This window comes from Fundulus heteroclitus, chromosome 5 (genome assembly GCF_011125445.2).
Source record: "Fundulus heteroclitus isolate FHET01 chromosome 5, MU-UCD_Fhet_4.1, whole genome shotgun sequence".
Lineage (NCBI taxonomy): Eukaryota > Metazoa > Chordata > Actinopteri > Cyprinodontiformes > Fundulidae > Fundulus > Fundulus heteroclitus.
Genome location: NC_046365.1, coordinates 18,667,275 through 18,777,338, shown reverse-complemented (window position 1 = coordinate 18,777,338; position 110,064 = coordinate 18,667,275). Strand labels below are relative to the sequence as shown.

General features: G+C 40.9%; 7 protein-coding genes across 8 annotated transcripts; 4 read left to right on the top strand and 3 right to left on the bottom strand.

Annotated features, from left to right (window-relative positions):
• Positions 1-658: 658 nt before the first annotated feature.
• On the bottom strand, positions 659-7,457 carry LOC105921283 (aly/REF export factor 2). Of its 2 annotated transcripts, none has more exons than XM_012856993.3 (6): positions 7,103-7,457; positions 1,702-1,848; positions 1,462-1,609; positions 1,328-1,376; positions 1,068-1,233; positions 659-975 (listed from the first exon to the last, which is right to left on the bottom strand). In XM_012856993.3, the coding sequence occupies exons 1-6, from the start codon at positions 7,301-7,303 to the stop codon at positions 955-957; spliced, it is 732 nt and encodes a 243-aa protein (XP_012712447.3). In that variant the 5' UTR covers positions 7,304-7,457; the 3' UTR covers positions 659-954. The 2 variants fall into 2 exon arrangements, with proteins under 2 accessions (XP_012712447.3, XP_012712454.3); XM_012857000.3 differs by having other exon boundaries at positions 1,068-1,230.
• Positions 7,458-9,442: 1,985 nt separating this feature from the next.
• LOC105921258 lies at positions 9,443-13,617 on the top strand. Its single transcript, XM_012856963.3, has 2 exons — positions 9,443-9,830; positions 11,082-13,617. The coding sequence occupies exons 1-2, from the start codon at positions 9,467-9,469 to the stop codon at positions 12,431-12,433; spliced, it is 1,716 nt and encodes a 571-aa protein (XP_012712417.2). The 5' UTR covers positions 9,443-9,466; the 3' UTR covers positions 12,434-13,617.
• Positions 13,618-14,697: 1,080 nt separating this feature from the next.
• Positions 14,698-26,825, bottom strand: scrn2 (secernin 2). The gene is made up of 9 exons (XM_021313187.2): positions 26,661-26,825; positions 25,852-26,014; positions 23,450-23,631; positions 22,881-23,080; positions 21,370-21,585; positions 21,076-21,241; positions 20,632-20,812; positions 16,792-16,948; positions 14,698-14,785 (listed from the first exon to the last, which is right to left on the bottom strand). Exons 1-8 carry the CDS (start codon positions 26,798-26,800, stop codon positions 16,796-16,798), a joined length of 1,401 nt encoding a protein of 466 aa, XP_021168862.2. The 5' UTR covers positions 26,801-26,825; the 3' UTR covers positions 14,698-14,785; positions 16,792-16,795.
• Positions 26,826-50,717: 23,892 nt separating this feature from the next.
• sp6 (Sp6 transcription factor) lies at positions 50,718-60,149 on the top strand. Its single transcript, XM_036137088.1, has 2 exons — positions 50,718-50,956; positions 56,594-60,149. Exon 2 carries the CDS (start codon positions 56,685-56,687, stop codon positions 57,603-57,605), a length of 921 nt encoding a protein of 306 aa, XP_035992981.1. The 5' UTR covers positions 50,718-50,956; positions 56,594-56,684; the 3' UTR covers positions 57,606-60,149.
• A 5,415-nt stretch (positions 60,150-65,564) lies between these two features.
• Positions 65,565-70,033, top strand: cwc25 (CWC25 spliceosome associated protein homolog). Its single transcript, XM_012856935.3, has 9 exons — positions 65,565-65,747; positions 66,850-67,022; positions 67,113-67,349; positions 67,430-67,499; positions 67,689-67,831; positions 68,002-68,071; positions 69,020-69,225; positions 69,363-69,530; positions 69,634-70,033. Exons 1-9 carry the CDS (start codon positions 65,730-65,732, stop codon positions 69,743-69,745), a joined length of 1,197 nt encoding a protein of 398 aa, XP_012712389.1. The 5' UTR covers positions 65,565-65,729; the 3' UTR covers positions 69,746-70,033.
• Positions 70,034-70,710: 677 nt separating this feature from the next.
• psmb3 (proteasome 20S subunit beta 3) lies at positions 70,711-76,942 on the top strand. The gene is made up of 6 exons (XM_036137087.1): positions 70,711-70,873; positions 72,891-73,075; positions 73,226-73,333; positions 74,313-74,490; positions 75,409-75,503; positions 76,777-76,942. The coding sequence occupies exons 1-6, from the start codon at positions 70,871-70,873 to the stop codon at positions 76,823-76,825; spliced, it is 618 nt and encodes a 205-aa protein (XP_035992980.1). The 5' UTR covers positions 70,711-70,870; the 3' UTR covers positions 76,826-76,942.
• Positions 76,943-78,801: 1,859 nt separating this feature from the next.
• Positions 78,802-101,492, bottom strand: LOC105923615 (phosphatidylinositol 5-phosphate 4-kinase type-2 beta). Its single transcript, XM_012859593.3, has 10 exons — positions 100,771-101,492; positions 96,585-96,682; positions 95,229-95,325; positions 94,987-95,139; positions 94,676-94,822; positions 93,525-93,563; positions 93,091-93,204; positions 92,610-92,871; positions 90,369-90,472; positions 78,802-79,890 (listed from the first exon to the last, which is right to left on the bottom strand). Exons 1-10 carry the CDS (start codon positions 100,915-100,917, stop codon positions 79,810-79,812), a joined length of 1,242 nt encoding a protein of 413 aa, XP_012715047.1. The 5' UTR covers positions 100,918-101,492; the 3' UTR covers positions 78,802-79,809.
• Positions 101,493-110,064: the final 8,572 nt, after the last annotated feature.

The window sequence follows — 110,064 nt, the reverse complement described above, 5'->3', positions numbered from 1 at the left end:
CTATGCGGTCAGGTCCTTGTTGCTTAATGTCCATGTGGAGGGTGTCATTGACTGTCCGCTGGACAACTGCTGATTCAGCAGTCTGCCAACCCTTGAAAAAAAAAATCAGTTTTTGACATCATGTGATATATATAGATTGTTGGGCCGTTATAGCAGCAGCGGGTCACTTTCTTTAATATTAACTAATATGGACACTTGAAATACAACAGTGTCTAAAGGGTTGCTGTTTCATTTTTAGAAATGGCTGGAAAAATACTTCATACAGATATTCAGTTATGTACCCGTATACTTGTTTCAAGTCTCACAGCAGAGCCTGAACCTCTTTCCAAACTTTGCTCTGAAACCAACCAATGAACGAGATCAACTCACTTTTTTTTTTTTTTTAAACACTAGGTTTTACCATGTACCTCTAGCCGACTATCGGGACAATAAAACTGTCAAACCCTGTCTAGATTTCAGAAAGCAGCCCAGATGTAGGGTTCTATAATATTTTGGCTAAACAGTCGTTACAGACAGCATAACATGGTTCAATAACATATTATTGTCCTAAAATCCCTGGTTGCAGTTTGAACCACAACTATTGTTTGCTTTACATTTGCTTATACTTTGCTAACATGTTGGTTTATGCCAATATGATGCAGAGTCAGTAATGTGACAATTTGTTCATATCAACATTTATTGTTACAGTAAACTGTCACGGAATCATGTTTACAATACAAAAAAAATCTAATAAAAGAAATCCAAATGAAATTGCGTGTTTAGGACAATTTATAGTTCATATAAACAGAATTCACAAAACAAAATTGCCCAAAACATGACAATAAAAAACTTGAATAAAAATGTTTACACCATGGTCCATAAAATAAAATGGCTTCAAGACATGTTTGATGCATTATACTGATAAAAAAAAAACAGAAAAAGAAGAAACCGAAGGAAGTAGCACCCTGAGCGTTTTTAACTGGTATCCATCCGACACTGAAAACACAGAGAAAGAGCAATAATTACACAATTATCCACAACATGGTTAAATCTGAAACAACAGGGGGAGATGCTATCCAGTGGCATACCTCTGATTTGTAAGCATCCAGCTGAGCGTCCAGCTCCTCTGCAGACAACTGGGGTCTTTTTTCACCTCCTCTCCCTCGACCTCTGAAACCTCCACTGCTCCCCCCTGGTCTCCTTTCAAACCGGGGCTGACCGAGCCTGCTGCGGTCAAATCCGCTGCTAGAACTGCTAAGACGTTCCAAAATAAAAAATAAATAAAATCACTCCCGTTTCTCCACTCTATGCCAATAAATTACCCACAATCCAGTCTGGCCGTACATACCTCTGTTCTTTGACTTCTGACGTTGCATGTTGGATTTTCATAGGACGACCTGAAAGCAAAAGCACTGACATCATGAGCTTCTATGGCGACGTCCCAAGATACGGATAATTGTTCCAACAAATACAAGGGCGCACCGTCGAGAGGAACGCCGTTATAATGCTTCATGGCTTTGACGGCATCGGCTTTATTTACAAAGTAGACGTCGGCCATTCCTTTACTCCGGCCAGACCGGTCATAGTGTACCGATGCGGTCTTTATGGGGCCGAATTCTTCAAACAGCTCCTGAAGAGCAAAGCGCAAAAAAGTAAGAGACGTGGGCTCCTCAAGGTCAGAGGGGGGGAAAATAAATGAATGGCACGGTTTTTCTGGATCACCTTAATATCTGAATCGGAAACGCCGAAATCCAGATTGGATATCAGAAGCTTGCTGCTACTGTCTACTCTTCTTTCTGGTTCTGCGCTTTGTCCACCTTCGCTCTCCTCAAACATGTCGTGCTGCCATTTGTCTGGCAGCTCTCTGGGCTGTGGAGAGCAAAACAAACAAAAAAAGGATGTTTTAATAAAAGTTCTGAATTTCACAGGAAGTCTACTGGGCAATAAGCATGAAAGAGAAGTACATTGCTAGCCTCGTGAGACCATTCTGATCTCGCGAGCTTTCACGGTTTCACTCGCAAATCAGTCTGGCTACTTTCCGTTAAAGAAAATTTGGAGCCGTTCACCAAACGAACGTCCAATCAGCTTTGGCTTTGAGGCGGGTTGAGGTGTGACGCAACGAGGAGCGACAGTTGAGTCTAAAGAACATGGCGGCTTCAGCCGATGAAACTAGCGTTAGCGTGGCTATCGAGCAAGTTTTATCGGAATTACAGAGTATTTCTCTGCTGAGCTAACGAGCCTTTACCTGCAGCAGCAAGAGTAGCTTGGCTTGTGGTTGTGTTTTCGTCGTCGCTCTGTTACGAGCGACGACGAATCTGATTGGTTTATTTGGCCCGTCTATCACCAACATAGGCCAATCAGCTGACCAGTATTTTCGCCCCTTCCCAAAATTACTTCAACGGAAGGTTTCCAGATGGATATGCGGAACAAATCTATCTGGCGGAGTCAGGTAAGTACATTGGTGCCTGACCCCACAAAAGTCAGGTCAGCAAACTTAAAGAGGTGTACATAAAAAAAAAAAAGACCAAAATTATTAAAGTGTTGACCCTAAACGGTTCTTTGCCTCCCAAACAATTGTGCTGTCTCCTGGAAAACCAAATGTTCACAGGGTAACGGACAATACAGTGCTGTATTGTTTTCCCCATTGAAAGGTGCTAGTAGTAAAAAAAACAAAAAAGCTTTCAAGGCACTGTTAAAGATTTTCGACTTGTAATGAACTCCATGATCTCTGGACAAGGGATCACCAACATTCTTGAAGCCGAGAGCTGCTTCAATGTAGGGTTGTCTAAAGTATCGATATTCTGAAAAATAACGATACTTTAACGCTGTATGCAGATACAATACTAATTTGACATGGTATTGATCCTAAATATTTTAGCATGAGGCAAAAGGAGACAGGAGACCCAAATATCTTGATAAGCCAGTGAGCAAACAGCACTTTAAAGTGGTGGCAACGAAGTCAAGCAGCACAACAAACTTGACCAAGCATCTCAAGGAGCGACACCCTGGTCTCTGTGATGATTTCTGACACATTAATGAATGTAAGTTCTTATTATTTAATACAATAAACGTGTTACTGATGTTAGCGCGACAGGTGGTCTGCATTAATGCTTAAACTCAACCCTTGGGTCAACCAATTTTTTTATTTTTTATTTTTTACAATTGTTTAAAAAAGAAAAAGGAACACATGTTGCCTGAACTCTTTCAAGGGGGCGGAGCTTGGTGACAGTTTTCCTGGGTCTGCGTTTGTGATTGGTTGGGAGGATGTAATGACTGTAGTATTAACCTACATGATAGGCCACATTGCAAAAGGAAGGAAAACTGTTGTATTAAACGTTTTATTCACCCTTTTTTTCCCCTATCGCACCACACGTCTATCAATCAATATATATTGAATTATCGGCCGATCCTACTTGGACTCCTGCCACCCTTTTCCTGTACTGCAATTGCACTGAGTAATATCGACTCATAAGTTTGGCTCACACAAGTTGCTGCTTCTTTCTGTCCCTTTTGCTCAGACTGAATTGGGCAAGAAGGTTTTTATTCACTCAGCGCCCTCCTTCAGGAACTTCCTTCAGAAATCGTTAATAAATAAGCTGAACTTTTCTCATTGAGTGCTTTTACTTCCAAACTAAAAGTTCTTCAGGCTGATAACATGTTTTTTTTAATTTTCATTTTAACTATAACTTCTTGTGTGTCTATTTTTTGCTGCCTCTTGGCCAGGACTCCCTTGAAAATAGATTTTTGATCCCAATGGGACTATATCCTGGTTAAATAAAATACAGGCCAGGATATGGAAAACATGTTCCCAATTTTCACAAACGGAAAAAACAGTGAACATCACAGTTAATCGTACACTTGTTAAAAAAATTAATGAAAAATGTCCAATTATGAATCGATACTCATATTAATCCCTAAAGACTGATTCATATAACCAAAGATAGATTTTTATTTAATTATTTTCCACTGTGAACTTAAACGTGTGAGCCAGCTTTACTTGCGTGGACATGAGTGTGCGGACTCCGCGCTGACAGGTACGTGCAGAACACAATTATTAAGCCCGCGGTGTCACACTATAAACTCCTAAGCAGCAAGAAGTCTGCTCATTGAACTGTTTTGTTTGTGACACTGAGCTGATCCCTGCAGGCGGCTGCGAGGACGCGCGGCATCACCGTCCCTCTCTGTGCGCACTGACAGTTGCGGTGGTTCCTGCTGGAAAAGAAACGGCTGTACGTGCTCAGCTAGCTAAGGTAATCACACATTTAACCATCCCTACCCTGCTTCATCCCGCTGGGAAAAAATGTGGGAATTGCATTTGTCACAAGAAATGTTGACATTAGGTACGCTCGACTACGAAGGTAAAAAGTCCGTGGAGAGTCAGAGCTGAGTCTGCTCGGCTCACAGTCTGCACACAGCATGCCCGGGTATGGGGGGCTTTCACGCCTCACTCAGAAAGGTGAATTTTTATTGTCATATTTTTAAATAATGCACCAGGTGAATGTCCCTTTTGCTTTAATAAAGTATTTTGAGACATGTCTGGTGTCCTCAGTTTTCTACCCTGGATCTGTTTGGGTATTCTGCCCCACAGCATGTTTGTGGAAGCCATTGTCTCAACAGTCAGAGCGACTGTATGGAGAGGGTTTGGTCCTTACAGCCGCCATCATTACTTTCTTAATTTGTTGTTGAATGTTAATATGATACTAGTATCAATATGCTGCAGAAACACATGAAATTGAGGTAAAAGCTAAAGACCACCAGCCAACATCCCGTTTGAGATTGGATCGAAAAGAATCGACTCTGAGTCTTGAGAATCGAATCGATTCTTGAAATTTGAATCAATACCCAGCCTTTGTTAAGTGTGTTTGTCAACTCAAACAAAGCCTGATATTATTTCACTGGTTATGCAAATGGAGTGTATTATTATTATTATCGTATTATCATATTTTATAAACTAAAATTTAGTGGTCTTCAGCCCGACAAACTGATTTGTTATGGAAACAGCAACTAGACGTGTTTCCATGCTTAACCATGCAGTGGCGGAAAAAAGCATCTCCAGGACACGTTGCTGCCACCATCACGGAAAGAATTTGCGAGAGGCAGCGTTAATCTCGTGTAGTGTTAGTTTTCCACCACACAACAAACTATTGCTATCATTTGATAGCAATATCAATTAGGTCAGTAATGTAACACAACATTCAGTACTAATCAAAGTGTGTCAGTGACACGCTTTGGCTTAAAGGCAACCTGAACACAAAAAACGATGCAACAGAACCACTTAGTTTGCCAAACAGGAGACTTCTATAACCTTTGAAAAGATGCTGGCTACTGCTTTAGGTCAACAACTATCCAAGCAACTAGCTATAACATGCTTTTCACACTTAAACACAGCGCTTTTCTTGAGTCTTCCTACTATAGTCGAAAGTTTATGAGTTGCAAAGACATTGTCCTGGTACATAACTATCTGTTCATGCTAGTCAGACTTGTTTTTAAGACTTCTTGTAATGCTTACGTTTGTAAAGATTTCTGCCACGGCCGTCCAGAGCTGCCACTGTAACATATAAAAAGGTGATTTTTGTGCTCACTCCTACAATTTGCATTTGTAAAGCAAAGCTTCTTTAGACAAATCTTACGTTGTTATTATTATTAGATACTTTTTCTAAAAAAGCGTTTTTTAAGTGTCCTGACTGACAGTGTAGCATTAAATATTGTTGTCTTAATGCCAAAGAGAAGCGCAACAGATTTACTTTCACAAGTGGAGCATTACTCCTTTCGCCATCGCTCGATATGTCTGCAAAAAAAAAAAAAAACGTCAATAGATATTATTTTGGGATTATTTCAAGTTCAATGGACGCAGAAACGGAATGGTAAAACAGAAAGAAAGGAAGAGGAAAAGATGAGACGAAGAAAAAGGTATCTTCTTTAAAAAGTTGACGCGTCTAGTTCGGCAGTTCCAGTAACAAAACTGGCGGCAGCATTAATACAAGCTGTTGATAGCAATTCTCCCACATTTACTGTACATTGATATAGCTGACTAACGAATTTTAGACAATATAAAATAAAGACTTTCGTATTCCATTTTATTTTCTTGTACTTTTCCTGAAATTAGAAAATAATTAGGCATGCACCAGAATTACAATATGGGCCGATATCCAACATTGCTGTTATGGTTGACAACCGATGTTGACGCCGGGGAGAAAACGACAGCACCGCTGACCTTTCTTCGGTTAAACACCCCACACTCGCTTGTCAAAACAAATAAGACACGGCCGACCTCCCTGACCCCCAGGAACGGTCCAGAAACGACAACACGACGAAAAGATATGAGTTATTTATGGAAGCAATACGGATATGTTACAAATTAAATAACATGGACTGATGCTGATGCCAATATAATGTACATCACTAAAACTTCCACATTTTCCAGACTGTGTAGAAATTAGTTATGACCCCATCCAGATCCAGATTAAGGCCCTCCATGTTTTTCGAGGCAATATTTCCAAAATGAGAAACTTTTCTTTCTTAACCATCCAGCCAAGGACTTTAGCATCTTTCTCTCTGTCAGCAACAGGTGGGGGTGGGGGTATTGTGCCGCACTTAATCCTCAATACAGCTTGAGAAAACTCAAACACGTTTTCTAATGATCGGCGTGGCGGTAGATTTTAGCGGCTTTTAAACTAATTATTAACAGCCTAGCATCAGCCACAGCAAGGCCCGTGAGTTGACCTCGGTAGCCGTGTTAGTTGTTGATTTAGCCCCCCGTAAACAGCGCAAAGTCGTCGTAAAACGCTTTCCACCGACGTTGAATACGGACGTATCGTAAAAGAGGAGAAAGGAGAGAGTAGGAAGCAAGTACATTTCAGGTCTGCATGTCCTGGTTGCATCTTCTCCCACTAAACAAGACCATCACACCGTCTTAAGATCCACCTGTTACTTTTTAACCAGATAACTAAGCCATACTAATCACTTTGTATAAAAAAAAACAACAACTAGGCTTTAGAAGGCTGGATAAACTGGTGAAGAAGGGAGAAACCCATAACAATAGAGCGGAAAGCCAGTTATGGTGCAATTAAGACAGTTGCCGAAACACAAAATAACTATTATTTAGTGCCTCCCTGCCTTTTACCCTGGTGTAAGGAGCGGCTCTGTTGTTCCTGTCGCGTTGGAAGTTGTTCTGTCGGCTCCTCGCCGCCGGCGGCGGCCTCGACGACCCACCGGCTCGACCCGAACTTCCTCCCCGCCTGAAGCCTCCTCCTTCGCCGCCGCGGCCTTCTTTCTTGTTCATTTTGATAATGTCGTCCAGAGACATGCTCATCTTATCGGCCATGGCGCCTTCTCGACTTGTTGTAGCCAACGACAAAAAAAATGGACGCCAAAGTTGGAGCGTTTACCGACCGATGTACGACGTTGGCGCGATGTACGTTAAGGTGAGCGTGTGCGCCTGGCTTCGTCCTCGTTCTTCTTCTACTGTGCTGTGTTGCAGGTCAGCGGCGTGCTGCTGCCACCTGTCGGACAGGGCTGGAACAGAGGGATAGACTGGACACCGCAGCAAAAACGAGAAGCTGTTAAAACATGTGAATGTTGTAGGTCACTGCATATTTTTAAATTATAATGTCTGCAATGTATGATTTCTGTTTTTTTTGTTTTGTTTTTGTGCCAATATATTTATTGAAGAAGTCTATAACCCTGACATACTTTCTTTATATTTACACCAAGATGTTCCTAAAATGTATAATAATAATAATAATAATAATAATAATAATAATAATAATAATAATAATAATAATAATAATAATAATAATAAGTGACGCAAGCACATCTGCCATATTTTAAGTGGAAGGTCTCAAAACATTCAGTTTCAGGCTTGGGGATGATGCACAGTGGCATTTAAAACAACCCCGTGAGAAGCTGAGAAGAATACAGCTATCTGTGAATTCATTTACAGGGCCATAGCCAAGACCGGGGTTACTTAGAACAATTCCAAGGGGCCCTGATTGACAGGGACCCTAAGAAGATCATGTAATAAATATATAAATATTAAGCTTTTGGGATGATGTTAGTTTTTTTTCATGGGGCCAAAAAATTCTGGCGGTGCCCCTGGCTAAGGCCACTCAGCACAAAGCACTTTAAAGCTGGCAAAAGAGGAGAAAGGAGACAAAAACCTTGATTGGCCTAAAAGTAATACAAAAAGCAAGAGCGTTAGTGGCTACCCTTGCCAGTACACTGCAAAAACAGAACTAGAAATAAGTAAAATGTTCTTAAAATGAGTTTATTTGTTCTTGATTTGAGCAGGTAATAAATACTATTTGCCACTGGAATCAGATTTTTGCACTTAAAATATGAACCATTCATCTCCATCATCTTATTTTGAATGCAGGATTTCTAATTATCTTATTTTAGGGGTCAAAATACTCATTCCATTGGCAGATAATCTTATTTACCTACTCAAATCAAGGATAAATACACTAACTTTAAGAACATTTTACTTATTTTTAGATCAATTTTTGCAGTGAAGTACCACCCTGGGTACTACTTGAAGCGATTGACAGTAGTTATTGACAGTATTATTTTGACTTCACATCCAATACAGGCATCTATCAATAGTTACCACAGTTACATCCAGATTTACATAGGTGGATCAAACAGTTTAGTGAATAAGATAAGAGGAGCTTGTTCCAGAACATACTGCAGTAACGAAGTGGATTAGTGATTAGTGTACACAAGAGAAATAATAGTGATTTTATTAATGTACTGGATATAGGAAATAAAACCACTGATAGTGATTATTTGTTGAGATTCAAAGTCATCACTAATCTATTTACAGAGAAGTTAGACAGACAGCATAGCAGACATTTTGATAGGAATACAACAAACATTATATAGAATTCAATCGATGGGCATTGCAGTAATATGGATTTTTCGTGGGTACCAGCAGATATTGGAATAAGAGGAAATCAAATGGCAGATAAGGCAGCAAAAGAGGCCACAAAAAGAGAGTAAGCCTACATCAATGTAGCAGTTAAGATCTGTAAGATGGAAATAAAGAGCATTTTTATAAACAGAGGTTGAAGAAAAGGTGGTAAAAGCAAAAGGAGGATGAGAGGAATGGACAGCGGGTTTTGCAAAATTCAGACGAGAGTGGGGGGGAATGAGATGTGTAGGAAGGAAAAGGAGAGACGAGGCAATTATTTCATGATTTAGATGTGGGAACATAGGATTAAACAAACCAAGAGACAACCGAACGCGTCAAAGAGGGAAATGATCCAACATATCAGAATAGAAAGAATACATTCTAATTAAATCAACATGATTGAGAAGATCTGATTCTCAATGTTATTGTGTTGATTATGTGTTACTGGTTTTATTTTATAGTGTTGATTTTTTTTATTTCGATTCACACTCCATACCAGTTGGTGGCGGTAATGCGATATTTCCTTTTTTTGTTTTGTTTTTGCAAGAGGAAGTAGAAGAAGAAAGTGTGACGTCACGCATGTGTGGGGAAAGCGCACTGCTTTGTGGGCTGTCTTTGGCATCTGCTGGGTTTGTTTACAGCGACGCTGCCCATGTGTTCTCCTTTTTCCGTTTTGACAGCGCAGAAAGAGAAAAAAAACAGAAGATGGTGCAGACGTGCTGCATCATCAAGTGTCGCACTCGTTCACACGATAAGCTCGGGCAAAGAAAAGACGATGTGAAGTTTTTCTCTTTCCCAACGTGGAAACAGGGCCAGGGACCTCAGGTTTCTGACCTGACAAAGAGACGCCGAATGGCCTGGGTAGAAGCCGTGAGGCGGCCGAACGTCACCTTCAGCTCCATCCCCCGATACATGCTGGTGTGTTCACGGCATTTCCACACCGGTGAGTTTGAATCATGCTGGTTCACTCACACCGAGCCTCCAGGAGGCTGCTAGCGTTAGCCTGGCTAGCATCACTCATCTTCAGTTTTTAGATCAAATTTGTGCTCACTGGTAGGTAGGTAGGGCTGTCACGATACTAGAATTTCAAAGTCGATATCGATACCCGGGAAACTATTCGATGCTCGATACCGTTTTCGATACCATGGGGATAAAAATAAAAAAAAAGACAATTAAAGGCATAACAGTATTTTTATTAACATGGAAAAACTCACCTTTTTCAATCTCAACACGGAACGTGGTTTCTCAACAGAATGACAGATGCTAGTTAAATAAGTGTGCAAATAAATGCAAAATAAATAACCCAAATATATCACATGCCTAGTAGCATATGCTAGGTAATCACACAGCATTAATCAGTGTTGTAGTCAAGTCACTATGCCTCGAGTCCGAGTCCAGGTTCGAGTCTTCAGTGTTCAAGTCCGAGTCAAGTCCAAGTCATAAAAAAAAAATCAGAGTCGAGTCCGAGTCGAGTCACTATTGATCCAAGTCGAGTCCAAGTTCCGCACTAAAGTAAGCATAGCCTACATGTTTTTAAACTACACTCCACCACATTGCACTAATAATTTAGATATTAAAATCATACACCAAATAATATTCTAATGACATATTAAAATTATAGCCTAATGATATAAAAAAAAGTTGAGTCTTTTTCTCAATTTCCGAGTCAGAATGATCTGAACGTAGGAGTCCGAGTCCAAGTTCGAGTCATCAGTGCTCAAGTCCAAGTCAAGTCACGAGTCTCTAAATTTAGCTAATGACTCGGACTCGAGTTCGAGTCTCGGACTCGAGTACTACAACACTGGCATTAATGCGGACCACCGGTCACGCTAACACCAGTAATACATTTAATGTATTCAATTATGAACGAGAACTTTAATTTATTAAAGGTTTCATCTGGGTTTCGGTCCTTGAGATGCTTGGCCAAACTTGATGTGCTGCCACCACTTTAAAGCGCTCTTTGCTCATAGGTATGTCAAAATCTTTGGGTTTCTCTTCTCCATTTTCCTTCTATGGTAAAATTGTTATTATTGATACCATGCCAAATTAAAATTAGCGTTGTATCCGGATACAGTTTTTGATCGATGCTTTTGACAGCCCTACTTGTAGAAGATTAACTTTGAAACTTTGAAGTTTCATTGTGACTGGCCTAATTTTAAAAGGAGTAATGTGTGTGTGTGTGTGTATTTCTCAGGGAGACCGGCTTATGAAATGAATGAAACTCATCCAGACTGGGCCCCCTCGCTGAATCTGGGCCACCCGGCGGAGGGGAGAGCCGGAGACACCGAGAAATTTCAGCGGAGGATAAAGAAACGGGGCGGCGCGAAGGCGGCTGGCGAGGCAGCCGCTCCGCCTGCGTCTCCCCCGCCGACACCAGATGCGGTCGAGGATGCAGCACCGGCAGTCGCTCCGCGGGGCTCAGAGCAACTCGGAGCTGCGCAGGCGGCGGATCGAGTCCCACCGCTGGATGACGCGCGATGCGTCGCCTGGAAAAACGCGCACGGCGAAGGGGAGTCGACAGGGGCCGAGGTCAGCCGCTTGCTCGAGGAGAACGTGTCTTTAAAGAAAGAGCTCTCCGCGACGAGAATGGACGAGGGGTTCTTCGCCGAGGCGGACGAGAAGGCCAGAGACGAAAAGGTGAAGTACTACACTGGGCTGCCGTACTGGACCTTGCTACAGTCTTTGCACACGGTCGTTGGTCCGTCTCTCGTGGAGGTGGGCGGAAAGCTGTCTCCCTTCCAGATGCTCCTCCTGACTCTGATGAGGCTGAAACTGTATCTGCCCCAGCAGCACCTTGCATACCTTTTCCACGTAAGCGACGCCCAAGTCTCTGACGTGTTTCAGGAGACGATGGCCGCTCTGCATTTCCACCTGGCGCCTTTGGTACACTGGCCGGCTAGACGTTCTCTACAACAAGCGATGCCGGATACGTTTGTGGAGATATTCGGCGGCGCGGTCGCCGTTATTCTCGACTTCTTCGAGATCGGCACCGAGAAGCCGTCCGATTCGACGGCACAGCCGGAGACCTGCTCCCACTACGCGCAGAAACACACCGTTAAGTATCTGATAGGCATCACACCGCAGGGGTCCATCATTTTCATTTCCAAAGGGTGGGAAGGGGGGGAAGGGCGGGTGAGCGACAAGGACCTGATCAAGCAGTGTGGCATCCTCACCAAACTGTCGCCTGGAGACCTGGTGATGGCGGAGCGGGGGTACGGGGACGGGAGCAGCCTGATGTGCGCAGAGGTGAAAACCCCAGACTCCATAAGAGGATGCGCTCAGATGGACCCCAAACCTGCGGAGGACATGCGGCAGATAGCTCACCTGAGGGCGAATGTGCAAAGAGTTACAGGCTTGGTGCACGACAAGTACAGCATACTTCAGCGCACGATACCCGAGAGCCTACTGGAGCCACTGGAGGGCGAGGTTTTCCCCTTCATAGATAAGATTGTGACCGTGTGCTGCGCTTTAACCAACATGTCTCCGAGCGTTTTCCTGCAACGACAAGACAATCTGACTCTATATAGTGATGGAGAAACGGAGTGATTCTTTTCACTCGTTGCTGCTAAAAGGCTGCAAACCGCTCACGTGGAATGGAGGAGTGTATATTTATGCACATGCTTTTTATTTCTATCGTCTTACCAATTCCTTTTTCGTTTTTCTACAAATAAAATGGATGGATTTTTTAAAATCTTGCTCCACTTATTTCTATTCTTTTTTTTTTTTTTTTCTTAGCATTGTATTGCTACGTCAGGGAAAGGAAAATCTCTAATGTGGCACCAGACACGACACCAGTATCTATATCTGAAACAATACTCCAACTACTGTAATTATCCTGTGCCACTGACCCATGCAAAAATGTCTGACCGAGTTATTTATTTCAACTATTGTGCGGTGCAATGAATGACACCGTGAAAGTTACAGTAACTGTGCAGATGTGGTGCCAAAAACACAATGTTGTGTGCAAAATAAATATCACTGCAGATCCTGAGGTCAACATGTGGTACGCTGCTTCCATTAAAAACACGGACAATCAAAATGAGGGATTTGGAAGGGTGCCACCCACCACTCTTCTTAACACAATTCCTACACATTCTGGAAAAGTGTGTGCAGTGTAAATATTTGATTCTAGCTTTGGCTTATGACCTATAGTTGTGTTGGACAGCAGCTGGCAGCCCCGATCAAAAGTTTTTTTTGACCAAGAAAGCCAATGCTGCTGAGCAAGACAGCTAAAACACCAATGTTTTCTTTCCTCAAGCGACAGGTGACCTGTTCTCTGTTCTTACAAGAATATATCAAAGGCAGACCTGGATGAAAATTATGATTTAGGAATGAAATTACATTTTTTCTTTAGCCACAACTGTGTGTAATTACTATTTGTTTTGATTAACATCAATATCGGTCGATGTCAACATTTCAGCTGGGCTTTATTTTGTGGGGCAAAAATGTAGGGATGTGTCTGTCTAAGCAGTGAATGTGAACATTTATTGTTTTTCATATTATTTATGTTTGTTTTGATATCCTTTTTTCAAGAGTAGACACTACTTTTTAGAAACAAGGTAACTTATAGAATTGAAAGTGGAGTTGGATGATGTTGTTTTATAATTGTTGTGAGGAGAAACGTTAAATATATTTAAGTACATATTTGGCACCAGGGAGGGTGAGATCTGCGTATGTTATTTGCAGTTCATAAACAATGTAGGAAAAATAAAACCAAATGTAAAACACAACTTGGCACGTGTTTATAACATGTCTCGTTTCGTCATCCCACAGAGTTCCCTGTATTGTGCTTTTGTATTTTAAAACGTGTGGAATTAAGTCCTGTGGAGCCAAATCTTTCAAGTCTTTCTAATCTTTCCTCATTTCGGCTCCCTTTTTCCAGTTATTTCTCCAGCCGCTTTTTGGATCCTATAAAACCGTCTTAATTTTCTTTCCCCCCCCCCCCATCTCCCCTTTTCTGCCATTCTTTCTTGAGTTTTTGATCGATGATACTTCTCTCTGATTTACTATTACGTGCTGTAAAGCTCCTCCTCTAGTCGGGTGGATTGCGCCGACAGCTGTACAGGAGTGACCTGGAGCTGTGACGTGTCAATCATCTCACCCTATAGCTCCGCCCCTGTTGCTAGGAGTCACATTTAAATAAAAAAAAAAAAAAAGAAAGCAAACATATTTAAGAGTATATTTTGAAATACCATATCTAAGTGACGTTCTCAAACAGGAGCATTTCTTAACGTCTGCTAAAATATTTATATATTGAGTGCAGTTCATTGCGTTAGTAGAGAGAAAATGTAATCTTTACCACAAACCAGCTCTCACCACATAATATCTATTGCTTCTTATCGGCATATTTAAGACATCATTCCAGCAGACTGATCAACACTTCACTGACAAATCCTTTAATTAGGTGTGAACCCAAAAAAAAAAAAAAAAAAACTTACAACACACTCTGGACAGGCTATGCACATCCTTTATTACATGTCTCCTATATGGGCAGCCATCACACCAGGGTGCCCACTCATTCGTCTGCAGCAGCAAACAAACTTTTTAAACAAACTCTTCAGTATTTGTGCAACAATCACGCTGCTCTACGTGGGGCGCCCCGTGTAGTCTACATCGGTATACTCGCTAACGAGATGCGGTCACTGCTCCCCGGGTGATAGGGATGATAAATATGCTCTGATTGGGTGTGCCGCTCAGACGCTCGGTCTGTGTTAATGATGGAATGGGGTCAGAAATGCGAGTTGCATAAGTGAGGCAGCGGCAGGCCGACCAGACGAAGAAACGCAGGTGTTGATTTTTGCTGGGTTTTTTTTTTTTTGTTTGTTTCCTTGCCCCCCACCGGTCCCAGGGCCTTCTCCTGCCACGGTGTGAGTGCCGGGGGGCGTCCACCTGAGGGCACTGCAACAAAGCACAAAAACATGAACACGGCCTGAATGCTCCTCAGTAGCAAAAGTTCTGCTTCTGTAAAGATGTGAACTCGCTGACAATCAGGCAGGCGTGTTCCTGCTCTGTTTGATATACAAAATACCTTTGACATTCAGTGGCTTCTCCTTAGTTTTATGGCTTTACATCGCAGATACATTGTGAAGACATCAAAACTATGACTCAATAATATATAGAATTATGTATCAAACACAACATTGAGAAACAGCTCAAAACATCTTGTATATTTTAGCTTTTTCTACCCCCCCTCTTTTTTATGATTACTGCTTTGGTCACTCTCGGCCTTCTCTCCAAGAGCTCCATTAGGTTAGTCGCCTGAAATGGCTTTCCAGCTTTCTCGAAGGAGTTCCCAGAGGTATAAATATAAAAACAAACCAGGTGAGTCCAAACCTTTTACTGGTAGTGTCTTAGGTTATTTTATGTTTTTTTTATTCTTATTTTTATCTATATTTTTGAAGATGTACAAGAATACTTTACAATGTGACCTAATGAGGCAGCTTAGTATTTATACGTTCAAGGGAGTGGATAGAAGTGTCTATTTATTATTATATTTTACATAATCTTACATATTCCTTATATTTAACATATTCCTTATATTTAACATAAATATTGTTGAGGTTTAATATCTTTATTGTCCATCTGTAGTTATATTCAAGGATATGATAAGGACTGGATTACCTTTATTATTCTAGGTCAAGCTTAAGAAATTTGAAATGAGTGAAGTTCTTATCGTCTTTCTTGAATTCATTTTCACTTAAGATATTATATATGTGTACATTATGTACACAAATCCGGTCAAACAGAGGGCACTAGTCAGTGCTGCGGTGTATGTAGAGGCCATACTATCCCGTCTAAACACTGAATTTAGCCCACTAGCACCAAAACATCTGGTAGCATTGTTGCTCTGCAGCAATCAGGTTCTGGGCTGGAACCTGGACCTGTGGTCTTTCTGCATGGAGTTTGCATGTGTTCCCTGTGCATGCGGGGGGAGGGGTTTTCTCTGGACACTCTGACTTCCTCCCACTTCCCAAAAACAAGATTGTTGGGTTAACAGGTCTCTTTAAATTGGTGAGAGTGTGTGTGTGTTGCCCTGCACTGCAAAAACGGATCTAAAAATAAGCAAAATGTTCTTAAAGTTAGTGTATTTATCCTTGATTTGAGTAGGTAAATAAGGTTATCTGCCAATGGAATGAGTATTTTTACCCCCAAAATAAGATAATTAGACATCCTGCACTTGAAATAAGATGATTGAGATGAATTGTTCCTATTTTAAGTGCAAAATTCTTATTCCATTGGCAAATCATGTTACTTAGCTGCTCAAATCAAGGACAACACTAATTTCAAGAACATTTTACTTATTTCTAGTTCCGTTTTTGCAGTGTGGTGTTTGACTGGCAACAAGTCCAGGGTGTGCCCCGCCTCTCACCCAATGCCCGCTTAAGATGGGCACCAGGCCCCCCTGCAATGGATTAGTGGGTATAGATAAGGAATGGGATGGAGTGTCTGACCACAACTAACTGGATTCACAGTGAAATCTGTTACATGTCAGGCTATGAAAACCCCTGCGGTAGCACCACTAGGCATGCTTGTAATGCATTCACCTGTACTGTTTTTACCTGAAATGTCAGGGAATATAAAGCTGTTTTGGTTATCTTGTCACCTCCAACGTTTATATGGTTAGCCTACCTGCTTTTATCTTGATGTTCTTCAGAAGCCCGCTAAAGAGCATTTCATTTATGTGTTAAAGCAGGAAACCCAAAAAAACACTAAAAGACTAAACAGCCAGGACCCGATTTGTTCACCTGACCTTTAGAACTGAATTACTAATAAGCAGCGGACCTTTACTGTTGCAGAGATGAACGTTCTTATCTAATATTCTACTTTTTGGACACCAAACCCAATTTCCTATACCCATTCATGCACAGGATTTAACGCTAAACGGAGCTCACGGTGCCTCCCACCTTCTCACTGGTAGAACTTAATCTCTGTGTCCACACAATCAAAGAAAAGATCCCCCAGTTCGTCTCCTGGTATCTCTCCGCCGAGCATGGCCGAGATTTCGCTCAGACACTGTGACTCCAGATCCCTCAGGATGTCGTAGACGGCTAAACCTTCATTCTGCGGCAGACACACAACACACACAAACACACACACAGACGTCTGAGTGTCAACACCACCTGGGTCAGATGGTGCTCGCAAATCATTTGTTTAAGCTCTGAGAAGCAGCAGCAATGTCTGACTCATCTGTAAAACACAGCAAAGCTCCTGCATATTACCATGAAGTCAATTCAGAGAGATTTGTAAATTTTACTGTCCAAATCTGACATATTTGTTGGGGGATTGTAGCAAAATATGCAGAAACCGACATACAAACAGTCAATTATTGTTTTGCAAACACCTCTTATAATGGCTTTACTGAGTTTTAACAAGAAACAGCTAAGATAAACTTCCTGAGTTTAATTCAGCCTGACGTCCATGGCGGCAGAAATGTTCTCAATAACAGCAGTTACACAACTATGGTTGAACAATTTCCTCTACAGACATATCTGCTGTGTTGTCACAAACCAATGCACTGCTTTTGTTAAAAAGGAAAAAAGATAAGATTGATGCACCTATATGCATTAATAAAGCTGTGGTAGGGAAAAAAATACATTTGTATAACTGGACGTTCTTGTACATCTTAACTTAAACTTTTCTCCCCGGAGTCCACCTGAAGGAACATCTGTTGTTTAAATGTTTGTGTTTGTAGTTGCTGTTTACTTTGCACTCATTTCCTTTTTAACTTAACTTTGTCTTGCTTTCTGCTCTCCACACACCTGGTTCTGGCTTCTAATTACCACACCTGCTTTACTTTAATCATTACCTTGCTGCGTACATTTTCTACCTGGTTCCCTTTGTCAACCCACCGGCTTAATTTGGTAAAACCTTTTTTTTTTTTTTCTCTCTGTCATTTCCCACTGAGTTACTTCAGTTGTAGTGCATACAAACACCCCAGATCCAACATTTAGAACAGACTTAGCTAGATCCGGTCAAATAAACCTCTTTTACCCAAGATGATGACCTTGACGATATAAATATTTTTAAGACCTAGGTGTGCCATTTTAAAAGTTAATAATCACCTTGTTAATTCCTGAATGAAGTTCACCAGTTACATCTACAAAAATTGTAGAATCATGAATTTTCAGAAACGGAAACCTGTCTGACAACTTAAGGTTTGCTAAACTATCTCAAAAAGCAGCATATATGGAGAAAAAAAAATTAAAGAAGAGATGAGAAACAATTCACTTCCATCAGTCTGGCTACAAAAGTCATTTCTAAGACTTTTGGACTCCAGGAAAGCCCGCTGAGAGCCGTAATCCATAAATGGAGAAAACATGGAACAGCGGTAAACCACCCCAGGAGTGGCTAGCCAACCAAAATTACTTAAGGAGTGCATCAACGACTCATTCAGTGGGTCACAAAAGAACCCAGAGCAACAACTAAAGCACTTCGGGCCTAATTTGCCTCAGCTAAGGTCAGTGTTCACATTTCAAGAATAATAAAAGAGATGGGGGCAAAAAAAAAAAAAAAAAAAGCACCAATTAAAAAGGTAGCCATCGGAGGGTAGGGCCTAAACCACCGCTGACCAAAAAGAACAAGATCTGGTGATTCAGAATAAGTTTGTCAGACAGAAAATCGTGACGGTGCATTGCGGTAATATTGTGATAGTCTGGGATTGCTTTGATACTTCAGGGCCTGGATAATTTGCTGTAAATTCATGGAACCATGAATTCTGCTCTCCATTAGAATATCTCAGAGAAATAAAACGCAGCCATCACTTTGTGGGCTTGAATTCAAGCACATTGGTTACGTAGCAGAACAGAGAGCCAAAGCCCACCGACGGGGTGACTTCTGAATGGCTTAAAAAAAACAACAACCCACACTCAATGAAGGTTTTCAGACAGCCTAGGGGGGAAGCTTGAATTTCAATCAAATTCAGATGATGTGGCATGACCTTAAACAGGTCCTTTATGCATACAAACCTAACAATATGGCTGTATTACAACATTTCAGGAAGGAAGAGTGAGGCACAATTCCTTCACAGTGATGCAAAAGACTTAGATGTCAATTTAAAAAAAAAAAAAGGCAAAATAGTAGCGTTAACTGCCAAGGGTGGCACAACCTGTTATTAGGCGATTCTTTTTTTTTTTACTTAGGGGCAGGTTAGTTTGAATAGCTTTGTCCCTTGATAAAGGAAAGCAACATCAGAAACGGTTCTTGTATTCACTGAGGCCATCTGAGGTGCTTTATAATAAAAGTGGTTAGAAGATCTGAAACAAGTTTGACAAAAAAAAAAGGAAAAACATTAGATTTCTGTAAGGAAAAATTATATTTTTCACAGTGCTGTATTTTAAGTGTTGAATTAGTTGATATCAACTATGGTGATTTGTTACCTTCGTATAAACCTTTTTTTTTTTTTATCTTGGTGCTACGCCTCTTCACCTCTTTAACACACTAGCCAAGCAGGGCAAAACAAACACAACCTTTGCCATCTTTCCATATCCCTGTCCCTGAACCTTTAATCATATTTAATTCAAAATAACTATATATGAGATCATTCTGAGTGAAATAAACACTGCATGGGTCATCTTAGACCCTTGTTACGGGTGTCTTATCTCAGTCCAAACAGGACGCTGGACTGTCTGTGACCTGTTTATCTTCTAAATTACACACTGAATCTCAGACAGGACATTAGCTAAAAGAACCTACAGCGAAAGCCTCAACTTGTTTTGAAGCATTTGGATTCTCAGTTGGCAACCCTGCTCTTTGGCTGATGTCTAGTTTTCTGTGGATTTTCACAGTGGTCAAACTTAAACTATTTAAAGAATTCTTAAAACAAATATTGAACCGACTCAAAATTTTCCAAACATTTTGCTTGTAATTTTTAATAGGGCAAAGGATAAATGAATGCCCTAGACTTTTTAAAAGGTCTTTCAAAGATTTTCTATGAACCTTGTTAAACCTCCGTATTCTAACCCATAATTAATTCTTGCACAAAACTCCAGGGATGAACCAGCATAGAGCAGAAACTCTTCTGACATGAGACGTTTCATACCAACCACCCATCTATTCCTATCTGCCAGTGGGACCTTCTTTGTAAACCGCTTGACAAAGCAGCGTTTCAATGTATTTTCACTAATCTTCTTCAAGTCTGCTGTGAGGAAAGGTTGGTTGTGTGATTCCAGTAAATGTTATCCATCATTAGGATGTCACCTGAAGATCGTAATTTGTCATATTTCCTTAGAGTAAATTGGCCATACTGGAATCAGGACTACAATAAATGGAAATAGGGCATTAGATAAACTCTTCAGAGAGCAATGCAAAATAAATTTCAATGATATATGAGATTTAAGCATTTCTACAATCATCTAACTCCATAATACATCCAATATACCCAACTACCAAGGAAATAAACTGATATGCAATTGGGGTTTGTAAATATGGAGGTCCAAGTGGTAATTCATGGGTGTGAGATGAAATTATCAATTGGCGAACTGACACTAAGCCACAAGAGACATCATTGTAAAGAAGCTATTTTTCATTTACGATCAAACTCTGGCTCTGTTTGTTTAGGCCTAGGCTTATAGTGCCCAATTTGAACCGAAGACCAAATTTTAAGTACGTTCTTTGCTAACTTTGTTATGTACAGACAAAACACTAGCTCATCCTTTGAATTTAAGCACCCATGATGAATGCTAAATCCTAGCACAGCCAGTCTCTGTGAAAAAGCTTTGTACTGACTGTCATCAGTCATTGCCCACCGGTTTGGTCTCCATGATGCTGAGCGCCACCTGGTGGGCCTTGTAGAGGTCGTGTCTACGGTCCACCCGGCCCTGAAAGCGCGGCTGTTTCCTGACGGGGTCGTTTGGTCCAAACTGTGGGGAGACCACCCTCAGGACCGGGGTGGGACAGTCCGAGAAGATAAAAGGCTTGAATATAGACCTAAGGAAGTGTGGGGAAGGAAGGGAAACAGGACAAAGAAATACAGAGACTAATAGATTCATAAGACAAGAAAGACGAAAGAAAAAGAATAGTCAAGCCCTGGAAATGTCTGGACATGTTCTAAAGAGTCAAGATAAAGAAGGCCAATGGGATTTGATATAGACTTTTTACAGCAAGAAGACGAGAAGCTTTAGAAATCCCGGATTTCCCACACAAGTTCTCCCAACACTTCCTAACTGTTTATCGTTTCAGCAGCAACAAACCTGGATGGGTCTGGGGTGGCAGTGAAGAAGTGGATGCAGGGAAGGCTAGTGTCTCTGGGCAGCACAGACACCATGCTGCCTGTGGTGCGAAATCCTCCCGAGTCCATGCAGATGCCGCTGGGTTTATCCCTCAGAATGGACATCATCACCTCTGCCGTCACTGTGCCTAGGAAACACAAAGTGATCAGCATGTCTGCAGGGTTATATTTGACAGATTAGCTTTAGTAACACCATAACTAACAGGATAATGAATGGAATATGCCAAAATGTTTAATGGTAGTGTGGGAGATCTACCATCGTGCTGCTGGAGCAGTTCTGTGCCTCCGTTGTAGCGCTTCTTGGCCAGCTCCATCCTGGCAGGAGGGTTTTCAGGACTAAACACGTGAGAGAAGTTGAACTCTCCCTGGCCATCCCACCATCCCTGAGCCTTGGCCACGCTCCGCAGTTCTGGGTGCTCCGCTGAGATCTCGGTTTGGATGGTTAGTTGATTGGATATGTTCTTCACACCCTCTGAAACGAGCAGGCACATGCTTTTTATTAATGAACAAGCTTAAATAGAATCTAAGATTGTTCTTTCTTCAAAAGCATACAGAACATTAGATTCGCTAATGTATTCCTAGGCCTCACAGGATTTGCAATCCACCAAAACGAAAGTGAATGTTTAACAACCAAAAGGCTTATATCATAATTTTTTTTGAACTAATCCTTTTTAATTGTGTTCAGACTTGTTGCTCACAAAAGTTGTATTTGTTTCCATGACTGAAATTGATGGATTATGCAAAAACAAAACGGGGGAAAAAAGTCAGACCATAAAGGCAGAACCTTTATATTCGGAAAGCCGTAGTCATGCATTAGAGCAACACAATAAACACCCAAGACAAACGGTGTGACGAACAAGTCTCTGAGTCAAATATAGGGTTATAAGGTGAAGAACTGCATGACAATTTATCCAATGAGGAGAAGTTAATTAGTAGAAATGCAGCATGGAAAACTAACAAATGAGCACCCGATGGACGAATTTAAAAGCTCTTTGTGTTGAACACTAAAATTCGGACAGTGTGATGGTAAACGCAATTTCTGCCCCAATTCTGACCAGCATTTTTACTTTGGTGTACAAGAGCATGGGTCAGTTAATTTCTCCAAACAGCTTTCAACAGAATGCCGGGGGTTTGGCAAGTCTCTCTCATCGGTATGAGTATTTCACCGGTAAGGGTCTAAATACACTACAGTTTTGTACCTGTCAGAACATCTTTTTGAGAACATTATACATCACAGCCATCAAACTCTACAAACCCTTGTGCGGTTGGTTTTCCCACAACAACATGTGTGACTATAAAATGTCATTGCAACCTAACCCTTTCTATTTGGTGAATGTGAGCAAAGTTAAAATACTGATGTAGAGTCAGAACATTCGCTTCTTCATTTGGTTCAGACACGGAGAACAAGATGAGTTGAAGCTGAAGCAAATTATCGTGGTTAAACACGCAGGAGGATCGATTGTGATTTAATGTGAAATGTGGGCATAAGCTGAAATTGTGTTCCTGGACAGAATAAAAAGCAAAAACCACCATATGAATCCAGACGACATTTCACCATCTTTATATGGTAATCATGTCTTCTTTTTTAAGAGAGGTGGGGCTAAAAAAGCATTTTTGTTGTCAAAAGCTTTTAAAATAATGCGGCTGATATGAAAAACAATAGAAAAGTCTGTTAGGATTTATGTGTGCTTCGTACTTTCAAACATATAGGTTTTGCAACTCTAAAATATATCACTGGCTTTCTATCATAGGTCAACTTCTACGAACCTGAGATTTTCTGCGCCACCCAGAGCCTCCCAGCAGTTTCGAGCACCCAGGCCTCATTGCGGTCCACCAGGAGGAAAGTGTTGTGGTAGCTGAAGGGTTCAGGGTCCTCCTTGCACTGCCCCCCCTGGCCGTGCTGCTCCAAGAGGCCAGTGATGACCGTCAGTGCTACCCAGGCACTGTCACCTCGCTCCAGCCCGAGCCTGAAGATCAAACTCAAGCTGGTCATAGAAATGCAGAGTTTGATGGGCTATGTTTACAGTCTGTGTGTTTGGATTGTTTTTTTTTTTGAGACATGCTTGGCAGCTCTGAAAGTTAGATGACTCTTTTTCTACGCAGACATGAACTGATATGGGGCGCCCTGCCACATAGCTTGAATTACCCTGTCGTAACATGCTCACGACAATCTACACGGTCCGCTGATCAAAGTGGATTAGGCAATACATCCTCTGAATGAGCAATATTAAAAACCGCGTTCAATTACAACAGGGAAAGCTTGGTTACTCTTAACCAGGCAGCCTCGTTTTATTGAGATTGATCTGAGCAATTTATAAAATGCTTCTGCAGCTCACCGGACAAGATCCATGCCCAGCAAAGCCTCTCCAGGGACCACGGGCTCTCGGGTCCAGACAGCCTCGTTCCCAACGCACACTCCCTGGTCATTAGCTCCCATTTCAGCGCCCCACAGCCAGGCGGGTTTACTGAGCACGACGGCATAGGTCTTCTCTACCTGAGGGATCTGGATGTATGTGCACTGCGGACATAAATGTATTATAGGGGAAAAAAGAGGACTTTTGTTTAGAAATCAGTTAAACCTTGTTGATGAGCTGGAAGTTCATCTGTGCGATACAAAATCCCAATCATTCTTGCAATATCAATGTGTAAAACATCCCAATTACAAAGCACTGCTTGTACACTACATTCGGTAGATACTATATTTCAACTGTCACGCGTGCATGCTTTGCATATTGATAACATATAGGCCAATTGGATGGATGCCCTTAAGGCATATTACACAATAGGCACATGGTTAGTGGTTTACATACAAGAGCTCACAGAGAAAGGAGGGGACTTTGCATAACAATTAAGAAAGGAAAATGTGGGTTACTTGGAACTGATATAATGAGAGTTTTAAGCGATGGTATTGTGCAGCCCTAGACCAGCCCAGGAAACGAGGCATTTACAAACATAGATGAACATGCTGCCATTGCTGGTCAAGATATGTTAAAAGGAATTCATCTTTTAATGCAGTGGCATGATATAATTGTTAAATAATTGTTTTCAAAGGCGGAACCATATGCAAAGAAATTCAAGTTGCAGCATGACAAATGAGGCAAAAGCTGTTGGAGTAAATCCAACAAGGACTAGCAGAGAATTTAAAAAATGCAGAAGTCCTGGACTGGGCCTACAGTCATATCTTGAGCTCACTGAGTCGGTGGGGGGGGGGAGGTGGCGTTTAACGGGTACATGCAGGTACATTTCATGTTCCTGAAATCAATGCTAGAGAATGGTAGAATGAATGAATATTTCATGGAGTGCCCTAACATCTGTACATGACTGTATTTTCTGAAAGATATTGCTTGTTTTTAAAATGAAAGGACACACGTGGTTGCATTTAGATGTATCCTCAGTTTTGAAATCAATCTCCTTGAAGGCAGATGTGACTAAATCAGGAGTCGAATGGGATTGTGGGAAATGTGCACTGATGAGGCTTTAAAATGAAGTTACTGAACTATGCCTATTGACAGCTCTAACACGCTGATGAGAGGGAACAACACCGTAATGATTTGCGTACTGGTCTAAGCTGCTTCCACACAGGAATCCTGTAGATGGTCATAAATATAAACAAAGTCTAGTCTGGACTTTTTTTTTGCTCTCAGGGGGGTGAGGTGTCCGTCTCATGCATGGTGGTTTGGAAAAGGTGGCGCGTTCTCTTTAAAGCATGTTTTATTGCGACACCAATATTAACTACACGTGAAGGTTTTCACATTTTTGGAAATTCCGCTGTGTGGAAGGATCTTTTATCCAAGCCTTATTTCTTGTAGTGCTTTTTCCAAGGAGCTGGACATTCTGGTGATTTTTCTGTCACTGGCTGCTTGTTATTTTATATTGGTCCAGATATAACTTTGTCTTTACTACTAAATAGTTGTTGCAGATAAAAAAAAAAAACAATCTCAGAAGTGTTGCACGTACTCCTATTCAACCATCTTTACTTTGAAAACTGTACATGACATTTAGTGCAACCACAAGAACACAGCAGATAAGGCTGTGGAGAAATTAATTCAGGGTTAGATATAAAATAATCTAATATCTAATGGTTTTGCTCTTCCTGCATTAAGAGGAAAACCTGTTAGAAAAGACTTGGGCAGAGGGTCAGCTCCCTGCAGGATGGTCTTAAACATACAGCCAGAGCTATGAAATATATGAAAAATCTAGACCAAGCTTAATTGAATATTTGTGGCAAATTTGATGTTAACAGATGGTCTGCACCCAGTCTGACAGAGCTTGAACTAATTTGCAAATATATGTATATATATATATACATATATAATTGGCACAACTTTCCATCTGCACATCTGCAAATGTTCAATTTATGTAACTTATTTTTTTTTAACTATGTCTCCTTTTCCTTCCACTTCATAATTATGCACTACTTTGTGTTGGTCTGTCACATAAAATCCCATTAAAACACATTCACGAAGTTCTAGGACTATGAATAATTTTGCATTAGGCATTAGGCTACAAGGGCAATGTCCCACTTAGAAAGACTCTCGAAAGGTCAGGTAACTATTGTTTAACACAAGTTTATTGAAATGCAAGCCTGGATCCAAAGCAGCCCAGTCTTTGTATATTTTAAAATTAAACACGATGGCCTTCTGATCCCACGCCACCAACTTAAACTCGTTGGTTTGGGGAGGGGCAGCCAGCCCGATCAGTGTAGTAGTGAGACTGTGAGAGCCCTGGCCCGCTGTACCTCCAGCGTGGACCCTGGAGGGTGCGACGCCGCCGGGTGGTAGACCACCTCCTGCACCTCATCCCGTGGACGGTCCGAGTTCTTCCCAAAAATCACCTGGTCATCGCGAGAACCGGGGGGCAAGGAGACAAAACAGTCGCATGACACGGGAGCCTGTGCCATCCTGCAACGACAGATGAGCAAAACCGCACAGAGGAGCTTTTAAAAGATGCCAAATAAGCACTACCTCACGTAAACAACTCTGACAGTGTTTGACATCCAAGCACAAAGGAGCGAGCCTCCTCCCTTTAACCATAATGTGCGTGTGAGAAGTCAAGAGGGAGAGAGATCCCTCTCCGTTCCCTAACCCGGCTCCACGCAGGCGGGGTGGGGGTAAAAGTGCGCTCCAGCCGGTGCACTGCCCGTCCCTTTCACGGACGGATTAGGTGGCAGTCTTGTGCAGAGAGCACTTTATTGACTGTAATCTCCAGCAAATCCGACCCCCCGCGTTGCTTTATTATCGCTCCTCGCACGCATTTGCAACCGCGGATCTATAAATATTGTGCGTGGGGGGATAAAAGATGGAAAAAGTGCCGATGACAGCGTGTGGCGGAGCTCGCTGTGTTTTTTTTTTTATCACCGGGGATGAGGCCCTGCGCGCTGCCACTGCCCGAGCTGTGGCGCTTCGGCTCTGCTTATTTTTCCAGGAAGCGAGAAAGAGGAGGGGGCGTTAAAAAAAAGAAAAGGGGGAGCAGGCTGGGTTTGGAGGGATCGTAGTGTCTAAAACTACAGCTAAGAGCGCAGTTGCGGAGGGGGGGCGGTAGATTTACCTGTGTTTATGCTTTCGGTGGAAGGAGCGGACGGCCAGCTGGGAGAAGAGAGGCAGGTTGTAGAAACCCGAGTCACGTGACGGAGAAATCCAAAGGACTGTACTTAAAGGTCTCGTCTCGTCTGGCCACAAACAGCTCATCGTCTCCCGGAGTCCGGTTTGCAGTGATGATGATGCAGCTTTTTTTTTTTTTTTTATCACGGGTTTGTCTCTTACTGGCTGCAGACTCAAAGCGGAGTTGTAATCACGGGAATCCCTGCAAGTTTATACTAAACTATAATGCACCAATAGGTGTATATATATGCTGACGCGACCACATTGGTTCTGCTCACGGTCACCGTTTTGGTCTTTATCAAAGTTGGGCAAGAAGGAAGACATTGTTGAAAATAAATACATTAAAGGCCTCGCTTTGCAACTGGCTTGTGACTGTGAAACACGTGGCAGAACCATGCTGTATCAGTGAACTTTGTGCGCGAGGCCGTGCTTGCACGTGTGTGTGTGTGTGTGTGTGTGTGTGTGTGTGTACTTGTACTTGCAGCTAATGAGAACACATTTGTCTTATCTGACCACCAAAGTGAGGACATTGATTAAGCAAAGACTTTTTTTTGTCCTCACTTTTTTTAAACAAGGTGTTAGGTTTAGGACTAAGGTGTAAGTTAGGTTAAGGTTAGGGTCACGTATAAACTGGTAATGGTTAGGGTCAGGGTCAGGGCATAGGAATGAAAATGAATGGAAGCAATGCAAGATCCTCAGTGTGTGTGGAGTGGGGATTTATATTCTGTACTTTAGGTATTTTATGTCTTGGTATAGCCTTTCTTAAGTTTTAGTTACTTTTTTCTTGTGTTATTTTGGTAGTTTATTTCCTTATGCACTGTGTTCAAGTTAGTTCCCATTTTTGGGCAGTTTTTCTTTTTAATTTCTAGTAATTCTCTGTTCTGTTTTTTTTCTTTTCATCATAAGTTTATCTTTTACTGCTGCACACTAACAGTCAGTATCCCAGATATAATCATAGGAAATCCCTGCAAGTTTGCAAAAAACTATTGTTGTGCTATTGTTTAACACGGTCTTGGCAGCATTATGGTGTAATGTGTTCTAATGTAAAGTATCCTCATCAGCTGCACTGCATCTGTACATCAGTCCCCAACTTGCCCCCTTTATCATGCCCTTCCACTCATGGACCTCTAGGTCCTGTTAGTTCTTTGTAAGATCTTCCTTTCAAGCCCCTAGTGCTCCTGAGTTTTTATGCATATTGTCCTGTTTGTGTAACACATTCCTGTGTGTTTTGGTTTCTTGGACTCTGGTTTTTATAAAGTATTTTGGTTTTCTTAATTAAATTCAACCGATATCTGGAACCTGCAAGCCTTCTGTCTGTTTGGGACCTGCAAAAAACATCAATCAATTACATTAATGCTGCACATGAACCTAAATACTCCACATCTTCAATATAAAGTATGGTGGTGGTGGCATCATGCTGTGGGATGTCACAATCTAAAGAGCTCTGAGTTTACTATATATATATATATATATATATATATATATATATATATATATATATATATATTAAGTCCTCTATATCTCAGGGGTTTTGTTCAGAGGCTTATGCTTTAGTTATTGATTCTCTTTGTAGACCTTTGTTGCTGTTTTATTTTCATTTTATTTGTGTGCTGCACTCTATTCTTTCCCTGTTTTCCTGTCACTCCTGTTTCTGAGTTTAACTGTTGTGTATTTTCAGTTGTTATTGTAATGGGTTATGTTCAGGTTTTTCTATAATAAGTGAGTCTTTTACTGAATGTAAACCCGCAGTCACATCAAACCTACAATCATTGAATTTGAAGTTTTTATACACCTGCACGAGCCATAAAACATAATAATTAACTGCTAAACTGCACGATATCCTCTTCAAATAAAAGAGAAACAACTGAAGGGAAAATAAAGATATTTAAAAGTGTCTATTTTTACCACTGAGGGCATATTATCCATGTTTAGGACTAAAATGGGCCTTAACCTTTTATTTTATTTTGTTGTTTTAGCATATAGGATTTTTTAAGTTGCCCTGCGACAGACTGGCGACCTGTCCAGGGTGTACCGCGCCTCTCGCCCATTGAAATGCTGGAGATAGGCACCAGCACCCCTCGCGACCCCATGAGCGATAAAGTGAGTAAGAAAATGGATAGATGGATGGATTTTTTAAGTGGAAGCATTGATTCTGAGTTTGACATTAACATGTAGGTAGTGACATCTTAAGTACTTTTTAAAAATGCTCCAGTCTGGTGTGCAGGGTTAGCAGGGTTTTGGTGTTCATTAGGGGCAAAATCATGACACTTATTTGGCTAAGCATGTTATCTCTGCAACAAACTGTCTTTATTGGAAAAGATAGGAAAGTATTTTTTCAGTATTGCTGAAAATGAACACAGCTGTTGACAATCTACATAACTCCAGAGAAGGTCCACTTTCTTATAATATATATATATATATATATATATATATATATATATATATATATATATATATATATATATATATATATATATATATATATATATATATATATATATATATATATATATATATATATATTTTGCACTGTGTGTGGTTCAGAGATGGGTGGAAAGGTTTTGAGTTGTTTTCAATCTTTGCCACTAGATGTCACTGCATTCAATCCACCCAACCTTTAAAAAGTTAGAAAGCTCTATGTCCTATTTTGATCCACTAACACATTTTAAGCAAATTAAGATTAAAATGAACTGTTTTACCCAACAAAAACATGCTAAATATTTCATTAGTAAAAAAAATTTGTATTAGAATATCTTTATTAAATGCAACGTAGCATTAAAAATGTAAAATACACTGTATATTTGCCTCACTATATTATATTAAATCTAAGTTGTAGGACATCTGAGTACTAAGTGGAATAATACTGAGTGCAACAAGTTAAATATATGTTTATCTTTGCTGTATAAATAGGTCACAGTCTTTGGCTCGATGACACTGCTCCTACACAGCACTGGTTTTTACCGGTCCCTGAATCCCCTGTTGGCTAATCAGTGTAATTAAAGTTTGTGTGTGGTGTCAGTAGTTTATTGAGTGGGTGTGTCGCCCATCAGTGGTGTTTCATTGAATTATGTCGCTGGCACTCCCTGTCTCAGACTTTGGAGACACTCTCAGTCCCCAGCTCTGTCTAGTTGCACTTTGAAAACCAATGATTGATTTTAAAGGGTCAACCCCTGTGTTTTACCTTGGACATTGGTCATTTTCATAGTCATTGCTTCTTTAGTGTTTTTACAGAGAATAGATCGCAGTCTGTGAGGGAATTCATCAGTTTTTGGGAAGAAAGCAGATTTCTTAAGATGGCAGCAAAGTAAAAAAAAAACAAGTTTGTGTTTTGCTGTATAAATAAATTAAAGTCTGTCTTTAAGATACTAGTCCTGTGTTGCACTGTTTTTAAAGGAGCTTTCCATTGCTTATTTGGCAGTACAGTCAATAGAAAGGAACACTCGCCTGTTGCAGTGTACGAAAATATTGCTTTACACAGGGAGTGTCTGTTGAGGCCGAACTTTGTGTCTGATTCATAGCTCATGATCCAATGTTTAATTAAAGTTATATACCTGAGTTTTTACAGGAGCCTGGACTGCATTAGATTGTCTAGTTACAAATCCTACATATTTAGACAGGTAAGATAAAAACTAACTATATGAGATTCATTAAATATTTAATGTATTCATAAAAAAGGAATAAAACATATTTCCAATACTTTTTTGGGTGTTGGGGCCATGTTAGATTGGGAAAAACATGAAAAGCACAACATTTCAACTGGTCAAACTTGCCTTTAATTAATGTACACTGATTAAAGATGTTTTAAAACAGTCTTTGATTAGTGAAAGAAAGGAGGACTCACTCTTTTCTTAAAAATACTGTTGAAATACATCCACCCCTGTATTTCCAACAATTTATTTCCTAAGCATTTCTAATAAACTTCATAATAACAAATTTTACACAATGGGCTTCATCAGGTGTAGGCATGTACAGTAAGGTTGGGCATACGGCAGCAAAAGGAGGTGTGTGGGGTGTTGATAGGGGAGTTACCCTGGGTAGCAAAAATGCAAGACCTGCCTCTGAAAATCAGGGCTGTCCTGGTGGTAGATGTTATTTATCGGAGTTAGTTATTCACATTACAAAACAGAAAAAATTAAAGCAGATTAAAGTCATCAGTTGTCAAAGCAGGTACAAAGAGCATCAATCGACACATTGTTGGTATGAAGCATTCTGTGGGAAGCAGCTACTATTTTTACCCTAAAATGTCGGGCCCAGAAAAGACCAACACATAAAATGTATGGAATAGTGAAGGGACCAAATGACCAGCACTGGGTACATGGATTAAATACATTTTAAAAGTCTAAAGTACTATCAATGAAGCCCACCTTAAAAGATTATAAAAAACTCCCCTTACTCATTTCAGGCAAAACACACAAAAAAAAACATAAAATTGTCTTAAGAGGATTGCAACAGTCTGTATGTTGAAAAATATAAACTAGAACATAACTGACGAAATATTAATTATTGTTAATAAATATCTAAAGCATAGGCACCAGCAACCCCTGCGACCCCATGAGGGATTAAGTGGGTCAGAAAATGGATGGATGGAAATATCTAGAACAGACGTTTCCAAAGTGCAGCACAATGGCCCCTGTATTGATTTTGAATTAGGAATTTTAATTAGGACAGAATATGTACAGGAAGATTAAAATTTTACAATTGAAAATTTTAGGTACAATACAAAGCATTTTTCTTTTAATAACCACACTTTATACATTCTCTTTAATTTTATAGTAAATAGGACCACATATATCAAATAATATTTGCTCAAATGCAGACTTCTGTGCATTAAAATCTGCTTTGAATTAATTTACTAAAATAGCCTAAATACAGCAAGTCTTTTCAAAGAAATACTGACCTGTTCTTATATTGCTAAACCATAAACGATTCAGTCTTTGTTAGTTAAGCCCAAAATAATTTGCAAACTGGACGACCATCTTTTAATAAGACAAATGCGCAAAACACTTTTTCAACTTCTGGATCTACAGTAATTTACGTATCCCTTTCCTACAAAAATTTGACTAATTTCCTAATATAAAATTGTCACATTTTGTACAACAGGTACAAAATATTCACAACATAGGTTATTTAAAAAATACATTATTTTATTAATTTTTTTGGCCTTTGAGTACTTTTGACTTGACAATTTCAGCCTATGTGCCAAAATGCTTGGACATCGCTGATCTAGAGTTTCTGCTTCTGTTTCTTTATCTGTTATTAATTTTGTGTCCGACTGATATTAGGTATATTTTAGCTTTTCTGTCTTCCTGATGTTTAGAATTCATGAAGTACAACAGGTATCAAAAGCCGCACCTCCACAACAGTTTCATTCACTTGGGCTTTACGAGACAAACAATTAGGCTGTTGGATATAATTGCTGATTAAACTGGTACTGCAACCCTTTCTTTGGAATAAGCCCATCTTTTGATCAGCGAACAGAAACAGCATAAAGTCTTTTACTACAGCTTTGTCAAAAATATTCAGAGAAATATTTTCTTTTGTCATGTAAAGCAGCGCAGCACACTCCTTTCTTTGACCAAGTTGTTTTTACGTCAAGGAGCACCTCTGGCCTATTTGCATTCCAGTAGACTCCATTCTTAAAACATACTCAGGTTGCGTGTTTTGATGGCGCAGTCAAGATGAATGAGCATTTTACCAGTTCACTTGCACACGAGTGGCATTTTGTTTGCTTCAAATGTTCAACCCTATCTCCGCTGTCAAGAAGAAACACCTGGACCCCACTGAATCCCACTTATGCCAAATTGGGAGGAGGTGTTGAGTTATTTTGCAAAGCAGCACGCTCCTGAGTGATGTCTCCACACAGCCCCCGGGGGAACACTGAGGGCGATGGGACTGAAAAGTTGAGAAATCTGTGAGAAGACATCCTGTTACCTGAACGACAGCAGGCAACTTCCACTCCCTCCTCCGGTCTTTCATCTCCAAGAGCGTGCTGACAAGCATCGCACATCCTGTCTGCCCTTATACAAAACACTATGAGAAGTAAACACCTACCTGAGCCAAAAGCAGACACACCCAAGAAAAGGCTCTCACACGTAAACAACACACACACACACACACGGGAATACGAGTGTAAGCGAACACAGACAGAGTGAAACTAACAGATGAGTGAAATGTTTCAATACAGCCATATATCAAACAACGACAACAACAAGCTGTAATGTTGATGACTTACAGCATGATGAACAACAGGCAATTAGTTGAGCAAAGCCAAAAAGGAAATCAGGTGTTAATCTTTCACCCGCAACAAGTTTTGAAATACTTTGATTTCTGTCCTGATGGAGAATAAAGATAAAGCAGTCTTAATGCTGGTATCGGTGGCACAGCCTTGAAGTGGTTAACGTCTTACCAGAATGACAGAACCTTTTCTGTCACATGGCTTCTTCTCCTCTTCTGCTCCTTTTTCATGTGGGGTACCACAAGATTCCAGTTTAGGCCCTCTGTTTTTTTTCCTTATATAAGTTGCCGCTTGGATCAATCATAACCCAGTACAGAGTTCCAAATTCCATTGTTATACAAATGATTTGCCAATTTATTGACTGTTAATCCCAGGACTAGGGGTCATATTCCACAGGGATTTAAAATCTAATTTCTAATGTAGTTCGGTCGGGCTTTTGTCGTCTATGCCTTCGAATTAAGGTCAAGCCCTTTTTAAACCTTTGTGACTTGGAGAAGGCTGTTCATTCAATTTCAAGCTGTATGCAAACGAAATTTCGTTCTGTACGCACTCTGTGCATACAAAATGAGAGTAAAGTTGCCTAAGTCTAAGTCATGCTTTTATCAGATCCAGAATCGCTGAATGCAATGCCTTCTATGTCACTCTCCCCGAGGCATTCCTTAGTCACCTCCAACTTGTTCAGAATGCAGCAGCTTGCCTTTCAACTCACTCTGCCAGACGGGAACACATTACATCTGCTTTATCTTCACTACATTGTCCCCCTTATTTATTTATTGGGGTGACCGAAGTTTTTCTGTGGCCAGACCTTGATTTTGAAATCATCTGAACTTTTCTTTTTTAAAATCAAATCTCAAGACATTTTTATTCAGGCAGGTTTTTAAAAAATGAAAAATATGGTGGCACTTCTTGTTTTATCAACCTTGTTTTGTTTGTTGGTTTTGTCTACTTTGCTTTGAACCAGTATTTTTAGGCAAGGCAAGTTTTTTTATAAAGCACTTTTCAGTAAGAAGACCATTTAAAGTGCTGCACACGAACATTATAGAGGAAAGAAAAGCATTATAGAGGCAGAGGGTAAACATCACAGAGGGAAACACATTGCAGTGAAATATTAGCAGCCGGTCAAGATACAGTATAAGACAAGTTGGACTACAAACATTAACATTTAAAGGCAACTCTAAACAAATAGGTTTTTAACCTTGATTTAAAGGAATTCAGGTTTTCAGCACTTCCAGTCCTCTAGCATAAGAACTAAATGCTGCTTCTCCGTGTTTGGTTCTGGTTCTAGGTATGCAGAGTAGGCTGGAGCCAAAAGACCTGAGTAGTCTGGATGGTTGATACACTGATAACAAGTCTGTGATGTATTTAGGTGCTAAGCTATTTAGTGATTTATAGACTAACAGGAGTATTTTAAAGTCTATTGTCTGAGATACAGGGAGCCAGTGTAAGGACTTTAGAACTGGGGTGATGTGCTTTACTTTCTTTTTTTAGGTTTTCTTATCTCTTCCTTTTATATTGTAAATTGAATTTATTAAGCACTCTGGTCACCTATTTTGTAGATATGAAAGGGCTATACAAAAATTTATTGATTGATTGATTGATTGATTGATTGATTGATTGATTGATTGATTGATTGATTGATTGATTGATTGATTGATTGATTGATTGATGTGTCCTTCAGATAAATCCAAATAAGATTTTATCAGTTAATCAGCACCATGTTTGGTGCCTTCATCGATTTTGTGAACACACACAGCTTTACAAAATAGTTTAGTAAATAGCAGGTCGCTTCACAAGAGCAGGATTTAGAGTTTGATCAATTACAATCACTTGTGCTGTAGCAGCAAAGTAGCCCCAGACAGTCACAGCATTATGTTTGCCTGTTGGTATGTTGTTTTTGATATGCTTTGTTAGTTTTATGTCAGATGTAATGGAAGTATGCATTCCAATTAGTTCCACTTTCGTCTGATCAGTCCACAGAATATTTTCCCAAACGCCTTGGAGATCATCGGGATGTCTTTAGTAAATGTGGGGTAGAGCTAAACTGCTCTAATTTCTTGTGGATCTGTGGGACCCAAGCTCAGAGTAGGGGCAGACAGAATCAAACTGAGAGTGATTTAATCACTGTAAATTAATAATTAAGAGAGATTTTATTAACGTTAATCTGGAGCCATCACAGGAGAGAAGACAACGGGACAAACTCAATAAAGGATACGAAGAGTTACTTCTGGATCTGACAAAGACTAAAGAAAAAAACAGGAGCATTAATACTGGAATGAATATGGGAAAGTTATTGAACACAAGTAAATACTACAAAGAAACAAAGGGACATTTATTTGAATGCAAAAAAACTGGAATGAGTAAAATAATTACATAGCAGAACATGAGTAAACCCGAAAATCTATAAAGAATGTAACAAAAATTTCCCAAAATCAAAATCCAAGTCACAAATCAAAACCAAAGTCTTGCAGAGCATGGCCCGTGCAAATGTCTCAAGATATTGTTGATTGCAGACAGCAATGCACATCCCCCTGAACACACCATCTCTATGGTGAAACATGGTTGTGGTAGCATCATCTTTTGGGGATGTGTTTCTTAAACACAGACTTTTGCAGGGAATCTATAAACATAACAATAAATACACCTGTTGACAGGAAACCTCTCATGCACTCCACAAATTCAACTTTAATGGAAGAGCAGCAAAAAGCAAGCAATCGTTGAAGAGCCCAGTTTATAGTCTGTCTCATAGGCATTTTCAATGGAAAACTAAGACAGCACATCTCCATGAACACATGTCCTTCAGTAGAATATGTGTAGCATTAATGGAAATGAAAGACTTTCCTACAAAGTATTGCCTCTGGGGAGACGTGTACAAATGCATGTCAAACATTTTTCGAATTTTATGCACTACTTTTGTTTGTCTATCACATACAGTTCTCAAATAAATACATTGAAATTGTGGATGTAATATATTCAAATGTAGAAAAACAATAAGTTCAAGACTTTCGCAAGGCACTGTATCAACAGGAGGACTGTTTCTGTGTTGTGGGCCAGTTTGTGAGCCCTGGTGTGTGAAGCAGAGGGCCGGTCGGAGAAAGATGAAGGGTCTTAAGGAACGGAAACAGCTGGTGAGAAGCCCAGAGGATATTAATCTGAGGGGGGGGGGAGACAGGATGGCAGCAGAGGAGGCCGTCTAATAAAGCATGGTATTACTGCTGCAAAGGTGTGTGTCTGTTTGTATACGTCTGAATGTCTTCCTGGAGGATTACAGGTGAGCTATAGAAACAATGCCGACTGCCCATCTACATCTGGATCCTACAAGTTTGGTAAGTTTCCACTTTTACCATTATGATGATGCACACTTTTTTTTCTACATAGTATGTTCAGTTAACAGCTGCAAGGAAATCTGTGATTATCTTTATGACGTTTGAGGAGCCCGACCACGCAATTTAAAGTTCTGAACACACGCACAGAAAAAAAGAGGGGGGTTTCTCGGGAAATTAGATGAAATGGAGTGATTCAAATTTTCTCTCCGAGGAATTAAAGTTCCGGTTAAAAGGCAGAGGTGGAAAGATGGGAGGGGAAGCTGGGCGGCATCAGTCGCACAGACAGTAATGACGGCGCCACTGCTGTTTAACAATCAAAGATGGGGGGCGGGGGCTCCTGAGGAAGTCTCTCCATGAAAAATACAGGTGTTTGGTACAATCAAAGCTCAGCTTGCAGAAATGACTGGGTTTGAAGTTGAAAGGGGAGGCAGGAGGAGGAGGTTGAGGGGGGCAGCTGTGGTGAGTGAGCTCCTGTGTGCAGAAGAAAAAAACTTAGAGAGGAACACTGTGGGCTGAGGTGCTCCTCCAGGATTTTGAATAATTAACAAGGATAAGGAAGTTGACTACTAGGTGCTTACTGTTTACTTTGCGTGGAGTTTTTTTTAGTTGACTGTGGAGAGGAAGTGGGGCTTTAGGTTGCACAGATCTCTGGAGGTTGTCTTGTTGGCAGAAGGATTTGTCTGGGACACCGTAGTAGTTCCCATGGGACTACAGACGAGTCCGTCCATTCACAAGCCAGCAGATCAGATCCACAACCAGCTTTATCTGATAACTTGCCTTTTAGGAAAAGTCACATACCACACAGAAACTATTTGATTATAACCAATAAAATTGGTACAACTAGTTGCATACAGTTTATTTGGGTAGACCTTGATAAATATGCTTGACTTGAAATTACATAAATTAAACTGCTAAAAGACACTTTAAATAAATGGGTTCACTCTTTCTTTCATGAAGCTGGCTTGTTCTACATATTATAAAGAAACTGAAAGAAAGAATTTGTTTATGAATAAGGCATAACACGTTCATGAATTGATAATAAACTTTTCAAATCTATTTTAACAAGATAGCATGTAAACATTTTTTGCTGACAACCACAGCTAAGAGGGGCCGCTCATTGGGGAATGACTGCCTCAGGGTGAAGAGGCACTGCTTGCTTGTAAGCTTTGTTTTTTTGTGTGTTAGTAATGTCGCTCGACTAGTTGAGACTGGTTACAAAATAAAATTCTTGCTTATTAAACAGAGACGCAACCAGGAAACCAACGGCAACTTTAGAGGAGCTGCAGAGACCCACATCTCAGGTAACGGCACAACTATTAAGGAAGAGTGGCAAGTAGAAAGTTTATAGAATGGAGTAAGAAGGAGTATTGCTTGGATGAGACAGACCGAAGTGGCCTTTTGGCCTGAATGCAAAATGCTCTGCATGGTAGATAAATAAAATTTCACATGTCATGAAAAAGCCCCATCCTGATGGTCAAACACGGTGGTGGCACCATCATGCTGGGGGCATGCCTTTATTGAGCAGAGACAGGGAAGGTGGTCACAACTGATGGGAAGATGGGTAAGCTGAAGACAGCAAATTCCTAGAAGATTGTAAGTACAGTAAAAGGTGTTTCTACAATGATCTTTCTACAATGAACCAACTGAAGACGGTTGGTTGGACAGGATGTTTCCTAAGGGTCTCTGAGCAAAGAGGGATATTTACATTTACCATACTTTTCTGAATTTCTTTGTAAAATTTGTTTTAACAAGATGTGGATTTGGTTTTCACATTGTCTTGTGCGGGTTTACCACATAATTGTTGTCTTCAACAAAATGCACCGAAGTCTGTGGTTTGAACATAAGAAAATGGTAAAAGGTTTATGGGGTATGAAGACATTTCCAAGGCACTGTAAACATACCATCCTATTGTCTGTTGAGCACTGCGAATGATGGATGAGAACGGTGGACAGAACCATCTTTGGTTAAATTCTAAGCAAAGTGCTAGATTAGGCCTTATTACCAAAACTAGAGAACATTACATTTACAAGTTACTAAGCTTGATTACATTTTATTAGTTTCAATGGCTAATATTAAACTTTTCAAAGTTGCTTGTATAGTTTCCTCTAATAAACACAAATAAACTTTGAGCAGAGAATGTTGTCTTGTTAAAACAGTGGCAGTTTCATATGGTAGCAAAACACAAAATGCAGAAAAATAGTTCCTGACAAATCACTGTGATCAGAAACACAACAGATCCAAGCAAGCAGCGACATGGTTTGTTTAAGTTGTGTAACAAAAAAATGACATTTTTCACTTATCATGTCATGCTCTTTTTCTGCCAAAGATTAGATGCAAAGATACAAGACATGGTGCTGATAGAAAGTGACTAAATAAGCTGACAAAGGTGGAGTATTCAAGTGGGAACACAGTTTGATTATCTCAAATTCTTTCTTCTTATAAATCATTCTGCACTGCTAAGAGATATTGCAAGAAGGAGCTTGTTTAAACCTAACTGCTGCCCACCATCGAAACGAATGGTGAGTGATTACCCAGCCATCCAAAGGGTTGAGAATTTGGACTTTCATAATAAAGCAAACAGAAACGCTTAAAAAAAAAAACAAGTAGGTTCATATATTCCAAACTTGCCGATTCCATTGATCAAATTGAAAAGTAATTTTGACTGTCAAAATAAAGCTGAGACAATAAGAGACACACTCTTGTACGTGTTGGTTTCTTATTAGAGAAGGCTTTGAATACCTAATTTGCTCAAACCAGCTATCATATGGACGGGATTATCAAAATAAAGTTCATAGATAGTAACAAAAAAATCTTAAAATCTCATTGGTTAAATTGTTGTAAAAGCAGGTTCCATTGGACAAACAGAACTAAACCAGCAATAAAAAGGGATGACGTTTGCCTTTCAAAATAAAGCTAAGAGAGACTTCTTTAAATAGACGTCTGAGTCTTTTATAGGTTATATTATCGTGAAGAGGAAACTACTGTTTAAGGGGCCCCAAAAACAGTGGAAGAGACGTTGTGGACACTGATTTGTAAGACGTCTTAGGTTTGGGAAATGAAGGATTATGCTTCTTCCATAATTTAAGATCAGGCATCAGAGTGCAGACGGATTCCACGAAAGAAGAGAAAACAGTTAAAGCAACAGAAAATATGAACACATGCTGGTGTGGTTTTTCAAAGACTGGAATCACTGATGACCGATGAGCGTGATGAGTGACGCTGACGCTTCCTGTTTTCTCACTGACAGTAGGTTTTGCCTGCAGGCATGGACCAGTCTTTTGCCAGTTAATGGGCTGCAGTGTAGAAGATGTTTGCTTTCTCTCACGGAGCGCGTGTATGTCAGTAACTTAAACACAGTTCCCTTACAAAGTTTCAAGAACCTGGGGAAAGTGTTTTTCTCTCTGCTCACCTGCAATATTTTTCACTTTGTATTGAATCAGCCTGACCTACAGTTAAACTGCATAGTTTTTTTTTTTTAAATTTCAACTAGTTATAAATAAAATACTGTTATTAATCACAACATTCCTTCTTTATAACATAACTAATCGGGACTTTTACTTTCAGTTCATTACTAAATTGATGTGTGCATAGCTTTTTTATTTATTTTCTGCCTTTATAGTGATAATTAAGCTAGCCTTGTTTTTTTTTCTTAGTTTGTTACAAAAACAATTTTGTAAAAAAGTTCAGAAGTTTCTTTTAATGCAAAAACTTTTAATTAAAACTTTCTTTGTTGTCCCCCTTTAATAGTTACAAGGGAGAGAAAAAAATCCTTGAAACACTTAATTCAATAATACATAATTTTGGGCTTACAATAATTAAATGCAAAAACAATTTGACTTTTAAGAAAAGTCCATAAAATATACATTCTTCTCTCTCTTTTGAAATTTTAAAATCAGCAGAATGACTAGTGACATGTGTTGGTGTCAGGATTGGGCATTTTCAAAATGTGCTGTATGTTTTGTGAGTGAAAGATGGCCCTAAAGTGAGAGCTTTTAGAATAAAACTGTATTTTTCTTTGTGCATAAACATCTTGCCATTGAAGCTGACTGCTGTGTTTTCGTGTTTTTGTGCACCTTTCAGAATGCTGTGCACACGTATATCTCTTTAAACCTGACCACAACATGTTCCTCGTCTGAAGGCTAATGCCCTAACCATTTAAACCTGACATAGTTTCCGTTTTTTTCTTGGTGGCAATCTGCTGCAAGCAGGTGGTCTGGCACAGCAGAGGCAAACAGAGGAATAAAGTTGCAGGTTAATGCATTCTGTCACTGTTCTCGCTGACACTGTAGACTAAATGAACAACCCAAGTTACGCCTTTATATTACGCAAGAATATTTTGTCATGATGTCTTTAAACAGAATCAGAATTTTATCAAAGAGGAAATTTGAGGTTATCAGCAGTCAAAAACACAGTCTTGATGGGAAACATTTCTGTCAAAGTTTTACATTCATATTGTTTTCTCACAAGTACAATTTGAAGTTATGTGAACAACAGCAGTTTGACAACATTAAGATTTAAATTTTGGTTTGTCAGAGGGATCAGGCACAAACTCTGGAAGGATCTTCCTCTTACTGCAAAGGTGGCTGATATCTTGAACACTTTTAAGTCTCTTTTAAAAACCCATCTTATTAACTTGGCTTTTAATTCCAGTTGAGGTGAAATATCAGGGTGTTCTTATTCGTCTTTTATTTTCTTTGACTTACTAGTTATAGCTGTTCTTTTTTGTCTATTTCTTTTATTGTAGCTGTTTCTGTCTTGTAGATCTGTTTTTATGTTTTTTGTTTTCTTTAAGAAATATGGACCAGGACATTACCTGTCAATCATAAATTCAATACAGATACGTAGATAATCATGCTTATGTTTTTGAGCAGTGAGAAAAGCAGAGCACACAGAGGACACCGTTATTTAAGTTATGTGTCTTTACATTAACATTTTCATCCTGTTTTAACATTTTGTTTGCAATGTAAGTCTTTTAAAGAAAAAATATTTTCATTGCTCTGAAAGTAAATCCCCTGTCCTTGTCTTTTGTCTCTTTTAATTCAAAAGGAAAACAACTTTAACTGATCTGGCTAATCATCCCTAAGTGCAAAGGGATATATTGTCAACATATTTTTATTTCCAAAGACCAAAAAATAAAAAAATTGTCGGGGCTCTCTTTTTGTAAAATCTCAGAACACAGTGGAATTAGAAAATTGTTCTTTAACTAAGTCAATAATGTATAATAATTTTGTTTGTACCAGTGACATTGGAAGAACATCACATACCTCTTACATTCAAACCTCTCAAACAGAACAACAAAAAAGAATTATGCAAACTAAAGTAGCTCCTCTACATCATACTGCTGCTTAACAAATACTGTGAAAAGATTAATTTCTGCCTTACAATAACAAGGTATTAGTCATCCTGTACCACCCAATAAAAAAGGCATTTGTGCCTTTCAGGGTGTCTCTATTTTCTTCCAGCCATAAAGAATCAAGAATCTTTATGACTTAATGAATGGATTAATCCTTCAACGCTCCTTTGATGCCCATTCATGCCCGCAAGAAAATCTGTGCAGTAATCCTACTCCTTCATTTACAGACCTGTGCAATCAGACATTCCCTAAGAAACAAGAGTATGCAAATAGGCATTCTATGGTAGCCCTGTAAAAACAAAAATTTGAACAGTAGAGTGGAAAGTCCAGTTCGTTTCAATTTCCTGAGAAAGAAAAGCCGTTGTTGGATCTTCTTCACCCGGTGGGAGGTGTTCAAAGCACTGAGCTATATTGTACACTGGAGTGCTGATTTTGCCGAAAAACTGAAGTCACTGGCCGCCATCTTGCTACTCCCTGATTTGGTTGCAACAACAAGCAGTTTTCTGGCTGTGTGAAAACGTTTCACGGGTAATTTTACAGTCAGTGGATGTACTAACACTATCAACTACTAGAAAATTAGGTGCTGAAATATTTTACATGTTATTCATATTAAATATACATATATGTATATATAAATATGTGTATATGTATATATGTATATATATATATGCATACATATATGTAAATATATGTTTTTGTATATTGTTATTTACATATTTATAAATGTTATATATATATATATATATTTAAACTAATAAAATGCAAAATATTTCAGCACATGACTTTCTCAGTACTTGATAGTTTTAGAACATAACATAAAAGTATATGGGATTTGACATTTTAAAAGTTTTAAACCCCCCCTGAACATGAGAACACGCTCCACCACCTCCCCCTTAATTTAGAGAGAAGCGTGTTCTGTCCTCCTGGACCTCATCTAGTCCACTATGACCTCCTTGGTCTTACTGGTGTTCAGAATGAGGTTGCTCCTGGAGCACCACTGTGTAGGATTGCGGACCTCCTCTCTGTAATGGGTCTCAACGTCGTTGTGTAGTGGACAGCAGAACAGTCATGGGTGAAGACGGTGAAAGGGAGCCGGGCTGAGGACACAACCCTTGCGGCGTTCCAGTGCTGATGATCAGTGGGGCAGATGTGTGTTTCCCAATTCTCACCATGTGGGGCCTGTTGGTGAGGAAGTCACTGATCCAGGAACAGAGCAGTGGAGATAATCCCAAACTGTGAAGCTTCAGAGCCAGCGTGTCTGGGAGCACGGCGTTGAAGGCTGAGCTGAAGTCCACAAATAGCTTCCTAACAGAGGAGTTTAGATGCTGCAGATGAGTCAGAGCCGTGTGAAGTGCCAGCTAGACAGCATCCTCTGAAAAAAAAGATTTTCCCTGTAGGCGAACTGCAGGCTGTCCAGGCCAGCAGGGATGGCGTCTTTGGTGTATTTCAGGAAAATCCTCTATAAGATGGCTCATTGCTGAGCCTCCATATTCCACATGGGTCGTTGTTGCTGAAATAGTCCTCAATGTGCTGCTTATACCTCTGGATGCCCTTTTTCAGTTGGTTGTGTATGTTCTAAAATAATGTGACCAGATCCTCTCCAAACACAACTGGGTTAAAAACCACCCAACATGAGTATTTTCCTGACTCATCCCTGGGTCTAATCTGACTGAACCAGGCCTGGGTTCATTTAACACAACAGTGTCAGTTTCTAGGTTTAGGTTTTCCACTCAAAAAGAAAAAATCTATTAAAGTCACCAATGTTAAACAGTAAAGATACCAAAGACTGTGTGGAAAAGAATAAGAATACCAAAAACAAGTAATATTTGGGTAAAAATAACAATGTAAAATATCACATTAAAAAAAGTGACAAAACTAATTGATAATACTTTATACATTTAACTATACTTTTGTTCTCCTTAGTTCATATCAAATGAAAACAGCTAACACAATTTATAATACTGACACCAAATTTTAACTAAAATAAAAGCAATCTTCTTCCACCTGACTTTATGACCAGTGCTTTGAATGATGGAAGTAGCCAGCACTAACTACATAGCAGGTGAAAGGCTATTGTTGTTTTAAACAGGATTAAGAACTCTCACTCTTTTGGAGTGAGTCTCCTCCATCTTTCACTCTGCCCAGATTAATCTCACTCCAAATAAGGAAATACATGCAAACAAAAAAAAAAATCCGCGTTTCTACCCTGGTGTGTCTGATTATTCACTGTTCTAAACCCTTGAGGAACATCCAAGCGTTTTGTTTTGTTTGCTAATCCTATGTCCTGACCAAGATTTTACGAGTAACTGGTTTGTAGTTTGGCTAAAATGTGTCTTTTGGCTCTTTTGACGACCACAGGCTTGTAAACGTGTCCTGACTTCGCAGGGATGTGACTGGGCACGACGGCTAGCTTAACTCCTGGCTTCACCCACGTGAAACCCAGGTCTTCCTGCAATCAGTGGATTATTTTTCATTGGTTATCAAGGCTTTCTGGCAAATGTGAAATCTAAATTCAAAGCAGTCTCTGAAAACCCCTTTTACTTTAATTCTTTCACTTTTTCAACAATGAGTCCATGGAGGAAAATCCTTACCCTGTGTTGTGGTTCTTCTGCGTGACTTACACCCAGTAGAAACATAAGCTTCTGGGAAGGATTAACAGCCCTGCTGAGAGCACATCTGGTATGATCTTAGCTTTGAAAAAGGACAGGAAGCATAGTATGATTGGGAACAATTAATAAATGTTTGACATCCCTGACTGGATTTTGTCCCTACATCAGAAAAATGATTTAAATATCATTAAAACAAATTGAATTTTTACCCTTTTTTACACATATATGAATGGGGTTGATGAGGACGCTATAGACGATAGCACAGTTAGTTCTCAAAGTCAATTTCTTTATGTAATTTGCCCAATCTTCGAAAGATGAAGCTGCAGCTGTGATTGTTATCCCATTTAAGGTTTCACTATGTATATTTGCTACATGTTTTAGTCCTTATTTTCTCTGCAAGAGACCAGTTGATTGCTTCCAATGATGTTGATCCAGAAAGAACACACTCAATTCATGCATAGGCTATTTGAATAGGATGGATTTAAAAATGGCAGTCTGTGAAGGATACATTTTTTGACTCTTCTCTAAACCAACCAACTTTGTTACAATATTGGACCCCACAATATAGTAAAACTACCCACATCTTTCCCAAATACCACAAAACCAGGGGACAATAGAGATTGAAAACTTGTCAAGTCATTCTTTACTTCAGCTAACCTCCAGCCCGGACACAAAGAAGAAGGTCGGGATTGACGTGTAGAAACGTCAACCTCTTCATGAAGGTTTTTTTTTTTCCCATGTTTTACGCTGCCATTTTTAAATGCCGTCGTTTTCCTGTCGCCGTGTAACAAGTCCAAGCAAAGGATTAACGGCGCTGCAGCTGCACACAACAACACTGAAATCCATCATGTGGATTCTCTGCTGGTTAAATGACAAAAGCAAATATCATAATTTCAGATTGTTCAAAGGACCACATATGTTTTTATGTAGAGTCACGCATAAAAAAAAGCAATAAGCCAGCAGACACAGGAATAAAATCTATCAAACAAGCCATCCAAACATATTTTAATCATTAGGAGAGTTCGTGAGCCACCGACACAAAACTGCACTGTAATTAAATGCTATTAGGCAGACTCTTTCTGATTGTGCTGCATTGTATTCATGAGGAAATAAGCTTAACTATTTAAGGATGTCCGTAAACACCATTTAGACGTGGTGTGTGGTCTGAGCTCCCCTGCATCATCCTGAAACTCATGAAACATGCAGTTTTTTTCCCTCCTGATTTACTTTAAATAATCCCTCAATTTCTTCGGGTTCTCTATCACACTTTATAGAAGATTTTCCAGCCTATGGATATAAGCAAAGCTCTGATGTAGAAGACAATGTATTTGACTTGGAGGCCCAGTCTTTGTGTCACTAAAATGAATCAAACAAGTTGAGGGCTGCATCCGAATATTGCTGGTTGTATTTGCTGAATATCCTGTGGCGTAACCAGGTCAAACTCAGCGTTTGTAAAGTGCTGCTTCAGAGAAAGAGGCTGTCTGTGATCTGTGTTTGTCAGTCAATTTGAAGCTCCTCCACCAACATGCTGTGACACGACAGGAATTAACTCAGAGGAAGGCCAAATTAGAAACAAAAAAAAAGGACCTCAAAGGGGGGAAAAGATGTTAAAAAGCATTTCACGTTTGACGCTTGTTCCCAACTTTTATTAAACCATGTCTAGGTTATAGGTTTGACACATGTTTTTAGCCTTCTGTATGAACTTTGTTTATAATATTAAGTCCATAAAGGCGTCACCTTTGCAAATATACCTTTCACTGACAAAGTTTTGCAGAGCCATATACAATGGCGGAAACACAGGGCAGTAGGTGTAATAAAATAAAAGGTGATGAAATGATCAAATAAATGATTAAAAAAAGTGAAAAATAAAAAACAGATCTTAGAAAAAAGTGTCTATTTAATAATATACGGTTGTTGCTTTCAGTTGGTGTAATAATAATAATAGCACTGATAATGATGATAATGATAACAAGAACAATAAGGATTTCTTAAATCGGGAGCGAAGAACTACTAATAATCTCTAATTATAAGAGCTCCGGGGTCTCATTGAGTTGCTTTTTTCAAATAAGATGTTCCATTTTGTGCAAAAAAAATGTTTTCTGTAGTTTTGGGCTGACCAAATTCACAGGCTAAGGCAACTTTGCAGAATCACTGTCACTGTGAAGGTAATCTGAATAAATCTGGTGTTCTGGCCCAATAAATAAATAAATCCTAAGATTTCAAGCAGCTGGGGGTTTCTTTACCTCACATGAATTTTAATTTGGTCAAGTATTTATTGCTTGCATGCATTTTGTCAGCTCTCTGTGAATGATTGATAATGTATTTTCTTATACATTATACTTATTTTTTTATTAGAAATAAATACATAAATAAACAAATAAATATTTAAGAAAATTTGAGGAGGTTTTTGGTCATCTACATTATGGGATAGTGAAATGTGTCTTGGCCTTTTTCAAAGCTCTAAATGTGTTTAACAACCTTACAGAGAACATAGACATGAACACATACAAATAAGAATACAGTATAGCTGTATAGTTTGCACATACCAATAGTTTAAGGACATTTTTGATTTTTCATTTCTGAGAGTAACTGGTACATGTGCTGGAGTCAGAGAGACCAATTTATTTTTTTTATTCAAAAATGATTCTTATCATCAATGTTGTTTATCTATGCACTAACTAATAAATTAAATAATTTTTCACTAGTAGGGATTTATTTAATTTAAGATGAGTTTTTACATTCAATTAAAAAAAATTAAAGTAAATATATTGTATACTAGGTTCATATTCAGTGGCCCACCACTATCAGAACATGCTTCACAGATGACCACACATGGGCCAGAAGGACGACAAAATAAATAACCAGCCTTCCAGAATATTTTAGTCAGGCCCCAGACAGCCTTGAAAGGGAAAAAGATGAATAGCTTTGTTTTATTGATTAATATTAAGATGGAGGCACAGTTGCCAGATGAAGTGAAGGATTAAACAAATATATTGAGCATCAGAATCTGGAGTTTGGGCTCAAAATTTGTAAATTTATTTAAGTCTCTGATCAGACTAAAGCAGAAAATACAGAAAGGAAAAATGTGCTGCATTAACAAAAAGACATATCTTTAGCAGGCATCAAAGTATTTTGTATCATCCGTTGTGAGTTATATGCAAGTTGTTTCAGTTTAACGAGAGAAGATTTGACCAAGTATGAAGAATAAATAAAAAAAAATAGTTAAAAAATCAAGTAAAAGCCCTTAAAGTGATATAACTCAAACTAGCAGAATCACCACTGGTGATACTAGGGTTGCCTTTTGCAGAACTCAGCAGAAATCTCGCTATAATTACTTTCAAGGGAAATATAAACAAATTAACTGTGACTTAGATCTAATAAACACCAGAAGCTCAAAAGATGAGCCATTCAAGCACATTGCTCAGCAGACACTTTTCAGGAGAGCAGAAAAAAATTCTCCAAGTACATACTGAAGCTAATAACAGTGAAGCGGACCAAGCGTTGGTGGTTAATTATGCTGTGCTGCACTGAAGCCGGAACTTGGCTCTGGAAATGACCAATCTCAAACTCACCATACTCCAGTTCCTAGTTTAAAAATAAAAACCTCTCAGATTTGGAAATCGATATAAGTTGCAGGAAAACAACAGCTGACACACATTAAGCTATATTAATGTACATAAATCAATCAGTCTAATAATCCATCAAAATTCAGTATAAAGGTTAAAGTTTCTCTCTCACTGAACAGTTTCTAGCAAATTCAAAGACACTAAATGATTTCTGGATACGTCTCAGAGTATGATTTATTTAATGTTAATAGTACTGGGAGATATTGTTAAACAGAAACAATTAAACCAATATATATTTACTAGTGAACAAAACATCCACAAACAAAGGGAAGAAACATACTGATTATAGTTCTGTGTAAATTAGTGGGGCAAAGGAGAAAGGAGGAGGAACTATGAGTTTTGATTTTTCATCTTCTTATGTCAGATCCACCACAGTAGAACTGGATAGGGACACCTTACTTTAGATCAGACGAGGCAGCTTATTTTCTTAGAACAGTTTTTGTTTCTGCCCCAGGGTTATGTCACCTCTGTTTTTTCTCACAACTGGAAAGATCATCGGCAGGTCAATCACAGATTGATGGGCTCTCAGTTCTGGCTCATTTCATTGGATGTCCTGGGGGTTTCTCACTTTGAAGAAAAGAAAATATCACAGAAATTTTGAGAAACCTATGTTGCAGAAAAACATTTATTACAAGAGGATCTAAACAGGGTGATCAGTCCCGGTTCTGATCAGTTGTGCAAGGCATCTTGCTGGTTCTGTCTCTTTACGCGTCTCAGTCTGAGACCCCAGAAAGAAAACTGATTAAAAAAAATTGTAATAGTGGTATATTCAACATTCTTGAAAAAAAAGCGTAATCTACATTATAGATAGACATGATAAATATGGTGTACCAGCAGGCTTATTTGACCGAAAGAACTGCAGTTTGTATTTTCTCAGACACTGTTTTCCCTTTCCTGTCACTTTAATCTTTAAATTACATTTAAAGTTTAATCAAAGCAGAATTGGGGGAAAAACAGATAAAAAGGGCTTTATTATTGTCAAGGTGTCTGGTGCAGGAAGTGATAATGGACACGATCAAGGTGCAAGTCTCACTCATTATTTTTTTAACCATGGGGTGTCCGCAGTCTAAATATCCACCCTGCTACAATTTAAAAAAAGTCACTTTGGACATCAGTCTTATAACAACTTGTTTTTCTTATTGAAAACCCCATTTGGTTGTGGACAGGACATGCAAACACAGGAGAAAATCTTTGTAAATATGGACACATCCTTGTCTCAAAACTCATCAGAGTTCAGCAGCCTCCCAGGGAGAAGGCATCACGTGGTGCTGATCCACCAATGAGAAGTGGATTTTGGATAAAAAACATTTCATCCGTCATCATGGATAAAAAACTAAAGCTGCTTTCATATTCAGCGTGTAGAGAACTTTGACATGTATTGACGGGTGTTCAGACAAGACTTGTTCTGCAGCGTTACACACGTAAACATCATAAAAAGAGAGATTTCTTGGATGCCATTTTGTTTTGACTTAATCTGAAATGTCTGACAAGTGCATTTCCATGGAGGAAAGCAGTTTTTCTTTGAGTGACACATTCTGTGCACTACACCAAACAAAACAAGATAACAGCCAGGGCCGGATTATCCATAAGGGCCAGTGCCCAGGGGCACCAACCATGAGGAGGGGGGGGGGGGGGTCTGCTTTAAAAATATATTTTTCAGAAATTGTTATATTATTTACTTGAAATTGTTGAAAGACCATGCATTATTCGTCTTGTGAACACTGATGTCACAATAATAATAAATGATAAATAAATCAAGATTTTTTTGATTTCAACATTTTAAAATTAGATATTTGAATATTGCTCACTGCTCATATTCCCTACATGTAGTTGTGTAAGTTAGTAAATAGTAAATTACATTACAGAAATCCCCTTGATTATGTCTGATGTTTTTGACCGGAGGACAACACAGGTGAGGGGGGGGGGGGGGGGGGGGGGGGGGCTTTGAGGTATACATTGTCTTAATACGGGCCTGACAACAGCACTCTATTTTCTTTGCACTTTTTACCTCAAAATGTGAGCTGCATGGTGGTTTTACAAAAGGTCACTGTGTGCGTGTGCATGTGTGTGTGTGTGTGTGTGTGTGTGTGACAGAATGAATGGAATAAAAATGGTCAGAAGGTGGAAAAACTGCAGCCATCACTAACTGATTTGATTACACAATAAAAAATTCCCCTGACACGATTTAAAGATAAATAGCTCTATTAAAAAAAAATGTGAAAGAAGGTTGATTTTCAAACTCATTTTTTTCTCACAGTTCTGTTTGGAGAGCAGCAATTAAAAAACCCGCCTGAGTTGGGAAGTGAACCTAATTGATCATGTTTACGAGCCTAAAAAAAACCCAGTCATTCATTGAGAATGAAGTTGGGGCCCGCATGAAGTCTGATTTCAGATACACGGAGCAGATTATAAATTATAGCGGGGTTTTTTTTAGGCTATATAAAATACCAAATGATTTTCAAGTTCCTATTCGTAAACTTTAAGGCAATTTCTAACGCTTTTATGAACACAACCACAAATGTAAGTTTTGGCATCTGTTAAGTGAGAAGTCCACCATAATTGGGGGCCCCCCAGTAGGCCTGTGGGCTTGAGTTTGCTTGTGTTTCGGACCGCCTCTGTTTCAAAAATCTCTTTTTCAATCAGTGGGGTGGCCTTCAGCGACAGCTCACTGGGTTAATAAAAATAAAAACATAAATTGACCACTGAGCTTTGAGGCGATCATTACAATTATAATTAAAACACTCAGACGGTCTCCGAGTTACTCGAGGTAAATTATTCTCTCCTTTTTTTCTCCCCCCCCACAGGGAGTTTGTTTCCTCACCTCCAGCCGAGGAGGGCGCATCTTCAAAGCGGAGCCACGGTCGCTGCAGCTGCAGAGGGGGCGGAGCCTGCTGGGGCTGCAGACCCGGAGCCTATCATAAAGTTAGAGAGTGCTCAGAGTCCTGCTTACCTGCGCGCCGAGCCGCTTCACCTGGACCGTCACATGAGATAAGATGAGGATTTTACCTTCGTGTGCGCACTTCTACTTGACCGTCGGAGCGGATCTCAGCCAGGTTTATACCCAGAGGAAGACCGCAGCAGCTCCGGGGACAGCCAGGTAACTCGGGGTGTTTAAAAAATAATATGTATCACGGCGACATTTGGGTTGGCTATGAAAATAATATGTGAGCGCAGAAATGAGTTTTTAGGTCTGCGCGCTTCGGCTCATATAGAAACGTGGTTTTGCTGCTAGAGTAAACAAACGCGGATCAAGTGTGGCTATAACCATAAGGCACGCCGTCAAACTTCACTGGCTTAAACGCAGAAAAGAAAAAAGAAAAAAAAACACAAAGTGAAAGATTGATCGCTTTTAAAGTGGACGATCAGGTTTTCAAGTTTGAGCAAAAGCCTCCAAAAGAATATTAATCTGAAGAGGAAAGAAAGAACATATTCTAAGGGTGTCGTTTTTATGTGGGGGAAAAAATAAAGAAAGAAACACGAGTGGGGCTCCAGGAGTTTTAATGTCACTTTAAATTTAATTAATAAAAATACATTAAACATTTATTTAATGATTTTTGCATTGACCAATTTCATTTTAAAATACATTTCTGGGTTTGATTACGAGGGAATAAAATGTGTTCTATTAGCTTATAATAACTATAATATTAAGAAACAATTCAAATCGCAAGATAACTAAGGATAAAGCAACAAAAGAAGGAATAAAAACAACCTATAAACGCGACACTATTTGATTAAAAACTGTAAAAAAAAAAAAAAGACGAGGAATTTGAAAAAGACACATAAAATGAAGCTAAAATGATTTGAAATGCAGAAATATTATGAAGGCAGGTCTGTCTAATGATTCATTATAATAATTCCTCATTGTTTTTCCCGATACAGTTTAAATCAAGTGCCAACAGTGTCTTTTGCGTCCAGTGTGTAAAATCAATTAGCTGGCTAAATGTTTGTGAGACTGAAAAGTTTCCAGCAAAGATACACATTTAAATCCTTCATTTAAGCCAAAATAAGCAACGTTTGTGTTTAAATTGATCCCTTATAGCTTGTATTTTTTTTATATCAGTCTGTAGTGGAGGAGTTCTTGTTTGTATTTATCAATTCAGCATGTAGGTTTATTCAGGACTGCAAACTCTTTTGAACAAGTGCAACGCAGTTCTACACATTCATCAACGGCAACATAGTTAATCTTAATCCGAGTAAAAAAAAACAATATTATAACCCTAGATTTCTGTCAAAAACCTTTACCGAATTTTCAGATTACATGTCGGCAAATGTACTTTAAGTTTAAAAAAAAGAATAAAAACTTTAATGCAGAACTGGCCATCATATCACCGTATTATCACAAACATAATTTGCTGTTTGGAATCAATAATGAAGAACGTGTTGCTCATTTAGTTAGATATAAACGCACATCTTATAATGGTTAAAACATTTTTATATTAATAAAGTGCTATTATGTTTCAGATTTAAGTAAAAATATTTTAGATACGTGCACATAAGATACTTCAGTTGTACTGAAACATTCATAGTGTAAGTAATTGTACATGTTTTTGATAGAAACACATTTTCTAATGCAGGCTAAACTCATGTATAATGGGATAGGACAAGTAAAACGTGATCTCACCCTTGCCTTCAAAATTACGTGATTTTGGTGACATGCTTCCAAGCAAATCCACGGGCACCCTTAGCGCTGACTTTTTTTTTTTCTAAAGGCAAAGATCTTAAACGCGTTTTCAGTCAACTTGCCCCAAATTACGTGATATCCCACCATACCTGACTAACCATGCAAAGAGGAAAGGCTTTGTTTGAATCAGTAGAAACTTGAGCAGCAGAATAAATCCAAATTTAGGTAAATGACAAATGACTCATGTAAATTAAAGTTTAGTTTTTGTTTGACCACCCAGCCTGGCATAAAGATATTTAAAAAGGTTCCTCAAATCATCTGTCACGCTTTCTGCTGTGCAAAAATGAAGGAGCAGAATTTTCTTTTCAACGTTTTCAATGTTTGGGAAGCCCTTAAATCATTCAGGATGTTAAACTGCCATTCATATCTGATGTATCTCGCCAATTAATCATACACTTAGCAGAGAGCAGAAGAGATTAGCAGCGATTAGAACTACATGCACGTCTGCGTCTGCATGTCACCAACTTAATCCGTCGCTCAGGTGTTCAAAAAGGCTCTGCTTTTTTTTTTTTTTTTTTTTTTTACAGCCTACCAGGTTTTTCAAGTCAGACCTTGGTCATTGCAGTAGGAATTAGTGTTTTGTTTTGACATGTTACCAGAGCCGTTTACTTGAACATAGCTGCCGCACGGAACGTTCAGGAACGTTTGATTTAGTCAGGAAACTGTTTGAAGTTTGTCATTACAGACTCGTCTGAAGTGGCCCCTGCCAAGCTCCAGCCCCACTCCATCCGTCTTGTACATTAGGCAGGTTAAAACAAACAGCCTGAAAAATACCCGTTGACCCAAACGAGTTCCCACAGACATCCAGGGGTCAACAGTCGGGATGTGATGAGACAGATAACAAAACTGGACCTGTAGGTTCAAGAGGAAATGGACTTCACACAGTAAAAAAAACGTCTGGGGTTCAAATAAACCAATTTAGGTTACTTTTGCTCTTGAAATATCCAGCCCGTTCCAGCTCTGGGTTAATTTAACACAGCAGGGATAATCTGCGACGACCAAAGAGTGGGTTAAAAAGAATACCCTACTACTACCCTAATTAGCTGTCTTTATTTTTAGTTAGATTCTGCAGCAAAACTGATCTGGGTAAAGTCTATATTGACCTTATAATAACCCACTCTTTGGTCAAAGTATAAATAATGAGCATGGCTAGCACTAGCTTGCGTTGACTACCAAGCAGGTAGAATGCTAATGTTATCTTAAGCGAACAAACTTGTTCTCTATTTTGAATTAATTAATGTCGTAACACAACCCACTGATATCAACAATGTACAAGCATAATTTCACAATCTCTTTCGGTTAAAGTGACCCAACTTTTATCAGGACAGGATAAATTGACTATTATGTGTTAAAGAATTAACCCAGCAGGGATTGTGTGTGCAGTAAAATGTGTGTCAGGTTACCAATAGATTAATTGAGATTATAGTTAAAGGGTTATTGGGTTGAGGGTTTGATCCGGTACACTGGGTTAGGTTAAAGTGACGAATTTCCTCATTTTAAAAGGTCTTAAATGTCACATTGGTCAAAATGTGAACGTTAAACAATAAAAGCCAAATGTGACTATATGAGTTTAGGTCAAAAACTCATTCGGCTGAGGGGACTAAAGTCATCAACACAACCCACTGACATTATTATTATTATACAGCGCCACTTTACTATCTTTTCATTAACTTTTTTCATCCTGTAGCAGAAGGTTAATGAAGCATGATCAGGTCATTGTTTAATTAAAAATGTCGGTCTCTAGAGAACGATGAGGCTGCATCTAGTTTCTTCTCTAACCAAGCGCACAGTTTTTGACCCGATGTTTGACCAAAAGCACACAGCTTCTCCCTAAAACGGCATGAATTAAGCATTTGGGTAGAAGAAATAACCCAGCTGTCTTAGTGTAGCACGTACGTCAGGCTACTAACATTTATGACTACAGTTGTAAGTCCAAAACTTGCGATGATTGTTTCAAAATCTAACCGTTTTTTTCCCGCCTTAAATTCAAGTGGACTCGATCTTAAAATTGCTGGGCACATAACTACCAAGTTGAGGGTATATTAAACATGGAGTCATCCGGGCCTGGGTTCGGTTTTTAACAGGTTTGGGTTACGGGTTTGATCCAATATTAGATGTTACGTAGTTTAAAGGGACCAATAGCTAACGTTAATGCTACCAAAGAGTGAGAATAGCCTATAGCATGGGTTAAAACATCTGTTTTTAAATTATTTTCAGTTTTAGCTTAATTAATGTACAAACAACTCCCAGATAATATTGTGTGAATTATTACCTGTCCTGACTTCCTGAGCAATTCTTTAAGCATACGGGGGGATGTGAAGGACTGGACTAACGGCACCTTGTTTTTAATCATTTAACATGCGAGCTGCCGTTTCAAGCACATGCTAAGCAACAATGATGAGTGCAACTTGCTCTTCTGCGTCCCCCCCCCCTTTACCGCGCCTCCTTTCGATGGCAGACTTGTAAAATGGCGCCTGTGCTGGTTCTTGGTCGGGCAGGTTTTATGACCAGATAATTTTGTACAGCTCCCACAAACCCCCCGGGGGCCCACTTCATGCCAGCTGTTTCCCTCAGGAACCAGCGGGCGCTCCTAGACATTAAACGGACGAAGGAAGACGCTGCCGTCTTGCTTCATTCTTGGCCAAGGGGAGGACCATGCTGCCGTCTGAGCTGCTTTAAAAAAATATATATAGTCAAAGCTCTGGCTCCAGGTTGGCTTAAAATAAGTCGCCTTGACCTTTAACAGCAGACCCTTTTCCTTCAGTGAGATTCCAAACTAATTGTTTTACGATTTCATTCAGAGTGGAAAGCAGCTCTGAGTGGCTTTGATTGAGCTGTAATCCTCTCCATTTTGCTCCAGACTCAATTGATTGGAATCTGCTGTCAGTGTCACCAGCAGCTTCCAGTAATGGCGCCCGACGCCGGACTGGTTGTAGGGCGACCTTTTGTTCTTAGCAACCCTTTTTTTTAACAGTCTGACATTTCAGATATGCATCACGCCAGGATATCTCCAGACACCAGACGACTTCATCGTTTCCTGCTGTAAAGATAATTGTAGACGTTTGTGATTGGAGTAATGAAAGTCAAACAAGATGGTTTGGTGCTGGAACCCGGTTTTAAGTCCTATAGGCTCCTTCTCACAGACGTCCGTAGACACGTCCAACTTTAACAAGCTTCGTGTCGACTGTGGAAACAGGGAGGCTGCTCCTTTTCCCTTGAAGCTCTTCAGATAACACCTGACTGCTGATGACGCCACGGGAGTGTGCGCAAGTGAAAATTCCTGAGGCGTGTTGGGGACAGGATGTGATTTCGGAGCATGCGTCCGTAATTATACACGTAAAGTAATTGTTCCCGTGTTATTGTTGGGCTCCTATTCTCAGGCTCCTGAATGTTGTCAGTTTGCAGCTGTTGATGGTTCCTCCGCCGCCGGTGTGTCAGAGGCAAGGGCGCCTTACACGTCTTCTCCCGTAACTTGCCCCGAGGGTTGTTGTTGTAAATCAGGTGTGATTCACGCACACACATCCGCATAAAGAAATAGCCTTTTCTGTCTGCCAGGTTTTTTTTATCTTCACAAGCCTCAGGGACTTACAAATAGACTTTGGCCTGCAGCCATACCTCCCTGGAACTCCTTCCTCTACCAAACTGTTCTCCTGTCAACACTCCTCTTGCCCCCCAACCTCCAAACCCACCCTTCATCTCTGCAGAATCCCCCCCCCCCCCCATCCCACCCCCGTCTGTGTGCCGAGCCAGTGATGTTGTTTTCTTTGCGCTCGTCTTTGACGGTCCTTCATGGGAAGTACCTGGCAGCGGATGCATGTGGCAGGCCTCTGCCTGGACAAGTCTGTCTCCCCCTCTCGTCTGTTTCCACGGCCACGCAGCGTGAGAACTGCGGTATCCATGGCAATGGGGGAGGTGCCCCGTAGGGTTGATTATTTACGTGTTGCAAACAGAGGTCTGCAAATTTAGTCCAGAAACATTCGGCTTGCAGAGGTTTAGAGACTAAAACGGGTGGATGAACGACTGGTTTGAAGATGTTTGTCTCTCTCGCCGCAGGTTTTCTTCTCAGTGCTGCTTGAAGAGACACTGATCTACTCCTTCGGTGGCTGTCTTCATCCAGAGTCTTGCACCTGCACCAACTGCGCTCATGGCCCACCCTTACGAGCCCTGGTTAAGGACAGCGCCATCTAGTGGCAGCTCCGACGAAATGAACATCCCGTCTTGGTGGGACCTCCACCGCGACGTGCAAGCTGGCAGCTGGATAGACTTGCAGACTGGACAAAGTGTCGGCGTGCCCTCGATGAGTCCTGGCAGCTCCATGGGACTCCAGCCCTCTTTAGGCCCCTACGGCTCCGACCCACAGCTGTGCACCATGCCCCCGGCCCAGCACGCCCCCACCTCCCACTCTCCCCACCTCTACCCTCAGGAGGGCTTCAAGATGGAGCCGCTGGGACCCGAAATGATGCAGCAGGAAACGTTCTCCATGGAGGAACCGCAAGAGACCTCCGTGTCAGCTCGGCCCAAGCCCCAGCGGCGTTCGTCCTCCCGGGGCGCTGGGCAAGCCCTGTGCCGGTGCCCCAACTGCATCCACGCCGAGCAGATGGGCCAGAGCGCCGACGACAGCAGGACGAAGCACATGCACAACTGCCACATCCCCGGATGCGGCAAAGCCTACGCTAAAACCTCCCACCTGAAGGCGCACCTGCGCTGGCACAGCGGGGACCGGCCGTTCGTCTGCAACTGGCTCTTCTGCGGCAAGAGGTTCACGCGCTCCGACGAACTGCAGCGCCACCTGCAGACACACACCGGCGCCAAGAAGTTTAGCTGCGCGCTGTGCCCCCGAGTGTTCATGCGCAACGACCACCTAGCCAAGCACATGCGCACCCACGAGTCCCCGCCGGGGCACGGGGAGGAGAGGGTGAATGGGGATGGGAGGATGGAGAAGGGCTTTGATGCACCCACGGCTCCGCAGTCGTCGTCAAATGCGTCTGACAGCACAGAAGCTCAGCTGAAGCTGAAATGTGAGACAGACCCTTCGGTTTCCAACGTGGCGGGGCAGTCGGGCTAATTCCATCGCTTTCAGGAGATGTTTGGTAGTGAGAGGGTTCCCCCCCTGTCTGTCACAGAGGAGGCCTAGTTTTACGATAGAGTAGAGAGTAGAAGAATGGTTTGGACACACCTTTACTGATGAGAGCTGGATGGAACAAAAATATGCAACTCCTGTGGTAGCGATAGCGAGGATGCTACAGCACACGGGAAACACGGGGCTGCGTGCATTCTGCAATTAAAAGTCTCCTCTGTAGTTTTTAAAAAGGTCAAGGAGGAGCAGAAGAAGGAGCAGCGAGCTGCTGGAACCTCCAGCAGAGTCGAGGATGGGCAATGAGTTCAGCTGAAAAAAAGATGTTTACGTGGAACTGGTTGAACATGTTACTGAAAGCGAGGAGAATAATTGTTTCCAATTATTAAAAAAAAAATAATAGGAGACGGTAATATTTTGTCTATATTTCATATTCTTGCTATATGAATGCAGCACACTGTACTGAGAGATGAAACACAATTTTATCTTTTCTGTAAGGTTGAGAGCCAACTTTGTGTTGTAGTGTGATACTATAATTTAATATAATATGATACAATTTAATATAATAAACAGGGCCTTGCAAAACCATTCATACACCTTGACGGTTTCTCTGTTTTGAGGCGTTACTACCACAAATCTAAATGTATTTAACTTGATCTGTAGGAGGAAATGGAAGGACAGTGACATGGTTTTTAAAGTTTTTGATTGCGACAATCTTAAACATGTAGCTCCTCGTTGTATTCAACCCATCTTTCTCTGCCACTTTTGCACTTAACTAGAGACTGAAACCTTTGCCTAATTTGCTTTGTGTAATAACTAAATCTCAGGTGACATAGAGAATACAATTTTCCTACTCTTCTCAGCCAATGTTTAGGCCCATACTTTGACTGGGCCATTCTAGCACTTGGATCTAAACGAACAATGCACCTTCTCACAACTTTGCCCTGTCCCGTACGTTGCTTGTGGCCTGAGTGCACTTTCTAAGCAATGCTTCTTCTCAGCACTCCTCCATAAAGGCCAAGTTGAGCGAGTGCTCGGCTGCTACTTGTCCTTTCAACAGATTATCCTTCCTGAGCTGTTTATCTATGCAGCTCCTCCAGAGTTACCCTGGGTCTCTCAACTATATCTGGTCATTATTCTCCTTGTCTCTCCTGTCAGTGCAGGTGAAAAGTCGTGGATTGAACAGTTCTCCATGAGATATTAAAGGTTTGGCATTTTGTGCTATAACCCAGCACAGATTTATACTTCTCCACATCTTTCTCCTGGACCTGTCTGCTGTGTTTCATGTTCTTCGTGATCCTCTTTGCTCACGAATGTCCTCTAACAAACCTCTGAGGACTTCTCAAAACAACTGCATTTATATGAGATTAAATTGTATACATGCAGACTCTTTCTACTAGTATGACTGTGAAATTGTAGTTTACACTGGAATTTATTTCAAGGTATATGAATAAAGGGGCAAGAATACAATTGTGAACAGAGCTCAAAACCAGACAACATGATCCTGTCTTTCAGAGTTAAGCTACTTTGTTTTGGTCAATCACTTGAAATCCCCCTTAAATACATTAAGCTTTGTGGTAGTAATGTGACAAAATGTGGAAAAGTTTGCGAAGACTGAATATCTTTGGAAGGCACGGTATGTCTAACAATTTGGGAATTTTATAATGTTCCCTTTTCACCTACAAAATGGTGGTAAAACCAAAACAAAACTTGAGAACAGGAGAATGTGAACAGGTGCTCTAGATGAAACAAACCAAAAACAAAGAACCACCTCAGCGACGGGAAAAAAAAAGCCATGAAACCCCAAATGGGAAAAACAAGCGATGAGAGGCGCTGAGGCTCCTGTCAATGGGGGACAACAAGGAGGGAAAAAAAAAAGACACGGAGAGAAAGGTGCCGTCTGGTTAGATGAATCCGGGTTTCTGCTGTGACATGCTCAGCGACAACAGACACATCTGGAAACAGAACACAAAAACACAACCAACCACTCGGATCCATCCCTGTCGACACTCTAGGGTGCCGGTACTGAAAGACACGTCCAGCATGAAGAAATGCAAGACTTTGAGCTGCACTTCGCCATTTCTCTTCCTAACAATGCATTTTATACTTGTGTGTAATGTGAAAGAGCTAACACCACCCATCTCCTCTGCACTTTGTTTCAGCGTCTATCAGCCTATTTTGTCTCTGATTTTAAAGTCTCCCTGCCCAGTTCCACCACGTGTGCCATAACAGATACGATTTTCATTTATTTCTATTTTTTAAAGAAGTAATTATTGGCTAGTAGTTCCACATAAAAAAAAAAAACATGTATTACTGTCAGTCCAATTATTGTTTAGCACCTGTCATGAAACTTATCAGAGGACAGTTGAAGATTTAAAAGGAAGTAAAAGCATGATGCTGGGATGAGAAAACCTTTTTGGAAAAAAAAACAAAAACAAACATATCTCCAGATGAGTGAGTAAACGGCATGCTGTTTTTTGGAGCTTCACTGATATTTATGACACGTTTGTTGTAAAAATAAAAAAATGTTTTTTATATGTTTTTCCTCCCATCTCTGCTGCCACCTACAGGTCAAAATATGAACAAACGCATGTCTAGAAATAAAAGGAAAAGTAAGAACACCTTATGGCTTTTCTTTTTATAGAGGAAAACAATAGCATAATAGAAAATAAAACATACATTGCTTATTTTGGGTAGATGATTTTGAATATGAATGTTTTATGATCAGTAGTTGTGTAGCGAGCCGAGTGAGCAGCTTTAATAGGATGTTTGTAAACCACCCACTTATGGCAGATTTCTACATGTTAGGGAGCTTTTAATGATCTGAGACTCACGATTGTTGTATTAATGTATAGAAGTTAGACGAAAGGGCTTTTAAACATTAGTCAATTATTGTTCATTGACTAGTATTAATATAATTTGTTGATGTTTTTATAGATAGACCTAATTCATTTTATAGGCCATGTTTTCTAGTGGTTGCTGTAGTTATTGCAGTAGTTTTTGACACTGTACTAGAATAATTTAAATACTATGTGTAGTTGTGGTTAATCAATTATTGTCACTTATTAATAAAATTGATAAAGAAATGTGCTGAGTTTGTGTGTAGCTCTTATTTACAGATTATTAAGTTCTTAGTCACATGCAGTAGGCTACTGAAAAACTAAGTCAGTTCATCCTTTCATCCATTTTCTAACACACTTATCCCTATTGGGGTCGCGAGGGGTGCTGGTGTCTATCTCCAGCTGTCAATGGGCGAGAGGCAGGCGACACCTTGGACAGGTCGCCGGTCTATCGCAGGGCTAAGTCAGTCCAAATTTATTTAATTGTATCAGTACTTACGTTAAGCTGATTGTTCATCACTTTGTTCTAGAGCCAGTTTGCTTGAAGGGTAAAGAAACATTAATACATGGGATGCTGTACATGAAAAGTTCCCCTAGCGCTGAAATGATACCAGATTTTAATGTGTAATCTGGATCTAAAGCAGGTATCTGCAGTCTTTACAATCCAAAGAGACATTTTTTCCCCTCAGTCCACCGCATTAAAACTCGTACATCATCGTTTATCATTTCTGATAAATAGCTACCATGAGGAAAGTTACTTTTAAAGAACTACAGTCCCCCCCCCCCCCCCCCCCCCCCCCCCATTTTTTAAATTTAAAATAAAGAAAAAACTTGCAAAACAAGGAGGGATAAAACATGTTTTAGGGGGATGTTGATATTTGTGGAAAATGATGTAAGAAAAGCACATCGTTTCCAACCTAATAAGAAAAAGTGTTGGAAATATGGATATTTAAAAAAGTAATAATGGTACTTTGTGTCAGTCTATCGTGGACATTCAATGTTTCTAACTGAAAAACTGCTGAAACATCCATTTGTTATTATATCTGTATTTAAAAACATTAATCATTTTTAGCCAAAGTTATAAAGTGTCATTGTGGAAGGTCCAAAGAGCCACTTATGGCTCCAGGGCTTATAAGAGGTATATTCTTACAGGATAGGTACAGCATCCCACCCCCCGATTTTATGCCGGATGATCATGTCAAAGTCTCTTCCAGTTCATACAAAATTGATGTGTCTAGCTCGAAAAAAACAGAAAAAAAAACTTTGATCAATATGTACGTTGAGTGTTTTAGTTTGTGGGTTTATTTTCCTAAAGTATAAAAACACAACATCAGTATAATTGCGGAGCAAATTATGGAAACATTTAGTCATAGCTCTTCATCTAAGTGCAACATCCATTGACTGGACCAGGGCACTCCAGATCTCAGAAGGGGATTAAGCCTCTCTGAACTCACCCATAGGTCCATGCTTGAAGATTTCTCATTTTTAAATATTATGAATTTATGAATGAAGTGATAGACAACATGAAGGTAGTTTGAGACAAGAGAATGCAGAAGATGGGGCCAAATGGAGACAGATGACCCCTGGAGGGGAAAGGCCAAAAGAAGAAGAGGAAAAAGAAATCTAGACGGTAAGACACAAAAGCATGAATAAGGGTATGGATGCCAGTAAAATAGATGAAAGATTAGATTTTGGCAATGTTCATCATAGGGAAGAATGCTGTGATGTTATTTAAAGTGTTTTGAAAGGTTTAAATGTGAGTCCAGGAATACTCCCAGGTCCCTGGCCTCAGGGGTGCAACAGAAACCAAAAGAAAGAAGTCTGTATGATCAAATCTTTTCAGGCTTTTGGTCCAAAAGGCATCGCCTCAGATTTATTATCATCAACTACAAGTTCTTAGACATCCAGGCCTTGATGTCTGACATGAGATCATTAATTACGGAGGTGTCTAACCACTGGGCCGCCACTCCCCTGCTGGTATGATCAACAGCATAAAGTATCTATATCTATGATCAGCAGTGTCAAACGTAGCCAAAAGGTCTTGGAGTACCAGGACAGAACAACAACCAGCTTCTAAATTCATCCTGACATCGTTCACAACTCTTAAAAGAACACTCATTACTGTGGTGCTGACAGAATCCAGGTTGAAATTTCTCTCTCTTATACTTCTCTAAATATTTCCATTTAAAAAGCTGTCTATAAACTAGTTTCTCTAAACTGTTGGCAATAAAACGCAATTTGGAAAATCAGCATATAATCAGTGTCAAGGCCAGATTTCTTCAATGTTGGTTGGACAACAGCTTACTTCAAAGTCAGCCCCAGAGGACAAAGACTTATTCAAAACTGTTAGAGTGTTTAAAAAGGTACAAAAGTTTAAACTTCTTTGAACAGCATGAAGTCGTCTTCAAAAATATTTTTTCAAAGTTCTGTATAAGTCAGAGAACATAGATGGTAGTGTCATTCTGAACATCTGACCGGTCTGTGTTTAAAGACGCAACCTCAAAATAACAGATCAATGTGGAAGAATACGCAGAGGCTGCACCTGCTTAAAGACGGAAATGCACCATAAAAAGCATTACTGTACGAGCTAATCACAAGCTCTGTCTGACAAAGGAAGTGCGGACTATGCTGAAAGCCAGGGATACAGCCCATCAGTCTTGAGATGACCCGACCCATCAGAGATGCCAAGCTGGCATACAGCAAAAAAGTTCAAAGTCATTTCCAGGACTCCTAGGACGCCCAACAGCTCTGGCAATGCATAAAGTCGGTCACGGACTAAAAAACCCTATCCACTTCAGTGTGACACCAACTTCCTGAGCAACCTAACCAGCTACTTATGACGGTTTGATGCACTAAACGAAACACCCACCATTACAGCGCCCCAAGCACCAGGATGAACTGGTTCTTTTTCTGGACCCAGCTGATACATCAGCCCCTGAGGCGAGTCAACCCAAGGAAATGCAGCAGGCCCAGACAACATATCAGGCTGTGTACTTCAGGAATGTGCAAACAAACTCGCTCATGTACTCTCCGACATATTCAACATCTCATCGGGTCGTGCCTTCCGGCTACAAAAGAGCCACTGTCATCCTGGTCCCAGTAAGCATGCGCCTTAACTACTACCGCCCCATAGGACTCAAACCTGTTAGAAGTGCTTTAAAAACCTGGTAAAAATGCACATCACCACAGGACCACTCCACCGAGGACGCTGGCCTCCATCTAGCCTCCATCATCACCTATGCCTGTATGCGGTTAGTAGACTTCAGTTCTGCTTTTAACACAATAATTCTTCTACTGTTATGATCTGTGCATTTCTGCCACACCTCCTAGCTCCATTATAATCAAGATCATGCATTTCACCTGCAAACTTGCTGCACTCTGGCTCATGGTAGACGTTTCTTACCCTCTATAAGCTCTCCACAGACAGTCACATTATTGAAAGCTTTTTGTGAGTAGATGTCCATGCCCATCATCCCTGATTTCCTCATCTTGACCTCATTTTCGTTACTTGTTTCTTCTCACCTCGCCCCTGTTGGACTTTTTGCCACGCTTTAGTTTTCTGGACCTCAACCTGGATTGTTTCAACACTTAGCCTTGCCCCTGGGTTTGTCTGCCTGTCTCTGGTCCCTGACTCTGGTCTAGCTATTAGTCATCCTACCTGACACATCTGTTATGAATAAGCCTGCTCTCATCTCTGCCAGGGGTCCAGCTTGCTTCTGCAGAGGCTCTCTAAATGTCACCAGCTTTTCTCTTTTAAATAAACCTTTTAAAATGCAACTCCACGTAAGGCTTGAATTTTCAGGTCTTCTGCCTGGCCCTGCATTACAGCAACACCTACTGGGCAAACTGGTCCTTCTTGATCACAAAGTAATATGACTATCAGTTTGTTGCCGTGATGGAGAGAAGCCAACAAAACCCAGTAAAAAAGAAGAAAAAGTCACCTTGAGCAGCAGGAGGGCAGTGAAACAAGGCAATAAAAACACTACAGTTAGAGACAGAGAAAGACAAAAGCTCAAATAGCTAGAATCACCAAATGGTAACAGATGTATGTAGGTTACATTTAAAATCATTTCAAAAAACATTTGTTGCAACCCAAAAGACTGAGGGGAATTTATAGGAGGCAGAGCATCGTTGTCAGACTAAGTTTTAACTAAAAAGATAAACTCCGCACTCTAAGATTAAATAAAATTTGCTTGATGTGCTCCGTGTGTGTTTTGATCTTGAACCGCATGGCAGGTCCATACTTTCCTATTGCCTTCAGGTTTATCGTCTTCTGTCTTTATTCCCTCCTCTGGCTTGTCGTCAGCACAGAACAGTGAGTAAAGTTTGGAGTCTGACTGTTTTAGGCCGTGGACAGGTGTCTTTTCTACAGATAACAGGTGCCACCAATACAGGTCACGAGTGGAGGACAGAAGAGCTTTTTCCGCGTTGTGTCTGTCATAATTGATGAAATATGGATATGATGAAATTACAGACATCTCTCACCTTTTCATATTTTTTTGCACCACTGTTTGGCTGATTTTGGTTGTCATTTTGACCTGAACCCATGTTGACTTTCACCAATTAATTTATGTTTTTCTAGAATAATTCCCAGTCTATTTTAAGCAGTTTTTTATAACCATGGGAATTGTGGTAGCAGACCATAGGCCTGTAGTTAAAGAACTTATGCGGCTCTCCATTTCTGTATAATGGGATTACTTTGGCTAATTTTCTTTTATTAGGAAATGCACTAGTTTGGAATAAAAGGTTAGTAATATCACCTTTATTGTCATTGAAACATACATTACAATGAAATGTGTTCTCTGCTTTTAACCCATCACCCTTGGGGAGCAGTGCCCGGGAAGCAAGAAAAAGAACAGTATACACGTATAAATATTCTAAGGATAAGTATATATGATTGAAGTTATACGATAATGTTACGTTGTGTGTGTGTTTATAGTATGTGTTCACATTTTTTTTTTTGTCTTGGTCCACACTCCATACTGGTCGGTGGCGTTAATGCACCACATCGTTGTTTGCCAGCCGCCTGTAAACTCAAGAAGAAGAAAAAGACGGAACCAAGGAACAGGGACTGTTGTTTCGTTCCGGGCCAAGAATGTGTTGCACCACGACCGTCAACGGAACTGTTCATACATAACAGGAAGTGGGCCTCCCCATTGACACCATTTTCTAGCTGGCGTTTAGTTTTACGTTGTTTTGCCCCTTTCTCCTTAACGGACTCGTTTTGTCCGTCTTTATTTCCTTTTTAGATTGAAAACAAGGACCAGGATCCAAGATGGGAGGCGGGGATCTGGTAAGTTTAGTTTAAACTAGAAGAAAACGTTCCGTCCGAATCGGTCAAACTACTTACTGCAAACCTCCGTTAGAAAATGTCTTATTTCAAGCTTGATCATCTTTTCTAGTGATCTGTAGAAAATGTGCAACATCGGTAGCTTATTATTCTGACCTATTAAGTTCTGGAGAACCGAATATGCTTAATTTGACTTGATTGGCTGAATAGTCGTATGTGTACAGTACAGATACCTGACAGATAAACTCAATAGCTGTTGTATTCCAATAAACTGCTTTTAAATAGCTTGTTACCCAGAGACGTTTTACCTTAATGTATTAAATGTATTGTGATGGAATCAAATGATCTTTGTTAGACTCGCTAATAGCTTTTCCCCATAGGCCATAACTGCATTAAACAATTAGTGTCCATAGCCCCACTTACCCTTTCCTTGACCACCTGGATGCTCTGCACTTTATTTTTCATTGTGTTTTAAAACGTTTTACGTGTGTTTTCTATTCTAAACTTTCATTCTTTCTACACATATACCATTTGGAGTTGCAGTCTGCCACACAGTTCTGTGACAATAAAGGCTTTCAATTCAATTTGATGGAGAACATTGGTGAACACACAGCAGCATGAAAACTAAGGAACATATAAGAAACATAACTCCACAATTTATTTATTTTTTCCCTTTGTGTAAGAATAGCTCAGTCTAAGCTTAATCCAGTTTTGTGAGAAAAACTTTAAATCTGATGTAAAAAATACACTGGTACAAATTGTTCAAAACTGCGATCTTCCCCTTAACGACTTGAAGCTTTTGGGGTAGATTGACTCAGTGGGCTGACTACAACTGCACGCCACAAATTTTAGAATATTGTTAAAAAATAAAAACCTTGAAAAGCGCACGTCCTTTTTTCATCCACTGCACAATTATGCAGTGTATTGTTTTAGTCCATCACCTGAAATTAAAGTGGAGTAAGTTAAATATGTATTTTTCTGCTGCAAACAACATAACAAGGTGGGAACAAGTTGTAAACATTTGGTTTAGATCCTTTTTTTGGCTGGTTCTGTACATTTAACGGATACTATAGGGTAAATATGTTTGCTTAACGTCTTTTTCCAGAATTTAAAGAAGAGCTGGCACCCCCAGACTATGAAGAACATAGAGCGGGTTTGGAAAGCCGAGCAGAAACACGAGGCAGAACGCAAGAAGATCGAGGAGCTCCAGAAGGAGCTGAAGGAGGAGCGCGCCCGAGAAGAAATCACCAGATATGCAGAGGAATCGGGGGCCATCAAGTAAGTGAGCCCTAACGATGTCAGCAACGTTTTTCCGGCGGCTCATACCAAACGATGCCCATTAAACGGTCTCTCTCATTATTCCAACAGGAAAAAAGATGATCGACTTGACTGGATGTACCAAGGCCCCGCCGGTCAGGTGTCCAGGGACGAGTACCTGATGGGGCGCCCCATTGACAAGCAGATCACCGATCAGTACGAGGAGCCGGAGAGCGGCCCATCAGCTGAGACCGGCCTCCTCCCGGGATCGATATTCAACCCTGCCACCCCAGCTTCCGGCCTCGATCTGGCAGCCAAGATCAGGGAAGACCCCCTGTTCCAAATACGGTCAGTAGATCCGCCATAGTCCCGTAACTCCCGGAGATACGTGAGAGCGATGGGGAAACCGATCTGTGTTGTCTTCACAGGAAACGAGAAGAAGAAAAGAAGAGAGAAGTTTTGACTAATCCAGTAAAGATGAAGAAAATAAAGGAAATGGTAATTAGGGGTTTACATGGGATAAAGTTGTTTTTTTGATCTTGTAATAATATATATTGACACTGTACAAAAGGGACACAGTTATTAGAAAGGGGGTCAATTCAGCATTTGCATTAACATTTCTTCATTACAGGAATCCACGTAGCATTGCTAATAACGATTTAATATTACACACCTTTCTTTATATAGCTGCGCCAAAACCTTGACAAAAAAGACAAGAAAAAGAAGAGGAAGAAGGAAAAGAAGGAGAAGAAAGACAAGGAAAGGAAAAAGGAAAAGAAGCATAGGAGGAGGAGTTCCAGCTTAAGCTCAGAGGAAGGTGATAGACACAGGTATGGATGTGAGGATCTGCAACATTTGGGACTTTCTTGCTGTTTATTGGCGTGATCTTTGCTTCAGTCTGCGTGTGCACACTGAGAACATGTACGCTCTCAATTAAATCGATCTAACATTTAAATGTCATCCATTAAAATAGCAGTGAATTGTCCTTGATCCGTTCCAGGTCACACTTACGGGATGAATCTAAAGATGGCAGATCCCGTTCACGCCATCTTCCAGGATATGGCCTCCAGGTCAGCAGTTTTTATTAAGTAACTTTTGGCCTTTTTGGGGGTATTAAGAGACTTGATAAGACTGGGATGTGTCTGTGGTTTGGTTGAATTCTCCTAGTATCTCATAAACATCTGAAGGGGGAAAAAAAGTTTGAATATTTAGTATATATGCGGGTCATTCGACAAATGTAATAAAGTAAGGTTTAATTATCAAGCGTCTTTTACAGATGCAAAGACACAAGGCACCGTACAGGAAAGTAACATTTAAGATATACGTAAAAACAAAAAAAGGTTTATAAAATCAGGACATAAAAGCGAAAACAAAACTGTTTTCATTAGGTTTTTATACACCTGTGCTGCGTCAGCAAAGCGAAGCTGCAGTGGTAAACCGCTCCACATGCTTAACCTCAGACTGAAAGGCCCAACATAGAGAGCTGGCCCTACCGGATAAATTATTTTAAGAATAGGATCAACAGATGATTGGGGAATATGTCATTGCAGATCTGTGGGTGAAACGGTTGCGTTGAAGAAGGCGGAAGATTTCAGTTCGGCGGCCGCAGATCCGTACGAGGTGGTTGCAACAGCATCTTTCAAAGAAAACTTATAGCTACCTGCCTGGTTTTAGTCTGTGAAACGGCAAGGATGACTGATGCCAACAGGTCTCTGGGCCAGGAAGGGAGATCTCTGTAGTGATGAAACAAGGATGTGATGGGGTGATCATGGAATATATGGGATGACTGTCGGAGGCTGGAATATTTAAGCATCTGTGCTGTCAGGATAAGTGTGTAGTCCCTTGTTCCATTGTTTAAAAGTTGTATCTGCCCAAGAATGACCTTAGCTGGCATTAAAGGGGAATTGAGTATTGTGTGACAGTGGCTACTGATGTTTTATTACTTAAATTCTCAAATCAGTACAAGAGAGGAAGATGCACCCCCAATAACTAGGCTTTTTTTTTTTTTTCCCTCGCAGCTTCCAGGCGGCAGACATCAACAGGATTCAGAGATTTCTAGTCACTCGGGGCGCCGGGAGAGAAGCCGCTCACGATCTCCCCACAAGAACCACAAGGACAGTCGCTCCTACTCTTCCTCCTCTTACAGAGCTGACAAGAAGGTGGAGGCGAAAGATCCCAGCCCAAAGAGGGAGCATTACCAGAGACAGAGGAACCCCGTGTCAAAGTAAGACCTGCTGGGATTGATTCAGATCGATGAGTCACAACGGCCAGCGGGAAATCAGTTTGAATAGAAACCTGTTGAGTCCTGTCTTTATCAAATCCCCCAAACGGGCGTTTATTCTCTTGCGTTGCCTCATGCAGGAAGCTTTCTGCGGAGGAACTGGAACGAAAGAGGCGCGAGATGATGGAGCAGGCCAAGCAGCGGGAGGAGGATCGGGAGAATAACGTGAAACGATACAAGAAGCAAGACGAGCAAGATAAGCAGAGGGAACAAAACGCCAAGCACGACCGCCATGCTGGCTTTATCCAGTGAGTTCAGGCAGAAGAAGCTCCGTTTGTGGACACGTCCTGGTGTTAAATACAATAACCCTGTGTTTTATGTTAAATCTCACCTTTTTTTTTTCTGTTACAGTAACATGAAGCTGGAAAGTGCTGCCAGCTCGTCTTTGGAAGACAGAGTGAGGAGGAACATTCACTCCATTCAGAGGACACCCGCCTCCCTGGACAACTTCATGAAGAGATGATTGTTGCAAATGCGTTTGTGCAAAGACTGAAAACACAAGATTGCTCCTTATGTCCCAACATATGTCTATTTAATGCTGTTGAGATCATGTGGGTGCAGTCTAGTAAATGGAGAGCACAAAGGTCCACCCTAAGGCTTTTATTCTGAAAAGCACATTTTACAAGAGGAAAAGCCAATATCGTGGCTGCTTTTTTTTTTCCATGCCTGTATTGAAAGCAACGTTGATGTACAGTATATTGTAATGGGTGTTTAACACATTAAATGGATCGGTTTTATTTCTAAAAAAAAATGTGTTTGTATCAGGATTGTTATTTTATGTACCACTGTTAGTAGTGAATGGTTTAAAATGGAACATTAGATGTTTATTTTAGAAATATGTATCTAGCAGCAAATCAGGAAATTTTGATTGTGTTCATAAGTACCCAATTAAACTCATATAAACCTAATACTTTACAGAAAAAACTAGAGTGGGATAGTTTTTATTCACACTATTGAGTAGATCTAAATTAAACAGAATTTACAAATCTGGATTAGATTATCCGGCCAAGGAGTTGGATTCTTCATAAACCAGTTTCTGATGATTGGTTTTAGTCGGTGGTTCTACGTTTTTGTATAAATTGTAGAAAGAAATATTCCACTGCTTGCATTATCATGAAGAAGTCCTTTCTCTGCTACCGACGCTTTTTTTTTTCAATCTTGAGTGATATTTGCACCTCCCCACATGAATAATTTAAACCTTTACTTTAATCGTTTTTTTTATCCGTTTTTCACTGTGTCTTCTATTTTTAATCCATAATTTATTATCAGCGTCTCTTCATCACATAAAACTACGATTTGAAAGTAAAACCGATTTCGCTTTAACACGCTTCCACCAAACTATACCGGCAGCGACCTGTCTTTCATTGGCTCTCCTCAACCAATCAAATCAGACGCTCACCCACGCAGTGAGTCGAACAGCCAATTGCGTTCAGCGAACGGGGTGACGTTGAGGAAGACGTTCGTGCGTTCTCTGTGTTTCTAAATCGTGTAGTCATTCTCGCTCCGGGGACTTAAAAAATCCGTCTAGACTAACAAAGGAGGCGATAAAGTTTCTAACAGCCGACAAAGAAAAAACAACTCCTTCAAAATGGTAAGAAATTAATGTCTCAAACAACACGAGCTTTTTAGTTTTGAAGGTGGATCAACGTCTACAGGAGCTAAGCTAATAGCGTTAGCATGCTTTTAGAGTTTCAGTTTTATGGCTGGCGATTTTATCTGAAATTATCACTTGGTCGTACTTTAATGCACTTGTGGGCTTTAGGTCATCAGACGATTGTTCAGCTGTAGAAAAGATGCAAGTTGTAGCCGCCGAGGTAAAACTTAAACATTAGCTATGCTAACGTTTTCAGTACAGAAACTAAACATGTACGTTTCAGTTTCCTGGATTCCCTTTCCGCTCATTACTGGGTTTAAATAAACACATGTCGTTTAACTGACCTCAATAATTACTTACTAAGTCTGAAAATATGATTTGCCTCCCGTATGCAGTTGTTTTTATCCATAGTCTGCCTCTGCTCTGTCATGGAGAGCGACGCGTTTAGCTCATGGCTAATATCAGATTTATACATCTGCAGCGCTCCGTTATGAAAGCGTGTAAAACCACAATAAAATGTGTTATTTGCCAAGTAAATGAGCTCATATTTAGAATTCGTGAGCCTTTCCATGTCTCGTTTTGTAATTAATGTACTTATTTGCTTAATGTTAATTATGTATTAACCTGAGTTTTCCACGGTTGTTAGTCTTGAATGTATTTTAAATGTTTAAATGATCCAGTTTGCAGATCTGCAAAACGGAAAGGTGACGATTATCGTCTGAAAAATAATATATCAGCAGGGAGTCATAACAACGTTATTTATAACATTGATTTGAAGTTTTTAAAATCTAAAATAATCACCAGATACATTTAATAGTGTTTTTTTAGGGGCATAACGAGCTCATATTAGCTGCTTCACAAACATGGAGCTGCTGACTTTTTAAGACAGTTTTACTTGAAAGCGAGTGATTGGAGGTACTTCTAGTCTTCACACTATAACCCCCTAAGGTTTGCTTAGCTGCAAATGCATATTAGGGCTGGACGATATAAAAAAAAAGCATATTGATAAAATAGAAATTGTAATGATCAATTTTGATCATTAAAAAAAACCCAGTCATAATATATATTTTAAGTGTAGCCATGGCCATTTTATGCTGTTGCTTAATGATCTGTGTTTAAATAAAGGACACTGAATTCAAACACAACCCGTTATTAAACCAACTTTTTACCAAAACTGTAAGTCTGAAAAAAAAAAAGAACAGGTGCTGTCTGAACTGTAAAGCTTGGTGGCAGAGCGTACCTGGGTCTACGTTGTGATTGGTTGGAAGGATGTAATGGCTGTAGGATTAACCTACACGACAGGCTAGAATGCAAAAGTTTGGAAAACTGTTCTATTCAATTTTTAATTCACCCCTTTTTTCTATTACACCACGTGTTGTTATCAAATTATCGACCAGCCCCAATATATAGGGGCTTTATATAAGCAAGGCAAAAGTGATGTAACTGGTTTTCAGCCAGCGGCCCGATAATTTGCAGCAACATGATAGGAGGGAGGGGTTTCCCCCGGGTTTCTTTAAGCTTCATACAGCTGGAGAACAATCTGAAGATTGAAGAGAAGGACTTCTACGCTTTCTGAGCTCTGTGATGGAGAGCTTTAGCACTCTGTGTCTGTTAATGACAGAATATCCGAGCTTTCTCAGAGAGAAAAGTTAGGATCAGACTTTCTTTGTACGACCTCAGTGTTTTCTGACGGTTTTGTTTACTACTCAGAACTACATCAAGAGGTTTATGTCAATAAACGGTTTGTATCATCGCCGGCAGGGCCTCTTCTTTAGTTTAATTTCTAAAATCAATAACTCATTTAAACCTTTTGCTTTCATCTGCCTTCAGCTTTAGGAAGGTTGCCTGACAGATGAACGGGTCTCGCTTTTTGTATAATGGGTAATTGACCCGAGGAAACAGAGTCAACGAGAAAGTATTAAATAAAAAATAAATTAGAATGAACTGCAATTTGACAAGTAAACATGTTTGTCCTTTCCTCTGCGCTGACTGACTCTCCCTCTTTTTTATCCAGTCTATAATGAACTATAACGGCGGGGCTGTCATGGCCATGCGAGGGAAGAACTGCGTGGCGATCGCTGCAGACCGGAGGTACGGCATTCAGGCTCAGATGGTCACCACAGACTTCCAGAAGATCTTCCCCATGGGCGACAGACTCTTCATCGGGTTGGCTGGGCTGGCTACCGATGTTCAGACAGTGTGAGTAAACCTGACCGTAATAATTCAGCTTCCCCACAGCGAGGCACAAAACAGTGAAATTATTTGTGGCAGAAAGAAGGAAAAATCTTGCAAATGTACGTTACTGGACTGCCGAGTGATGGGATCTTGTTTCCTGTACGTTGTGTTCAGAGCACAGAGGCTCAAATTCAGACTGAACCTGTATGAGCTGAAGGAAGGTCGTCAGATCAAGCCTAAGACCTTCATGAGTATGGTGTCCAACCTGCTGTACGAGAGGAGGTGAGTCGCCTCGCACAGATGCTACATGTTGAGCAGAAGTTTGTCTCCAGACAAGTTCAGTCAAAGATGTTCAAAGGATGAAACGTATTTACTGTTTTATGATTTCAAATGAGTCTTACAGAATGTTTGTGCAAATGTGATTCATCCAAAACGTCACAAAGAACCGTTTTAGCTCGGGCTTCTTCTCAGGATCTGGTTTCCTTTGCTGTCAGGGAAAATATGGACTTTGACTGAAATATTTTCCAGGTCTGAATAATTACGGAAAGGAAAATGTGGAGAAAAACATATATTTTCAGACTTTATTCCCCATCCCACTATAATAAAATCTGACCTATTAATTTCCTCTCATTTTAATTAGATTCAGTTTATTCAGTCCCAGTTCACAACAAATATGATCTTAAGATCCCTTTACAAAACAAACGGGCCTATTTTCACCTCCAGAAATGACAGTTCAGTCCCGGTTATAACCCAGTCTAATCAAATACAGATTATAAAGCCTGCTGGTAAAAATGTTCTCTCTAAAGGAAGCCAAGCTGATTGAGTTGGGTTATTACATCGCAGCAATCCCTCATATTTGGCGAGCATGCGGTGAAGGAAGACGGTTTTAACAGGAGGAAACCTCCAGCGTAGCCTGTCTGGTGTGAGCAGCCATCTGCTGTGATTGGCTGGGAGTAAAAAAAACAGCTAGATTCTGAGTATGGGATCAAAAACAGAGAAAACATCAGCCTCTGTTTTTCCCCACGTTTTATTATTAAATCCTAAACCCTGTTTTCCTTATATATAAACAATCATTTGTATTTAAAGTTTCACAACAGGCTAAAATGAACAGAGAAATCTAGAACTGTCAGTGTGGAAAAAGTCGCCCCCTTCCTCCCAGTTACGTTGTCTTTGTTCTCAGCCGTAACGTTTGAACGTCTGTTTTCTAGATCCCCTCTCAGTGTGTTGTGTTTTTTTTTTTTTTTTTTTTTTGCTGTTCTAGGTTCGGACCGTACTACATCGAGCCGGTGATCGCAGGACTAACCCCTAAAACCTTCGAGCCGTTCATCTGCTCGCTGGATCTGATTGGCTGCCCGATGGTGACAGAAGACTTTGTAGTGAGCGGCACCTGCTCGGAGCAGATGTACGGCATGTGTGAATCTCTGTGGGAGCCCGACATGGTCAGTATTCACCGCGAGCCACCGCTGGCCAAATAAGACCTACAGAACCGAGAGTCTGTCAGGAACTTTTATTGTGAAATGCCTCCTCTGAAGGAGCTTGATGTACGTTTGTCCAAACATGCATGATTATTTGGCTAAAACTGTCAAACTTTCTATAAAGAAATCCTACAACTGCTTTCTGCTTCTCTAAGGAAATCAGAATGCTGACTAAAACATGAACTTTGATGATCACTCTGCGTAGATCTTGCTCTAGATGATAATGGTCCAGCCTCGGATGGACATTGTTAGATAAACATTTAAATTTTAATCTGCTTTATAAACCGTAGCATCTGTAAAATACACGCAGAACATCAGCGTTTAGCTCACATGTAACATTGACCCAAGCCGATTTTTATCATCGTCGTCATTTGTTGTCCCAGATGAGGAAACGCAGTTTGGATCAAGTCCTCCAGAAACTACAGCACAGCAATAAAAACCTGAACTCACACATCTATCATCTGACAAAACGTTTCTAAACTTCAACAATCTTCCTTATCATCGCGTGTTACTCTAGTTCTTTCTTTGTGAAAGCTCCACTTTTGGAGGTGAAGATTCTCAGTCATCCAGGTCATGGTCATCCCAAAAAAAAGTAAAAAAAACAAAGCAACTGGACTTGTGAAGCTTTCTCAATTCAAAAACTTCAGAAAGCTTCCTGGAGAGGAGGCGAAACGTCTTCAACTACGAAAAACGAGTCCAGTTGCTTTGTTTTTTTACTTTTTTTGGAATGCTCCACCTTTGGAGGGCAGGAAGTAAACTCAGCCCATGCGTGTTTCCATGTGGACTGAGGTTGATTAACAGGAGCCCTGCATGGAAGCGCCTGAGCTGTTGGTAGCCGATGTTTCTCTGAAACGGTAACGGTAACGGTTTGTGTTCCTGCAGGAACCGGAGGACCTGTTTGAGACCATCTCCCAGGCGATGCTGAATGCAGTCGACCGTGACGCCGTGTCTGGTATGGGAGTCGTCGTACATGTCATGTAAGTGCAGGACGAGCGGACGCCCTCCCAGTTGTTTTCTCTCATGCTTAATGTGACAGAACAGGTAGATGTGTTTGCTATAAAACACTGACAGGTATGTTGCTCCTCTCTGGTCTTATACTCCCTTTACAAAGGGTTTTTTTTCTGTTTGTACAAAGACATTTATTTCATATATACTGTTGGTTAACGCCGCTGAGAGCAGCTTTGGTACGAGGTGCTGCTCTGCCTGGAGATTTGTTGACATTCCCAAACACAACTAGCCGTCCAGAAGGAAAGCTGGAGTTTGGAGAGGATTTCCCTCACATGCAGACCAGTGGAGGGTTTGTCATCGCTTAGATCTGCAAGGATCCGGCTGGGGCAGCAGTAATAAGACAGAATAAATTAGCTAAATGAAAGTTATTTTATAGTGAAAGCTTCATTTGTTTCCCCTCCAAATACATTTTAGAGGCTGCAGTAAATAAAAAAATTCGTTAAATTGAAACGATCTTGGCTGAGTTTTAAAAGTAAAATGATTTCTAGAAGTGTTTTTTGTTTAAACTTTAATGCCGGATTTGTCTAAAAGTATAAGAAGAGCGTGGTGGTGGCCATACAGGAGACGCGGTAAAGTAAAGATCACAACAGGTTCACCTTAAAACCAAAAGTTCAAATAGAAAGAAAGAAAAAAATCAGACTTTGAGGAGTCGTCCTCATTTTTTTCCAGAGCAGTAATCTGGATTCAAGAGATTCTTTAATAAAGTCAAAATGAGGATATTTAATCTGTCAAAAGCCACTGGTGAGCTGCATGGAAACTGATTTAAATGAACGACAGGCTTTTATTCAGTCATTTCTGACATCGACACGATCTTCAGCCTCCAGAAGCTGGTCTTACAAGGTTCAGACAATAAAATACTTTATCTTAAAATCGTACAAGACAAATGATGGTTACAAGCGTAAAAGGGAGAGAGCAGCATCTCTGATCTCGGGGGGGGGTATTTTATGGAGGAGCGGACTAATGCCAGGATCTTATCCAAATAGCAGGAGCACGCTGTTCCCTGAGGCAAAACGAAGGCATGTGGTTCAATCGTCCTGGGCTGGAAGACCGGTTCACTGGTGGCAGAACTTCATTTCAGCTTGTGAAGAAAAAAAAATGCAGTTCCTGAAGAACTTCACCTTTTTATAAAACACAAAACGTTTTTCTTCTTTGGATAGAGAGAGAATAAACGTGATCGGTTCTTCTCCATGGCTTGGTTCTGATCATAATGTTGTCCTTTCTGTGTTTTTCAATCTTTCGCAGAGAGAAAGACAAGATCACCACACGGACCCTGAAAGCCAGGATGGATTAGAGCTCCCGCTTCTCTCGGCACTTCCTCCACGCTGTTGTTTTGTATAAAAGTGATCCAACCACACCGTTCTGTTTTCTTACTGGTCCTGTTCAATGAATAAAGGGTTTAAACAATTAACGCTTGTCGTACCTGATCATCCCTGATCCACAGTGAGCTTACAGCTGGTCTGCCTGTTATCATCCAAAGGATTTAGTGATTTCTCACTGGGTGACTGGCTGTAGGTAATATGCAGTTAATTTAGGCATAAATTAATATTTTTTTAATAAAAATCCATGTTTGTGGTAACCCAGCCGACCGGTTACAAATCACCTTTTAAATTCATCATGTGCTGCAGCTAATCAGGTGTTTATTCCCTGTAAGACTTGCCCAACGAGCTCAGTAGGTGGCGCTAGCAGCAATCTAGACATGATTGATTTTACTGTGCAGGGCCCCTAAAGTTAGCCTGTTGATATAAACACCCTTTTACAGTATTACCTGTCACACTGCAGCACAGAAGCTGTAAAATTAGAAAATACTGAAATATATTTAATTTCAATATAATGCATTCAAATGTTTATAGTAGTTATATTTCTGATTGAATATGGCCTAATTTCACATATTTTACATGTCTCTACTTAACGTGTGCGGCCTGGACACGATACTGGACAAAGGTTTGCAACAAATGCAACTGAGCTACAACTACAGCTATAAAGCGTCTGTATATGGGTGAAAAGTTCTGTTTTTGTACATATTTCGGGCCTGAAGGTTTAACAGGTAAATAAAGTAGTTAAGATATTTAAATGTCATCAGCATGAACTGTCCTGATAGTTTTGGACTCAGTGAAAACTTGAAAATCTCTGTCTAGGAGGTGGACTGTTCCTGGGACTGTAAATTGTATTTTTTTTTTTTTTATAATTTGGTGCCCATGTATGAAACCTTTGTAGATTTTTGTTTCTTATCTGCACAGGATCAAAGGTTTACATACCCCTCCACCCAGTATTTGGCTAAATGGCCCTTTAGCCGCCGTCAATACGTTTCTTGTAGATCGATAGAGTATTTGGCCGTCAGATTTTGTCGAGTTTTATTTAAATCTTTGGCTGTGCTGGCACAAACTCAAAACCTTAAACACAGTCCAGAAATATCCAATATATTTTGAGGTCGCGGTCATTTAAAATCGTACCACTAACCCTCAGTTACTTGTTCCAAAACATGTTTGGGATTAGTGCTCTGCTGGAAAACCTGATTGTGGTAAAGGGATGAGGTTCAGTCATTTAGATGCTGATTCGGAGCTAGTCCATCATCCTTCCTTCAAACTCTGTAATGCACCAATCTCAATGGCAGCAAAATCGTCCCACAGCATGATCCTACCACCACCATGCTGGACAGCAGTGTTTTAAAACTCTTCACCTGGACGTCTCCCTAAATTATTCTTGCCATTGTGGGCAGCCGGCTCCATGCTATTGGCTGCAAGGAGGGTCTGATTTAGTCAAATATTAGTGGGAAAGATTGTTTATATCAGACTCTGGGTAAAATTAAAATCACTACATTTAAACTAAACTTTTAATAAAACAATTTTCCCCAAATTAACATCTGTAATTGTATGTAAACTTCTGAAAGGTACTGTATAAAGGAAGCCTGCTTAAAAAGCTTAAAAACAGTACGTTTTAACCACAAATGTGTAATTATTTACAAAGAACTTGACTCACCACCCACTTGCTGATGCTCATCTTTGCCCAAACCTACTAAACGTATTCAACCTACCGAGGGATCCGTCTAATTATAAAGAAGGATGAACATATACTTTATTTTCAAAGGCATTTTTAATTCGCTTTTCCACTCAATCTGACTCAGCAGGCAGAAATTCCCTCGAGGTCACAAAAATGTTGCGTGTTTTTTTTGTGTGTGTGCGATCCGCTATAATTGGTGAAGTTGTTAAAAAATAAAATAAAATAAAATACATGCACACTGAGGACAACAGAAGAGTAAGGACAACAAAAACAAGATAAAACTCCCTTTAATATGCAATGAGTCATTTTTCAAGTAACCTTTTTTTTTTTTTCCTAATGTCTGTCGGTAACAAAACAATACTGTATACAGACACAAAATTGCTACATTAATGTAAACAAGATATAAAAATGATCAATATGGTAATAAAACATTTGCTGCAGAATTTTCCCCTTTTTTTTGTTTTTGTCGTTTTACGCGAGTTTGTTTTTCCTTATTCCCAACCCACCCTCCGCCAAACGTACGGGTTAAACTTTTAAAAAGATCCAGAGACGTTATGGCAACATAACATTCAAACTGTTGTGTGTGGGTTTTTCTTTTTTATTATTATTATTATTATCCTTTTTTTTTCTGTTTAGTCCTAACACTCTGATGTGAAGTTAAGTGATGTTACAACTGGTGCTGGAGTCTCGTGTACACGTCAGCCATGCATTTTTTTTTTTTTAGTTTATTAACTTTTTTTTTGACACTGCATTCGTTTACTTTATACACTGATATATTCATGTGTTAATCTCCCAATTTGTCAGCGGTACATGGAAATCTTTTGAGGAGAAGCCTGACGGCGGCTGTCGGAGGAGTTTGTCATGCAACCTGGCCGTTCTTCCCCCCCGTTCGTCTGGAAATCATGAAAACGGCGCGAAGAGAAACTGAGGAGACTCTACTGACGGACGTGGTGGCTGCTGTAGCGGACTCGCTCGTTCAAAAGGCATTAGTGAGACAGTTTTCGTGCTGGCGTGAGGAGCAAATAAGGGGGAGGGTGGGGGTGGATTTAGAATGAAAAATAAAAGGGAGGAGGAGGTTACTGGGATTCGGATTCACAAAGTGAGGAAGTGGTGGCGTCACGTAACAGGCTCGAAGGATCCACTGCGTAGCTTGTGGGATCAAACTGGATGCTTGTTTCTTTTTTTTTTCCTTTTTTTTTGTTTGTTTTAAAGAGGAGAGAGACCTACACACAGAAGTGAAAGTGTGGCATCTGACTGATCTATGACTGGAGGATGAGTCTATGACAAGATGTTGGACATGAACTCGTAGAACCGTTTGGAGTACTGCTCCGGGTTCACCGTCGAGATCTCGGCCCCCGCCTGGAGAAGAAAACAAAAAAAAACATCTTTTAAAACCTGGACAGTTAGCAGAGCTCCACGCCAGCGTCCTCAGCTTGTCCACCTGGCTGCACCAAACATTTTCTCAGCTCCCGTTCCACCACAAGATTACACCCCGAAACACGTGGTACCAAATATAGGACTTAAAATTAGATGCATGTCAAGAGTAAAGTTAAATCCTGCCAGACTGGAACGGTCGGTTTGTAAACATCTGCTACGATCTCTATGAACAGCAGCCGCAGAACACGTCAGACTCAAGAAGGTCGATGCCTTCTAACAAATTTTCCTTTCAAAAGCTTCCGGCATGCTGATATACAGCCATATTCAATAAATCAGAATATGGGTTCCAATAAGACCATTTATCACATTAAAAGTGACTTTTTGAAAATAAAAGCCTGTTTGCTTAAAGCAAGAAAATATTAAACCTCCTTTCATTAAGGAGTCTTAAAAATGTCTAGATTTTTTTTGCGGTTTGATGATTAAGTGTTAGCTTAATTTGAGACTTATTAAATGATTTATCAAGTCAACGTGCAGCACTTGGCGTGTACCGATGCTCTGTAAGGGCTGCCCTTCCCAAAAACCCGCCTATGTGAGCTGAGATCAGTCATTAAATGGGTCACATGACCCATTCAACAAAACAAACCAGATATGACGCTTACCTGATCAGATATTTTTGGTTCTCTGATGTAGGATTTAATCTAGAGCGGTGAACGTTTAACTGTGCGACAGGGTAACGTTGCCAGCGGCCTTAAGGGGCACAAAACCTGGAAGTTATAGCTCCCCCTAGTGGCTAAAAAAGTTACAGGGTGTTGTTTAAAATGCTGTTTTCATTATATATATATATATATATATATATATATATATATATATATATATATATATATATATATATATATATATATATATATTGTGGCGGACCACTAGGGGGCTCCACTCTCACTCAGTGGAGAAGTTTTAGCGATGAGAAATATGTTTGTTCGTTGGTGTATATATATATGGTTTTCTGTACAGTTGCTCTCAGTTGGAGTCGAGTAAAGAGCTGTTCAAACCTACATCTTTTGTGTCGTCATTTTCACTCCTCCACATTGGTGACCCCTGTGAGCCAACATGTCCACATCTGATGGCCTGCCCAGCTCCTCACAGCCGATCGCTGTCTCTGGTGGACCTCCACCGGCTTCTTTTGCTGTGGCCGTTAAGATTCCGGATTTCTGGCTACATGATCCGCAATCATGGTTCTTCCACGTCGAAGCACAGTTTGCTCTTCGTGGGATCACATTGGACGACACAAAGTACCACTATGTGGTTTCAGCGCTGGATCCACCATCCACCAGGCGCGCAATGAGCCTGCTTCGCAACCCTCCCGCGGACGGAAAGTACAGCGCGCTCAAACACCTGCTTCTCCGCCGTTACTCCCTGTCTGACGCAGAACGCGCCGAAAAGCTGCTTTCTCTCTCGGGGTTAGGAGATGGCTCAGCTTTGGAGCTCATGGAAAGTATGCTGTCCTTGCTGGGTGACGACGAAGGCGGATTTCTTTTCATCCACCTGTTCCTGCGACAACTCCCGGCTCCGGTGCGGATAGCTCTGGCTAACTCGTCCCTGCTGCGGGAGAAGGATTACCGCTCGCTGGCTGAGGAAGCTGATCGCATCCTCCTGGCTTCCAGGACCTTCACCGTCCAGTCGCTGGCCAAGGAACCTACAGCTTCGTCTTCTGAGCCTTTGCAGTCTTCAGCGGTCGATCAGCCATCGGTGATGGCAGCGATCGCCACCAGGAAACGCCAGAAGCCGGCTCTTTGTTTCTACCATCAGCGCTTCGGCGTCAGGGCGCGGCGCTGCCTCCCGCCCTGCAGCTTCAAGCCGCCGGGAAACGACCAAGCCGACGCCTGCTAGCAGCCGCGGCCATCGGCGATAAGGAGAGGCTGCTCTTTATTGAGGATTCGCGATCGGGGAGACATTTTCTGGTGGATTCAGGTTCGCAGAAGAGCCTCGTTCCCCCGGCGGGCTCCGACAGGCTTGCTGAGGGCTGCGGTCCCCAGCTGACCGCCGCTAACGGTTCTCCCATCAGAACATTCGGAGAAAGGTTGGTGACTGTCTGTTTCAATGGACGTGACTTCCAATGGAACTTTGTAGTAGCAGCGAGCTCTGTCCCCATCATAGGGGCTGATTTCCTCTGTGCTCACGGCCTGCTTGTGGACGTTGCAAACCGGCGTTTAATTGATGCTGTGTCTTTTTCTTCACTGCCTTGTATAACGCGAGGAGCTGGGCCGTTAGTACACACTAATTTTTTAGCTTCAGGGGACGCGTTCCAGCGTTTATTGTCAGATTTTCCCTCTCTGACTCTCCCCAATTTTTCAAACACAGACACAAAGCACGGGATAGAGCATTATATCCCCACAACTGGCGCTCCAGTGTTTGCGCGCGCGCGCCGCCTTGACGCGGCAAAGCTGGCTGTTGCGCGGGAGGAGTTTGCCAACATGGAGCGTTTAGGGATCGTGAGGCGCTCCAACAGCCCCTGGGCGTCACCGTTGCACATGGTGCCCAAGTCGGACGGCCAGTGGCGACCTTGTGGGGATTTCCGTCGTCTAAATAACGTCACAGAGAATGACCGTTATCCTATCCCCCACATCCAGGATTTCTCTGCCCATCTCTCCGGGACATCCATTTTTTCTAAAGTGGATTTGGTGCGGGGTTATCACCAGGTCCCCGTGAGAGCTGAGGACATCCCTAAAACCGCGGTGATCACTCCGTTTGGCCTGTTTGAGTTTTTACGCATGCCATTCGGCCTTAAAAGGTGCAGCTCAAACATTTCAGCGGTTGATGGATTCCGTTCTGCGTGGGTTGTCCTTCGTTTTTGTATATTTGGACGACATCCTTGTGGCCAGCAGCTCGGCCGAACAGCACATGTCCCACCTACGTCAGGTTTTTCAACGTTTGGCAGCACATGGCCTGATTGTCAACCCTGCAAAATGCCACTTTGGGTTGCCGGTCATGGATTTTTTGGGCCACCGCATTTCTGCCAGTGGTGCGGTCCCATTGCCACAGAAAGTTCAGGCGGTGGCCGATTTTCCCCGCCCCCAGACGGTTAAAGCCCTGCAGGAGTTCTTGGGGATGGTTAATTTTTACAACCGCTTTATCCCCAATGCAGCACAACTTCTGCAGCCGCTTTACGGTGCGCTCAAACAACGAAAAGCCACCGACAGCATCGACTGGGTCCCTGAACGCCTCCAGGCGTTTGGTGGCGCTAAGTCTGCTTTGGCCGACGCTGCTCTTCTGGCCCACCCTTCCCAGTCAGCACAGATCGCTCTGACAACCGATGCATCTGACGTGGCTGTGGGGGCGGTTTTGGAGCAGCGTGTCTCTGGTGTTTGGCAGCCACTTGCCTTTTTCAGCCGTACTTTGCGGGACAATGAACGCAAATACAGCGTTTTTGATAGAGAGTTGCTCGCTCTCTACCTGGCTACACGCCATTTTAGATATTTTCTGGAGGGCCGCTCATTTACTGCCTTTGTGGACCACAAGCCCCTCATCTTTGCCATGTCCAAAACATCCGACCCCTGGTCCGCACGACAGCAACGCCACCTTGCCGCCATTTCCGAATTCACGACTGACATTCAGCATGTTGCTGGCAAGTCCAACTTAGTGGCTGACTGTCTGTCTCGTGCGCTGATTTCCCCAGTTTATGTCGGGATCGATTTTTCTGCTATGGCTGCAGACCAGCGCAGTGATGCAGACATCCTTGCGCTACAGTCTGGGTCCACGGGCCTCCAGCTGGAGGAAAGACAGATGCAGGAAGGTGGTCCTCCTCTGATCTGTGATGTTTCTACTGGCTGTCCCCGCCCTCTGGTTCCTGTTTCGTGGCGCCGCCGGGTTTTTGACACGTTACACTCCCTCTCGCATCCCGGCATTAGGGCCTCCGTCAAACTGGTTGGTTCTAAATTCGTTTGGACTGGACTGCGCAAAACGGTTAGAGAATGGGCTGCAGCCTGTGTTCAGTGCCAGCGTGCTAAGGTCCAGAGGCACACTAAAGCACCTTTGGAACCGTTTCCCATCCCTGACAAGCGGTTTGATCATGTGCATGTAGACCTTGTGGGTCCCCTTCCTCCATCACAGGGTTTCACACATCTCCTGACCATGATCGATCGTACAACCCGGTGGCCAGAAGTGGTTCCGCTGTCATCTACAACGTCAGCAGCGGTTGCCCGGGCTTTTCTGTCCACCTGGGTTGCACGTTTTGGCCCCCCCTCTGACATTACCTCTGACAGAGGCCCACAGTTCGTTTCAGAGCTTTGGTCCGTCATGGCGGAGGGTCTGGGGGTCAAGATCCACCGCACCACTGCGTACAATCCGCAGGCTAATGGGTTGTGTGAGCGGTTCCACAGGTCTTTGAAAGCTGCGCTCCGTGCTTCTTTAACTGATGGAAACTGGGTTGACCGCCTTCCATGGGTCATGCTCGGTTTGCGTTCAGCCGTTAAAGAGGACCTTGGTGCTTCCACAGCTGAACTGGTTTTCGGTCAGCCCCTGCGTGTCCCTGGGGCATTTTTACCTGATTCCCCTGCGCCACAGTTCGGTCCACTTGGGCAACGTTTTTTCCCTCAGGGAGACTCCTTTCAGGTTCCCACCCCTGTTCACCATTGTTTGCCCCAGTCCTTTGTTCCTGAGAACTTAGAGACCTCTAAATTTGTTTTCGTTCGACACGATGCGCACAGAACACCCCTACGACCTTTGTATGATGGCCCTTTCAGAGTCCTTGAACCAGGGCCTAAACATTTTCTTTTGGATTTGGGAGGGCGTAAGGAAACTATCTGTGTTGACAGGCTCAAACCCGCTCATGTCTTGGCGGACGATCAGGTGGTAACGGCCCAAGCTCCTCGCAGGGGAAGACCCCCCTCCACTGTTTTAATGGACCGTTGTTCTTCCTCCAGAGATCCTCATTTATCGGAGCTCAACCCCCCTGCAGCCCCTCCATGTCGCCTTCGTCCTCAGGCACGGATGTCCCAGGATCATCCTACAGGGTCCAAGTTCAGCCGTTTTGGACGTTTGTTGAAACGCACGAATCTGGATTAGTTTGTTATTTTACCCTACTGAGTGTTCGGGGGGGGCATATGTGGCGGACCACTAGGGGGCTCCACTCTCACTCAGTGGAGAAGTTTTAGCGATGAGAAATATGTTTGTTCGTTGGTGTATATATATATGGTTTTCTGTACAGTTGCTCTCAGTTGGAGTCGAGTAAAGAGCTGTTCAAACCTACATCTTTTGTGTCGTCATTTTCACTCCTCCACAATATATATATATATATATATATATATATATATATATATATATATATATATATATATATATATATATATATATATATATATATATATATATATATTAGGGCTGGGCAAGTTAACGCGTTAATTTCGCGTTAATTCATTAGACTATTAACGGCGATATTTATTTTATCGCGCATTAACGCATGTTGCTCAAATGCTTTCAGTCAGTGTCAGTCAGCACGCGCGCTGACTGCAGCGCGCTGTCACGGCAGCACTCTCCCGCCCCCCCTCCCCTCTCGCACATGGCTCAGCGGCGCCAGCCAATCAGCACGCAGGCTCAGCCTGGCCCGCCCACTCACCTCTCACACAAACTTCAGCGCCATCTGACAAACTTAAAGAAACAGCTGAGAGAGACCGCAGCAGCGAAAAAACATGAACAGGGAAGTAGCACCGTTTGGCTTTATTTTAATACCGTAAATGAAATCAAGCTGTATGTTTTGTAAAAAGCCGGTTCATTTCAGTGGAAACACAACAAATTTATCTAAGCACGTGAAAAAACATGAAAACGTCGAGCCCCAGAAACAGAGAGAGGAGACGAAACTTCTCTCATTGCCCCGACAGACCCACAGACTGATGTCTCTGACTGAGGCGTTTCAGTCCTCCATGGAACATCCAGGTAGATCAGTGGATGGATGGATAGATGGATGGATGGATGTTACTGGAGCCCACACATAACATGTAATTAAGACCTTGAAAGAACCCAGTACATATATTAAAAAGTGTTATTTAAGATAAGATAACATTAGCTAATCCTTTTTTTATCCCACGACGGGGAAATTTATAGGATTAAAGCAACAGGCAGGTGCACACAACACAGACAAAATTACATAAGGATTGAAATATATAAGAGGTGGATTAGCGAAAAAACACTGAACATAACATTATTATTATTATTATTATTATTATTATTTAATTGTAATAATAAAATAAAAACCACAAAACCCAAAAGGTCAACAGTTTCATGATACATCAAGCTTAGGGACTGGCTAATATACAGCAGGTCAAAAAAGGCCATATTTTGGCTGCAGTGCTTGCTGTTCTCTTATGAAGAAAAGATCAACTAGTGCACTAAATTCAATAGATGGGTTGAAAATATCCTGTATAAAATAAGTGCTACAAATGTTACAACACTTTTGTTCATATGGCAGCAGAACATTAAAATAAAAGTGCTTTTTACACTACTTTTGAATTCATTCTTGGAGTTTGTAAATACAATGCGATTAATCGCGATTAATCGCGATTAATCAGGGCGATTAATCGCGATTAAATATTTTAATCGTTGCCCAGCCCTAATATATATATATATAGCGATTGTCTCTTCATTGCACAAGTTCAACAGAAAATGAACGGAGAGGGCGCGATGTCGGCACCTGTGTGTCCAGCGCTTTAGGCTTTGGATGACGGAGCAGCAGTGATTGTACAGAAACTTAACTTGTATTGTGATTCAGTGTTAAAGCTTTGTTTCATCAAAAGCAACATCAGTATAATAACTAAGATGGCAGTTTTGCACTGTACCTAAATGTCTGTCTATAGTATGGGCCATATTCAAATGAACAATCTCTACTAGAACAATATATGGCTAGACGGTGTGTTGGAAATCTGTCTCCTGAAACAAAACCATACTCAGAGATTTAAAAAAAAATGTTTTAACCTTTCCAATTTGTTTTCTACAAAAAAAAAAAAAGATGGAGAAGAGACCCCCGTATTTAACTTTTGCTGCTGAAAGTGTGTTTTTTCAGGTCTATAGGGAAAACTGGATGTTGGTCCTGTCAGATCGACCGCATCAATAAAAGAGGAAATTATATATAAAAAATAAATAAATAAATAAATGATGCATTGTATTTTAGGACAATTGCAGTGATTTCCAAGTTCCCCGTCACGTTGAGCGACTTATTCAGGAAGCGATCGCCCAGAAGCCTCTTACTGTCGACAAGAACTACAATGAGCCCAACATGTTAGCTGTAAGCAGAAGCGCTAGCTTTCTGGCTGCAGTGATGCTCATGATGTAGTTTCTAGCTTACAAGCAGCCAACCAGTTTCAACACTGGCTCTAACTGAATGAATCCATCTGCTGATGAATTCAGAGAACAACAGCTGTGTCTGAACTCAGGGGCTGCATCTTATTTTGAAGGCTTGCAGGCAGTTGTAAGTTCCTCTGCTGTGGTGAGTAGGGCAAAAGGCCTGATTGTCTGGCAGACGATAACGCAGCGCCTCCAAACAAGACCTAAACATCCCGCTAAAGGCCGATTTACTTTAGCGTTAGCTGCAGGCAGACGACGTGTAGGATGAGGAGTTGAAGCACGCAACGGTCTTTCTGTATGTTCTGCAGGCAGAAGAACATCCATGTTTTTGCACTAAAAGGAAATGTCCGCTGCAACAATGCAAGAAACACACAAGAAACGAAAATATTTCCACCAAATCTCACCAAACTTTTAGCCTGAAGCCTACAGATGTTTAAAGAACAGTGGCCTATTATTATTTTTCAATCTGGCTCCAATATTGGAAAATAAGTAGAGTCTGAGCAGCATTGTAGAACGCAGATCTGCTGAAGGCGAACCTCCCCTTGCTTTTCTGCACGACTCCATTTATCATACAGAGTCTGGTCCCCAGCATGTGACCCAGCTCAGAGCTTTAGTGTAAGCAGTACCTGCTCATCAGCTTGACTTTAAACACAATGAAGCCGATGTCTGTGCTGCTCTGCTGCTCTGATTAGTTCCTCTGGGATCATTTTACAAAGCAAACTCCCAATCAGTGCCTTTGGCTTGATGTACGCAGAGAAAACCCAACAAACACTGAAAAACTTCCACTTAGAAGCCGTTTGGACCTCTAAGTGACGGCTGATGTCTCTGGCACCACAAATGAAGTCAGGAGGCAGCCGACCGGAGACAAAAGATTTAAAAACCAGCAGAATAATGGTTAACGGCTGTTGGTATCAGGATATTTTACTGGGCAAGCTCTGTTTCAACACCAGGTTGCAATTGTGAAAGCCGTCACACGGACCGCGACGTAAAATCAAACGGCCTAAAGATCATTTTCCTGCTGCCTCACATTCACCTTCGCTGCTGACGGGAGAAACTGATGCTGTACAATCCGTCCTATTTGGGTTTTTACTATAGTTTGGTTTAAGGCTGTACATAAAAAAATTGATACAATTAATATCAATGTTTTTAAAAATGATTTAATATCGATATTCTGGCTTTCAATGTTGATATACCTCCCAACACCTAGGGGGCGCCATCACAGCGCATCATTACTGTTCACAGCGAGGAAGTGCAAGTGAGACGAATTTGCGGAACGGCACCTTCATCCCTAAAATCAGACGTTTGGGCACATTTTTGGTTTCTGTGATACGGTAAATGCATCGAACCAAATGCACTTTATTTTCCTGTTAATATATCAGTGTTCAATAAATTTAACATGTATTTGTCTGGTTTTGTTGATTGAATGGCTTTGAGCACTAATTTAAAAGTAATAAATATCGATATTGGATTCAAATCAAATCAAGCTGAGCTATATGGAGAATCGTATTCGAATCAGCTCATCCTAGATGATACCCAGCCCTGGTTTGGTTTCCAATAGACCCGGACCGTAAAGGCATTGGTTTGAAAAACAGATTATTTTTAGTGAGTTCAAGCAGAAATAAAGGAAATGATGCCGCTCCTACCCCCCCAAATCCACTGAAATCTGCACAGCATTCATTTTCAGCACAGTACTGTGTGCTGCTCAGTGTCTTCTTCACAGGATTGACACAGTTTATCTTTTTGCCCTCAGATTTGTAACAAACTGACACAATTTGATCCATTACTGCGAGTTATATTCTAGGGTTGGATGGCCTTCTTTGACTACCTGCAGGCTCCATCAGCTTTCTTCCAATCTATTTGTGTGAAATAATACAAAAGAGCACCAAACAAAACCCTCTGCCTAACCGGTATTTACTCTCTGTCCCGGGTGTTTGCATTGAACCTAAAAAAAAAGGCTTTAGCCTCCCTAAGCCCACAGCATGGAGCACGCTGCAAAATGTTTTGATCTCCCTGAATGATATTAAAGCTGATTAATGGTCAGAGACGACTTCCTTAAATTGGCTTTAAAGTGTTTATACCTTTATACCTCTAACATTTTACAGTTTCCATTTTTTTTAAACAGTCTTTGTGGATGCTATTTATACAAGATGTTTTACATGTTTAGTAATGATTTGTTTTTATTTATTTATTTTTGCCAGGTCTCCTATGAAAAAAAGAAGATATTGTTAATCTCAATGAGGAGTTTCCTGGTTACATAAAGGTTTAATAAAATAAAGTTAATCCTACATATTAAAATTTCTAGTTATTTAAAAGTCAAATGGCACTGAAGCCATAATAACCCGGTCTCTGTGAGCCTCCTGTTTGAACGGTTGTGGCCGACATGGTGGAGACCACAGAGAGAAATGGGGAAAGTAGAAAAGCGTTTAAACTTTATTTATTTTAATTAGAAACTTGATCCTTTATGATTCAAGGGAAGACGGCGTGACCCATAAACCAACACAACAGTCACGTATTTTGGCTTGGGCCGCAGAAAAAAATATTTCCAAGCAGCCAAAAATATTTCCAAGCAGCCAAATTAGTTTTTCTTCCAAGTGGGGCGCACATGTGTTAGGCTGAGAAATAAAATCTGGAAATACAAAGTTTTATCCCTGCCTTTTTCACAGTGGAGAGGATCGCTGGGACTGCATGACAGGAACAAACGGTATATCTTTACGCTGCTAATCAGCCTGCCTAGTTTTCAATGTAATCTATATAATATTACAACTACTTTAAAAATAAAATGTTATTTTGTTCTCTAAGTGCAATAAATGTCATTATCTCTAAACATAACTGTATTAAATCACTCAATGAGAACGTTTGTATTTCAAAAGTAGTTTTCTTTTAGTTTTTTTATCTCGAGCCAATGCTATGGTGGTAAAAGCATCCCAACCTGAGCTCTGCTACTGATCTGGACGAATCAGATGGAAACGGCCTTTAGAGTCAACTCAGATGACTGGAGAGGCTGCATTTGAGCCAACCTGTCCTGCTTAAAAGCCAAATTCTTATTTTTTTTTTTTTTTTTACCCGCACTTAACCCTGCCGTGTGTCGGGCTCGGCAGAAATGGATCCGTGGCAGTCAAAGCACTCACCCCATGTTTCACAGTTTTGGCAGCGTGTGCAGCTTTTTTCTTAGCGTCGTAGTGCGTGAGGATGTCGATGATGGCCATGAAGTAAACCTCCTTTCTCACAGCACCTGCAACAGAAACAGCCGTCACTTTTTGTCTCGCCTGTGACCGATTAACATAAAAAATTAAACGAAACAAAAAAAGTCGCGGCTAATATTTGAGAGACAGCCACACCGGTTCCAGCTCTCAGCGCTGAAACCGTTGACTCCATGTTGGAGTGGGGCTGCAAAAGTGTTCATACCCCTTGAACTGTTTTTTTTTTTTACATTTCAGCACAACTTTAATGTGTTTTGTTCACTTTTTAATTGTAGATTAAAACCGTTGCCACATTTTCTCACATGGATTCTGTTCGTGACTTTGACTTCGCCTTCTTTTGCTGTGACTAAACCTTTCCATGTCCTTGTAGGGATCATGTGTTCATGATGATTTGCAGTGTTTGTTTTCCGCCGCACAAAGCGCCGCCACACGGGCCAGAGGCTCAGTTCTGTTCCCGTCTAACCAGAACACCTTCTACCACATAACTGCATAAAAGGACTGGCAGCTTTCGTTCAACGCGAGCTTTCTTTCTTTCACCCTTCTATATAAAAAAAAAAAAAAAAGGTCAGATTCGCTCAGTAGGTTCCCCCACCTGAGCTGTGGATCTCTGCAGCTCCTCCACAAGCCTTCCAGTGCAGCCATAGCAGGGCGGGGCCTCTATCGTATCGTTTTATCGTTATCCTGAAACATTTCTCATCATGATAGGAATTTGGATTTATCCTGACAACGATAGATACCAACTAGTTGTGTCTAAAAAAAAAAAAAAAAACTGCTAATATTTTCAGATTATTGGTACTATTTACTCCACTGTTGGTTTATCGAGAGCATCAATAAATTAAAAAACATCAAATGCAATTACTGTGTGCAGTTTAGTAAAAAAAAAAAATCACACTTGTTTGTGTAACTAGAGTCCTGATGAAACATATTTCAAATTAACTTTGCCTGCAAGATGAATTTGTGCGTTCACAAATCCGTCTTGTACCGCTCCCACTTCCGCCGTTCGTGTCTGAACCAAAAAACGATGCGGGCCAATCATGTTGCAGTATTATGGTTTAAGGCGGGACATACCGGTGCAGAACGGAGAGTGCTACACAAGGACAGTATTTGTGCTTATTGGGCAATAAATGACAGGCAGTCAGTTGTAATCTCTACTAGAGCTGTAAATAGTCTTATCACTTATCGTCATCACAATATATCGTGATAACATTTAAAGTTCATATCGCCCACTCCTAAGCCATAGCCTTTGCTTTTTGTAGCTGATGGATTGAACGCTGCTCTGCAATGTTGTAAAAGCGTTGGATATTATTTCAGGCAAGGTAGGTTTATTTATAAAGCACTTTTCAGTAACTAGACGACGCTTTAAACTAGTGTTGCACCGATACCAGTATGGGACGAGTCCCCGATCCAGCACTGAAATGGTGGGATCAGTATCGGCGAGTACCAACAAATAGGCACCGATACCATTTTGATGTTTGTATGTCACTTGAACGCAGCCTTCTCTCTCCTGACTACTATTATACATGTTATATAAGTTCATGGAAGTTGCACTATTTTGGCATTTGAGAGCCAAAACTCAGGGTTTAAAAGAGATTATTTAATTATTAATGTAATTTTACTGTTGCCCTACTATTATACATGTTATAATTTCACGAATGTTGCACTATTTTGGCCTTTGAGAGCTAAAAGTTTATTCAACTATTGTCACCCATTCCAGGTAGGTAATAAAAAGTTCTACTACCCTAAGTAGTATGCAGTTCTTCATAGATACACACACATCAATTTCAAACAGATGGTATCGGTATCGGCCAATAATGCACAGCCAGGTATCAAGTATTGGCATCGGCGTAACATTACTTTAAACGTCACCCCACTTTCTCTCTGACCCGTCTGCTGTGTCCTGCGTCGGGGTATCGCTGTGAAGATGATCGACGCTTCAAGGTTTTGTTTTTGTAAAAAAAAAAAAAAATGTAGACACCCCACAGCGATGCTCTACTTTCTGTGGGACCTTCAGACGAAATCCCAATAAAAACACATTAAAGTTTGCGGTTGCAACCCGACAACATCTGAAAGGAATTCAAGAAGGCATGAAGACATCTGAAAAGCCTCGTGGGCATCGTGCCTTATCCAATTAACCAGCTTCCTTCAAACTCTTAACATTACGCTGCTCACTGTCGTGGCTCCTGATTGCGTAAACGTCCACAGAGGGGTCGAACTCCCCGGGCCCGAAGAACCCGCCGCAGTTGAGAGGGTTTCCCGGGCTGTCCGGCGGCGTGCCGAAGGAACCGGTCAGCACGCCTCGTCCCATTTCGTCGTTCTCGAACTCCTCGTCCTCCCCGGCGCCTTCTACGTCCATCTCCTCCTGCTCGGCCCGCTCCACGTCGTGGATGCCCACCAGCAGGCTGTAGTCCATGATCTTCAGGGTGGCCAAGAACTGAAACACACGCAGGGAAAGAACTCAATAGGCCAGGGTGTCCCACTGGAAAGCCAGGAGGCTAGGAAAAAAAAAAAAAAAAAAAAGGCAGGCTCTGTGCACACAATCAAGAGATGCTGAACTGGATGGATAAAAAGATGTTTTCACTTCAATCGTGTCTGCAACAGCAGAGCTGCTGCGATCCTAAGAGCCAGGAGAACAAACCAAAAGTTTCTCTACCTCAACATCCCGTTTTAGCTTCTCCAAAAAGTACTTCTTGTTATCGTCTCCTATCTGCAGCTTATGCCCTTCATTCAGGAAGTCATTGTCTTTAAAAGTAGGAAGCTCTTTAGCCTGAAAAGAGAGAGAGAGAGACGCACGTTAAATTAGATCTGGATCAGTTTTTCTGGGTAAGCAAACACCATCACTGTGCCGCAGCCATGGTTGCATTCTTCCAAAACGCACACGCTTTGAAAACACGACTCCGAACGTCTCGATGGCAATGTTTCAAATGAGGCCGATGTACAGGGGGGGGGCGCCAACGGAGCGTATCTGCTTTCGTTCTGCTGAGAACTACTTAATTTAGCCGTCGTTTGACAAGTTTGCAGCTGGGGTCAGCCGAGGGGGGTTATTTTGGGCCCTGCTAGCCGGCAGCACGCAGCAATAAGGCTTACCTTCTCCTTGTCGCTCGCTTCCCTTGCAACTGTAGATCCCTAAAATCAGGATGAATAAAAAAAAAGAAGAATTAACATTAACAGATCAATGGGGAGGATTTTTATAACACGGATCTCTACACAGCCAGAGGAAGTGAAGCTTTAGGGTTGATAAAAGTGATGTGAGAGTACTGTCACGCTGTCCAGGCCGTTCCTACTAAAACTCAGAGTTTAAACATGTTTTCTACTTCCCCGTGACAACATCACTCTCCTTTTACCAAACTGTGCCGAGGACATCAAATAACTTCACAACGAAAACACGTTTCTCTCAAAAAGAGAAAACATGACGAGTCGAACCCAAAGTAAGCACTTCTAATATTTGCCAGATCAGCGCAAAAGCAAACTAGATCCAGCGATTCTGTGTTTTCCTTTAAATTGCTGTTTCACTTCTCTTTCATCAAAAGGGTAAAAAGCCAGCGAGGCCCGTCTGCATCTTTCTAAACTCCAGGATCAGACTTCTACGGGTCTTAGCGGCTGCTGTGCTTGTGGACAGAGGGACAAACAGACAAATGACTGACACACGGATGGATTAACCGAAGTTAAACGGTAGAAAGGATGAACAGAATGGTGGGTGGCAGGATGCTGGGATGGAGAGAGACGTGGATGGATGGGCGAGCGAGGAGATGCGTGGAGCGTACGGTGGACGGATGACGGACAGACGGATGAAGCATATGGGTAACCAGGACCAAGAATAATGTCTGGACAAACAAATATTCTTCTATTCTCTCTTTACTCCATTCTCTATACTTAGAAATTAACTGGAAGGTGCCAAAGATCACAATATGAGAATAAATCGGCCTTTTTTGGACTGGAGCCCTCTTCAGTCCTAAGTTATCTGACATTAGTGAACTTGATCTGTTCATTTATTTATTTATTTTTTTTGAAAATGTCCTTCATTTCTGACACTTCTATCTAGCATCTTTAACGCAGACAAGCCCATAAAAGCGGCTGCGATAGCCACAGTGAACGTACGGTATTAGCCGAACATAAAAATTCTACAGTAAACTATAAATAAATGAAACCAGAGTGGCTGAAACCTTACACGGTCGTGTCCTCAAACGGTTAAATTTAAAAAAAACCAACACATCGGTGAAATAACGCCCACGTCTCACCTTCAGGTCGTACTTGCGGTGCACGGTGAGGCGGTGGCTGAAAACGTTGCGGGTCACCACCATGTAGGTCTCCACGCCGTCCACCGTCAGCCTGTACATGCCCAGGAACTGGGGGAGCAGCGTGTTGCCATGACACTCCACTATGAACTGGAATGAAGGGAGAGGAGACGAGCGCAGGGTGTAACGAGGAGCGTGGGAGTGAGGGATGAAATATTCAGCTGATTAAAGCTCAGCCAGGCGCTCCGATTTCATGCAGAACTGAACGCGAGTTTAGAAGAAAGACGTAAACGTGGCGATCTGAGCCGGCGTACCTGGTGATATTTCTTCAGGATGTTGTGCATCTCAGCGATGTCCTCGCTGGACACGGTTTTGATTACAAACCGATGGTCGTAGCTGGTCAGGAAGCGGTTGCCGAAGCGGCCCTGGGAGTCGCTGTTGAGCGGGGCGCTCCTGGTCAGAGAGTTCTGCCGGAGGACGGACAAAAAAAAGTCCCTCTTTAAAACACCTCGACGGCAACTTCTGCTGCTGAAACGTTTAGCAACGAGCGGCTCACCTGGTAGTCCTGGTCGTCGATGGCGAAGCGCTCCCTCAGGTTTCTGAACACCATGGGGCAGTACTCTTTAAACTTAAAGCGACTCGGTAGGTTTTCTCTGTCGGGGAAGAGACAGACGATGAGAAAATGCAACAAAAGGTCTGAGTGTTTGTTTGTCGCCCTGTTCCTTTCTGTTAGTTTGATCCTGTAGTGGCAGGAAAACAATCCAGCAGTGATGCCATAATCCATTAAACCAAGAAAAATAAAAGAGGCAAAGCAGGAGTTCATTAAAATTTTGATTAAAATCATCAGCCCACTTTCATTATATAACAGATCTGCGGAGCTCCTCGTGTCCAACGATGTATAAAATAAATTAAGAAAACTGGTAGAAGCAGGAAACCAGAACTAGAGGACGTTCATTTCTAGGTTTGCGTTTATAATCCCAAGTTTGTTGGTTTTTTTTAACTAGATAACTTTTATTTATTTGTTTTTAAACACTATAGCTGTCATAAAAAGAGGTTTTAAAAGATAAGGTGACCTTTATCCAAAGCTACATCCTCTAATAAAACAGATCGTGGACAAAAACTAAACATCAGCAAGAGTTAAACAAAGACAGACATGAGCATAAAATACCTTTAACTACCTTCGGTGACGGCATTTGTGCTTTGAAAGTCCCTTTTTTAACCAAAAAAACGTCTCAGGGCTCAACTAAAGATGTCCTGATCCGATCCCGGGTACCACTTGGCTTTCTCAATAAGGCTTTTTTGTTTTGGTTTTACCTGAATATATAACGGCTGGTGAACACTGGATAAAAATCAACTACACAATTAATTTTAAGCATTTTTCAAATAAAAAAGTCTTAAATAGGTTTGTGCAGAACAAGTTTGATGGGAAATTAAGACAAATACTTATCAGTGAACATCTAAAACGGCAATCTGGCTACAGCAACTTCTCTCCAAGTTGAAGTAGCTTCGAAATAGATTTTTAAAAATGAGAAGGAGCATTTAGCTGAAAACGAGACCAAAATATCTGCATCACAGTCACTCTGCTTCATCACTCAAAGGCAAAACTAAAGCCCGGAATGACTCTACAGGAAGTTGCAAAAAGCTCGACATCATGAGAGGCTGAATGCAAACTCTGGTCTAGCAGACTTGAGGCAATTATATCCACAATTCAGGATAATTAATCTGGTCCTGCATAACAAACAGACATATCAATTCAAAGATGGTCTTCTTTAAACAAAGAAAGCATCGGATTAAAGAATACACATGCAGAAATTAATTACAGACAACAGCAATAATCATTTCCTGTCGTTTTGCAAGCAAAACTCTTTTTTTAATCAAAAAGTGTGCCCTTTGATCAGATTCTGGTACCTACTTGTTAAATAGGTGGTTGTCCACTTTGATCTTACTGTAGGCTTTAAAGTCATCTGGCATCAGCATCACAGGTATAGGCACATTACTTAACTCATTAATCTATAGGAGAAACAAAAAACAGGAGAGAGACAAGAAGGAGGTCAGAAAAGTTGATCTTTACTTGCTTTCAGCACGGTTAGCCATCCCCGCGCTCGCTCGTCTCTTCTTCTCTGGCTTCAATGAGGCGGCAGATAAACCTCCTGGAGGGACAGGGTCTTCTCAGCACTGCCCAGCTCCAACCTGTTGCTGCACACTGATGGTCGCCTCCAGTTCCCCTCGTTTCTGGAGCAGGCGGCCTGACCAATCAGCTAAAAGCAGCTCGTTATGCGCTCAGTTAACGTGGACTATAATTCAACATCAATAAATGTCACAATATAACTTTACTAAATAATGGTGATGTGACATTTCCCATATTTCACTATATATTAAAGTCTATGATTAAAGCGTTTGTCACAGACTGATGTTTCAGGTTTTATGTAGTTTCATGCGTTTGATTTTTTATTTTATTTTTTTTTAAAGCAAACATTTGTAAAACGTTATATGGTCGTTTTAGAAACATGAAATAATTGTGACACGTTTGCCCAGGTGTCTGTTGTGGACATCCTCGGCAATCGTTCTGAGGCTTTTACTTTGTTTATATTGATATCATAATAATATAAATGAAGAAAAATATCGTTATCTAGGTTTTGACCATATCGTTCAGCCCAGCTCTCCGTCTATTAAGAACAGGAACGCAAAGGCGATCAGTTTCTACTCAGTAACAATAAGAAAAGTAGTCGTGACTTATTTCGTTTGATTTTTTTCCCCCTTTACTCCATGCGACACATTTTATGACTACAGTAGTTAATATATTTTAGCAGTAGAAAGAATAATGGTCACTTTTCTAATATAAACATTTTAAAAATCCATGTTACACAACTTATTTGTACGTCGTTGTTTAAATATAATGCTGCTTCCTCTCGACCTCCGGCCTAACAACGACAGCAATTTAATGATGATAAAATAAATAAATAAAACTTAAAAAGATGTGCTTTAACGTCCCAGAACCACGAGCCAGGACATCAGCACGGTTCCCAGGAGCTATCGGCATCGTCGATGCCACAGAAAGCACTTTTATTTTATTTTATTAACCACCAGATCGGCGATCTTCTCTGACGAACACAAGCTCGCCCTGAAGAACTTCGGTCAAACGACGGGATTCCTGGGACTCGCTGAAAAAAAAAAAACCCAGCGTGCTGGAAAAGCAAAAGAAGGACAAACGCTAAACGCCACAGTGGCTTGTTTGGCAAATTCTTCCATCGCAGTAAAGCGGCGGCTCAGAAGCGCCAACTTTTAATGCCCCCCCGCGTCACTGCTAGGCAACCTCTGACTGGAAGGGGACGGCTTTGATGTGATTTCTGCTTGATGTTTCCAGTCGGCCCAACACCCACACCTCAAATCATCGGGCCTGTGTGCTGCACCCACACACCCAAAGTTCACCCGCTGAATACTAAAGATGCTGCAGTGATAAACATCCCATTAGCTGCCTCCTTAATCCCCCCCCCCCCCCCAAGCAGAACGGCCTTCTTTTTTTTTTATTATAATTATTTCCTCCAACGTATCTCCTAAATTTAGCAGGCTGCAGGTATTTATTTTCTTTCAGGGAGGAGGAGGAGGGTTCTGGCTACGGATGAAGAAGTTCACAGGCGGCATCATTTGACTGCAGGGTTAATGTAGCAGCGGCGTGGAGTTAAAAACGCCAGAGCCTGCAGACTCTCCTACCAATCACAGCGCGGCTGGTTCTGTTTGACCCTTCAGCGCCCCAGCAGCCTGGATCGACTACAGTACCCGCACCCCTGACCCAAAATCAGAAAAAAAGAAGAGAAAGCTTAACAGCCTCCAAAGGATAACAGCACCATGAAAGGTTTCCTGAGAAATCGATGCAAAAGGCACAAATCAAGTGAACCAAATACACGAAATAAGACATCTTCTTATTTTAGTTTTCATTCATCCGATCCAATCGGACCAGGCAAGAGCCGAAGTAGCAGCACTTTCCTACAGTCCTCAATCAGCATCACGTTTAACACGTTCTTACTGACGGCATGGACAAACGATCTTAGAATAAATAAATAGCCATTTAACGGCGAGTCCTATTACACATTTTAGGGCCAATAATGGGAGCTGGTATGCCTGTAAAAAGGTCCAGGTCAGGATCAGAAAAAGGGTCCCGCAGACCCCACGCATGCTGGACACGAGCTCTTTAGACCTGTACCGTCAGGTTAGCGCTGCCTGCTAAAGCCCGCCGTCTTCCTCCGGGCCGTCAGCCTGACCGATGCCTAGACGGTCCAGGCTAACTCGGTGCGATGCCCTGTAAAAGTCAAATAATTCCTTGGTATATGACGCAACTTGGCGATTAAGCTGATCCTGATTTACTGAATTACTCCTGATTAGTCGGGCTATCCGCTCGTGAGGGCCCACAACAAGCCGCTCTGTAGAACGCTGCTTGCAGTACAGCGACTTTAGTTGCCACTCCACGACCGTCAAGGTTTTCCACAACTTAAAAAGAGGTCTGAAACGGCAAAGTTTGTCGTCATGGTGGGTGTGGGCAAGGCCTTCGTCCTCCAGCCACACGCCGTTACCTGGCACCTCACTAAAAGCACTTTAAAACCGCAGGAAGACGTGACAGACGAACATATTCCGGTCTTTAAAACCGTGGGTTGTTAAAACACGTTCAGAGCTTATTACAGAGAACCGAGCCCCGCGCACTCACTACAGATACTGCTAATTTTACAACAGATTGTTGTTGTTTTATTTGCCCTTAGCCCTTTGTAGCGTGGTTCTTAAATTCCTCGCTCTCGTTATTGTTTTGCATCAACCGGTCTGTAAAATCTGTGTGCGATCGCTGCAAAGGCGATGACTGAATGCAGTCGACCGCCTGCCTGAAACCGAGGCAGAACTGCTGCAAAGCCCATCGCCGGGCTCTGCTTCCACGTTTTTGCTCGTCTGCGTCAGAAACCCAATCTTGCACGCCTTGCGTTGTGACAGGAACTTGGTGCCGTATCGCTTTGACAGCTGAACCTGTTTTGTCCTAAAAAAAATAAAAAATAAAATTGACATTTGCTGTGAAATGGCACAATAATACTTTCTTTTTTTTTTGTTTTTAAATCCCTGAATTGAGATGAACGTTGCAGGTTTTACGTCTTCTTGCGCTCGCATTTGAACTGTGGATCGGTCCCAGAACCACACAGTTTAACGTGGCCCGCTTATGCCAAGTCTCCTCGGCAATCGGCAATCATTCCACGCTGCCGTCAAAGTGTGGACGAGTTCAAGGCTGGATGTGCCACAAGGAGAGCCCAAACTGCATGTGCAGCCCACCCCATCCATCCATCCATCCATCCATCCATCCACTGGACGACCCAACCTGCCCTCCACTGGGATTATGTTTTATAGCCACGAGCTGCTTCAGCGAAAAAGGGAATGAGGAAGATCTTGTGCTCTAATTATAGCGAAATGATGTAATGGGATAAAGTGCAGCGATGAGACAAAGGGGAGTGAACCCCAGCTTAGAACAGGTTTGTTTTGAAAGTCAGTGTAACCTGCTGCTCCGGCTGCCTGTCCCTGCCCCTCCCACCTCATCACGCCTGCACAGCAGCAGCAGCAGCATCACATCACGACTCGCCGACAACAACAAACACACACACACACACACACTTTACAATCCATAATAATCTCTGATGGCAGAATAATCCCCACTAAGAGAGGAAAAAGAGAGAGAGAGAGAACACAACCTTGCAGATTTTCAGCGAAGCTCAGTAGACATCATGCTGGAGTCGGACTCTCGTGTACAGATTGTAAATAAACTCTTACGAAGTTTATACGTTCAAATAAACTATAGTGATGGCTTTTTGTGGTAATAATAATAAAAAAATAATGATCATCTCGAAGGTGGGTGCATACGGCCCCAAAAAGTCCGCTCAGAAGCTAAATGCATGGTGGAAGCCGTGCCCCGCTCACTAAAAACAAGCCTTTCCGCTGGTTTACAGCGTAAAAGCAGCTGAATGTAAATGACACATTAAGATTTGGTGGATTTTTTTTTTTTTTTTTAAAGCACGGAAGCTCGTCTGACAGATGGAGGCGGCTAGCTAGGAAGGCACGGCGGCGGCGCTTACCGTGTGGTTGACACCCCACATCAACACGCTGAGGATGGGCTCGCTGGCTCGGAACAGCTTCACCTTCTGTCCTATAAAATGCTTCTTTTTCGTCTTGGTTTTGCTGGCGCTGACGGCGACCGCCGCGCTGCTGGAGTTGGATGACATGACGGCGCCGTCTCCCGGCTGGCTGTTCGCTTCACGCGACAGAAAAACCACCCCCGAAAAAAAAAAAAAAAATTAAAATAAAAAAAATAAAAAAATGGGGAAAAAGAAACCCGCAAAGTTAACGACGTGTAAACCGGAATCTATAAGTGCATGGTGGTGGCCCGTCCGACTCTCGTCGAGTCCGCGTTAGGATATGAGGAGGGCTGCGTTGTTTTGGGAGTCAGTTAACGGCGGAGCATTTTGCGCCGTCACCACCCTTCCTCCTCCCGAGCAGGCCGCGGCGGAGTCCAGCGAGGAGCGAGCTAGCCGGCCATCGCGCTACAGCGCCGCCGCCCTCGTTTGAAAAAAAAAAAAAAAAAAAAAAAAGAGAAGAAGAAGAAGAAAAAAAAAAGAAACAGCCCGCAGCGATTAAATGTCGCCGGGCGACTCCTCTTCGTCCTCGCTGCAAGTCTGTGATGTGAAACTGACGCGGTGCTGTTTTATTTGGAGGCGAACGTTTTCCTCATGATGAGCCGGAGACGGTTGTCAACCGCCCGCCGACAGACAAGCGATGCGTTTGGGGTGTCCTCAAGATGGCGTCTGCGCCGCGCCCCCTGCAGGCGTAGCGACGGAACTGCAGGGGTTCCCATTTTTAACCTGCAAGAGATTACGCGTTAAATCTGGATTAGGTCAATAGGTACATGATGGGAGTCTTTCCCTCCCTTTGGTCAGGACATGTTCTATAGACAGATATATGGTAATTTTAACTAGTACATTTATTCGGTAGGGGGAAAATCTTTATTATTATTATTATTATTATTATTATTATTATTATTATTATTATTATTATTATTATTATTATGGTATTTTGTCCTTGCAGCTATAGACAGTGCAGTAACTGTGGTCACTTTATGATGTCAGAGCAATATGTGCTCAATAAACAGGGGGGAGATGAGGCATTCCCCCTGTTGCCTTGATTTTATTAATAGTTTTAGGCCATACATGTATATGGTTCAGAGTCTGAACTTCAGACAGCAGAATGACAGCTCATGGATTAAGATGAGTATAAAGAGATATGGGGGGGGGGGGGGGGGTAGTTACCACCAGGGGAACAACACAAAACAGAATAGAAATAAGAAGACTGGTAATATTACCACCATTGCGAGAATGATAAAAATTTCATTAAACCGTAAATAAAAACAGAATAAAATGATTTGCAAATTCTCTTCAATCCATATTCAACTGAATACGCAACAAAGACAAACTTCTTTTGGCACCTTTAAAATTTCAACATGAAATTATACTGCTGGATTAAAAAAATATATCCATAGGACCACAGTAAACCCTACACTTTGTGGAAGAGTGGCCAGAAAAAAAAGGCTCTTACTTATTGCTAAAAATAGGATGGCACGTTTTGAGTTTGCCAAATGACACGTGGAGGACTCCCCAAATGTATTGTGAGAAGGTGCTCTGGTTAGACAAAACAAAAACAAAAAATTTTCGCAAAGAAAAATGCCATTTCTGGCTGAAACCCAACACATCACATAAGAACACCATTCCCATAGTGAAACATGAATTATGCATTTTTCAGAATGCATCGTCTGCATTGTTATTGGCTTTGCAGCAATCCCTCATACTGAGCATGCATGAAGCGACAGTGGAGAGGAAAACCCCTTTAACAGGGAGGAAAACCTCCATCAGAACCAGGCTCAGTGTGAACGATCATCTGCCTCAACCGACTGGGGGTTAGAGAAGACAGAGCAGAGACACAAAAAAAGCACATAAGCACACGTTAATCCAGCACAGTAAATTCAAAAGTGTTAAATAATATGGTGTTAGTAGACTTTGTTCAAAGGCAGAGTTAAATTAGCTCTTAATAGAGTTATATTATACAAATATAAATCTGAGGTGTCACATATTAGTAATTATAATTGAGTGTTAAAAAATATGGAGGTGTTGAAATGAAAAAAAAAACAAAACTCTTGTCTATCAACTCTGAACTCCTATAGTGGAGTTGACACCCAAAGAGTACATTCACAGAGTCCGACTCCAATGCTACAGGTACCGAACAAAGCTGAGGAAAATTTCCCATATTATAATTAGTTTTGCACCGATACCGATACCAGTATGGGACGGGGGCCCCTATCCAGCACTAAAATGGTGGTATTAATATCGGCGAGTACCAACAAATAGGCACCGATACCATTTTGATGTTTGTATGTCTCTTGAACGCAGCCTTCTCTCTCTCCTGACTAGTATTATACATGTAATATAAGTTCATGAAAGTTGCACTATTTTGGCATTTGAGAGCCAAAACTCAGGATTTAAAAGAGATTATTCAATTATTAATGTCATTTTACTGTCTTACTGTTGGACTACTATTATACATGTTATAATTTCACAAATGTTGCACTATTATGGCCTTTGAGAGCCAAAAGTTTATTCAACTATTGTCACCCATTCCAGGTAGGTAATAAAAAGTTCTAACACCCTAAGTAGTATGCAGTTCTTCATATATACACACACATCAATTTCAAACAGATGGTATCGGTATCGGCCAATACTGCACAGCCAGGTATCGGGTATCGGGGCAAAAAATGGCATCGGCGCAACACTAATTATAATACATGAACAACAGGCATTCATAATAGGCTGTACTGCCAACACCTTGTACTTTGATGAACACTTTCATGCATACTGTAGTGAAGAAAAAAATAATGAGCCTGTTGTTATTTGCATTGAAACGCTCACCTATGTCAGATCTTTTGATAGGCAATGTTCTAATATAAGTAAGAACATGTATATTGTTCCACATTGCTACATGTTTTGAAAAATATTTTCCAATTGTGGTGCACTTTTGAAATAAATATTTGGAGAAAAACAAACAAACATTGCTTCTTTATTTATTTATTTTCCCCAGGGGATTTTTATATGCTCAGAAAAGTAACATTTTCAGCATTTAGTATTAATTACAGAGTACCTCCTATGTAGTTAGGAAAACATTCACTTAATTACACCTAGTTGGTGTAATTAAGTGATAAATTATCAACTCCAGAAAGATTTAATATTTAACGCTAAATAAGAGTTACGGTACCAACTCTCCAAAAAGAGTCAAATTAAAACTCTGTGGTGTGGATCCATATAGACACTTCAAGGGTGTTAAAATCAAATCAAATGAAGGCTTTGAACTCCATTTTTTGGACTTCTGGACAGTAAAGAATTACAATAGTCCAGCGTTGAAATAACAAATGTATGGACTAGTTTTTCAGCATCACTCCTGGACAGAATTTCTAATTTTGGCGATATTCCTGAGGTGAAAAAAGAAAACCTTAGAGATCTGTTTAAAATGGGATTTAGATGACATGTCCTGGTCAAACATAACACCAAGGTTTGGTGCTTAATTACCAGACGCCAATTAAACCTCTTAAGCCCGAGGGTCTATTTTCTAAAAATGCAAATTTATACATTATAAGGCATTTCTCAACTTGTACAATGTCTAAACTGCTAATCTTATTATTATGATGAGGATGTGACATTTTGAGAATAAATTATCCTGGGCCTGAGTAAATGAGATTTAAATGCCCAAAAAATAAATTCCTCTCAAAAAACCCAGACATTTAAATAAACAACTTCTTACTTTTGCTGTAAAGAAGGAAATAAACACAAAAGATTGTAACTACAATATCTTGGTTACATCCGTAGCAAGTCTGGTGTCCACACAACCAGCAATTGAGAAGTTATACATGTTTAGATTGAACAAAAATCCAGGCAGACCCCTGCTGTGCCATCTTAGGACAGTTTGACACAAGTGTTGAAATTTAGAATTTGTTCTTGAGATAAAATTGAAAATGTGGGATGCTATTATATATTTGGTCAAAAAACTATACCCCTCCCCCCCCCCAAAAAAAACACAACAAAAAAGTCTCTTTACTTACGTACTCTAATTATAAACTATGTATACAAACAAATGGGAAAAAAGTGGAATGAAAGTTTATGCTGATGAGTTTGACTTCGATGGATTCAATGTGTTGTTGGTTGTCATTAGCAATGCTAATGACAACGTTCGTTCGTTCAGCGCTGCTACATGTGTGTCGAAACCTGGCCCACCAAAACACAAACATGGTCATAAATTGCATTTTGCCTATCTGAGTGCTCTTTTGAATGGCGTTTGAGCTGTGGTCAGTGGATATTAGAATGAAGTAGATACTTTTGTAGAATTTCAAATGAAGATCTGGACATGTGATAAATGTGTGTTGGTCTCAGAGTTAGTCAGATACAAGCGCGTTATTGTTGCTAAAGTGCTCAAGCCATCTTAAACGGGGTTAAGTAATTGATATGTTTATTTTTAAGGACTCTGGTCCAAGGTGACAACTTATGTCTTGTCAGAATTTAAAAGCAGAAATTGAAAGGCATCCAGGGTTGGATGTCATCAAGACATTCATGTAGTCAAAGTAATTGATTGGATTCCTCAGATATAGATATAGTGAGTGTCATCAGCATAACAGTGGAAATGAATCCCCTGCTGTCTGATCATTTTTCTAATCGAAGGGAATTGGTCCAAGGACTGAACCCTGTGGTACTCCACAAGTGACTCTAGAGTTTGAGGAAGACTTATTATTAACATGAACAAACTGGAATCTGTCAGATAAAGTTTAAACTAGCCTAATGCTTTCCCCTTAATCCCTATTGCGTCTAACAGACCTATGATGCCAGAAATAGAATAGCTGCATTTATATTGGGATTAGATTATACTCAGGTGGACTCTGTCTACTAATTAGGCAACTTTTAAAGGAAACTGGTTGCACTGAACTTTATTTACAGGGGGCCTGAATACAAAAGCATGCCACACTTTTAAAAATTTTATTTGTATATATTTTTTTAAAACACAGATTTTCTTTCCGTGTCACACCTATTCAGTACGTTGTGTTTGTGTGTCACATGGAAACCAAATAGAATATAGTAACATTTGTAGCTGTAAAGTAGAGGGAAAAGGAAAGAATGGCTTTCCAACTGAAAAAAGTCGTTTGGATAATTTTGAAATTATGCACTCATGCTTGCCATGGCACTTAGAAACAGACAAACAGACTAATGATCTCATTAGATAAAAATGAGAAAGTAGAAAGCCACAAACAAAGGATCATGTAAGCCAGGGTTCTAGGCACTTCTCTTTCTGTTATTGAGAATCAAGGTTGTACTCTGTTCCTCAGTCTCTCACGCTTCCCAGATAGATCTTCCTCCAAATAGGTAAAGTGCTGCTTGCGATGCTGCGTTTTTTTTTTTTGAATATTTGGTCGGAGTTTCCTACTTAGTCTGCTGAGGCTTGCAGCCTCCGTACTGCAAAGTGACCGAGTTGGTCCTGACGCTCTGGAAGATGCAGATGAATTTGGTTAGGGTGATTTTGCTTCAAGTCAACCTTCCCTGTCGTCTTTTTGAAGCCGTCTTTCCCCCGGGTGGTTAAGATGGGTTGTTTTGTCCTACATGCCCCCCTCCCGGTCTAAAATAATCTAATTGGTTTCATTAACCAAATCAAAGTGTCGCTCCGGTAACATCTCAATCTTTGGGAATGAGGTTGTTTTAATGTGGCACCATGGGCCTTTGTTAACAGCGCTCAAAGGACTCCTTGTACCTTTAGTCATCTCAGGAGGATAGCAGACAGCAAATAAAAGTACGCACCTTGAAGATCACAGTGATCTTTCTAAATTAAAACAAAAAGAACTGACAGTGCAGAATGTTCAACTGTTTGTATGACAAAATATTAATGACCTAAACTTATTTTCTTGTTACTTGAAGCTAAATAAGTATCAAAAACATCCTTTTAAAAAAAAAAAAACATCGGCCGATGCCATCCATATCCCTATCTCAAGGTTTTAAGCTTCACTCAACCGTTGGCCACTTTAGGTGCTCATCTCATCAGATAGCAGGACTACCTGGAGGAGGATTGCTTATCGTACATTTCTGTGTTAATCTTATCTCTCTCAACAGCAACACGATTTCTGCCACTATCTATATCTACTTAGTTCTCTTCCCTGTATCTTATTCTGTCTCTCTGCTAGAAGAAGCTACTGCAGCTATTAAAAAAAAAATGTTTTTTTCAACAGAGAACATACTCCAGGATGGTTTTCATGTATGCAACATGACTCACCACCCAGGCCGGCATAACCTAGCGGCGTCACAAACACACTAAAGTCATCTGTTGGTTGCCAAACCAGTATTCTGTTGCTTACTTATATATCCAGTCGGCTGTGGGTAAGTTGGTGTCTGATCTGACGCAGCCAGTTCCACACAGAACTAAAGGGCTGTTTCACTGGTTTTAATTTACCTGGAGTGTATTTAATTGCTTCTAATTCAAAATCTAAAAATACTCACACTACCAGTCAAAAGTTTGGAGTCATGTCGGATTTTTCTGTCTTTGTATCGGAAGAGGCCAACAAAGGTCTTACCTGAGGAATTTTTATTTCTAAATATTACCATTCAGGAATACGCCATGAACACAATTTAACCGGGTAAATGCGCAATAATGGCACTCAAGCAGGGATGGTTCTAAGTATTTTTGCATGAGAGCATGACTAAAGGATTTGGGGAGCCAAATCATCCCATCTCTTGTTTGATTCATACTCTTAAAATGTCATGACAAAATGTTGCATGTGCCGCGTGATAATCATGCCTTCCCAGTAAAATGCTTATTACGCATTGATTCATAGTTCCTTACTCTGCTTATGTTACACAAATTTAGTGAGACCCTTTTGAGTTGATATTAAATACCGACTAACTCTAGAAAGCAGAACACTAAGAAAAAAACTTCAGCGGACAAAAAAACATAGAAACTGGACCGAAGAAGAATGGAAAACAGTTCTGCTTACATATTTTAGACTTGATCATCACTAAAGGTCTAAAAATTTCACAGGTCAATGTAACTGATGTTGCCTTATCTGATCACTTTTCTGTTACCTTTGAATGTATCATTTCCAGTGACTCATTTAGCCAAAGGGACATCGTAAGAAAACGCACATTTAAGGACAATGACACGGAAACTTTTATTCAAGCTTACTCTGATACTTCAACCTTGGGCTGCAACTCAGTAGATGAGCTAGTAGATAATTTTCAGTCTAAAGTCTCAGACATCATTAACTGCATTGTTCCAGTCAAAGTGAAGTTTTTTTCCTGGAAGAAAAAATCTCCTTGGAGAAATGCTCCATCAGTTAGAAGTGAAAAAAGGGAATGTCGCAAAGCTGAACGCAGGTGGAGAAAGAATAGACTCCTGGTTCACTATGACATCCATAAAGAGAGACTTAACAGATATAACTTACAACTGAAAAATGCAAGAGAATCTTTCTTCTCTGAGATCATTAAGAAAAACATTAATAATGCTTGTGTCTTATTTTCCACAGTTGACAGGCTAACAAATCCTCCTGTGTCCGTGACTTCCGAACTCCACTCCACCAGGGCCAGCAATGAATTTGCTAACTTCTTTACTGAAAAAATCCTAAAAATTAGAGGATCACTTTGTACTACCATATCAACACCAGAACCAATGCTTTATTCAGCTGGAACTATTTCTGACAAAATGTCCCATTTCAGCCAAATAAACTCCAAAAGCTTAGAGCAGATAATTCAGCAGTTAAGTTCCTCCTCAAGCTGCCTTGATGTTCTACCCACAGTTTTCTTTAAAAAAGTTTTACCTGGCATAGCGTCTGATTTGACCCAGATAATAAACACGTCCCTTCTGTCAGGTGTTTTCCCCCAGTCCCTAAAAACAGCAAACCACTGCTGAAAAAGAATAATTTAGACAAACTTCTACTCCAGAACTACAGGCCCATCTCAAACCTCCCCTTTATCAGTAAGATTATTGAAAAAGTTGTATTTCAACAATTAAACACCTTCTTAACAACGACCAGCCGCTTTGATGTTTTCCAGGCAGGTTTCCGTGCTCACCACAGTACAGAGACCGCCCTTATCAAGGTGTTTAATGACATCCATATAAATACAGACTGTGGAAGAACCACCGTGCTGGTTCTATTGGACCTTAGTGCAGCATTTGATACTGTCGATCACTCCATTCTGTTAGAGCACCTGGAGAACTGGGTCGGTCTCTCTGGTACAGCTCTCAACTGGTTTAAATCCTACTTAAAGGACAGGGACTTTTTTGTATCAGTAGGTAACTTTACATCCCAGACAACAAAAATCACATGTGGGGTTCCCCAAGGGTCCATTCTGGGTCCCCTCCTATTCAACATCTACATGCTCCCCCTAGCTCAGATAATAAAAAATAACAACATCAGCTACCATAACTATGCAGACGACACACAGCTCTACATGACCATGTCACTAAGTGACTATGAACCAGTTCAGGCACTGAGGAAATGCCTAGAAGAAATCAATGCCTGGATGTGCCAAAATTTTCTTTAATTGAATAAAAACAAAACAGAAGTGATAATTTTTGGACCAATAGAGGAGAGATCAAAAGTTAGCACACAACTTAGTCACTTCAGCTAAAAACCACTAATCAGGCCCGAAACCTGGGAGTAGTAATGGACTCAGACCTGAACCTTCAAAAGCATCTAAAGACAATTACAAGGTCAGCTTTCTATCACCTGAAGAACATTTCTAGGATTAAAGGACTGATGTCTCAGCAGGATCTAGAAAAACTAATCCATGCTTTTATTTTTAGTAGAATTGATTACTGCAACGGTGTTTTCACAGGTCTGCCTAAAAAGTGGATCAGACAGCTGCAGCTGGTCCAGAACGCTGCTGCCCGCGTCCTCACTAAGACTAAGAAAGTAGAGCACATCACCCCAGTTCTAAAGTCCTTACACTGGCTCCCTATATCTCAGAGAATAGACTTTAAAATACTTCTGTTAGTCTATAAATCACTGAATGGCTTAGCACCTAAATACATCACAGACTTGTTATCAGCGTATCAACCATCCAGACCACTAAGGTCTTCTGGCTCCAGCCTACTCTGCATACCTAGAACCAGAACTAAACACGGAGAAGCAGCATTCAGTTCCTATGCTCCACTTATCTGGAACAAACTTCCAGAAAACTGTAAAAGTGCTGAAATCCTGAGTTCCTTTAAATCGCGATTAAAAACACATTTGTTTAGAATTGCCTTTGAATGTTCAAGTTAAAATGTTTTACTGTTTTCAAATGTTCTTTTTTGTTTCTACA

Coding starts and splice junctions, on each gene's coding strand:
- LOC105923615 (XM_012859593.3), bottom strand. CDS start 100,917: ATGTCATCCAACTCCAGCAGCGCGGCGGTCGCCGTCAGCGCCAGCAAA. Junction 93,205..93,524: donor AAGCGAGCGACAAGGAGAAG/GTAAGCCTTATT, acceptor CTCTCTTTTCAG/GCTAAAGAGCTTCCTACTTT. Junction 90,473..92,609: donor CGCAATCAGGAGCCACGACA/GTGAGCAGCGTA, acceptor TTTCTGTTGCAG/GTGCTGTGAGAAAGGAGGTT.
- sp6 (XM_036137088.1), top strand. CDS start 56,685: ATGGCCCACCCTTACGAGCCCTGGTTAAGGACAGCGCCATCTAGTGGC.
- cwc25 (XM_012856935.3), top strand. Junction 67,350..67,429: donor GACCCCCTGTTCCAAATACG/GTCAGTAGATCC, acceptor TTGTCTTCACAG/GAAACGAGAAGAAGAAAAGA. Junction 69,226..69,362: donor CAGAGGAACCCCGTGTCAAA/GTAAGACCTGCT, acceptor TGCCTCATGCAG/GAAGCTTTCTGCGGAGGAAC.
- psmb3 (XM_036137087.1), top strand. Junction 73,334..74,312: donor AACCTGCTGTACGAGAGGAG/GTGAGTCGCCTC, acceptor TTGCTGTTCTAG/GTTCGGACCGTACTACATCG. Junction 74,491..75,408: donor CTCTGTGGGAGCCCGACATG/GTCAGTATTCAC, acceptor GTGTTCCTGCAG/GAACCGGAGGACCTGTTTGA.
- scrn2 (XM_021313187.2), bottom strand. CDS start 26,800: ATGAGCTGTTTGTGGCCAGACGAGACGAGACCTTTAAGTACAGTCCTT. Junction 26,015..26,660: donor CACCGAAAGCATAAACACAG/GTAAATCTACCG, acceptor CTGTCGTTGCAG/GATGGCACAGGCTCCCGTGT. Junction 20,813..21,075: donor GCCACCCCAGACCCATCCAG/GTTTGTTGCTGC, acceptor ACACTTCCTTAG/GTCTATATTCAAGCCTTTTA.
- LOC105921258 (XM_012856963.3), top strand. CDS start 9,467: ATGTGTGGGGAAAGCGCACTGCTTTGTGGGCTGTCTTTGGCATCTGCT. Junction 9,831..11,081: donor TTCACGGCATTTCCACACCG/GTGAGTTTGAAT, acceptor TGTATTTCTCAG/GGAGACCGGCTTATGAAATG.
- LOC105921283 (XM_012856993.3), bottom strand. CDS start 7,303: ATGGCCGATAAGATGAGCATGTCTCTGGACGACATTATCAAAATGAAC. Junction 1,849..7,102: donor GAGCCGCTCCTTACACCAGG/GTAAAAGGCAGG, acceptor TGCTCTCCACAG/CCCAGAGAGCTGCCAGACAA. Junction 1,610..1,701: donor TTTCCGATTCAGATATTAAG/GTGATCCAGAAA, acceptor TTTGCTCTTCAG/GAGCTGTTTGAAGAATTCGG.